The 140,042-nt window shown below is 39.9% G+C and overlaps 6 protein-coding genes and 5 pseudogenes across 7 annotated transcripts; 7 read left to right on the top strand and 4 right to left on the bottom strand.

Moving 5' to 3' along the window:
• The first annotated feature begins 65 nt into the window (after positions 1–65).
• On the top strand, positions 66–1,242 carry LOC146481206 (uncharacterized; annotated as a pseudogene).
• A 17,463-nt stretch (positions 1,243–18,705) lies between these two features.
• On the top strand, positions 18,706–30,289 carry LOC146481205 (uncharacterized; annotated as a pseudogene).
• LOC146481204 (uncharacterized) lies at positions 30,217–33,242 on the bottom strand (annotated as a pseudogene). Its single transcript, XR_014864576.1, has 4 exons — positions 33,143–33,242; positions 31,852–31,954; positions 31,492–31,752; positions 30,217–30,709 (listed from the first exon to the last, which is right to left on the bottom strand). The product of XR_014864576.1 is annotated as an uncharacterized LOC146481204 (transcript).
• A 2,893-nt stretch (positions 33,243–36,135) lies between these two features.
• On the bottom strand, positions 36,136–37,591 carry LOC146481203 (uncharacterized; annotated as a pseudogene).
• A 2,607-nt stretch (positions 37,592–40,198) lies between these two features.
• LOC146481202 (uncharacterized) lies at positions 40,199–45,085 on the bottom strand. Its single transcript, XM_085108864.1, has one exon. The coding sequence runs from the start codon at positions 44,134–44,136 to the stop codon at positions 43,144–43,146; it is 993 nt and encodes a 330-aa protein (XP_084964990.1). The 5' UTR covers positions 44,137–45,085; the 3' UTR covers positions 40,199–43,143.
• Positions 45,086–51,988: 6,903 nt separating this feature from the next.
• LOC146481201 (uncharacterized) lies at positions 51,989–55,759 on the top strand. The gene is made up of 3 exons (XM_085108872.1): positions 51,989–53,075; positions 54,073–54,141; positions 54,389–55,759. The coding sequence occupies exons 1-3, from the start codon at positions 53,038–53,040 to the stop codon at positions 54,813–54,815; spliced, it is 534 nt and encodes a 177-aa protein (XP_084964998.1). The 5' UTR covers positions 51,989–53,037; the 3' UTR covers positions 54,816–55,759.
• Positions 55,760–60,153: 4,394 nt separating this feature from the next.
• LOC146481200 (uncharacterized) lies at positions 60,154–70,139 on the top strand. Its single transcript, XM_085108868.1, has 13 exons — positions 60,154–60,328; positions 60,644–60,781; positions 61,551–61,618; positions 61,813–61,881; positions 62,040–62,076; positions 62,217–62,309; positions 62,828–62,917; positions 63,863–63,943; positions 65,343–65,395; positions 65,951–66,010; positions 66,982–67,047; positions 67,218–67,255; positions 70,005–70,139. Exons 2-12 carry the CDS (start codon positions 60,709–60,711, stop codon positions 67,227–67,229), a joined length of 702 nt encoding a protein of 233 aa, XP_084964994.1. The 5' UTR covers positions 60,154–60,328; positions 60,644–60,708; the 3' UTR covers positions 67,230–67,255; positions 70,005–70,139.
• On the top strand, positions 70,034–84,400 carry LOC146481199 (uncharacterized). The gene is made up of 7 exons (XM_085108867.1): positions 70,034–70,139; positions 79,448–79,784; positions 79,936–80,208; positions 80,590–80,791; positions 81,088–81,313; positions 83,483–83,605; positions 84,086–84,400. Exons 2-5 carry the CDS (start codon positions 79,545–79,547, stop codon positions 81,117–81,119), a joined length of 747 nt encoding a protein of 248 aa, XP_084964993.1. The 5' UTR covers positions 70,034–70,139; positions 79,448–79,544; the 3' UTR covers positions 81,120–81,313; positions 83,483–83,605; positions 84,086–84,400.
• A 19,041-nt stretch (positions 84,401–103,441) lies between these two features.
• LOC146481198 (uncharacterized) lies at positions 103,442–104,360 on the top strand. Its single transcript, XM_085108869.1, has 2 exons — positions 103,442–103,552; positions 103,769–104,360. Exons 1-2 carry the CDS (start codon positions 103,450–103,452, stop codon positions 104,341–104,343), a joined length of 678 nt encoding a protein of 225 aa, XP_084964995.1. The 5' UTR covers positions 103,442–103,449; the 3' UTR covers positions 104,344–104,360.
• Positions 104,361–112,200: 7,840 nt separating this feature from the next.
• On the bottom strand, positions 112,201–114,310 carry LOC146481197 (zinc finger protein 862-like). The gene has a single exon (XM_085108861.1). It carries the CDS (start codon positions 114,303–114,305, stop codon positions 112,920–112,922), a length of 1,386 nt encoding a protein of 461 aa, XP_084964987.1. The 5' UTR covers positions 114,306–114,310; the 3' UTR covers positions 112,201–112,919.
• Positions 114,311–127,658: 13,348 nt separating this feature from the next.
• On the top strand, positions 127,659–132,353 carry LOC146481196 (uncharacterized; annotated as a pseudogene).
• The last annotated feature ends 7,689 nt before the right edge of the window (positions 132,354–140,042 follow it).

Here is a 140,042-nt window from a genome sequence, read left to right as displayed (position 1 = left end):
GGACGCGGCCTAGGAGGACGGCAACCGGAAGTAAATTCGCAAGGTCTTGAATTTAATTTGAATAAATGTCACGCCACTTGACGGCCTCCACCTCAGTTACGGCAGCAACAAAGTTCATTTTGGCGGCCTCTCAGATAGGTGAGCTAGTTTTGCGACTTTTTCCCATAAAAGAACATGATTTGCACAACATTTGTAAACCTTTTTATAAGAAAATAGATTCCTAAATTGTTTGATTAAAATTGATTTTAAATTTTTTTCATAATTCAGATTTTAGCGTGTTTATTGAGGGAAAGTTGAGCATCGAGTCTTCAGAAAGGAATCCGAAAAGCAGGTAAATTTCCTAGCACCAGAGTGTTGCTTTATTTCTTATTTTCAACTTCATTTTTATCTTTTGAAACTAATCAGCAGCAGGTTAGGACCGTTCTAGAAAATGATTTTGCATTATTTGTAAAAAAAAAAACACACACTGTGTCGATTTTATACTCATCTTCTTTTTCAACTAATTTTTTTATTTACCATCTAAAAATGGCGCCAAATGCTTGATTGAAATTCTCTTTTTCTTCCTTTAGTGTGGTAATGGAATGAACAAACAACCACGACCTTGCTCTTGCTTGGGAGATTTTGTTATTGGAACCTTTTCATCTAAAGGCGAGGACAGTTGAAAGAGGAAAAGTGTGGCAAACAATAGTGGACAACCTCAATTCGCATGCTACATTGAGGTTTCTTGTCACAAAGAAATTGGTGAGGGAGCATCGTAACCTTTTACTGGACAAGTATCGTGCAAGAATGCAGAAGGAACAGAGAGATAGTGGAGTGGAAGTAGAGCAAACAGAGCTGGACCAAGCCCTCGAGGAGATCAACAAGAAGTGGGAAGCAGCGGAAGAACAAGATATATTGTTGCTGAATAACAGGAAAAAGACAGAGGAAGACAGAGCGATGGGAGAGGAGGTCTGAAAGAAGGTGTGCGAAAAGCTGGGCGAAACGATGAAACGGAAAGGAGAAGGTGAGTGTTTGTCAGAGCCGAAGAAGAAAAGGATAAGAAAGGGTGGAAATGATACAATAGAGTTTCTGAGGGAAAAGGCAAACATTGATACGGCAATGAAACAAGAAGAACAGAATGCGAGAAGGGAGGAGCACGAGTGGCAAACAAGGCTTTATGAGCTAGCACTTGCTAATCAACAACAGAGCAATCAACTCATGAGTCTGATGATTGGCCTCATGCAAAAAATTGCAGAAAAATAAGACGGTTAATTTTGTTTGAGATGAAAGCATTCAAGAAACACAGTTTATTGTTTACTTCAGATTGCTTGTTTCTACTGTTCTACACTTGCTTACATATATGATCCACGTCATGTTTTGAAGTTACAACAACTTGTTAAATTTGATAGTATTTTGGGACGGAAATCCCTTTGTGTTCTTTGTTTTTGCATGTATGGTAATTGCAACAAAAACCATTGGTTGTTTTTTCATTGAGGTGGTTTTTATATAATTAGCCCAAAAAACTACTTTTCGAACATTGCCATGAGTGCTTTTAATATAGAATGAAATACACCAAATACATGATAAAGGTAAACTTATAAGCCAAGAAATAATAAACTGTTTGATTACTTTCCTTCAATTTCTTTGAATATTTCATGGCCAAAGAGACAAAAACACAGGAAATAAACAGTAAACCAAGTACAAAATTAAATCATTACGTGCACATGCTCCTCAAACCTTATGTTTGGGCAATTACAAGTTACAAACTGCCTTACACATTACCTAGTAAATTCTTATGCAAAATACTCCTGTAGTGAAGGTGGAGGACGATAAAAAAACTCTGAGGTAAGATTGCCATATAAACAGATGAGATTAGGTATTAGTTAAAATTGCTTAAAAAAGTACCCACCTACATTCATATTTGCTATGATACCATTAGGTAGTGCCAGACTGAAATTTCAGGGCATGTACCCTTTTGTTCCCATTGTACACAACTCTTTGATTTTCATCTGGACGTGCAATTGGCCTAACAGTACCATCCACAAATCCAAAACAATTTTCAAGGGCTGCACCCTTTGCATACACAGCATCTGCATACGTTTGTAGACGTATAGGACTCAGAAGGTCATGATTCTATTCCTTGATTCTCCGTCCATGGATGTCATAGATAAAATCGAGTACCTTGTTGGTCACCATACTCAACACAGGGGCTGGTCTGCCAAATCGCGGTATCGTATCTGAGTACCTGCAAGGGTATGAAAGCCTTTGAAGTAGAATACAGAGAGCTTCCATACCCTCACAAAAAGAGCCCTGGTTACATACAAAAGCATCAGGTATTTGTAAACACTCTGCTAAAAGCGTTGTGTTTATTCACGCGGAATTCTGCTCTGCACTCTGAATCTGCCATTTCTTCGAGGGTAAATCTTCCATACTTTTCTTACGGTATTTCTAAGTTCTTTGAAAAGCTGCAGTCATAGAGGAGCACAATTCTTTGTTACAAATGATGTCAGCCAAATAGCATCCTGCTAAAAGCTCTCGGGTCTTCTTAAACGAAGTCATAACAGTGAAAACTCCTGGAACTCTGACTGAATCTGTTTGTTGTTTCTCGTTTTGGGCAGCGCTTGCACAACGCAAATCTTAAGGTTTGTTTTTCCCGCATAAAGGTGCCGGTCACAACCCATGCCCTCTCAGACGTGACCGCATTCTTCAAGGATGCTGCATCCAGTATCTTAAGGTCCCTATTAAGCATTGAGGAGACTAGCAGTCAGATGTTAAGGGTATTACATTCACATCCCAGTTTAAGACATAATGAATGCAAGCAGTTAATCGTCTGGCTTTTCTTGTTTAGATTTCCTCTAGTACTGTTTTTCGTCTGGAGTTAGGTCGTGCCTCCCTTGGGCAAATTTTATTAAATGGAAGGGGTCATCTCGGACCCCCTCTCTGTTTACCTCAGACTTGCCTGTTGTAGTTTTTGTCTTCACTGTTCGTAAGAGAGTTAAGTCTAAAATAATAACATTTATTTGTATTTAACTCTTCTAGAAGGGAGAGAGGACTGGTACTAGCTTTTCCCTCTGACATGTGCTTTACGTTGTTCATTCACCAATGACCCTAAGTCTGAGATATTTGTCAGGGACAAAACACGAGCTGGGGTAGCCCACCCCTAGGAGTGCCCCACAAATATTCTCAGTCTTCAGGATAATGCTTTTGTCATTTTACATGACAAGGGGGGACCAGGAAACCAGTTAAGCGAATCTTTCAATCTCCGTATACGATTGAAGATGGTTCTGTGACTTGCTCCTTTGTTTCCCCCTTGATTTAAAGGAAACAGACACATAACTAGACCCGTCAAATCTCTTCATGTTTAAAACCAAATGGTACACTCTATATTAGGTTGGGCATCTAATACCTTAAAAGACACGTTGGTGTCATCAGTTAGCTACTCAGTGTATGAGAAACAGTCTCAGAGTTTCACAATATGTAAGTTGGCCGCAAAATAAAAAAATTGTAAGAAATCAAGACTTTGCCTAACTCTAACTAAACTAGATCAAACAGATGGCCTTGAAGTAGACTTTAATTCTATACAGTTTTGAAACCGGTTCCCCTCAATACGTAAGGTAAGCATATTGTAAGGATAGTGCAGTAAGGTGACTGCATATGTAAGGGAGCTCAGTGTAAGAAGAGCGCACTAACAGTAAGGAGAGCGGAAACAATGCAAGGAAAGCGCAGAAAAAAGGTAGGGAAGGCGCCAATGAACTTGGCCCATGTCCAAGCGATAAGGAAGATCAGCCTAGAAACTTGGGAAGGCAGATTAGACTGGAGCTTGATGAACAGCCTTGTGTACTTACAACATTTGTCACAGACATTCTATACAGAAACCAGACAAAGGCCTCTATATGACAACTCGGTGATAATGGTGGAGAATTGCGTTTGCTTGCAGACCCTGACGAAAAAGACGGAATTAATTATGGCTCCGTAAAAGAAAGTCAATTTGAGCGGCCAGCAGGCATCCATGCAAAGTTCGAAAGTGTTGTGTATGTTGGTGAACCTCAGACAAACTCAATCAAGATCTGCAGCGAGTTAAACGAATGTGTAAACTTTCTCAAAGCAATTGGTTGCCTGTATGATGCGTTTTCTGTACATAACAAAGGGCACATTATACTGAAAACTCAACAGAAGAAGCTATGGCCCTTGTTGCGGAATGAAGAGAGATACTTGACGAGAATACATGCGTATAAAAGACTAAATGGACTGCAACGGCATGTGTCGGCCAGGATAGTGGCATCAGATCCCATGATAGACACAGGTCTACAGAGATTGTATGCTAACCTGAGAAAATTTGAAAATCTGTTGAGCTGTATGACACTTGATTTGGAAATTTGTCACTCCACCATACATGTAAAGCAGTCAAACATTTCAATGGCAGAGTACTGCAGATTATTTGGCTTGGAAATAAAAGAGGTGGTGACACGTATGACCACTTGGGCAGCATACTGTCATATCAACAGACAATTTTGGTATCCCAAGCCAGAGGGAGCTTTGTGGTTGTCTTAGGTTCCCCTCATGAAACCTCTACTCATCGTCAATATGCATCCAGCAAACTGCGATGCGGTCATGAGCTGGGCATCCTCCTATGGAGCTGCTTTAAGCCAATGAACAGTATATCAAGAAATAAGTGCACTGTCTCAAATAAGCGTTTCCCCTTTGAGGTACCCATTACATGAATCTGAAGGGCATGACCAATTAAACATATAAGAAATCCAAATCGGAACAGAAAATAACCGTGCCTCATTAAACCACACCTCTCGTGATTTATGAAAGTAGTAACCATTTTGGCAGTGAAAAGTGTTTGGAAAAATACATTGCGCGTTAAGTGTGATGGGAGTTTCAGTAATCAGGAAATGGACTTTGGGTCATAATAATACCAAGGGGAAATTACTTTAGTCAACGCCCCTGACCGCTAACTTCTAAGAACTATGGACGATGAGCTGATTCTACATCAGAAAGAGTGGTTTGCAACCAGTTTTGGCCCATAATCTGCAGTGAATTGCTTGCATTGATGCAATTCTTCGAAAAAAACAAATCATTTCATTCTAAAGCAAGCAATGGCCGACGACGGTGAATTCCAGTGTAAATTTCAAAAGAAAATCACCTCAAATGGAAGTCGATGTTGTCTTTCTTTGGGACCCCAAAAGCAGTTCACTTATGGTATGAAATGAGAGCACTGAATACCTCTGGTGATGGATAGCCTTGCAAGTTCCAAGAAAAGGTTCAGAAGTCTGGAACTTTGTGTGGTTGAAATGATTTGCAGTAAGCAACGCTTTTTTCAACTTACATCAAAAGGTGGAGAATTGGACAAAACTGTAAAGAAAGTCTTAGGTTGTAGTGTATTAACAGACGTAAGATATGGTGTCTTACATTTGGTACTTTTCACAGCAGCTTCTGAGTTCAAAATTGGAGTTTGTGGTGCCAACAAACAGCTGAAGTTACCATGGCAACAATGAAGTGAGGACGTTAATACCGGGAGTTTCAGAACATCCCCCCTGAAGACCTCCTTGTATGCCAAATTTAAGTGGGGTTAAAAATTTTCATTTCCCACTTTGTTTGATTTTTTACAGAGAAGTGTTCTTAAAAAGGGAAGCCACAGTTTCCTGGAATGTTCCTTTTTTCAGAGGAACTTGTAATATTATACATTCCGAAGAGTGCAGACTTCTACATACAGAGACTCTCTGCAAGTTTAAATAGCGTGAAGTGTTTTAAAAGTCAACTTAAGAAAATTAAAATCCCTTCTCTCTTTTACTGGGATAACTGGTTCAGCTTTGAAACTGTCTCATATATCATTTACATATCTGCCATAAAAAAAAAAACTTGGGGTGGTAAACTCAATTTTCTGAAGACGTTTTAAAAAATATCCTGGTAAAGGTGAATAGACCGAGTAAGAATAGTCGAGCCTTGATAACACAAGCGACCTTGCAAGTCTCTTAGAGGCCCTGCCAGGGTAGATTCCGACAAGCAACATGGCCCAAAAAGTAGCGACAGGGACAAGACAACTTTTCTCGAGAAAACTGCGACAGTGACAATAAGGCCGAGAATTAACGAGAAAGAACGGTGATTTCATGTTTTTACACTAATTTTAGTGTGATGTAAAGGCCAACAGGGGGAAAGTTTGACCAATAAAAATAGACAATAAATTTTGTCTAACTTCTGGTGTGAGAGCGGGCTCATCCAGCAGTGCACACAGAGCCGAAGTCACACGCGCAAATAACTATGTCACATCATGATTTTACGCTCTATTGCACAATTGCGCAACCCTTGCTTTGTCTGTTTGACACGTTTGACACGTTTTTCAAATATTTCGTAAAAAACTGTTCAGAGTACAAAGAATCAGTCAATTAGAGTAGTATTTCAGTATAAATTCACAATCAAACCTGTAATTTTTGGCCTGTTGAATTCCCAGAAGTACTCTAAAATTTCGCAGAAAGTCCGTGGCCATAATAATGCTTTGAGCTGTCCGCTCGATCATCGCCTGGATAAAACAACAATTCGTACTTGAAGCGCAATGTCTTCGCCGTTATTTCTCGGATCTCCGCTGTCTCAACTGTTGAGTATTCCTTAACACTTCTTCTTTCGATTTACCATTTCGAAAAGGCGTGTTTTCCTTCGGAAAACGCGAAAATCGGCGCCTAAAAATTTAGCCACACGGCCCACGAGGCAACACAAATTGAAATATGACACGGCTTTCTATAGACAAAAAGCTCTTTTTGTCTTGGCCCCCCTAAGACCTAAAAATATATGTGGAGTAAGTGGATTCTGATTGGTCAGTCCTTTCTGAAGACAATGAGAACAATAGAGGACAAAAAATTCCTTTCTAGGGGAGGTAGGCTCCAAACGCGTAGTGCACGCGGATGTGCCTGAAATCATGGCCGGTTTTGGCCGGCACGGTGCGTAATGGGTTAAGAACATAAATTACAACTTTTAGCTGCTCTAAATAGAACAGCTACAACCTTTTCTTTCAGTCTTAGTCACGGCTATTTTGTTTTTTGAACTGGATAAAGTAGTCTGAGTCTCTGAATAAAGCAAAATGCATTGCCGTGTCAAATAGGTGTTCAAACACGTGGAAATGACAAGGTCATTGCAATATTTCCGTGGTTAACAGACTCTTAACACTCATCGGAACGGCTAAAAGGTGGCCACCTAATAGAGTATGGTCAGTATGTGCGCTACTTATTGTTTTTTGTCTTAATTCTGATTTTACAGTTGCAGTTTGAGAAGTTGTTCTTCATCTTCTGGTACTGAGTCGGATAGTTCCGAAACTGGTCTGAAACGCAGGGGAGACACAGACACAGAACTCCAGTCTGAGCCAAAAGGAGGAACCACCTAGAAAAAAACTAAAACAAACCGCGGACGACAAGAGTGGTGCTTGGCCATTAGAACCAAAAACTTCCGCTGATTGCTCAGTTGAAGTCTACCCCATTGGACACCCCAAAAGAAGTCACTGTCGCCATACTGTGTTATCACTGTTGGACATGAATGCTGAACTCACAAAGGCTCAAAAGGAGATTAAAGCGAAATATGGCATTTGGGAGGATGCGTCCAGATGTGGCATTGGAGACTTTAAACTCGACCTTGGAATTAAATCTCACAACGGCTCCAAGGTGTTCACCGCCCAGAGTCAAACCGAATGGAGTAACCTCATTGGGAAGGTCAAATATGGTTTAAACAACTATTCAGTTGTAGGTAATTGCATCTGAGAGTTGATCTCCCATAATTTGATTTGCCTAGAGAACATTCCGATCATTAAGGTTAATTTTCCTCTCCATCTGTCTTGTAGTGCGATTAATGGAGGTGAAACATCGCCATATTCCAGGAAAGGCTGCCTTGGCACGCTCTACAAAAATAAAGGGGTCGTATAAAAGACAAGAGAGGATGGTCAAGGATGACATCCTTTTAAAAGAATTACCCATTCACACACAGAGTGGAGGAGAAGGAAGCTTTCAGTTTGAGAGAAATCTTGAACAGGAAAGTCTGTTGAAGACTTTTCAAGAAGGTATTTTCTCTCTGTTTGCCGAATAGTTAGATTGTCGTAAACTCCCCAGTTTGCGTTACGCGTCAGATTTTATTACCATTAAGGAAATGGAGAGCTTACACAGTATTACGGACATTCGTCGACTCGACCGCGTTCACGAATTCTACAACAAGCTTTCGAGAGTTGTACGAACTTTGTCAACAATGGACAAGCTGTTGTCAGCTCAGAGCGCCGTGTACACACTGATGGACAAGCTTGGACCGGTACGGGAAGTTATCACTCAGACAGATGATAAGTGGGAGGAGTGGACACTTGAACAGTTAGTGGAAGCTCTGCGTAAGTTTGTTGACCGGAACACTCTTCGAACGGAAGAGAAGAGCAAACAGCAAAGCGGACCTGGAGATGGCAGGCGAAATACGGAAAAATTGATGATGCAGGGCTCACAAAGATATACCAATGCAAATAGATGTGTTTACTGCGGTTCTACAAACCATTCATCTGTGAACTGTACAAAGGTGTTGACTGTCACTGCCCGAAGAGACCTCATACGAAGGAAGAATTTGTGCTTCAACTGTACTGGTGATAACCATCCTGTTTCTGCATGCCGTTCAAGACCCTCCAAATGCTGTGGACAGCAGCATCATACATCACTTTGTGAAAGAAGAATTTCAACTGTCCCCGAGCAAGGTAGTGTTCCTGCATCAACAGAAAAGAACGTGAGCGCTTCAACTCGGTCTACTTCAACCTTACATGCCACAGTGCGAGCAATTGTCAATGGACAGGAAGCAAGGATCATGATTGACACAGGAGCGGGAAGTTCTTATGTCTGCTCAGACCTGATTACAAGGCTGGAAATCTCACCGATCCGTCAGGAGACAAGATGCATTGAGCAGATGTATGGAACAGTTACAAGAAGAGTGGATATTTACTCCTTAAACATTGGGTCTGCTTTTGTGGATGGTTTTACCTTTGTTGTTAATTGTATCAATGCAGAGAAGGACGTGTTGACATCTCTACCTAATCCAAGAATTAAGGACTTGAAACGGGAGTACCCTCGACTTAGGAAGCTACAACTGAGTGATGAAGAAGAATCGGCAGATCAGCTTCCTGTACATATCATCCTAGGAGCAGCTGATTACCAGCGCATCCGTTCAACAGAACCCCCAATTCTTGGAAACAATTCTGACACTGACCCTGGAGCGGAATTCACTATGCTGGGATTGATCTTATATGGGAGGCTTATTTCAGATGGAGGTGGTGTAGAGAAGGAATTCCTTTTAACCTCGAGCCGAAGTGAGTTTGAACGCTTGTGCTCCATGGATGTGCTTGGCCTGGATGATACCGATACTCTCAACCCCTCATTCCACCAACACTTTAAGGACCAAATCGAGTTCAAGGGTGAAGGGTTTTATGAGACACGACTGCCTTGGAAGCTTCCCCATGGACCACTCCCAACCAACAAGGGGCTAGCAATGGCACGACTCTGGGGAACAACAAGGCGCTTGGAGAAACAAAACAAACTGGTGGAGTACAACACCATTATGCGAGAACAAATTGAGAGAGGAATACTTGAGCCTGCTCCAACTCAGCCCACTGGAGAAAGCGTGCACAATGTTCCACATCATCCTGTCATTCGCGAGGGGGCTGAGTCGACAAAAATGCGCGTAGTCGACTGCTCCTCCAAGACCAGCCAGCAATTGCCTTCGTTGAATGATTGCCTAGAGACCGGCCAAGCTCTTCAACCCCGGCTCTTTGACATTCTCCTTCGTAATCGGTTGAAGAAATTATGCGTCACTGGAGACATAGAGAAAGCATTTCACCAGATTCGTGTTCATGAGGATGATCGTGATGCCCAAAGAGTCCTTTGGTTTGACAATTTGGACGAGCGAAAGGTGGTTGAGTATCGCTTTACACGAGTGATCTTCGGTGCAGCACCTAGCCCTTACATTTTGGGTGCGACTCTCCAGAAACACTTGTTGGCACATCAGGAAGAATTTCCAGACGTAGCTAAAGCGCTGCTGAATGACACTTATGTTGATGACATACGATATGGGAGCGACAAGGTGGAAGCCCTCACATGGTTTAAGGAGGAAGCGACACAGATTATGCACAAACGAGGGTTCACACTACACAAGTGGCATAGCAATGTACCCACCCTTGAAAGTACACCTGAGAACAAGGGATCACAGAGAGAGGATCAAAGGGCCAGAATACTAGGCACCCAGTGGGACAAGTCGACAGACACAATCTTTGTTGATTTTAAACCATGCTGCGCTGCAACAGAGCCAGTAACAAAGCGGAAGATGCTAGCGGCATTTAACAGTGTTTATGACATTCTCGGTTTGGCTTCATCAGTTATGATTACTGGAAAGATCATCTTTAGCGAAGTTTGTTTACAGAAGATCTCATGGGAGGCACCCCTCCCTAATGAAATTGTACAGAAGTGGAACAAGTGGATCAGCAGTTTAAAGAAACGGCCAACCCTTGCAATTCCAAGAAGTGTTGTTGACTACAACGAAAGGGAACTGTCGTTACACGGATTTTCGGATGCCAGCAAATCAGCTGTGTGTGCGGCTGTTTACGTTGTTGCTAAGTACTTGGATGGGTCTGTCAATCAAAACCTTCTTGTTTCCAAGTCAAGAATTGCTCCTAAGAACACGTCGATTCCACGCCTAGAACTCACTGCTGCCCTCACTCTTGCCAAGTTGCTGAATCATACTACTAAGGCACTTGACTCCAACATGTTTGCTGAGACCCACGCATGGGTGGATAGCACTACTGTACTTTACTGGTTGGAACTCAAGGTCAAATGGTCACAGTACGTCGGGAACAGAGTCGCAAAGATACAAGATCTTGGAACCTTTGTGTGGTATTACGTCCCAACAACAGAGAATCCTAGTGACTTAGGAACCAGGGGAGTTGCTCCCGCGAGAATTGATCAGTTTTGGCTGAAGGGTCCTAAATGGCTGACCAGCGTTGAAGAATGGCCGGAGAAGGTAGAAGTCAGGGAGACAGCAGAAGCTCAAACTGAAGCATTACCGAGAAAGGATGCTGCACTTCTCCAAAAACAGGGAAATCAGAACTCACAAGAAACTTGGGCCGAGGAACTTATCCAGAAGCACAAGTACTGGAAGCTTCTAAGGATCACAGCATCCATTAGAAGATTTATTGGCAACTGCCGGAGAGTGGCTCAAACACGTGGCCCCCTTACCACTTTTGAGATTGAACAAGCTGAGCAGTGGTGGATCAAGTTAGCACAGGCAGGATGTGAGCAAAGAACCGATGTTCCCATCAAGAAGGACTCAGTGGGGATCTGGCGTTGGTATGGGCGAGTCCCGGACTACCACCCGATGTTTCTACCAAGAAAGCACAGATTGGCGGAGTTGGTCGTGGAACATTGCCACCAGATGAATCTGCATGGGGGAGTTCAGTCCACAATGAACAAGGTGCGAGAGAGGTTTTGGATCCCACAACCGCGACGTATTACCAGAAGGCTAAGGTTGAGCTGCAATCACTGCAAGAAGTTCAGAGCAAGGGCATTGCCTGCACCACTGATGGCTGCTCTACCGTCATTTCGAGCAGAGTTTACTGATCCATTTTCCTCAACTGGAGTGGATTTCATTGGTCCATTGTACCACAAGACACAAGGGATTAACCCTGGGAAGGCATATGTAGTCTTATTCACTTGTGCTTGCACTCGTGCCATTCACCCAAGATTGTGCACGGACATGACTGTTGAGCAATTTAAACGAGCATTGAAGGAATTTGTGGGGAGACGAGGTGCCCCGCAACTGATAGTGAGCGATAATGCGAAGACGTTCATAGCGACTAAAGGATGGCTCAAGACTCTGCAAGAAGATGAAGATCTGAACAACTACCTCACATCACAGCAGATTCAGTGGAAGTTTAACCTCTCCAGAGCCCCCTGGTGGGGAGGATTTTTTGAACATATGGTTGGCATCGTGAAGTCTTGTCTTTCAAAGGTTATTGGTACAGCATTGCTCTCTTATGCAGAACTAGAGGAAACACTTCTCGATGTAGCATGCTTTGTGAACAACAGACCGTTGTGTTACGTAGGTGAAGAGTTTGAGCAGCAGACAGTTACGCCTAGCATCCTTATCAGAGGAAAACCTGCAACTTTTCTTGAGGAGGATTTTGGCACTTCAGATGACACTAGCGACGTCACAAGAAGATTGCGTTACTTGAGGAGTTGCCGACTGCAGCTGCGCAAACGATGGGTTAAAGAGTATCTTCATGCATTGGAGGAGAGATCTAAGACTCCAGTAGCTGAAAACATGACGGTTCCCTCACAAGGGTCCATGGTCCTAATTAAAGACTCCATTAAGAACACTGGAAAGTGGAAACTTGGAAGAGTTGAAAGCCACATCAAGGGTAGGGATGGCATTCTGCGAGGATTCAAGATATTGACAGGAAACGGGTACACTGTAGAACGCCCTGTTCAACTGGTTGTGGATTTGGAGATAGGCGCACCACCCCAGCTACACTGCACAGTTTTGAATCCAGATGCGCCAGAGTTTCAACCGCGGCAGCAACCTACACGAACAGCAAAGAGTGCGGCAGGGAACTGGATGATCGGAATTGCAATGAACGAGTTTGAAGACGATTAGAACCGTATTAAAGCTGCTTATCAGCCCTTTAATAGAGGGAGGGTGTCGTAAACTCCCCAGTTTGCGTTACGCGTCAGATTTTATAACCATATTTGGAAATAGGGTTTTCGGGTTTTTATAACACATGTGCTCGCAAAAAGGGCACTTGGCCTTGCACTGTAACACTGCGTTTTTCTCGCGTTGATTGTTAAACGGTAAACTGGAAAACGGTGAATAAACAGTAAACTGGAAAACGGTGGATTCTTCAGTGTGTCAGGGAATTTCTGTTTTATTCTAATACATTCCCCACAGATTTCATATTAATAAATATTTCTCAAAGTCAACAGTCGCGAGTTTCTAAGGTCTTATAACATTTGTTGTTTTTGTCCTCACTGTAAAGATCCCTATAAAGAATGTAAACTATGTAGTAATTCCTACAATCTTAGATTTGGCTTTGTTTCTTCATTTGAACTTTTAAGGTAAAACTCTACTAAATAATTTCGTGGAAAGTACCTGTACCTGGGCTCTTTCCTGAGTAAATTAAGTCGCATAGCAAGTCTGACAACCGTAGAACGTGAATGTTACCATAATTTTGTAAAGAATTGAGTAATCACAATCACTGGCCTATATACCATTTGTCTGCAGGCATAAAGCTGAACTACCCAAACTCTATTCCCACCAACGAACTCCAAGTAAAATGTAATGAAATGAGAATGCTCAATAAACTGCGCTACCACAAAAATTTTGGGGAAAGTGAGTTTGCTTTGTTTTTTCGCAGAATAATCAATCACTAGAGATCGTTAGACATTGTTTTCTTAACGACTGTGAAACCGTGTCTTACGAGATTGAAGGCGGCTCGCGTCAAACGTCAGGCTACTGTCTATTAGTTGTTCTGCAATGGAGTAATGTTTGGAGAGCAGATTAACTTCTTTTGTTTTGTAGGGAATTAATAACAAATCCATTCTCACAAACGCCTCTTGGCTGGATTGAAGACCTGATAGACAAGCGTCTCGACTGAATTTAGCTCGACAGAAATTAACCCAGTGAGGACACTCAAACCATGAACACCGCATCTTTTTTCATGGTTTTTTTTGCTTCATCCAATCAAAGACCTGCCTCATAACGCGACTCTTGCATTTATTTACGATACGATTGAGTCAGGACATTGTGAGTGTGGTGGTGGTACAATCGCTTGCAATGGCGGAGAAATCGGAAGTTTATTTGTGGTTAAAATCGCTTTCCCCAAGCTTGAAATGGAGGGACTTTTGCCTCAGTTTGAAAACCAGGGTTTCTGCTCAAGAAGATCACTAGCGTACATGAAACCAGATAATTTAGACACATTCTTCCCATCACCTTCAAAGCTATTACTGGCTGAAAGACGCATATTGGATGCCGAGCTAAATAACATCAAAGCAGAAAATCATCGACAGCCCACACAACTTGAGCTAAAACGACTGAATGTTATACCAAGTGCAAGCACTGCTTCCACTGTAAAAGAAACTTCTTAGCTGTATTTTCCTGAAGCCGCCGCAGACAACATTGGTTTAGCAATCGCTCCAAATCAAACACTTCAGAGTCTATTGGACCGAAGAGCTATAGAACTGTCAGAAAATCTTAAACTACTAGAGGTGCAAGTTGAGTGCCAAAAGTCATTTGCAAGGGAAGCAAATGAAAACCAAGGGATGATTTTCCAAATGTACATGATAGGCACGGGAAGGTATGTGCCATATGTCATACGTCTGGCCACAACAGAGCAAAGTGCAACAAAACCGCTTACCACGATGTTAATCTTTGTAAGCTAAAGGATAAGCACCCAGAATTGCTGAATGATATTCGCACCTTACAGCCTGACTTAAAGGAACTTGAACAGAAATATGCGAAAGCTAAAAGCGAGTGCGATGTGTTTAATGCTTCCTGTCAACGAGCAAAGTCCAGTTTCTTCGCAATAATGTGCCCACGCTTGAGAAAGCCAAACCCGGCAAAATACTTGGAACGTGCTGCCTTGGATAGAGACTTAATGATTCTCCAACAAGCGCTGAAAAATAAAGTTCCATTGGATGAATGTGATGACTGGAGATTGCCAAATGTAATTGCAGATTATAAACATGGAATTGTTGAGCCTCTCCGAGTGCAGTGAACAAAAAGTAAAGAAAACTGTTTTAAGAACGAAGCTGAAACATCAAACATTGCAAAGTCATTCGTTTGAGACGTTTTGTTGTGTTTTATTTTATGTTTTATAAACTTGCTAAATAAGCAAGTGTCGGTCAATGCAATGTATTCTCTCAGACCATCGAATTACCTTTTCGTTGTTGTTACAAATATATTTAATATAATGATATTATTCAACTTAGTATAATGTAAACGATTACATATACTTTGAAACAGAACATGTTTTGTCATACATTGAAGTTTATATTTATCAGACTTCTGTGTGCCTTTTACTAAATTATATACTGCTTTATAATCTTGCAAGCTCAAGGAATTTACAATGTTTAAGCTTCAACTTGTTCCCACGGGTGAGCTAAAAATGCTAAAACACTGCTGTCAATCAGATGTAGCCAAACTTTCGAAAGTATCCAATTGAATTTGCTGCACTTACTTTTGATACAACTTCGCCAATAGCTATATCAGTTTCACTGGCGGTCAAGGATGAATTCTGTTTTAGGTAACACTTAATTTGGTGAAAACAAAGCTCGCAAATATTTAGGTGACGCGCGTAAGCAGGCTGGAAAAGCAAATAAACACCATGTTCTTGAAGAATGTCTCGTAACAAGGGCTCTAGAAAATGTCCGTGGTGGAACCCACAGTTGTCCATAATAACTACATCGCTGTTCTCAAGAATTGTTGATCCGTCTACTCTGTCCACTGAAAGAGCTTCATTGAAAAAATTCAACAGCTCCATACCATTTGAAGGGCCTCTTAAAACATCTAAGTAATCTACTCCATGTACAGAATGAAGCAAATTGAGTGTATAATTCGCGTTGGAGGCATAGCGTTGGAATTCAATGGCAGGTTCACCGATATAGGAATTGCCATAATCCCGGTTTCCTGTGGTTACAATAACACTGCTCTCGTAAAAAAAGTGAAGTTGTTTATAGTTACGTTGTCCAATTTGATCAAGAAAATAATCAGTGTATTCTGTATTTGCTTGTGACAATGAATCTGTGGGTACTTGACAAATTGTTTTCTTTGTCATTTTACAGTCTTCTCGAATGCACTTTTTTATTCCAGACTGTGATGGTATGTGACCCGCGCGAAAAATACTGTCTAACAGCAAATGCTGTTGAATTTCACTTGCGTATACCCTTGGTTTACATCATTTCTCGGACTCCACATATTCAACATCTCCTGTTAATTTATTGCGAGCCGATGGTTTTCGTGGCGCAGCTAGCGACGAGTTGCTGTGTTTGTAGAATCGAACAACTTTATTTACATAGCCAACGCTAACTGCATATCCTGCGAAATTTGTCTTTGCGAAAAGCCGTGATGATGCAGGTCAAGCACTCTTTCCCCATAAATTTGCGTGAGAGCTTTCCCATTGTCGTAAACCCCTTGTTGTTGGTTGAGACTAAGTTTGCATTCACCTTTGGTCAAGAAGAATGTATAAAAGCAATAAATAAAACATTCACTGAAGTACTTTTCGATCAAAAAAATCGGGAACTCACCCGCATGATACACAGGCACGTAAGCCATTGACGAAGCCAGAAATTTTTGGTAAAAAAGATTAGATTCCCACCAGCCCCTAAATCGGTGATTGGATGGCGCCCAAAAAATGTCTGTGTCTTTGTTTCACCGACGAACGCTGATTGGATACTAATTGAAAAATGCAGAAAAAACTGTCTACTGTTCATGGTTCAAGTGTCCGCACTGTAAATTAGATACGACCTTTGCTATGATTTGGTTCTACTCTTGAAAAGTTCGAAGTATGGCCTGAGCCTAGTTCAAGTTACTAACTGCAACCCTGTTGTTTTACTTTTGTTTGTTCAGATAAATGGAAAAGGTGCAAGAATCCTGTTAAAAGTCGAGACATTCGTGACCTTTTTGCTGCGTCCAAAAAGAAGTAATTATAAGTGAATTCGTAAATGTCACTACCGTGACCTATTAGTGGCCTTGTCTTTTGTGGTGAAACTCGAATAAAGGAGACATACTTACCAATGTTGTAATATTTCTTTGTTGATCCCAGAACGTTGTCAACTGTAAACAATACAAGTGACGCTAGTGACACCCAATACAGTGAGATTTTAGATAACACCCCAAGTGATTCAGAGCAGTCAAAGGAAAATTCGTTTTTGTAAGTGAAAATTATTTTCCCCTTAAAAGTCTTTAAAAGATTTGCTACCAAGTTAGTGTGAGTGAGCAAAAGTGGGCGGTTGGTGTCTTGGTCTTGGTCTTCAATTTATTTTACTTACAAGAAATGCTATAGCTTTTTCATCTCACGATGCCAAACTAAGTAATTAGATTTTAAGAGAAACGTTTATTAGGCACGTTGATATGTGAAAATCTTACATCATTTGGGTAGTTTTTGCTCTGGTCTTTTACAACAGTAACAGAAAGTAAGTTTGAAATGATTACTTGGGATGTTTTTTATTATTATTATTTGACGAAGGTGTCTTGAAGACCTGGATCCTGTTGCTGCAGCACTTCAAGGAGAGGTTGAAACTGGAAAGTTACAACGTGATCACATATCTTATAAGGCCGCCCAAAATGCTCTAGAATTTGCCACCAAAATCGACAAACCAGCAGAGCAGTTTCAACATGACAGCACTATCCAACTGTTCATCAAAAGCCTTGAATTTAGTGAAAAGGCGAAAACAATGAACTTGTTGCAGGGTCCAGGTTTAACTAGACAGAAAAGTGGGGGGGGGGGGGGGGATTTGCTTTTGATTGGAAAGACTGAAACTTTCCTTTCATTCCGGGGAGAACAACAAGAGTGAAATATAAAGGTGGATATACAGCACGAAATGGAATCCAAAAGAGTTTATTGGAAGCCTTTCTGCTTATTGCCACTTCCGAGGAAACTCCTGTCTGTCCCATCATCTGTCAGCCTTCGCTGAAAGTGATTCCTGTTTCTTTTGCATCTGATGGTATGAGCCTGGTCTTCAATTTGATCCCCGCTTGAAGGAGTTGGTAGGACTTCTCTTCCCAGTGGACTTGGCATATGCACAAGCTCACCCCAATCCCGACCCTCAAATGCTGAAGGCATCCTTTCTCACGGAAGCAGATGCTGAAAATCTTAGCCCTCTTGATGGAAATCTTTCTCTGCCAGTTGGTACCAGTTACAAAGGAAAGAGCTTGACTGGCTAGGCCGTCTTCGACAAGATAACAAAAGAAGTGAAGCTAATACAAATATGTCTATGCCGCCTTCAACTATACGCTCGCCAAACACAAAAAGTCATTTCATTTACTGAGGAGATATGTTCCAGTAACTGTCACGGTCAGTCATCCTTAAGGTAATATTTTAATATTTCATTGTGTTTCCAAACAGGAGAAAAGCGATAAAGGGGTAAATAAAAGCATGCTGTCAAAGGCAGAGTACTTTAATTGTTTTCGAGTGTTTGGAAACGCTATGAAACACAAAGTACGCAATTCATTATGTCCAGATCTTAACATCTTTACCACAGTTCAGCACAGGGATACTAATTGAGGACACTGTAAACGAAATAAAGCCTAACATTACAGGGACAACTTGAAATGGAACATAAACATTCTTAAAAAAGGTGGAGGCAACTATTCAACCCCGCATTTACATAGTCTACACAGTGTGATCTGACCTGGTCTAGGATTTGAACACCCCACTGGTCGTAAAACAAATCCAAATGAGCAGTCAAAGGCCAGGACAGGACATCTGGATTTCAAGCAACATCGGAAACTGATGAATGGTCATCAATATCATGTAAAGTATGTAAAGTTTTGTTTCAGTCTCAGCGTATTTGTATTTACCAGTTGTCTTTCTTTTGACAGATTGTAATGAAATGAAAGGTGTCTGTGACCGCTGTGCCTCAGAGCCCGGACACTTGTATAGCGGCTGGGACCCAGTGTAAGAAACTACTTGTCCTTACTTGGGTTGCTGATTGCGAGGAGAACAACAAAAAGAGAATGACGAAAGAAAAGGATTTGGCAGATGACTCTGACATCGAAGACAGTCAAGAGGATGACTTTGTTCTTGTAGACTCCAGAGTAATGCTCACATTGTCAGGCAGAACCGTAAGAAGACCAATGCGCCTGGATTTATAAGGTCATGTGGTCAAGAATCTTAGCTTGAGGAAACCCATACACGGCCGGAGAAGCCGCCAGTGGAGGACAGTCTCTCACCTGACTAACCCACATCGATCAAATCCGGTGGGACACTAGTTTCGAGACTACAGCAGAAGTAAAAATTGCATAGAGGATCGCATTGTGTGGCAATCAATTGTTTGTAGTAAGCGACTGGCACGCGAAACAAAAAACTTAACTGTCCTGAACTGCGCAATCGTACAACTGTAGGCATTTCTGCTTTCTGTAAGGGTTGTGAGAAATTGAGCAAGGGCGATCCAGAGGATGGCGTGACTCGCAAGTGGTGAAGCCCTCGTCCATATACTTTTTTACCGTTCATTTGCATTATTAGCAGACCTTTTCACAAGGTAAGCATGTGTGGGTCTCAAGTGATAAAGAACCTCGACTTGCGATCTATTTTCTGCATCACGCACCGTTTTTCCTAACCTTAAATTCCGACAAGGACACACTATTTTCATTAAATTTCCGACAGCGACATGAAGCACTGACAAAACACCGACACGGGACATTTTAAAATTCAGACAAGCGACACAGGACCCCCCCCCCCTCCCTTGGCAGGGTCTCCTCTTAGGTAGGTGGAAGTCTGTAAAGTGTTTTAATTTTCGTAATGTGCGTAAGAACAAAATAAATAAAAAAATGGCCAAGAGATTGGTAATTTCCTAATATCAAATTGACAGTGAAGAAGTCTTTGTTTTCAACCACGTGTCAAAATTTCTTTACGTCATTCTCGTCCGCCATGCTGGTGGACAACCAAACTCTCAAATGGCGTCCGGGGAGTCGAATATTACAAGCTGCTTTGACTGATTCAGCGACAAGTCAGCCAATTTCGGTCCCACTAAACTGCATGGTGGGTAGAAAATTAGATAAATTATTTTACGACATCTTGAACGAAAATATCCCTAAATGTCTATAGTTTATTTTACCTCTTAGACTTGCAGCTGTTCAACAACGCGTTCAAAGAAATCTGGGAAATACCACGGCTGTCCATGTCAAGATGAAGGTTTGCAATGCCACTTTATTTATAAGTGTGAAGACAAGAAACCTTGTAAAAACAACAAAGAGAGCAATATTGTGCGAGGAAACCTACCTGCAAGTGCATTTGATCGGCATCGAAACAAAGAATGTGATTCGAATGAGGAAATCAAGGTGAGCATCCCAAACAGTTATAATATTCTTACTTCTTATGTCATTTTGGTGCATTTGAATCAAGAATTATAGTTTCTGAGTTTTCTTGTTTTGCTAGGCTTTTCACCTCCTGTTAGTAACTGTGAAACTACATTTTCCTTGTTGTATTTTGTTTTTTTCTGGGCAGTTAGGCTACAGAACTGCGAAAATTCGTTGTTTCTCCCTTAAAAATTCTTTTGAAGTATTTCTGAGGCTCAGAAGAACACCTTTCGTATGGAGCTTCTGAGTAATGGACGAGGTTGTTTGGAATTTGCCATGCAGCTTACAGCAGCACAAAACAATGGAGAGCCACAATCCGAAGAAGAAGGTCGACCAGACTTATGAAAATGTTCGGTTTGTAGAGACATGGGGAACGATGTTGAGAACAAGTGCTGTCGAAAAGCAAGGTGCGTGACTTCCTACGAGCCATTTAGAAACATTTGTCTTGACAGAGAAGTTTTACGTTTGGCTGTACGTGCACAATGTGAAATACATGCTGAAGATCCAGACTACAGCATGAGCAGTTTCCGGAAGGCAGCTTACAGACAGTACATCCTATGGTGATATGGCAAATTAGGAAAAGGTAATTGTTGTGAAATACTAGTTACCAGTCTTTATAAGGACATGTGCTAGTGCTGTTATGTATTCCCTCACTTTAGTGAATAAACTAGAGTTGTAGATTGTACAGCAATCTTGAATGTGTTTTTTTGTATTCTGGAAAACAAAAGCATAACATGGTGTCAGACACCTGAAAATAGTGAATCAACTGCCACCACCGAAGCCACTATCATTTGTAGGAAACATTGCAGAGAATTGGAGACGTTGGATCCAGCAATTTAGGATTCATCTCAACGCGACAGGCTTCAACAAGAAACCAGCGCAAGTGAAATGTTCGACTTTGCTAACAGTTGCAGGAGAGAAGGCGTTGGAAATCTTTAATACATTTGGTCTCAGCGAGGAAGACAAGGTGAAGATAGATGTCATGATCAAGAAGTTTGAGGAATATTGTACGCCGAAGAATGTAACTTACGAGCGGCATGTGTTCAAGACAAGGGCACAAGGAGTGACCAAGGAATCGATGCTTACGTAGCGGAATTGCGCAGAGAAGAGAAGTTTCGCGTAGAGAAGTCTCACGTAAGCGCTGACAAAAAGATTGTACTGGGCAGCGATTATAATGGGGTTCTAGATCTGGAATGGGATGGTTCAGGTAGCAACCTTACAAAGGAAGATTCTGTAAAGTATATTCAAGATATATGTTTAAACGTTGATTAAGTAGATATTTGGTGCGTTGAAACCCAGAATGCAAACGTTTTACCTGGAGGCAAAAAGTCCTATTATTCAACAGAGAGTGGATTACTGGCTGTTGAGTGATTTGTAACAGGAAGAAATAGAAAATGTTGACATAATTCCCTCCATAAATTCAGACCACTTGCCTATAGTGCTTCATTTTAATAGCATAGAAGAACAGAGGCATAGTCTATCTTATTGGAATTTATTGAGGTTAACGATAAGAGAGTGCTTTGGGACTTAATTAAATACCGAATAAGGCAAGTGACAATAAAGTATAGTAAAGAAAAAGCTAATGCAAGAAGGCAGAAATTGGTACATAAATTTTACCCAAATAGTTCAAGCTGTGCTCTCAACAACGGTTTCTCTACTGGAACTTTTGAGATACAAGGAGGTGTGAGACAAGGAGATCCACTTTCTCCGTACCTGTTCATTATTGTCCTTGAAATTTTAGGTATTAGTTTACGTAAAAATGACAATATTCAAGGAATTATTGTGGATGGGACTGAAATTAAACTTGAGCTCTTTGCAGATACCTTAACTGCGTTCTTAAGACAAGACGAATCCCTAAGCATATTCCTTGAAGCTGTTAAGAAGTTTGGGAACGTCTCGGGCCTTATCATAAATTTTGATAAAACAGAAATTTTGGTTCTGGGGAACTCTATTATCGCCCCCATTAAAGATCGAAGTACAGTGAACACTGAGATTAAGGAAACAGTGAAAATTCTAGGAGTGTACTTCATGTATAACCCGTCCTCTGAAACAGAAGCTTAACTTCATAGAAATAATAGGTGCCATCAAAACAAAACTCTAATTATGGAAATGGAGGAATCTGACAATCATCGGGCGAATTTAGATTATAAAAACCTTTGTGATTCCGATGTTAATGTATCGAGCTGGTTCAATTTACATTGATAAAGAAGTTATAACTGAGGTCAATAAGATCATCTTTGATTTTATATTGAAAGGCAAAGACAATGTAAAACGATCGTCCCTAATTGGTGACACTAAAGATGGTGGAATGAAAGCCCCGCATTTAGAATCTATTATTAACACCCAAAGAATAATGCTTTGCAAGAGATTTGCAGATGAAGAACCTTGTGCTTGGAAAACAATTTTGTCACACTACCTGAAACCAGTTGTGGATGAAATTATTCTCTGTTGTGATTTTGATGTTAAAAGACTCCCTATAAATCTTCCAAACTTTTACCAGAAATGTTTAAAGTGTTTCACACAATGTTCCACAGCTGCATGAGGGTGAAATTGAAATGTAAAATCAAGAAATATCCAACACTGTCATATGGAACAATAAATTCATTTGTATTGTATAAGGGTCTTCTTCTCTCGAGGCAATGTAAATGTAATATTTCGCAATTATTAAACTGAGGTTCAGGCCAAGTTGCAGCGCGATACTGTTAGTGAAGCCATAGATAATATTTTCTTCGTTGAGCTCTATAGAATCGTCATTTCTTGTAATCCACCAATTTGTAAATTCTGTCCAAAAGTTTTTGACAAATGAACAAGATATAAATAAGTGGGTTAGTGTTTGTTTTTGTTCGCAAAGATGGCATTTATCCTTCTCTTTAATTTTATCTCTAAATAAAGTTGCGTTAGTTGGCAGAATATGGTGCACGACTTTGTATTGAAAAATGGCGAGTTTAATATCTTTAGTGACATTAAATGGAATATTGTCATCTACGTTTGCTTGCCTCATTCTCCTTTCAGCAGTTGGAGGTTGAAAGTTTTGGCAATTAAACTCTGGGTCGCTATTTTGCAAGAAATCTTATTTATGGATATCGTGTTGAGAGTGTCTGGGACCGGAACAGAAGTTTTGTGGGTGTCTTTCAATATTCGAATCCAATCTCGGGGGATCGTGCTACACAATGCGAGATAATTCAGAAAGTTGGAAGATTTCAAAGAAAACTTGTTACTAAACACGTCAGGGGCAAGGAATTTGTTTTAGTTGAAGACATCTTTAACTCTAGTGTTTCCAGCATTGCGCCATTCTCTGTAATATACGGACAGGCCTTCTATTTTAATAAACATGTTATTCCAGATGATTTTCTCTAGTATTTTTTCTTTGGTTTGAGGGGAATGTTGATTCAATGTTTGCCAGATTAAAAGTGTATCCTTATAGAAATCAATTGGTATATTTAAATTAAGATACTTAAGATCCAAAAAATAAAATACCATTTATTCTTCATGATCAAATTCAAGTTCTTTAGATACTCTGTATTTAATTATATATAATTATATTTAACCATTGTAGATAGAAGTCATGTAATGCGCGCTTGATCATTTCATGGAAAGTGCACAATATAAGAATTAAATTATTATTATTATTACTATCATTGTTTTAAATAATCAAGATCTTTTCATCGACAAAGCGTTGTCTAAAAGCATCTATAGGGAATTAAAGTGCCTATAACCCTTAAAAATGTTCTTCACTAGATGAAATCGCCTCTATTTTTGAAGAAAAATGTCGAAAAAATTGGGGTTTTTTTGCATAAATTCTCTATTTTTTATTGACCATCAAAGTCATGAAAAATTCAAATGGTTTTTTCCCGCCACCTAGCCAGTGGGACCTGGGACCGAGTTCAGGCCGTGACTTCAAACTAGGCCTTCGATTACCCTCATTCTGTAGGAATTTCACTGAGTAGCTTGCTTGTCACGCTACTCAGAATTCAAAATGTCAAATACTTGTGTTGCTGCTGGCTGCAGAAACGAGTCCAATCCCAAAAAAGGTCTTTACATACACCAGATCCCGAAGCTCAGAAGTAATCAAAGAAATGGGTCAATTTTGTAAAATTGAACAAGCAAGGTGGGAACCCACCTAACACTCGCATCTGTGCTCAGCCCATTTTAAGCCAGAAGATTACACAAAAATGTTCGCAGGTGCAGACCTGCAAAAAAGATTGATAAAGGACGACTTTGGAATGGTACCTTTTCCAACAATCCATTCAACAAGATTGTGGAGAGAGTGATTGGAGCAGACGGAAGGTGAGATAATCGATCTTTAATGTTTATGCTGTTGTGTTATCATGTCTTCTTACGACCACTTGTGTGATCGTAACTTTGTGCCATTAAGATAATTTGTTTCCAGCTTTCCAGATATTTCCACCGAATCCATTGCTTTACTTTTTATAATTTCAGACTATAAAAAAAGCGCTGGAAAGCTTCAAGGCTGTCGCTGGACTGAGTGATGTTGCTGTTGTTCAAAGGCCCTCGAGGTAAAGGCGAAAGCGTCCCAACAGCGAACTGAGTGAACACATTGTTACAGAAAAGGGGATGAAAGATGCTGGCGTTCAGGAGACAGCAATGAAACTATCAAGAGAGTCAAGAAACGCACCAGAACCTATGATAAAGTAATTAGCATATAATTATTGATGAAGTCCTTCTCCAAAGTTACACATTTCCAATTCTAATCTATGAGGTATAATGTAACCATGTGATGTACGTCGCTTCGTGCTACAGCAACTGATGAACTTATCTATATGCATCTAATAATAAACACATTAAAACCTCACTTTTGTTTGTTTACATATACACCCAGAATTGCAGACTCAAGTTGTTGCACAGGATTAGAACACCACTGCAGCTGTGTTACCTAGTGAGGAGCAGGAAGAACTGGAGGGTGGAGATCCCAGTGACGAGGAACCCAATGAGGTGGACGACAACCCATATGAGACAGAGGAGGAGCATACCACAACAGAGGCAGAGGCTGAGTCAGAAGATGGGGATGATGGTAGTGCCACTAAAACTCAAAGGTATTTGCCAATAAGTTGATGTTGGGTTTATATTTACAATTTATTTCTAGACTTTTGCAGCAGGCCCCTATTGAATTATTTTTTATATCGAGTTTTCTTAAAAGTGAGGACATGTACAATTTGGCAGGGAGCTTTTCCACTGGTCTCATTGATAGATTTTAGTCCCCATAAGGTTTCTCTTTCATAAAAGGTGGTAGATTGTGCAAGATATTTGTTCATGATGCTTGTTGTAATGAAAAACCCCAAGAAAATGTCTGCAGTCAGTGATATATAGCATTCTTTATTCCAAAAGGTTGTACTATTATGAATTATTCCACTCCTGATACTTACATTTTTGTTACAGAATCTCAATGACATCACAAGGGGCAAACCTATGGACAGAGCCCAAACATATTGTGTTCCTGTCACAGTTGCTGTTGTTGTTTGGGTTTTGTCATAGCTGTAAAGCTGACAACCCAATAGTGGATGTCCAACAGGTTGGCACCGAGGCAGTGATAACAAGTACTTGTACAAATCCAAAGTGCTCCAAACCGCAACGTACTTGGCATAGTCAGCCAGCCATTCCAGAAACCAAGTTACCTGCTGGGAACTTCCTTCTTTGCATGTCGATTTTGCTTGCTGGAGGTTCCCCATCTAAAGTGTTTTCTCAATTGGATGCATCTCACTGAATACATTCTTCAAATGTCAGAGGGTGAGTAATGGGGGGGGGGGGGGGGGGCATTTTGGTCTGAAAATGGGTACAGATTAACTAGGACCCACAGCTTTGTGATGTCTATCTCTAAAAATGTTATTCTAATATTTGATAAATTACTATGTAGCAAATCTGCGTCTTCTCAAACGTTCATTTCAGGTAGGATCATGTATCCTATATAAGTATCCCATAGAACTTACTGCGGGCCTGTGTTATTTTCCCCACAGAGAAAGCTGTTTCCAACAATTCAGTTATATTAGGAGAGGTACCAGAAGATGCTTGACAAAGTGAAAGCTCTGCAAGATGGCATCATCATTGCAGGGGATGGGAGGCCTGATAGTATGGGCCACTCTGCAAAGTATGGTGCTTACACCATATTTTGCTGCACTCTACCTATGATTTTGCACTTTTGTCTTGTTCAGTTAAGGGAGTCGCTTATTCCTTAAATTCAGGCTTGACATGGGATTTAAACCCCGGCCTATACTGAGGTACGACTGCAGTGCACTAGTATCTCAGTCTAGGCCATCGGTTTGAGTCCCGTGTCAAGTGAACTTTTTCAGGCTTCTTTTCAACTGCTTACATTGATAATGACACTGCACGAATTACATCTTTCACACTGAGTCTGAAAGCTGCATTGTTCCATCGTAAGTGTTTTTAGTTGCATTCACTTCAGTATTCATGCACATCATTGCACTTATTTTATTTGAACATTAATCAACAGAGAAATCAAGCTGGGAGCAACCCTGCCATGGAGTATATGGGGTTCCAATTCTGCATGGAGTACTTTCCTGGATATGGTCTTCTCTTGACAGCATTCGTCTCGGACAGACATATCTCCATAGCTGCTCACATGAAGAAGTTGCCAAACATCACGCACTACTTTGACATAATTGTGGCATCTTAAAAAGAGTAAGGTTTTTGTTCGCTAATAACAAGACAAAATTATTATATGCTAGTAATACCTGGCTCACAAAACCTTGCAAAATCAGGAGGGCATGCAGTTTAACCAGTCTTCATCAAAATATCATAATTATTTTTTGAATCTCACATTCCCTCATTTTGAGTTATGTCAGTTTCAGTTGGATACTGATTGCACATTTGACTGTGATCGGTTTGTTAGAAATAGATCAGGTGCCAGCATCTGCCATACTTTCTTGTGTTATTTTCTTCCTAGAAATTCGGAGGTTCTTTTAAAGTTGTCTAAAGAGTAGGGCCTTGAAGCATTGGCTGAGTGGATCAGGCCATGTGAAAACCACTTGTATTGGAGTGCGACGACGACATTTAGTGGAAATGGAGAAGTGATTTGGGCCAAGTTCAAGTCTTTTCTGAGTCACATTGTGGACAAGCACTCTGGTCTCTCTGATGCATTATTCAACAAGTGCTTCCATGGTGTGATTCAACCAAGGAAATAGCTAAATGTTGGTATTTATCTCAGAATTCAGGCATAGCCTCTAAAATCCATACCCATTGTCAGACCTGACTAAAGTCAACAGAAGTGAAAGCCAACGAAGGAATGTTTATACCCTCTTGGAGTCCCCTGGAAACCATACCCATTTTCAGACCATAATGATCAAAATCTATACCCTCCAACCAGGAAACCAGTCTAATAAGTTGGTATTGTTCAAACTAGAAGGTCTTCTAGAGGCAACATTGCCATCACAGAAATACTGTAGTAAGATCATTACAACTGTACAAAAGCTATTTTCTGACTCATGCTTGAATTTGTTGTTAATTCCTGTTAGGGTCTGATGCATATGAGAAACTATCTGCTGCATTGACGAACAACAGCCTGGTAAAGGGAATCAAGCAGGCATCACCCTTTGCACAAACAAGTTGTTTGGAAGGGTTCCATTGAGTCTTAAATCATTTTGCTCCCAAAATGGTTTATATTCCAGAGGAATAACTTAATAACCCTTAGAACCCCACGCCATTTCCGCCTGGCGTTGACTGATTGAACTGAGTAATTCGATCACCTTTAGTTTCATTTGCTCGGTCATAGAGCTGTTTGATTTAGCTGTTTTCCGTTTCGCTGAATTTTCTTCGCTTGTTATGTCCCGAGCTACTGGGAAGCCTCAAATTAAGGCTCCGCATCTGCCCACTGGTTTCATATACGATTTGCCTTCTCTATTGCCGCCACCAAACAGCATGCCGACCATAAATCCCGCGCCAATCGTCTATGCCATCACACCACGAGGTTCACAATCGCCGATTCAATCGCCTGACTCTTCCGCAGAGTTACAGGTCCTCAATCTTCAAATCGAGAAGCAACAACTCGAGATCCGTTTGCTGGAGTTAGAGGCCCAGTCAAAGGTGCGCTCTTTGTCAAAGGTGCAACACTTACATGAAGTTTTGTCACTTTTACTCCCTTGCACCATTTCCTGCGTCTCCATCTGCCATTGCCGTCTTCATCGTCTTGGTCAGTTGTTCAGTCGAATCCCATCATACCATCAATAATTACCTCAACGCTCTCCAGCGTTTACAAATCCTTGGCAATTTCGACGTCACTGCCTTTGATGATATCCAGGACAAATTAACTCAGAAAGGTTTGGAGAACTCGATGGTTCATGTTCCTCATCGCAAGGCTCCTCTCACTCTTCTGATCTTGTTGCAGTTTCACGCCCATCTTAACATCCGTGACTTGTCCAATCTTGCCTTGTGGTCTGCCTTTGTCGTCGGTTTCTTCACATTCTTCAGGACAGCCAACCTGGTCCCTTCTTCTCTTGGCAAGTTTTCTCCACACAATGCATTATTGAGAGGCAGCGTTACGTTTACCGGTTCTGGCACTCTTCTAACAGTTACACGGACCAAGACCCGTCAGTCTGGCAATACTGCACTCGTTGTTCCGATTCCACGCATTCCAGGCTCTCCTCTACGTTAGCGCTTAGCTCCTTACTGCGGGCAGTTCCAGCATCTGACACGCATCCCCTTTTCACATTCACAACTTCCTCAAACCACTTTAATTGCATTACGGGCAAGTCTTTGAACAATGGCATAAAGCATTTAGCATCCCTATTTCTTTGGATCCTAGTGATTTTTCTGGTCACAGTCTCAGTTGCGGAGGAGCTACTGTCGCCTTTCAGTGCAATATTCCGTCTGAACTTATCAAACCTCAAGGAGACTGGAGATCTGACACTTACATGCTGCACTTATCCTTGCCTTTGGCAGACAGACTCGTGCTTTGTAATATCGTTTCACAGCACGTTCGCGATTGTAATCTGTTCATAGTTTTCTTCCTTTCTTTGTCCTGTTCATTTCCCTCTTTGCGGCTTCCTTGACTGATCTACCCCTCGTGAATCTGTTTGGGCCTCGTCTCTTGCTTGGGGGCTGCTCTCGAGTCCTCAGGCCCTCTTGGTTCCTGCAATAAAAAGATGACCAAACAGATTCACTGGCTCTTGATCTTGTCGGCTGAGGCGCGGGAGGGGGAGGGCGTTCAGGATAATTATTGCCTTCTCTTACGTTGGGAAGTACTGCAGGTACTGTTTACATAATATCTGATACAACTGTGACCTACATACGGCTAAATGGCTTTATTTTTAGTTTTGTTTTAGCGTGAATGTTTTGTATCCCAGTATCATGCCCACGAAATATAGAATAACATAGACATATGTATAGGTACATGGTACTAAATTAAAAATTGCATTGCACACATTTTCAGACATATTCTTGCTCCTGTTCACTTCAACTTTAATCTGCCAAGAGAGACGAGGCGCGAGAATGCAGACGGTGTTGAACAAGTCAAAGTGACATATCCTAAATTAAAGAAAATCTATTTTCTGGGTTTAATAGGACTCCTTTAGTTAGATGTGTGTGTAATCTGTCCTAACCCTCAGCCTGATATGCTAACCACTAGGCCACCATGCTCCCATGACTATGTAGAGAGACAAAATTACATGACCTTTGCAGATATATTTTTAGATTATGTTGAAGAAATGTTTTAAACGTTCTTAACGGCCACTAAAGAGCAATTGACAAGTGCTGCAGAGAAGGTGAAGGAGATGACTCCTGCTCCGATGAATACAATGCTGGAAAAGGAATCCAGAGCAGATGCAGTGCAGATAAGGGACTAGAGGAACAAGAAGACTGCAGAAGAAGTTCCCCCCAACCACTCCAGGTATGATAAATTATATCTAAAATGTGGCTGCGAGTGAATATACACTAAATTCCCAATAATTTCTTTAAAACCTATCAACCTTGAATTTTACTCATGTAAAGTGGGAAACCCTACATGAAATACAGGCCACCAGTCAAACTCATTATTTGAGCTCCACGAAGCCCCAAAAATTTGATGCACCATTGCCGTGTTCATTAATTTATGTTTCTTTTTTTTTAGGTTAGAAGGGGTAATATATATGTTTGTTGCTTTACACTGTAATTTTCCTCTTGTTACATATGTTTGGGATGTTTTTGGTTTTATTTTATAGTGTCTCAAGTTAAAGAACAAGAATTAATTGATAGACAAAGGCGTGGAACGAAGGGTGCCCCCAAGTGTTCAGCCTAGCCCCAGCCCATGAAAGGACACAAAAATGTTTTGAATTGTCCCAAGAATCAACCAAAAGAAACTTAAATTTCAAACGTTTTCTATTCTTCTATTTTTTAGGCTTGTACTTTCACTAATTTATGCACTGTTCTCAGACTGGAACCGATTATATCAACTAGCTGTGATTCACTGTGTGACAAAAGCATGAGCATTTTCAAAGCTTTATTCTGTTATGCAAGTATATTTCCATCAGTGAAATAGTTTTAGTACAGTCACGATTCCTCTTCATCCAGATCAAATCCAGTGTAATCTCCATCCTTGCCACCCAAAAATGTTTCCCTGATAGCTGTATTCGCGCATACTGGCATTGGAATTCTCTCGTTTTTTAAGTACCCATACAACAGACGAGAAAATTCTCGATAGGAAACACTCCTCAGAAAGCTGTGAATAAATGTGGAAAATAAAAGGATCAGTCAATATTTTAGTGTTGTGCTCGCGTTTCGATAACATTAGTTCTTGGGCATAATGAAACTAGTATGAGGAGTTGTGAAACATTAGAATTTATATCCTCCAAAACAATAGCAGGTGTGTTTTCCAAGGCTTATGGTACAGTGGTCTTAGCCACCTGCGATAAGTGGACGCATCTCCAAAGTGGTCACTCGGTCGTGGCCGCAGTGACATACAAACACTACATTTTTACCCTCTCACATTAAGAGGACACTAACTTTAACCGCCCATAAGTGGACATTCGTGCTGGTTCTGGCCTTGTACAAGCATCCCATAAACAGGCACCCTTCCTATGGACAAGGGCTTTTCTCAGAATTTTATATTCAATGATCTGGACAGTGGGATGACAAATATTCCTTGTTCAGAGTCATCTGAGATTGATAGTAAATGACCACTTTATCTGGCATGGCATTTTTATTGGATGGCTTAATTTGACTGGAGTGTTTGCAGTGCACAGGAATGTAGGGCATTATGTCCTCAATTATTTTTCCAGTGTGAAAATCCAACATCTCCTAGTGGTTGGGTTTGACAAATTGAATATTTTGTGCTTAACTTGCCATGTGTACCTAACACAATGATCCTTAGCAAGACAATTCTTCATACAAACGCAGGTAATGATAAACATTTTATGACTGCCACACCTCGTGTATTGATCAGGTGCAACAGCTAACTGTGCATGTGCTTACTGAGATGATTATATAATCATTATACTTTACCTGTTCTCCGATCCTGTTTGCCCGTATTTCCTGTTCTGTTTTGTCTTGTATTTGTCGCCTGCCAATCTCAGGCTCCATTTTTGAAGGGAAACAGGGTTGAATCCTGGATGGCCCGTGATGCATGTTATTTCCTTGCCTCTAGAAAGCTCCTGGACAACTAACTCGCTCGTGAATGTTTCCACGCATCCATCCAGCTCATGGCAGCAGTAGCATTTGCTTATATTTTGCAACAGTTCGCGTTAACAATTTCCACAGCTGCACCTAGAAAGTAGAGTATAATGAATCTTTGTGAACATTAACCTCCTCAGTTTGTTTATAGCAACAGGCTCAGTGATTATGCGGTATCCCACGTAAACTTACCATTCACTGATTTGCTTTGTTCCACTTAGTCTTTCCTCCAGCGTTTTCTTCAGTTCTTCTTCTACTCTTTTATCAGCTTCGTAGGGTTCCAGCCATTTCTTTACTTATTAGAATGCCAGATTTCTACATGGAAGAACAAAAGGCAAGCAATCTCTTTGAATTGGGCAAGTGTCGCTTTTGAAGGTAAATAGGTGTTTCGAAACATGCATCCACAATTTATATCATTATATTACAATATCTTAATTCCTGTCTAAGTGCTTGTTGTTAGCTGTGTGATTGTGTGTCGTGTTAAGTGTATGTGTGTGATTATTTGAGGGGGAAGAGGGGGGTCAGTAAATCAGTCATTTGACGTTGAAAGTTTATTTACCCACATACCCTTGGGTGAGTGTATTGATCTAGCAGTTCCCTACATAAGGAGGATAAAACTGACATTAAGTTAAGTGCCCCGAGCTTAAAACGTTTTTATGTTTTGCCACAGCCCAAACTCATTTTTTGTTCAAAGGTTCTTTTTATGATCAGATAGATGGTGTGCCTATGGGCTCGCCCCTTCCCCCCATCTTAGCCAACATTTTTACGGGGCATAATGAGAACGCTTGGATAGAAAACTACGTGGGCTCTAAGATTTTGTTCTATCGACGATATGTCGATGACACTTTTTGCGTATTCGAGAGGGAGCAAGATGCTGTTTCCTTTCACAATTACATCAATTCCCAACACCCTAACATACGGTTTACTATGGAGAGGGAAGTAGGTAACAAGTTAGCTTTCTTGGATGTCTTGGTCAACAACAACCCTCTTAATCTCCAGACATCTATTTTCCGTAAGAAAACTTTCACGGGGCTCCTAACCAACTATTTTAGTTTCACTTCAATTTCCTACAAAATGGGTCTTGTTAGAACACTGGTGGACAGGGTTTACAAAATCAACAATTCTTGGATAGGCTTTCATAAGGATATCAAAGATCTTACCCTTATTCTACGTAAGAACCTTTTTCCTGTTCGCATGGTAGAAATGGTTATCAATAGATACGTCAGTAGAACTACCATCTGCCCACCAGCTAGTTCTAAGGTGAACTTACTATTTTAAGTTACCCTATGTAGGCTCCTTCACTAAAGAAGCACAGAAAAGGCTACGCAACCTCGTTGAGCGTTATCATAGTAACATCGAAATTAAGTTAGCTTTTTCTTCTTTTAAGGTTGGCAGTATGTTTAGTGTGAAGGATCCTGTTCCTCTCGATCTCCGTTTGCGTGTTGTCTACAAGTTTTTGTTTGCAGGATGTAATGCCTGTTACATCGGCGAGACCAGCAGACATCTGTCAACATGCATTCGTAAGCATCTGAGCAGGGATAGGAATTCACACGTTTATCAGCATTTGCAGCAATCCCAGGCATGTCGTTGTCTAGCTAACAAGACTTGCATTTCCATCGTGGACTGTGCACCCAAAAAACTACAACTTATGTTGAAGGAGGCAATGCACATCAAATGGGAGAATCCCACTTTAAATAAGCACTTGAAACATGCTGACTTAACTCTCGCTCTGATATTAATCTTTAAGTTTATTTTATCTATATATATACCTGAATTTTTGAAAAGATGGCTCCAGAAATATTGCCTTATGTTAGTTTCTCTTGTGAGATTTTGCTTTTTTTATTTATTTATTTATTTTTTTTTTGCATTTTTTTTATTCTAAGTCAATAAGAAAAAAATATAAAGGGTCATTAGCAGATATTTATAAAATCAAAATATTTCCCCCCCCCCCTCCCTCCCTGTTTTGCTAACCTAGCCCCACTCTCTCTCAAACGTCTTTTAACCACGCAACGATTTGGCTTTGAATTCGGCGCGCGCTCTGAGATCAGAACTAAGTCATTAGACCTAGCGTTTCGTTTGGCTTCCTGAAGCAAAGTTTTCCTGAGGACATCATTAAGTCTAATGAAGGAAAAAGTCTTACGAGTGCAGCGTCCTGCCTCGTCTAACATGCTGCCTATTTAGTTCTTTTTTAAGCTAAACGGGCAACTTTCAGTTACTCGGGCGTGAACTGTAAAGGGTAGTATGTTGTGTGCTTTGCTTGAGGAGGTGACAGTCTTTGGCTTTAAAAAGTAGGTCTTAGGGATGATTTCTTTTCGGCCAACGTGAAATTTCTGCGAATTTGTTACCCAGCCAAAGGCTTAGTATATTTTTGTGGTAGAAAAGGGCGCTAACCCTTCCCTTTTCAAATGTTGATTTCAACATCCGGGAACTTCAGTTAGTATGGAAAACACTAACAAGGATGGGCAAGGATTTTGTCTTCAAAAAGCGTGAGTTTGAAAAGCTATTCGATTATTTTTCACCCTTATAACTGTAGCGTCGTTAGGCTAGTGATCGATTAGTCGAGAAGTGCGATTGTGGGTGGTATTTCCGCTCTCGAGTTTCATAAATAGTTTCCTGCAGATGTTCGGTCGCCGTGGTTCTAGTTGGCGTGCAGCATGAATCTAGTATGAACATAAAAAATCAATTTGAAACGCTGTCTTTCTCTCAAGAAGCCGATCCTGTTGAAGAAAGCTAGACTTGAGCGCTAAAAGAGCGGGTTTTGGGCGAGATTTTAGATGCGTTGGCGCGGTTAATCATTGCTAAATTCTGACACATTTTGTAGGAAGTTCACAGGTCATGTTTCATTTCATGCAAATGTTTTTAGTTAGTGTCATGTCTAATTCCAAAGAAAAGCCTCTTTCGTTTTTCTCTCCCATACTATTCTTTGACCTTGCTTAAAATCTTGTGATAAACCCTAATTGTAGTCTTGTTAATGACTAGCATATTCCTTCAGCCTAGAAGGTCTCAAAATGTGCCCAATTTCTGGGGGCCACGTTTTCAAAAATCCAGCTATATATATATTTTTGTTTTCATAACATTTTGTGTTATAAACTTTGTAATTATTTCAATTTTTACAATTTTATTCCTTGTATTTAGTGTAGTGCTTGCGCAAGTGTTATTCCATGTCTTGCGCATCTTAAATTTGTACGTTACTTTTTTCGAAATTTTGAATTGTATCACGTTTTACCTTATGTCATTGCTTGTATTAATGATGGAGAAATCGAACGCGTGGTCAAGAGTTGTTCAGTGTGTCAGAATGTGAGGAGTTTACAAGCAAAGATGCCCTTGCATCCGTGGAGGTGGCCAACAAGACCCTTTCAGAGGGTTCATGTTGATTTCTGCCAGAAAGGAAAGGATTATTTCCTTGTGCTAATTGACAGTCATTCAAAATGGATAGATGTGAAGCATATGACCTCCACAACTACCGAGCGCACCATTGATGAATTGAGGCTTATACTTGCTGAACATGGTCTTCCAGAACAATTGGTCTCTGATAATCACCCGCAATTTACTTCTGCTGAGTTTGCCCTATTTATAACACAGAATGGTATCAAGCACACGTTAGTTCCTCCTTACCACCCTGCTTCAAATGGTGCTGCTGAGAGGTCAGTTCGACTGGTGAAGGAAGAGTTAGTGAAACAGGTGCCACAAAGAAACGAACACATGTCAATGAAGCACAAAGTTGCCAACTTCTTATATCAGGTACCGTTCCACACCCCATAGTGTTACCGGGCAGACCCCAGCTGAGCTCATGGTTAAGAGGCAACTGCGAACCAGGCAGACATTGTTGAAACCAAATCTGGCAAAAGTTGTTGAGAGTAAGCAGATGAGGCAGAGGTTTCACCATGACAGATCGCAAGTTGAGAGGACACTTTTAAGGTGAATGAGCCTGTCTGAGTCCGTAATCCTGTCTGCAGATTGAAGTAATCAATGCACGTTACCAAGACGACACACGAGTTTGGGCAAAAATAAGTTTATTGAGCCAAGCGGAAACTGCTGATCGATAGCTTGACAATAAACCTAAACACAACTAAATGGAAAAACGCTAAGACTACAATATGATTATTAACTTCACAAAGATCATAAGAGATTAGGGAGGTAGAGGTGAGTAAGAGCTTACGCCTCGTCTCCAGATCTTACAAAAGATGTCCTTGCGGTCTGCACAGTCGATTATAAGAGACATTCGATACCTCTATAACCGGTTAATTAACCATCATTAATAAATGACTTCTCAATCAACCCACGTTACCAAAACGACACACGAGTTTGGGCAAAAATAAGTTTATTGAGCCAAGCGGAAACTGCTGATTGATAGCTTGACAATAAACCTAAACGCCAAAGTGCCCAAACTGGGGTGATAAAAGTGGTAGTGGGTTGAAAGAAAGAAATAAACGACTAATACATGATAGAAAACTAATGTGATGTAGATGATACAACTTATGCAGAAAACATAGACTGAAGTTTATTTGCCATAGCATGAACTGCGCGTTGTTTTTGTTGCTGTGACAATTCTAAATAAATGAGATAAGCGTCGCTTTTCCAATCTCCCTGCAATTTGATGATCTCGGAAGGTACACGACAATCAAATGCGAAGGTCGCCCCGCCCTGGCGGAAACTATGTGGGGAATAAAGCGCCGGATCTAAATGGTGCTTAGGCAAGACCCTAGAAAGAAAAACGCATAATTGCTTGTAAGTGATGGGTGCTAGAGAAAACTGAAAAAAGAAGAGCAGACACAGGGCCCGGGTTGATAGCTAAATGGCCACGTAGAGCTAAAATTGGACAAAGACGAGACCCAGGGATGGTGGGAATAGGCAGAATAAGAAATCGTTGCTGACACTGGATAGGCTTCGTGACGGAAACATGAATATTAGCGCCCGCAGACGTAAAAACCAAGTTTGCCCGTGTAATAACCTTGGAGGAAATTTGCCGCGTGTTGTCGGGTACGAGATTAGATTTATGCAAAAAAGGAAAAAATGCGACTAAAAACAAAGCCCCTTAGCCGCATGTAAGGGGATACGAAAATTAAAAAGATCAAATGCAGCATGCAAGATTGAAGGGGTCATAGGAGATTTGCGAGAAACAGCGTGTCCTAAAAAACGCTTAACACCCCGCAGCAAAAGCTGAAAGTGATAATCGGAACTCCAAGTCAGTTCATAGCCCGCAAGGTGATGAGCATGTTTAAGGCTACTAATATGATTAAGTACGGTACCGTACGCTCGTTTCTGAGCAACTAAATATGCGATATATAAGCTGATGGATTCAACACCGATAGGAAAAGGCCGAATAGCCCTCAGTTCACAAAAAGTCTGGTAACTACGAATATGAGCTGCTATGTTCTTCTGTGTAGGTGTTGCGTGAGCCAAGTTGATGAGACGTGCGACTAAGGACTGCAAATTGACGAGAGAAACATCTGTAGAAAGATGTTGGCCTGATCCCGTTGTCACGCAACGTCGAAAGAAAAACAAGCAGAGTCAACATCTTGAAACTGGAAAACCTGACCAGAGTCATTACAAAGACAGTAGAAACTATCATGAGCTAAAGGATTGGAATGCCAACGACTGAGATAGTCCGCAAATTGGTTGTGTCTCCCTGGAACATGTAGCGCGCGCATAAAAGGATCTTTCAACGCATTGGACGTAATGACCGCGACTGCAGCAGAGTTATCCCATGCTACGATGAATTTGCGACCTTGTAACTGAGGGGCCTAGTGTTTAAGAGCAACAACTATCGTGAAAAGTTCTAGTGCATTTATATTGTCTATTATGCAATATGGCCGCCGGTCACGGCGCCTTGACCTGCGTTATCTATTACCTTTCTTCGTTTACTCATGACTTGTTGTAGGTTTTTGTCTTTACTATATATTGCCTTACTGTCAAGTGATCCATTTAACATGCTGACGCGGAATGCTAAAACCTCTATGAATTCTACTGGAAAAGATGCTAACACTGGAAAAGACACAAACGCTTCGAGCACCGAGTTCGTTTCTCTGGCGACTCTGAGAGAGATGCTCCAGATGCAGGAACGGATGTTTAAGAACATGTTTGAGTCGGTTCTGTCTTCTGTAAATACAAGAATCGACAAGGTTGTCAAATCTGTCGCGGAACTAAAAGCGAGCCTAGAATATTCACAACAAGATATTGACGACTTGAAGGAAGCTGCAGACGCCATAGACGACATGGAAGAAGAACTTGATGACATCCAAACAGGGTTACATAAACAAGAGGAAAAATTGGTATACCTTGAGAACCAAAACCGTAGAAACAATGTCTGCATCGATGGAATCCCCGAACAACACAACGAAACCTGGCTGAATACTGAAACAAAGGCGAAGGAAGTACTACAGGAGAAACTAAACCTGAGCTTTGAGCCGATGATCGAGCGAGCGCATCGCACCGGGCCAAGAACAAGATCGGGTGCTGCTGATGGTAGCCGCAACACACGCCCAAGAACCACTGTGTGTCGTCTGCGCGACTGGAGGCAGAAGGATGATATTCTGGTATATTTGTGAATGAAGATCTCGCAAATGAGACCATCGAAAAGCGGAAAGGGCAACTTGATGAGCTGAATGCGGCAAAGAGAGCCGGGAAGACGGCATACTTCGTGTTGGACAGACTTGTTATAAAGGAAAGACGTAATGCAGAGCCCAGCTAAGTTTATTTACTAAATAACGATAATGTCGCTTACTACTTTACCGTTTAGTCACTTAGATGACAGTGACTTTGCTTCGGTGATTTATGAATTTAGAAATGGACCCGTTCATTTCGATCCCGAGAGACTATCTAACTTGTTTATCAATCCTTTGAGTTCTGATTTTGAGCGGTTCTTAATTCGGTCGGATGATCTAGACCCTGACATACATTTCAATATTGACGGCGGGTGTTCTTATTATGTAGAAGATAAATTTAACGATACTCTTCAGAAAGAAATCATGATTAGTTGTGAACAATCGAACCATCTTTCATTGTTCCATTTAAATATTCGAAGCCTTCAAAATAAGGTTGATGAACTATCGACCCTTCTAACCTCTCTAGATATAAAATTCTCCGTTGTTGGGATAACTGAAACCTGGTTAATGGATTCACCAGTTGGAGTCGAAATTGATGGTTATAACTTTGTTTACAAAAATCGCCCTGTTAGATCGGGTGGAGGTGTCGGCTTGTATGTATCAGACAATCTTGATTTTAGAATTCGCACCGATATTTATGCTGATGAAGCTGAGGTGATGGAAGCATTGTTCATTGAGATCATTCGACCCCACGAGAAAAATGTCATTGTTGGTATAATTTATCGCCCTCCAAATCAAAATGTTAATAATTTTGTGACCAGAATGAACGAAATATTAGGGAAAATATCTCGGGACAACAAGATATGCTATATAATGGGAGATTTTAATTTGAATCTGCTAAAAAATCAAAACCACAACGCCACCGGGGAATTCCTAGATGGCCTGTATTCTCACCTGTTTTTTCCGCTAATCACGTTACCTTCCCGAATCACTTCTCACACTGCAACTCTGATTGACAACATTTTTTCTAACCATGTCGAGCACAGTTATTTGAAGTCTGGACTATTAATAACGGATATTTCGGACCATCTGCCTATCTTTTCCATTTCCTTCGATCATAAGTTTACCCGCGGACACCAAGAGAACATATTTGTCCGTAAAAAAAGCGAGCTAAATATTTCCAACTTTCTAGAGGAATTAGATTGTATTGATTGGCTCAACATAGACGGGTATAATGATCCTAAAATCTGCTACAGCAAATTTCTTGAGCGATACACTAAAGCTTACGAAACACATTTTCCTTTGAAGAAACTGAAGCATCGCCTTCACTTTAGGAAACCGTGGATATCCCAGAGCTTACTTAAATCTGTCAAGCAGAAAAACAAACTATACAAGCAGTATATTTCAAACCCCTCTCCCTGGAACGAAGCGAAATTTAAAACATATAAGAACAAACTGAATCACTCCCTACGAATCGCGAAACGTTTATATTATGATAAGAAGCTAGGCGAGTCAAAATCCAATATAAGAGCCACCTGGCGTCTGCTTAATGAGGTCCTAAACAGCAAGAAATTGAGACCTAAACCCAACTCTGTGTTTAAGGTCGATGACCAAGATATTTCTGACCCAATGGAGATTGCTAATCGATTTTGTCATTACTTCAGCAATATTGGACCAAACCTCGCTAAACGAATTCAATCTACGACCTCGTATAAGAACTTTCTTCCTGGTCATTTCCCTCAGTCAATGTTCCTAAATTTAGCAACCCAGGAGGAGATTATAGATGTCGCATCTACGTTTCCGGCGGGAAAATGGGCTGGGTATGACAATATCCCTATGTCTATCATAAAGCGATCTATATGTAGCATTTCTTCTCCATTAACACACATTGTAAATCTCTCCATTACTCATGGTATCGTCCCGGATGAATTGAAAATTGCTCGTGTCGTACCTATTTTTAATTCAGGTGACAAAGCTCTCTTCAGCAACTACAGACCTATTTCTGTTCTTCCGTGCTTTTCAAAGTTTTTGGAACGAATAATTTACAACCGTATTATAAATTATCTCAATAACTCCGATATCTTACGTGATAATCAATATGGCTTTAGAAAAAATCGCTCTCCTAGCCTTGCGCTTATTGATTTGTGTGACAAAATTTCTTCTGCATTTGATAGAAAAGAACATGCCATTGGAGTATTCCTAGATCTTTCGAAAGCGTTCGATACGGTAAATCACGACATTCTTTTTGACAGACTCAATCATTATGGGATCCGTGGTCTGGCACTAGAATGGGTCAAAAGTTATTTTTCTGAAAGGACACAATTTGTCGAATTTAATAACGTTAGATCTGCCCCACAGGGGATTTCCTGTGGGGTGCCTCAAGGTTCCATTCTTGGTCCCTTATTTTTTATCCTGTATGTTAATGATTTGAACAATGCTTCCCTGCTTGATGCAATCTTGTTTGCTGATGATACAAACCTATTTATCTCCCATAATGATCCTGTTTACCTAATTAACACATTAAATAGAGAATTAAACAAATTGTCAACCTGGTTTGCAGCAAACCGGCTCTCCTTGAATTTAGCCAAGACTAATTTCATGGTATTCAAGCTTTGGCAAAAGAAGCAATCCTTTGAATTTCAAGTTTTCATAAATGAGCAGCCTATCCTTCGTGTTTCTGAGACCATGTTTTTGGGTGTTTTATTAGATGACAATTTGACCTGGAAATCGCATATATCCTTAACAGCAAATAAATTATCCAAATCTATAGGTATTATTCATAAATCTAGATTCTTTCACTCTACTCACTCCCTTCGTACTTTATACAATTCTATGATCCTTCCATATTTATATTATTGCAATTTAGCTTGGGCTGGTACCTATAAGTGAAACCTTCAGAGAATTGTAACCTTACAGAAACGTGCGTTAAGAATAGTAAGCAATTCTACATACATTGCCCATACTGGCCCTATTTTTAAGGAACTTAAACTCTTAAAATTTCACGATATCCATTCGTTTCAATTAGGTACTTTTATGTTTTCATTCAAGAACTCTACACTCCCTTCCAAATTCAATAACTTTTTTTTACTGAATAGTCAAATCCATAATTATAATACTAGGAATGCTCAGTCCTTCCGCTTGCCACTGTGCAGAACGAACACGAGGAAGTTTTCAATTTACTTTCAAGGTCCAAACTTTTATAATTCGCTAAATTCTGACATAACTAGTTCTCCCTCCACCGCTTCTTTTAAAAGAAAGCTTAAAGATTTTTTTCTCTCTAGGTATTAACTTCTGTAAGGCTGTATTTCTCAACTAACTTACTTAATATGTGTGTGCGTGTGTGTGTGTGTGTACGTGTGCGCGGTCAAAGTTAATTATCATAAGTCCATATTGTAATTCTAATATAAGATAGCTATTTTTTAAAAGTGAGGAAGCCTGACTTTATAAGCCTCGTGGTTTCTTTCAGGTTTTCTCGCCATTTATTTTCTTTCTTCAATTTTCATCATTTTTTTTTTCCATCTGTAATTGTTGTATGTGGCAAAATAAATATTGTATTGTATTATGAAGAGCAAACATAGAAATGCAGTCGGGGAAGACAAAACTGACGCACTCCGTTTGACAAGTGGCACCACCTCCTTTAAGGCAAGCGTCGCTGGAAAAATTGAGACTCTCAAAATCCCAGAGAAAAGGCTTGATAAGCGAAATGCGGTGATAGCATGGAAGAAACTCAAGCCACCATTGAATGTCCAAAAGCATAGTAGCGGTGATGGGATACCGGTAACACGCTGCATGCTTGCACTTGCGAAGACTGTTAAGGAGTCTGGCCATAAAGAATCTACCGGGCTTGACACACGCCGTGACAAACGAGAGCTTCCCAAGAAGGGATTGAAGCTGCTTCTTGGTAAAATTGAAGAATTTTGACAGATTGTAAGTTCGGTTCATAACTCCTCAAGACGTGAAGCGGGACCTCGAGAGTAAAGGCTTCCGTATCAACTAATATCCCGAGACAGATCATGGATGTCGAAGGGGGTGTGTCTTTCTCGGGAGAAGAATCTAAACCAAGTTGTTGAAATAATTGACCGAGTTGCGAAAACGCCTGACTAGCAAGAGACGGATATTCGGCTCTGTAAAAGTCATCCAGGTAAACATCCGCTGAAAATCCGTGTTCGTTGAAGATATGTACGACCGCTTGAGTTGTGCGCTGACAAATCAGGGCCGATGAGTGTAAGCCAAAAGGACAACATGTATCAAAGTAAAATTTTCCTTGATAACAAAAACCGAGTAAACTATAGTCCTTGTGATCAACAGGAAACTGTCTATAGGCACGGCGTAAGTCTTTCTTAAAAAGGAGACAGTTACGGCTTTTAGCGAGAATAAATTCAACGAGCCGATCTATTCCGGGCAAATGTAACTTAAACTGATCGCCCAGGTAAGTGTCAGAGGGGATGCCATCATTTACGGAAGATTCATGAGGAAAACTAAGATCCATAACAACCCTTTGGGTCTCAGAGCTTCGTTTAGGGACAGTTTGAAGCGGAGAGCAAACAAAATCATCTGCAAAAGGTGGAGAGTTGAAAGGACCCGTGATGGCATTGTAGGATAACTCGGTGTCGATATACGCTTGCACATAAGAGTCAAAGTTTAAAGCTGAAGGATGATTACGTGGAGATGAGACGGGACGTGTACAGGCAGTGTAGTTTATCGGCCAGCCGTAGGTGAGGAAATCGACCACAATGTTATCATAATGATTAGAGAGGAATGTTTTCCAGTTCCCGAGTAAAAGCGATGTGGGAACTAAAACCTTAGCGCCAAAGGCATTTGGTTGACGATAACGTGAAGCAAGGAAATATCGTACAACAGCTGCATTGTTGACAGATTCATGTTGGTGTCCGTTCCGGGTCAAAGAGGTCAATGGATTGCGGTCTGGTGAAGCTAATAGTCACTGTGCCGGAATTGGAGTGCGGCGCTTCGGACAATGCAACATGGGATGATCAGCCTTACAAACACGACAACGATGATGTTCGCTATAAGCCGCGCTCTCCTGTTTGTCACAGTCGCAAGTGGCGGTATAATTCCAAGACTTACACGCCTTGACATTGGAACCCGTGCCAGGCTTAACCGCCTGCTGGTTGTTTGGTGCAGTAATACTGCTGGAAGGCCAAGAGTTATTGTGCGAATTCTCGTAAGGTGAGGATGATCGAAGGTCAGAATGGCAAAAAAAGGTCGATGCCTGATTATTAATTGCCTTAGTATCGTGCCATTCTAAACGTTGTTGCTCTACTTGCTTCGAAACAAACTTATGAAAGGCGTGCACGCTGGACCATGAATAACTAATAGCTTTAATCATTAAAAGCTCAAGGTGCGCCAAGAAAGCCTCTTTCAGCTTCGCATCATAGGTCTTCATCATGATTAAAAAGCCTGAAACAAACTCGGGGAGATTAAGTTTATCATACTCGCCTTGAATGCTTGGGACGAAATCATGAGGCCAGTCGATTGATCTCTTGACCCGTCGTTGCGCGGCTGGCTCGTTGACTTCCTCGGTGAAACCTTCAAGCGTGAGGTCTTGGGGGCGTTCCCGGTGACTCAAACTGAGAACTTTCAGTTCCAACTCAAGCTTTTCTTTCTGAAGCTGGATCAGCTGAAGCTGTTGATCGTAAGTGAGAGAGGATGCTGAATCCTCTGGAGAGATTGGCGGCGGAGAGGCGGCAGGAACCGTAGCTCGTTTGGTTTTTGTGGTTTTGGACTGCTTTGCTGACTGAACAGGCTGAAGCATATCGCCTTTTTCCTCTAGATCAAAATCCTCGTGAAACAATGAGCTTGGAGGAAAATCATAGAGAAACTCAGGATCATATGCTTTCTTGGATTGACATTTTGGACGGGCACCTGAGGAGCGTGCCATTCTAAGAAAAGAGCTTGGAGAACAAATCAACATGGAAAATAAGAGCTCACACCTCGTCTCCAGATCTTACAAAAGATGTCCTTGCAGTCTGCACAGTCGATTATAAGAGACATTCGATACCTCTATAACCGGTTAATTAACCATCATTAATAAATGATTTCTCCAGGGTCTGTGAAGTGGAGTCCAGGCATCGTTTTGGAGGTGTGTGGAAGTCGTTGGTGTCTCGTTCAAGTGGGCAATTTGACAAGACATGTTCACGCAGATCACCTCATTACAGCATCTGGTGATGAGACGCTAACTGATCCAGGTGATTCCTTAGAACTAGAAAATCATTTGCGAGGTTCACAAAACGTGTTTCAACCTGAACTTTGCACACACGATGTACAAGACGACAGACCAGAGCCACAAACGGAGAACACGGAAGTAACAGGCAGTTCACCCATTCCTACAGAAGGACTCACTCTAAGACGCTCGACTAGAATAAGGAAACCAGTTGAAAAGTTGAACTTCTGATAAAAGCTGAGTTTCAGAAGAAAACTTTAGTGACGAATTGGAACAAACTTTTTTTTCGGTGTACTTTCTTTTTTTGGCGGGAAAGTAGTGTTATATATTACCTTTGTTGTCATTTCTTTTTTTTTGGCGGGAAAGCAGTGTTATGTATTAGCATATTCAGTACCATATACACGTGTATGTGCATATTGTTATGTATTGGCATATTCAGTATTGCATTAATAAACTATTCAGATTTGCACTGGCTGCAGGCAGCCACAAATGGCGTAGTGCTGTTCCTTATTACAGATAAAGATAGAGATATTACAGAGTCTTAAGATGATTTGTCCGAAGATGATTCTAGGTAAAGAGCTAGTGCAGCATTTATAAACACTGTTATCAATTGACAATGATAATCTCTAGGTAACATCAATGTTGTTCCTCTAGACTAGTTCTTCCTCCTCTTATTGTTGTTATTATTATTATTCAACAATACCTCGAATATGAATATACAAAATGAGAGGTGCAATCGAAATGTAACATTTCACAGATGTGCAAATAATCACCGACAACAAAGACAACACCAATCTTTGTTGTACCTTCTTTAAGAAAAAAAAAAGATTACATTCAAAGTGAAAGATCAGAAAAATTTGATAGTAATGACTCCCTGGAATAGCCTTCTGGACTTGCAGAGCCAGGATGTGAACATTAATTGCAACCATTGCCAAATTTTAGCCCTTGGTTGCTGTTTTAGTCTATCAGACTACAGGTACCTGTAGACGTGTTTATAACAGTGGTGTTTCCTGATATTATATTTTAGTTTCAAAGAGTTGTGTTATTCTGTAATTAGAGAGCTGAACAGAGGACAGAACAATCTTAGATACAAGTGACAGTGACTCTGATGACATAATGTTAGTACTTCTCTATTTACGATTTAATTATGAGTTCAACTTTATAAATCTACTGCCAGATTCAAATGTCCTTACAAGTTTTAGTGTATTGAGTATGTGTCCAACAAATTTGTCAACCCTATCAGTTTATTACTATTACGCTATTACGACAAAACATTTATAACACAACATTAAATTTTATTTTATAAATTAATGTAATATTTATTTGCGTTTCTTTCCTTTTTTTTAGTGTTCATTACAATGACAATTGCTCTGATGGTGGTAATAATGAAGGGGTGGTTCCTGATATGGAAGTCCAGGAAATAGAGGCCGAGTTTGAGGTCCTACTGGAAGAACCTACCACTTGTGTAGAGATTGAGGAAGGCCCTGAATTTGGCCCTCATAAAATTTAGCAGAGGAGAAGAGCTCTACCATTTGAGAAAAGAGTTGGCAAAGGTCACAGAAAATTTTTTTTTTGATGTTCGTTGGACCTTTTCCTTGACTTGTTTGTTGGCTGTCGTAGAACTTGGGAATGTAGTAATGTACCAAATGTAAAGCACCACTTTGTGGGTACTACTCCTGTTGTTACCACCAGGTGCAAAGCTGGGCACATTTTCAAGTTTGCCTCCTCGAGGGAGGTTAATGGCCTGTAAGCCGATAACCTTCAATTTGCTACTGCAATTCTTCTTTCCGGAAATAACTTCTGTAAAGTTGACAGGATGGCTTGGCCTGTATTCCTTGTCAGAGGGGACCTTTTATCGATTCCAACGGCTGTACTTGTTTCCTGTGGTTAAGGATTGGTGGGGATGGTTGCGTGATGAGTTGATAAAGGAGTTTGCGGGTGCGGGTGCGCTGCGTCAGATTTCACCGGAAACCACGAACGCTCAATGGGTTATTTGAAACCCCTGCAAAAAGCTGCAAACGCATTCGGAGGATATGTGACATCTAGAAAAGTCAGATGCCGCTCCCCGTTTTCCATGGTATAGTAGTGCCAATAGAAGGACATGTGACGCATTGGCCATTTCTTCACTCCTGCTTCTGTTGAATTTCGTATCGATTACTACTTGTGTCATGGAACCGATGGTTGAAAGGTGAAATTAATTCTTTGATGGTGCGTGTAGGTGAAAACCTTACTCCCGAACAAGCAGAAATTTTTCAGTTTGCCAGGAATGGCCATAACATCTTGGTCACCGGTCAAGCTGGAACAGGAAAATCCCGAGTTGTAAATACCATCCGTGATGACAGCAGGCAGCATGGACTAAAAGTAGCTGTAATATGTTCCAGTGGAATCGCTTGCCAAGTTTATGATCGAGGTGTTGCATCTACTGTCCACTTATACTATGGACTTGGTGCCACAGATATGCCTTCCAGTCAACTTGTCGATCGTGGAACAAGTAATGTGGGAGTTTCAGAGAAAATTAAAACGGTTGATGTAGTAATCTGGGATGAGGCGAGTATGTCGAGTGCACGTATGTTAGACGCTGTGAAGATGAATCCGAGGAAGAGAGTTTGCTATTTGCGGGAAAGCAAATTATCATCATTGGTGAGTTTTTACAGCTATGCCCAGTACCGAGCTTGTTTGAATCTGGTTCTTTTATGTTCATTTCTCAAGGATTTGGATACGCCATAACTCACAGATTCCAACTCACAAAGGTGTTACGTCAATCGGATACCAACACAATGTTCATGAATTGTTTGTCGGATGTCAGGCTTGGAACTTGCAGCAAGGAAAGTGCCTCATTTATTGAGAAATTATCTAGAAGCCTGGAACCTTAATTGAAACGCATGGCAACATATTTTTTTCAAGGAAAACTCTGTCTTTCTTTTCAATCGTTCTGCCCTTGAAAAGCACGACTGCAAGCTACTCCGCTTCGATGCCACCTTTGACGGGAAAGGCGAGAAGATGAAATTTCGGGGGGGGAAAAACATTGTTCTTAAAGCGTGATTGTAAAGTCATGCTAGTGCGGAACAGATCAGATGCCCTAAAAAATGGAAGGATGGCAACTTTTAAGAGTGTAGACGGAAATTAACTCCTGGTTTACTTCGAAAAGGTTGGCACAGTTGCCATTGAAAGAGTCACATGGGTTCAAAGAAATCGCCAGGGTGAGAAAATTGGAAGTGTAAGCCAATTTCCTATCATCCTGGGCTATGCTGTAACGTGTCATAAATTGCAGGGGTTCGTGCTCCCTGCGGTAGTTTTACACTTGTCTGAATAATTTGTCCCCGTTTTAGTCTATGTTGCAATGTCCCGTGTGACATCTGCAGATACACTGCAAGTTTTAGCATTTAACAATAACCAGATTTTACCAGCAGATCCTGAAGTAATTCTTTAGTGTAGCCGAGATGTTGAAGAATGCGATGCCTCTCTTCGTTGCGGCAGAAAGAGGGTGGTTGCCGATGAAACCGTTTTTGACGTCCGTGACAGATTTCAACCGGAAGATTTAGACGACATTAGCGAGGACAGTTATCAGTTTCCAATTGAAGTTTCAGACGGCAGGGTGCATGCTTATTACTTTGAGCGAGAAGACAGTACTGATACGGGTGTTAGCCTCGTTCAGATATATCAGCAAATGAAAGTCACGGGTCAGAACTGTCCCACCCACCTCCAGGTTTAGACACGAGAGAGCTTCTGATTAAATTGAGTGGAAACGCCTTATTCCAATTTTAGCCGAGATGTGAACAAAGGAGTAGATGTCCTGTTAGATGCCAGGTTTTCGCACAACGTGAAAGTGTTCATTGACATCATGTGGTTTCATTCATTCTGGGCCTTGGAGACTCATATATTTGATAACGCCGACGATCTGGATGTCAAGGCGAAGAGATGCGATTTTACGACGGCCACTGCTAAGTTGCAGAAATTGTTAGTTTCCCCCGAGTTTGCCCAGCACATTCTGTGCCTCTTCAATGCCTCCACCTTTACACCAGCCCAGTGGTCAGTTGCTTGTGATCTTGGAAATGCTCTGTACATGAGATTTCTTGGAAACCTTTTGGCTCTAACGGCAAAAGAATCAAACAAAGAAGCAATCGCATTTGATGTGGAAGATATGCCAGCTGCAGGCAAAGCAAAAGTTCATCATGTTGGGGGTTGGGCTATCAGGAAAGTGATTGAGAAATCTAGAAGATACGTAAAAGCAAACATGTACAGCAAGAACGTGCAAACCATGGCATCAGTGAGGCAGCATCACAGCATTAGCGAACTTATTGAAGAATCGCTTGTTGGATCGGTGTCAGTGTTAGAAAATGATAGTCAGTATAAGGACACCCTCCAGGTGACTGAGTCACGCCAATACAGAGAATTGGGCCTTATACACATTGAGGATGCCGTTTCCAATTTTTTTTATGGTCCTTGAGAACGAAAGAGTAAAGTTATTAAACGACCAGACAATGCACAGAGAAGGTGCCAATATGGTGGAAGTGGCGTTACAAAATATCACAAGCAACTGTGAGCTTAAAGTAAAGTGGACGGAGTGTTTCAATGTCGAGGACCAAGAAGAAAAGAAGGCAAGTGTCTTTTAAACCCGCTTCTATTTTGTTGTATATTTTTAATAAGTTAATTTCACAATTTCAATATTGCTTCCCTTATACAACTGACATTTAAAAAGATCTTTTAATTTTCGTAGGAGTTGTTGACTCGATTTGGGTGTCTGTTGTTGAATGTTATATCCACATGGGCACAGCTCAGTACCTAAGAGACTTCCGACAAAGCTATGAACTGAAGAAGAGCGCTGAACTAAGGAAGATAGTTTTGCAACGCCAGAAGATGAGTCAAGAGAGGACGGACAGCGTTTCCTTCAAGGTGGGTATAAATACATGAGGACACGTGGAAAACAGGCTGAAGTAGTCAAGAAAAAGACACATTTTCGTAGTAAACACCAGGCTCTGAATAAATATCAGCATCCATTTATAAATACGTGGCCACAGTAATGTCAAAGTAGTTTTGTTTATTAACATGTAAAAAATTCTTCTAGTAGTTGCCTAAGCATTCATGATCGTTATCAAATTTGCCTCCATCCACCCACAATTCAAAAGAAACATCATTAAAGTAACCATTGTTTGTATGTAACTCTTATACACAGTAAATTCTTACAGACAGATCAGAAGGTAAAACAACATCTCACGAACGGCTTTTGCATTTCATCCAAAAGTTCAGTGATCCGAGTGTCCTTGCCAGTGTCTATTTAAAAGGAGAACTGGCATCATAATGTGAAGCATACAAAGTCCGTTTAAGACAAAGTGAAACCAAAAAAAGTATTGGCTACAAAACTCATTGAAGTCATACAAAGCAAGAGGACAATGCCATATTGTGCCTGTAGATGACCGACAGTTTCAGGTAGTAGAAACTAGCAGATGAGTCCCTTGGCAGAGTGAGGATCAGCTTCAGACTTTCAGGTAAATATTTACTGACCGTGCCATTGTCTAAAAAATGTCCCAGGATCCAGAATAGCCACATTAAATGTTTGAAATTAGAATTCCTGGATACTGATTATTTTACAGATGCTCCTCTTGTGAGTGTTAGCACACTCTAACTTGTAATATCTATTACTTTGCAAGATGAAAAAGTGCTATCACTTGGTTTTCCAACGTTACTTTTGCGGCTTATTGTTGTTTGACCAAATCTTATTGAGTTTTGTGCAGATTCTTGTTCAACATAAGTGGGGTTGTTGTTTTACGTCAAATCTGCGGAAAGAATACAATTCGCTCCTGAAAACTTCGGGAAGGGCAAACCAATTGCAAAAAGACCATTTTTGGATGTACTCCAAGACCAGACTAACTGGACTTTGAACGGACAACGAGGAAAGACCGGGGACATCACTTAAGGTGGCCAAACACAGTTTTCCAGTATACTGGTGTTAGTAAACATTATTTGAAAACTACGTTCTTCTGAGAACCCGAAATGAGCATGGTGCAAGATTAACCAAGAAGGAATAAATTTTGATACTTCTTGTTGAGAAAGGTGCCGTTGCCATGGCAACGCAACAAGCTATTTACCATCCAAAAATAATGGTTTTCCTTAATTTTTAGAAAATGCACTCGTTAGATTTTTTCCATTTTTTGTACCCAGAACTCACAAAATACTGACATACTGACGCTGATTTCATGTAATTTTAAGAGAGAGATCTCCTGTAAATGTTGGTTTTGCACTCTAATGTTTTTTGAAGATACCCCCTGTCAGATTTTGTTTTTGGTTTGTACGCAAGTTACGCTTTTAGAAAACTACTGTTTTGTCAAATGTCACGAAATTCTAACGAGCGGTTCCTTAGTAAGCAGTTCATTTCTATTAAAACAACCAGTCACAATTATTTCCTCAAATGCGCATGCGTGGCTTTTAATTAGGTTTTCTCAGCAAAGATGAAAAGCGTACAAAAAGGCTTAGCTCATTGTGAACTCACTTTCTTTGATCGGCGATAAATGACGAAGGATTCACAAACAACAAACTGAGTTATTTTCAGAGCAAAACTTACCTTTGTGATTTTCATTTGGTATAAAATCGAGGGATTGATAGTATTTGCTTGCCACAACCCTAGCGCGCGCTTAATAGCATCACTAACAGAATCTGTAAATCGCGCGCAAACTGTGTTAGGCCACCTTAAATCCTTTTGGCATCCATGAGCCTTGATGGTGATAAAAGCGTTGGCTGAATTGGCAGTTTTTGACACGTCCACTTCAGTTACCACTCTAACGTTATTGAACTCCCATTTCTCTGTTTGAACGAAGGATACAAAGTTAGTTTTGTCCATTATCATTTTCCAGTCACTTGAAATGCTTATACCAGCCAGTTCATCTGACAGCGGAATGGAATCTTGATGTTGTTTTGGTGCTGGGTCATTTCTACTCAGATTTAAATCAACATGCTGTCGTTGTTTACGTGGACCTCTCTTTACTTTTTGAATTGAACCAGGCCAAACATGGTGTACAAGAAGACCCAAAAACGACTAACTCAAGTATGATTCGCTATTGTTCTCCTTGCTTTACTCTGCACCGTCAATGATATCCTGTATAGGCGTCACAGCACCCTCTTGGTATGCATAATTAGCCATTAATGAATGACGAAGGATTCACAAACAACAAACTGAGTTATTTTCAGAGCAAAACTTACCTTTGTGATTTTCATTTGGTATAAAATCGAGGGATTGATAGTATTTGCTTGCCACAACCCTAGCGCGCGCTTAATAGCATCACTAACAGAATCTGTAAATCGCGCGCAAACTGTGTTAGGCCACCTTAAATCCTTTTGGCATCCATGAGCCTTGATGGTGATAAAAGCGTTGGCTGAATTGGCAGTTTTTGACACGTCCACTTCAGTTACCACTCTAACGTTATTGAACTCCCATTTCTCTGTTTGAACGAAGGATACAAAGTTAGTTTTGTCCATTATCATTTTCCAGTCACTTGAAATGCTTATACCAGCCAGTTCATCTGACAGCGGAATGGAATCTTGATGTTGTTTTGGTGCTGGGTCATTTCTACTCAGATTTAAATCAACATGCTGTCGTTGTTTACGTGGACCTCTCTTTACTTTTTGAATTGAACCAGGCCAAACATGGTGTACAAGAAGACCCAAAAACGACTAACTCAAGTATGATTCGCTATTGTTCTCCTTGCTTTACTCTGCACCGTCAATGATATCCTGTATAGGCGTCACAGCACCCTCTTGGTATGCATAATTAGCCATTAACCTTCGAATGAGGTGAACGACTTTATTTAGAGGGTTAAATATAATAATAAGCGGTTTTGTTTGTTTTTCTGTATCGCAAAAAAATGATAACTGAAAGAAGCTTACCATAATTTCCACTTTGCTCATTAACCAAACGATTTGGCTTTTTTCTTAGGAGGAATATACTCTGTCTCGTCTCTCGCCACTTTCGACAGCATTCTGCTTGTGAAATTTAGCTCTGAGAAGAACTGTTGGCTGTTCTAAATCTAAATAGAACCACTGAAGGATAGCTTTGAAAAGAACTTTTGAATTTTAGCTCTGAAAAGAACTGTTGAACTGTTTGAGCGACGAATTTCACCAAGGAACTGCTTATCAGACTGGCACCCAGGACAAAATGAACGTCGAAAGTTCAAAACTGAATTTGATTTTGCATTACCAGCTTTTCAAATACCCATTGAGCGTTCGCGGTTTCCAGTGAAATCTGACGCAGCGTAGCCTAGCAGGGTGTTGATTTGCATGTAGGCAATAGTGCCGTCCCACCCCGACCGAGTGCTGTTTTTGTCAAACGGACACGGTCGCTAAGCTTTGATTTTCAAATCCGGTATCTTCACCATTGGCTATACGCATCCTGCAGCAGCGAGAGAGGCAGATTTCAGCTGGTAAACGAAAGATTTTCAGGCGGTTGCGATGGGATTTGTGAACCAGTGACCGATGGACAGTAAAGCAAGTTATTCATGCTTCGGCTGATCGGGATTTGAATAGGCTACATCTATTCCTCGGGAATATTTTGGCCTTTGCAGTACGATGGTTCGATTCTGAGCCAGCCAGCCTTGTGTTTTTTTTATAGTAGATCACCACCACCAGCGCTAACTCGCTGAAAACGCTTCAAAACGGCCTCAAATGCCGGGAAACAACAAAGAGTACATCACGGATACAAGGTAAGGCAGTTTATTCAGAGAACATTCAATTTTCAGCATTTAAGAACGGTTTGCTGTAAGGACCGACTATACGTATACAAAATAGAAAAAACGATTTGCTGAAATTAAATTGCTCAATTATTCATTCCATCATTTTTATTGGTTCTTTCTTTATGCGGTCTTTCTTTCATTTCATCAAGGAAATTTCTTATTTTTGGGACTCTGTGAGGCAGTGAGACTGTAATTCATTTTCAAACAAATTGAAAGGTTTTTGCTTACAGTATACCATTGTTTATACCTTGTGTAAGAACTTCAACCCATTATTGGTACGTAATGCAGTAAATCTTGTTTCTAATTATTCTTAAGAGCAAGTGGCTTGGCCTGCTTGACCATGTTTGCAATACACATGAATGGCTGGGGGGCAAGTGCGATCATGAAGACCAAATCCACGATCCCAACTTGCCATGGTTTGACAGAAGCGATGCTGACTTTCCTTCTTCACCTATCCACTTCGTGCCATGTGGCACATAAGGCCTCAACACAGCTCCGCCAACCAGCTCTGTCAGCTGCTGCGATTTGTACCTCACTCTGATTCTTCCATCCAGGCCTTTTCCCTTTCCCTCTCTGTCGTCCTCCTCCATGTTGTCCTTGGTCTGCCCCGTTTTCTTCCCCCTTCCCCTCGGCTTTGGCTCAAGGGCATCATGCTTTGCTTACTTACATTGGCCCCAAGAGAAGATTGACTTCGAGTGTTTAAGGCTTCTGTAATCTGCTTTGTTTTACGGGGGTGGGTGATTGGCCCACAAACCCCCAAAATTATATTTTTTCCCTTTAAGAAATCTTTACACTAGTTCGTAATGTATTGCGCCTTTGTAAAACTAATCTTAACTGTTATGGGCTGTAAAAGTGAAGATTTGGTTTAAAAGGCATAATGCGTTTCGAACAGGAGCAAAGATTTGTTTAATCAAAAAAAAGTATTCTGGGGTTAGAGGCACTTTAAACCATTATTTTGTTCCTTCAGGCACACAAGCAGAATTGAATGCGCAAACAGCCTAACTCTTGTATACACCTCGAAGAGAACATCATTAAGGTATTTTATTTTCCTGTTCTTCGGGTTGCCATTATTTTGAATTCTTATTACCTGAATAATGACGTCTAGCTGCTCCCTTGAGTAGTAATCAGCCTATAACAGGTGGGGCAGTAGCAAGGATATTTTTCATTCTTTGATTGATTCTTTTTTTGGGGTAGGGGCTTTTTCTTACTGAGAATGACACAGTTAGCTGCATGGGGGGATGATGACCTTCACATGTCAACTACATGTAAATTTTGTTTTCCAGCTATAGGGCTTTCAAGACAAGAAAATATCTTGCCGCCATAGACTGGAACTTCCACTTGGGTCTTTCGACAGCTACAAACAAGAAAGGGCACGAGATCATCTCGCGGAAGTATAACCAACGAACAAAACAGTGGGATGTGAGAACAGTCAAACAAGACAAAAGCTTTGCATACATTCCACTTCTCATAGCCAGAATTTTTCATGCTAGGATGGAGGATAGACAGCTTGTCACACAAAACGTGTCACTCAATGCAAGCGACCCACATCTCTTGGCACCCATAATTGCTGCAAAGTCTCCTCCTCCTTCAAAGGACCTCTTGCCAAGGCAAAGTAGGTTTAATCTGCATTTCAAGCCTGCAACAAGTGCCACCAAGGAAAGAAGTGAGAACCCTCCATCCAAAGAACAGCAAAATAGTACAGCACCATGACATTGAAAAACTCTGCTTGAATGTGCAGTTGTGCAGATATCATACTGTGTAGTTGCAGTGTATAGACCCCTTTAAGTAATTCCAAATCTGGAGGAAAAAACAATGGATTATGGTTGTTCTCTCTCCTGAGAGAAACAAACTTTTCAAATGCAAAAGAATCTTTTTTTTTTTGCCCTCCACAATGGGAGTCAACTGAAAGGGGTCTATATTAATCATTTGAGGGTTCTTAAAATTCATGATACATTTGGAATTTTAATATTTTTTCCCAAACATTCATGTGTCATGAAGGTTATGTTATATTTTACAGTCTTTACTATGCAATAATTACTATTTCTGAAAGGGACTGTGGTTTGATATTCACTATTGTTATGACAATTTGAGCAAAAGTTAATATCAGAGTTCCATGTTTTCACATTTTTAAATATAAGATTTTCTAAATTACTGAGGAATACATAGCTATCCTTATTATTGTTCCATTTATTCAAATAAATCAATACATAAGAGATTGCTCAAATCTGCCTTGGGGACAGCAAGTTATGTGATAATAAATCAATAATAAATATAAATATCTAGAATGCACTCATTTACATGTGATATGACCAAGTGAACAATAGATCAAATTTGGTAAGAGAAATAAATGAAAGCGCGTTCAAATGTCATTCACCGTAAGAAACACGTTTTGGAAGACTTTGTAACAAGCAGGTAGTGCTCTCTCAACTGTTAAAGTTCCCGATACCCCATATAAATTCAGTGACTGATGGGTACCAAGCTGTAATTTTTAAAACAACACATGAAGGACACACATGCCCATATTTTCTGTGCCAAAATGTCCATGTCTGGCCGATGTAAATTGATGATAGGCAGCTTTCTTGAATGCACGAGTACTATTGTCTTGTCTATTGTTCCTTATGTCGCCCGCGTTTCGAATAGCAAGTTCAAGGACATCAATATCAAGGCATAACTTTGCAAAGCAGGATGTTGTAGTTATGCACTTGCTCTGCTAACAGCATTTGTTTTCTATGGCCTGTGACATGGTTCTGCACATACCACAGACACACCAATCTATTACCACTGTGCTCGGTGGTGGGGCAGGGTTGGCTGTGAGTGTAGCTGTCTGGGTTACCTCAGCTGTGAGGGAAGACGCAACTGTGGATGTTGTTGAGGTGTTGGGCTCCAGATTATTGTCATCAAGATCATCCTCCACGATGAGCAGAAGACGGATATAATCAGCAGTCCACAAAATCACATGACATGAAATATTCACATGAGGAGTAATGTTTAGCTGTACAGCTGGTAACTCAAATACATGGCAACGCAGCAATCGGAAAGAAAATAAACTTACTATTCCATTGAACTGTCGTAAAGTTGACAGGAAAAATACTGTCATAATTTATACCATAAATATTTACTTGCAAATGTACTGCCCACAACATGCAGATGTGCCACTGTCCTTTTAGGGTTTATAAAGTGGTTTTCATGCCCATGGCAAATGTAAAAACAATGGACATATCTCGCTTACTGTCAGACTGATAAAACAGAATAAACTGCATGACATCAGTGCAAAACAACAAACTAATAAATGGAGTTATAGAAATTATGAACCTATTTATACTGAAATAAGTATTCAGATGAAAACTATAAAAATCAGTGCATCAACAAAGGCCAAGCAAGAGGAAAGTACCTTCACATTGTTATAGTCTTCGTGTTGTTCCTCTGTATCAGCATCCAAAGAACCTGACGGGGACGAAATCCTTCGATTCTTGGTCTCACTCTTCGTGCACGTGTCTCGGTTGCAGATGAATCTTGCGAGTCCTAAAAAAGTAGTACAATTATAAATCAATTCTCTTTTTTCCAGCTTTAAAAATAGACAAGCAATTTTTTGAACTGTATACCCTGTTTCTGCAAGGTTTATTTGTAGTTCCACATTTGCAATCGCTGCCGCAAAGCACATTTCTTCCTTTGCAAGGTGTTGGAGTCAAACAGTACCTCGCTGAAGTGGCTCTATGATTGGCTGATTGAAAATCTCGGTTTTTCTTAATTTTGGGCATGTAGGAGCACCAAAAAACCAGTCACTTCAACTGTTATTTCAACCATTTCTGTGGTATGACAAGTGCAATTTGTAAGAGATCAATAGTTTTATATTAGGAATTTCAAACTTTTGAAATATCAAGCCAAGTGACACGACATGTAATTATAATACATATTACTAACTGTTGTATACTGGTCTACTGGTCTGCAACAGGTGTAAAAAAGGTTATGAGTAGACAACTAAGTGTAGCAAATGTGGCAAGCGTGCTTAGTGTAACAAGTCAACTAACCGTGGCGAGTGTAGCAAGCGTAGCATGCGTAGCAAGGGTAGCAAGCGTAGCAAGCGTAGCAAGTGTAGCAAGTGTAGCAAGCGTAGCAAGTGTAGCAAGCGTAGCAAGTGTAGCAAGCGTAGCATGCGTAGCAAGAGTAGCAAGCATAGCATGCGTAGCAAGTGTAGCAACCATAGCGAGCCTAGCAAGCGTAGCAAGCATAGCGAGCCTAGCAAGTGTAGCAAGCATAGCGAGCCTAGCAAGCGTACCAAGCCTAGCAAGTGTAGCAAGTTTATCAAATATAGCAAGGGAGTTTTCTTGCAACGCTAATATGGCTCACAGCGAACAGCGTTTTGTCTTGGAACAGTCGAAGTGCTGTCCACACCCTATCTGTAGAGGAGATGAAGAAGTGGAAGAAAGCATAACTAAAAAAGGAGGTGGCGTAGAAAACCTTTTGGCTGCTACTGACACTGACACTTACGCTTTAGGCTTTATTCTTTCAAACACTTTGTAACTCACTGTAATCAGTTGTTGTCACTGAATCATAATTAATTATGTATGTTTCGCCTAGTTGTTATATAGTCCTAACGGTTTTCCAAATAGTCTGGGACTTACGATGATGTTCGTAACATTGAAACATGTCTTTTAAATTAAAGAATGTCGTAATCTTCTTAAAAATCGCGATTTTCTTTCTGCTGTCTCGTCCTTTTGGTTCTATTTTTATTCAGTTATTTCGAATTCTTTTAAGCCTGGTTTTCACTAGCGACGCAAGCATAACGCAAGCATAAGTGCAAGCACAAGGATCAAAATTTTTCCTTTTCCTTGTGCTTGCGCTTATGCTTGAGTTCACTTGCGTTGTGTGAAAACGGGCGTTGTGTGAAAACGAAGCAATATGCTTGCGCTTGTGCTTGCGTTTATGCTTGCGTTGCTAGTGAAAACCAGGCTTTAAGAGGCACTACTAGAGTTCCGGCATTTTACATATCTATCCAATCACACTGGTAATCAAAAAAGTTAAGCCGATCAAATGAGCCTGTTTTCGACAATTGCGCCAATTACTGAATAAACACCCAAAGGCACTTCTTTAAATTTCCCCCTGATTCAATATCGTGCAGCACAAAATTTCTGAGGAAGTTTTATTCGACAGGGGTTCTGTTTATAATAATAATAACGTTAGTTACATGTAGTTTAAGACTCTACTGTAATAATTCAAATCTAATAGCAACACTATCGAAAATAATTCTGTAGAACAGTTAAAGCAAGCCTATATATGTTCATTTAAACCATTTACAATGGCGCCAACTTTAATACTGATTAATTTATCTCTGTATAGTGGGCAGTGGTTCCCGGGCAACCGTCTACTAGCCGATCTCGGATTTTTTAGTTTTCTTGTTTTTGCGGGCATGGATTATGGAGCAATGGTTCGCTTTCTTCAAGAGGGTGTTTGTATTTTTTAACCTGAATGGGTCAATATGCAAATTTTGACACTCCGGTTCACATTATCTCATACACTTCTTCGATAGGTTTTTCTCTACGGGAAAGTTTTTTGGGGGGATCCGATGGTAATTCACCACTACCTCTAACTCCCTCCTTTTAGGATTGGAACGTACGGGCTTTAGTACATACATACATACATACATACATCACATCCTTCATTTAATAAAGCAGGGTGAATAAATGGCTGCTAATGCTGATGTGGACCTGCCATCTACTTAACACTAAATGAATAAATATCGATAAATCTATCCTACTGTAACTATTTATAAATACAAATAATACATTAGTAAATAGATAAGTAAAAATAAATATATTGATAACAATTAAGATTACTTAGACAATGCATTAGCAGATAAGAGGATGACCAATCAAAGTACAGTAACTAGTAAAAAACTACAAATCAATAATACATAAATTCGTCACTGCTATTACTGGTTGCAGTAGAGTTTGTGGCAAAATTAATATGGTCAATGCATTTAGAGAATTTCTTAATGCTAGCCTGGACGTTGAAGTTGAACTCAAGAAGCTAGAGTTGCTCTCGGCTACGCCTCGAGCAACTCTTACGCTTCTCTCGTGCTCTCCAAACTTCCCGCGTGCATCCATAACTCGATATACGCGCGCTAAGCATGAATCAATTCTTAAATAAACATTCCATTTAAAATATGACAATCATGTATCAGATAGTGGCATATTGTTTGAGAATTTTGTTATTATTACTTTGATTAATTGGATAAGTGTGTTCCTTAAATCAGTTGTGTTAGATCAGTTTCAAATAATAAGCCAATTGATTTTTTTTTATTTGTCAGTACCTTTGGGTGTCTCATGATCAGCTGATATCCTATTGCCAATAGCACTTCTTGCTGAACATATTTTATTTTCCATCTAACTTAAGGTTCCATACTTTGTCCCAATGCTTTGGACAGAATACTCCGGCATTTCAACTGGCAGCAGCATTTGTCCTTTCAAGGATTTTGAGAAATGCTATGTCGCCGGGTGATGTGTGGAGTAAGTGTTAAGTGTGAAGTGTTACAGTTCAAAGAAATTCTTACTGTCTGGTTGGACATTCAACTTGTCAAAACGTTTGTTGGGTAATTGCTGCACCAAGGCACCTTGCCCTGTAATATTTGGTGTACACTGTTTGAGACCAGGGAATGGAATGTTTTACTCCTTATGTTAATAAATTAATACTTCAGATCATATTGTTGAGAAAAAATGTGTTTCTTACATTTAAAATCTGACTCCTTTGGCACTCTAAAAGCACACCTAAACCTTAAGTTAAAATTACAATGTATTGTTCATGAAAATGCCATACCCACCCTATGAAGATCATGGGAAATTCCGATGGGGATGGGGGTCTCAGCCGCCAAAATGGAATAAAATGAAGCACAACAAAAACTCAAAGGTGGGTGGGAGAGTCTGAGTTCTCGGGACAGGTATGTACCGGTACATTTCCAGGAGCCACTGCTTCATCGAATTTAAAATTTTTAAAATATGATTTCTTTAACACAGAAAAAATGATTATGATTGATGTCATTTTATAGGAAATAAGACGATTGTATGAGGACATGGAGGAAAACCCTGCAACAATAGGGTGTTATTTCTGTAGACACTCAGATGGTACCCTGAGTAATTAGTCAAAGCGCGAGAACACCGTTCAACATAGGGCATATCGCATACCCTTTTTGTTCCTAAGGCCATATACTACAAATTACATCAAATATGGTGAGTATTAACTTAGGTATATATTTTAATGCAACATTATGCCTTGACTGCTACCAAAGCTTAATTTAAGCATCTGCGAAAATATATATTAATACATAGCACTTAATTTTGTGATGCCTAATCTCTAGTCCTGCATTTAAAAGATATGTTTGCAAAAAAAAGAGCAGAAATCAGCTGCTCTGAGATCATTAAAAATTGGTTACACATTGACTGCCAATCAGACTTATTAAAGTTTGCTTTTCGAGAGTAAAACTAAACAATGCTACGTTGATACTGTTAATTCTCTTGCATGTTTCTGGCATTTGATCAAAAAAGTATCAGGAGTGATTAAGGAAAAACCTAATGAAGAAGAAGAGGCCCCAAGTGAGGATGACCTCAGTATGCCTGAACTGACTCCAGAGGAGGAAAAGACGCTGAAGGCCATGGAACAAAACCTCAAGCAAGCCATAGATGGTATGTTGGTTTTCAGTTGTAAACCTCATCTTTCTCTACATTAAAAACCTGAGAGTAAGAACCTGCATTTTCCCAGGGTAGCCTATATAAGTATTAAAAGGTTTTAATACATAAACGACAATTTTTTTTAGGCAATTCAGGTTGATGACAGAGTTGCTAAAAGAGTTTTTAGTTGTAATCAGCCTTTATTTTCTTATACTAGTAATCAATATTTAAATGTGATTGTGACTCACAATAAATATTTGATGATTGTCAACATCTGGAAGTTATATACACTGCAACTAGAGTGAAAAGGCTCCTAGGTGCCCAGATGAGGATCAACAATGCCAACATATCTCATATCCCTAAAAGTGAACATTTTGAAGTGATTTCCAAGAAAAAGAGCAAGTAGTTTCCAAATTTTAGGCAAGTGTGGTTCTTATAAAAATGGGTTAAAACTGAATTTAGCCTGGGTTTTTAAATTTGTTATTTGGACTCCTTATTGTTATTTATAGGGTTACGTTTGCTTTTAGCTTTCAGTTTCATGCTTGTCTAAATTGTGATGTTACATTGTACCTGCTATAAAATTTATTATGTTGGCAATTTTGAAATTAAGGAAGTTGGTGTAAATTATCATTCCTGAGCCTGACTCTTTACATCACACTCTGACAGGTGCTGCACCAAACTAGAGCAAGAAACTAATCACCATACATGAAATCAGTAAATGAAATCACTGTTATTGTTGAAATCAACTGTATTGATCTATTAAATATTAGAGTTTTTATAACAGAATGTGAGAGGCAATCTGGCACAAGACCATCAGAAAGGTCACCTGTTGACAACATTGGGGTGTCACAGGCAAGTCTAAGGGATATACGTAGAAAGCATAAATTTATTATATACTTAGTAAAAGACAGACCCCCAAATGAAGACTGCATTCATATCATTTATGTGTTCCCTTGAGAGTAATCCTTTAAATGTTTTTTTTTTCCAGGCAAGTAGATTTAAAAATAAAGTTGACAAATACTATAAATGATTCTTTTTTTCTTCAGGACCTAACACCTAAAACAAGACAAAGATACATAACTTTGACACCAAGGAAGAGGAAAGCCTTTGACATGGTACGATCTTACTCTTTCAGAATTAAACTGGTCTGTCAAACCTCCAGCTCGTGGTTGATTATGGGAGCTTGTCTGGCACACATGGGTTGGCTGTATATCGTAACATTGTTTCCTAATAACTTTAAATTTCATTCAAACAAATACCTTTTTACCACCAGGGTCTTGAAGCTGGCAAACGGATGCAGGCCGCAAAAGGTAAACGTAGAGAAAAACATGGTTTAATTTTATTACCAAAAGAATTGATGTTATTGGTTTATAATAAGTAATACATGTTTATAATCACCATAATATTGATTCCAAGAATACCATCAATCCATATCATTAATCTACTTCAGACTGTGTTGACAATCCATGCACAGATCCAGGTGATTACAGCAGTGAAGACCCAACTGCTGTAATTGACAATCCAGGAAGCAGCAATAGTAAAGGTACAGAATTTTTGTGATCAGTAATTTATAATCATCATAATCATTTTGTTTTAGAAGTTCTCACCCTGTTGGTAGTAAAAGGTTAATAAGGTACAGCCTTAAATAAGCGCCAACCCAGGCCTCCAAAAAAACTGAAATGCACAAGAGGAATAACCAAGAGTGTGCTAATTGACCTAAATGACATATTAGAGACTTCACTGAAGGACAAGTTTTCTTAGTATTTTGAAAAAATTTTCAGTGAACATAATGCTTAGAATGATGCATCTTTTAAGATGCAAAATTTTGTTGATATTTATTGCTTTATGGCATATTATTACTACTTGATGAAAACAGCGAAAATTCAATAAGCACCACTCTAAGGTATCAAATAAATACTGTTTAGGTAAACAAGGTTTCACACCAAAGACAAGCACACAAACTTATGGATGAAATCAAATGAAACGATAGCATGTAATGACTGTCATTAAAGAATACCTATAGATTAGCTTAATTGTTTAATATTCACTCAATTTATGCAGATTGTGACAACACTAACACCGGGGGCCCAAGCAGTAGCAGTGAAAGATCAGCTGCTGCAAGTGCTACTCCTTATAGCAGTGACAGTTCAGGTTTTATTAATTAATGTAATTGAGGGGCGAGGACAATTAAACCTGGACTGCTGGTCCATGAATTCCTTTGATGGAATCATGGCCCCCCCTGTCCAGGTTTTGTCGTCTCCAATGAAGTAGATAACTTAAGCGTCTCTTTCAACCACATTCCTTTGCACCAGTCAGCCTTTGTTCGCCGCCATTTTTGTCTTCGTTTGTGGTAAAAGTTCTTTTACTTAATATCCTCTCCATCTAAGCCCAACCAAGGCTCTATTTAGTTTTTACATAGATTAGAGGCGAAGGCCAGCTACGTGTGTGACTGAAGACCACTGAAAGGCAGGAAAACAATAACAGAAGCACACAAAGGACAGGACTTTGGTTGAAAGAACCTCTTTTACAACCCATAATCTGACTGAATATCCTTGAAAACCACCCTTAATTGATATCCTTGAATTGCAAATTTTGCAATTTATGCTCACATTTTAAGCTTTAATCCCAGGTTCAGTTGTGCAAGTGTTTAGTTATAACAGAATGGCAATATTTTAAATGCCTAGAGATTTGCTAAAATGGTTAATAGTTGTCTGTTTTCAAAGCTCGCAATTCCCTTCGAGCTAGAAGATTTGGGAAAAAAATAACTTTAAGTATAAATCTACTAGCATTCTATCACGAATGCTGTTCTCTGATTGGCTACACTACTCACTATCTATTCGGTGGTAGATAGTGAGTAGTGTAGTCGTCTGCACTTTATAGCAAAATTACGGCCAATTATTAGCATTTTCGAACTGTCTTTGAAGAGGATTTCGATTAAGTTTTGAACGACTAGTAGATTCATACTAAAACAATTAGATTGTTCGCTCTCGATTCCTATGGCTGGATAGTTGACTCAGGCTATGCCCTCATCAACTATCACGAGATAGAAATCTTGAGCTCATAATCTAATTGTTAATTGATCATTTTGCCTTGAAGAGAGCAGAGAGCCTCCTACTGTTGTAAGGCAGTTGTTTGCTGATGGACCTTTTGGTGTCATGACCCGCCAAGGTACTTCTGGTATGTGGTGCCAAAAAAATTAAAATATAAGGTTCGAAACCATTCATTCACAAATAACTATCAGTACGCACACGTAACATGAAGTTACTTATCTCCCAGTAATATCACTGTCTGTATTGCACCCAGTTAGTACAGTTTTATATTTTAAAAATTTATATTCAATGTCAATGTTATGTAGCTCTCCAACTTTCAAATCATGATAACTAGCTGATTGACACCAATACTCGCTTCTGAGGAAAGACACAATTTGTCTTTCTCACAAGCCAGGCCTCATAAAAACCTGGTTTTTTCTTTAATATGTACACATGCTAATAATGCATGAAATTCTGCACACAACTGATGCATAATGTAGTTCGGATACCCTGCATTAGGGACCGTTCTTTTTTTAATGGGGTGGGGGGGGGGGGGGGGCTGGTGGGATTTGGAGGAGTGTAATTTGAAAATTGTTTGACCCCCCAACCAATTTCCGATTTTGTTCGCATGCCCCCCCCCCCCTCTTCATCAGAGTAATTTTTTGGAAGGCCCCCCCCCCATGAATCATCATCAGTTTCTTCTCCCTCACTGCTTTCACCACTGCTGTCTAGTTGACCTGATTCATTGCTGCCTCTCACTTCGGCTTGACCTGTTCTGACAGTATTCATCTGCAGGAAGTGTCCCATAATTGTCTTCACTTTGTCATTCTTGCTGCTCTTCTGATGCGGACTAAAGAAAATCGCCTAGTTATTCAGATTCAGAAGGCACTTTGGAGAAAATTGGAAACCTTATTCAGCCGTAATAAAAAAGCTTTACGCTTCAAAAGAGGTCAACGAAAATGCGCTTGCATCAGAGGGCAAATCCTGCCGACCAGAAAAAATAACTACAGTCAATCGATATGTATGTCATGACCTCTCAGTGTGAAACATGCGGCTAAAATCACATTTGCTCAGTATTAATGCAGAACCTTCCAGAGCATAATCTACCTAGCAGATAAAAACAACTTAATTGGAATAAGCAGCATTTTGGCATGAGGTTAAAGCCGTGAAGGCCTACCACCCCCTTTTGTTGCTATTCAAGACTGTTATTATGGTATGTTCACTGTCCTTATAAAATATAAAAGCTCTTGTTACCCTGGAACTGTTTTAGCATATTTGTTATAAATAAAAGAGTACAATTTTTCTTCAAATTGGTAAACATCTCTTATCCTATTTTTAATCTAATTTTTTCGTCCGACCCCCCCCCCCCCCTTTCCTTCATTTTTTTCGGCTGGCCTCTCAAGCCAGTTTTTTCCGAGTGGCCCCCCCAAATCCCACCAGCCCCCCCTCTCTCATAAAAAATGAACGGTCCCTTAGTTCTCATTACAACCAATCGATTTTGTTACCTTCATAATTTCAATTGATTTGATCTTCTCATGGCCTTTCAGGCCAAACAACAAGAATGAGAACCAATGGGTCTAAATACTGCACTTGTAAAAAGGTAAGAAATCCCTTTGAATATATACATGTATCTACCAGAATATATATGCAGCGTAGCCTAAAACAGAAGCTACAAATTTTTGGCTTGTTTTCTTGTTCTAATAATTTGTCAATAACCCAACCTGGTTGGCTGTAAACTGTAACAAAATAATGCAACCTTGATGGGACCTACACTTGATATCGTCAGATGTTACTGGTCTGCGGATGCCTGGTTGGGACAGCTGACAATAGACTGTGCGATGGATGTGCGATATAAAAGTTAACCAAGGCAATTAAGGCAAACATGCAACCTAGATTAATCATTTGGTTAATTGGGAGAGCAACAGGCACCATGTCGTGCAATGTTGGAGTTATGTACATTCATGGGCCCATGCACCAGCAAGTAATTGCCACTAAACATTTTGACCTTACAAATGAAATGCATGAGAGAAATCTAATAGTTTCCATCATAAATACTCCACACCGCAGACCTTCGGGCTGCCATAGCTATTATTCAAATAGCATGGGATTTGTAGAAATTTTTGGAAGGTAATTAAAAGACAGCAATTTTTTACAGCAAAGATCACAAGAAGAAGAAAACGAAATGCTAGTATGTGAAACAAAGAAAAAAGCTCAGGTATTGAGAGTTAATTAGCACCTAACATGTTAGTAATGACAACCAACAAAGTTGGCTTTCAAAGCCCTAGAGGATAGCTGAAAACATTAATTTCATTTGGAAATGTTTTCAAAAATGTCTCTTGGTAGATCCGATTTCAGCAAGTAAACAAATTGTAACATTCAAGGTCCACATTTATTTGCCAACATATTTTAGTTACATATTTTTCATACACATAGAGAATACCTGAATTTAGTATATACTAAAACAGTGGATAGCGTCGAAGGCGCGCGCTGATTGGTGCGTCAAACTCCAAATATCCTGTGCTATTTACCTCCGGGCAATTCAAGAGAAAATGGCGTCCCGGTTTGCATCCGTGAAAAGTGAAGAAATGATCCAAATTAATTTTTTGTGGTGTATATTATCTCACTGTTTTAGTATATACTAAAACAACTATTCACCTCAGTGTTGGTGGTTAGCGGTGGCTATTTACCTAGCCGGCTCAGTTAATATCCAACACTAACCACCTCCACTTGGGTGAATAGTTGTTAAATAATAGTGACGAGGGAGCCCACGAGAAGTCAGAAGGCTATTAAATGATGGTCTCCCTTGGACCAGCAATAAAACTTGTGAATTTTTTCTGTCAAATTGTTAAACAGAATTCAATTTCACACTGTAACATTTCCCTAATAATCTGCTTTCCTATTGGCAAAGTTTCGAAAAAATCATTGTTTAGACTGTACCCCAGATGAGGATGACTGTGTACTGTTTTTGTTGCTCTTTTGATGATTAGGTAGTCAGCAAATGACATTTCTCGTATAAAAGTCACGTTCTCCACATGAAAAGTAAACTCTTGTTAGATGATTATGAGTGGTGACACAAAGGAAAAAATATGAATCAAAGATAAATTAAAACCATAACAAATAAATACATATTGTATGGTTGTCAGTACATTTTCTTCTTAAGAAGAGATGAGCATACTTTCATTGTAGTGCCCAGGGAAAGGTTACTATCAAGTCATGCTTGGCATTGACAGAACTTCCCAGAGAGAAAAAGTGGTTAAGTAAAAGGCACGTTCACTGTCATGTTACTGAGATGTTTATCAGTTTCTACACCATCAAGGTTTATTTTTTCACCAGCATGCAACCTGCATGTCAATTAAACAGCTTTATACTTAAAAAGATTGATTTTGAAAATTATCCTAATAACATATCCTTTTTTCCTCAAGGTACTGCAGTGAATCCTGCAAGAAGGCAAAGTAGGAAGGTAATATGCTTATTCCCAGCATGTTGAAAGCTTGTAGTATGACTATCTGTGATGTCTGACTTGTACCCGGCCTTTCCTAAAAGAGATTTTGTTCACTATAACACATTGCATCATGCCCCGCAATGACATCTGTGATCACCTAATTTCTCCCAAGAATTGTTCAACATGATATAAAGTGTTCACCTCCTATATGGATCAACGTTCTACCAGTGCCCGACACTAACACAAGTCCACTAGCCCAGGACTAGTAAAACCATGGTGGGCTAGTGATAACAACCTCCTACTCTACTAACCCCTAAAATAATTAGTTTCATGGAAAAGAAATTTACTACAACTTGATAAATTGGGATTTTTTTGTAGCTAGTTTCTAGTACATGTAGCTTGAGTAATATCAGAGGACTATAGGGGTCTATTATGATCCCCTCACAGAATACACCCCACCTTGAAAAAGGCCTTATGTCCTCACCTCCATATTACTAAAAAGCGAACTGGGTTCACATGAACCGCCATAAATGTGCCATCTAACTCGAGGAAACACCATTCTACAGTGTATGCCCGGCAATCCTAATTAAATGAATAATGTCATGGCAATATAGCAGTGCTTAACACTAACGTTTTTTACTGCTAGGCAGAGGGCTAGTAAGTACAGTGAATCACTACTCCACATGGACAAACCACTAGCCCAGTGGTGATCACCTGGTTGGGTCCCAACATAGATTTAATATCATTAATCTGCTTTTGAACAGATAGATGAGATAGATGGATACTTTATTATAAAACACCATTGCAGCCATAAGCTGAATTACGGGATATTTACAAGTTCTAAAAATAAAAAAGAGAAAATAAGAAAATTATCTACATCTTAAAAAACATGGCTAAAAATATAATAACAAAGAGGAAAAGAGAAAATATCTACATCTTATAGACATGGCTAAAAATAAAACTGTTCTTCAAACGCTCGGTCTTACATAGGGGGAGAGTGAAATCACTTTTGCGTCTCAGTGCATATTTACAACTCTTCCTTTGAGGGAGGAGGCTATGGAGACTGTGGGTGGGGTTACAGACGATCTCGTCAAACAGATTGATTGAAATCTTTTCTCTCCTCTCATGAAGTTTCGGTAGGCCAACTGTTTCTAGTGCTACACTATATGACAGGTCAGGATAGATGATTCTGAATGCCCTTCTTTGGATCCGTTCCAAATCTACACTAATGTAGTTTGGTAGAGAACGATGGAATACAGGACTTACGTACTCCAGGACGGGCCTAATACATGTCACATAGAATTGCACCAGTTCACTTGGTGCCACTCCGGATCTCTTGAGTTGACGTAAAAAGTAGAGACGAGAGGAACATTTTCTAATTAGTTCAGAGCTGTGCATGTTCCACTTTAGGTCGTGGCTAATGGTCACGCCTAGCAATTTGGCACTGGTGACTAATTCAAGGGGTTTGCCATTTAGGACTAGGGGTTCAAAATCGTGGTTGCTATTGGAGAAACCAATTCGAAGTTCTTTGCACTTGGCCTCATTCAATTGGAACCCATCGAGACTCGCTTGTCTCGAAAGGTCATCCACAGCTTCTTGGAGTTTGCTCTCACAACCCTTTGTAACTATTTCGGAACAAGATGTATCATCCACGTATTTCCACATGTCAACTGGTGTGTCCAATTCATTAATCATGACAAGAAATAACCAGGGGCCTAATTTTGTTCCCTGGGGGACACCGGATGGCACAGAGCGCCATTCAGAGTGACAATCCTGAGCAAGTTTAACTCTTTGTTTCCGGTCCATCAAGAAGTCAACGATCCAACCTTTGACTTGATTCAGAATATCATATGTTGTTAGTTTTTGAACAAGAACACTGTGATCGATAAGGTCAAAAGCCTTACGGAAATCAAGAAGGACTACTCTTGCCGTGGCACCATTTCCGTCGGTGTTAACAAGCCAATTATGCATCATACTGACCAAGGCATGTGTAGTAGACGATTTGGGAATAGTTCCAAATTGTCGAGGGTCAATTCTTTGTAACACAGCAGGTTTAACGTATTTCTCAACAATGTGATCTTCAGCGAGTTTAGACAGGATGGACGTAAGGGAAATCGGATGGAGGTGCTTGTTAATGTCATTAATAGGTCTTTGTTTTGGGACCGGGACTACGTCAGCCTCTTTCCAAGAAGGCGGAAGGCGGGATTCGTGGGACGAGGAGTTGAGGATCGCAGAGACTGGACCCGCCAGGAGATCAGCGTTTTCTTTTAATAACCATGCCGGGATACCGTCTGGCCCATGTGCCTTGGAGGGGTTGAGTGCAGATAGTTTCATAAAAGTTGAAAACTCCAATATCATATTTACCGCATGACTTTCGTTGTTGGCTTGTGGTGGGTCGAAAGGATTGTGGGTAAGAGGCTCAAAATCCTGCATTGGAGTCAGGAACGCTGAATTGATGTAATTTGCCAGGACACCAGGTGAAAAACCTAGGTGTCGCAGTATTTGCTGGTGTTGTCCTGCGTTTCTGAGGCAGGTGACATGCCGCTGAGCTTTTTCACCTTTTTCCACCACACAGATGGCTTACACTCCCTCAAATGGTTAACCTTTGCTTCGTAATACTTTGTTCATTTCCATAATAGTCCATCAGGTAATTATGCAGGAAATGTACAAAAGAGCTTTGAACAGTTGAGCTCTGGAGGCGTCTGTTCTTGATATGATTGGAACTCTCTTGGTAGCTGGTTCTGATGCCATTACTTTGTTCCAACAGGCTGATGTCATGATACGCACACAAGTCGGACTTGTGGGGGTTTACAGCAGCATGAAATCGATCACCTGCAATAAACCTCCTCTTTTGGACAGTTGTAGGATGTTGCCATGTGGATGTTTGGTCAACCTGTGCCAGGTTAGTTTTAAAAGTTGAGCTTACTAACTCTGGAACACTGACCTGGAAGAAAAAATTAACTTGATGTTACCAGGGTTCAAAACAAAATCATAGCTTTTAGCTGGAATCTTTTGGCTTGTTTTGACTGGGTTCATTTTTTCTTGCTGTCAATAATGAATAAGCATGTACCCTCAGCAGTCAACAACAACAAATATTCCATACTTTCTGCAATTTGTTTGTAGGCCGCTTCTTGCAATCTGTTTAAGGCCTTTATATAATGAAATGTCATGTCTATTCCCCACAATATTTGTTGACAAGAGAACTCTTTTGCACCTGGAACATTGCCTTTTTTCAGTAAGACATTGTGAGAGACTCAATCCATGGTCATGCATGACATACAATCATTAAACAGATTTACACTGCATTATGGGGTGGCTAGTGTGAAATAATCATTATATTTAGTCTGGATGGGACAAAGAATCTCACCACAGACAAACTTACATTTAGCAATGTAAATACATCAGCTACAATGTACTGCTTGTTTACAAAACTTGAAGAATGGTTTGTATTTAGTCCCTGGTGTGATTTAAAAAAATGATCAGCTGCACTAAAAGGACAGAAGATGGATTATACAACTCCAGTTTTAACCCATTACCTGTAAATTTATGTAACTACATGGCTGTGCTCAATCTGTTTTGAAAAGCTCAAAATAATAATTCACTAAATGGTGGATTGAGTATACATTATCAACTAGTGCACTCACTTTAATAGGTGACTTCCCTATTACTGGCTTCTGAAAGCACCCCACATTGTCACCCCAAAGTTGTTCTGCAACATCCGGACACCTCTGATCAATGTGACCTGTCAGAGTATAAGGTGTATCACAGATTAAAAGAGGAGGGGGTATTTCAGGCTGAGGTACAAGTCAGCAGCGTCACGGACAGATTCTTGCAGAAGAAGGAATTTTGATGCAACGGCAAACAAAAATTTAAAATTAAAATCACATTGTAGGAATGAATAACTAAGTAATAGTATAAGTGACACATCTTAACATATAAGTAATAACAGGGCTAACGGATTTAACGTTAAATACTTTCCAAGTATTGCAATTACAATCACGGGCAGCATTTACAATATTAAGTGGGATATGGTATGGATACCAGCTGGCCAAATTTAACTTTACAGTAGAGGTCCTTGTGACAACAGGTTGCTGAAGTTGAGCCAGTAGAGTTACGTTCAGAGGGAGAGGAGCCTGAGTTACTGGTACTGGAGGTGGCTGCAGTAGAATAGCTTGATGAAGCAGAGTCAATTGGAATAATGTTCGAAGCACCACAGGTGGGTATAGTAGAGCTTGACACAGCAATGTTGGGTGGAGTGGAACTTGATAAGGGAGAAATAGATGCAGTTAAGTTTGAAGAGACAGGAATTGGTGGGTTGGAACTTGATGCAGCAGTAGTGGAGCTTGAAACAGGGGAGTTGACAGTAACAGTACATGTAGCAGTGGTGGGTAGTGGTGACGATTTCAAATGAGGACACAAATGAATGTGGAGACACACATAGCGGGACTTCAGTTGTTTACCACCAGTAATAGTATGGCAGTTCTTCACCACACATGAGAATGTGCCATTCACTTGCTTCAAATGGACAATGCCATTTTCAGCAAAGGTGTCCGGCATGCCACAAACAGCATAGCTGGTTTCGGATACTCTGATGACTTGAGGAACACCAAGCACCTTGGCATGATTGACTGCATCAAGCATTTCCCATGGACATCACTACCCCCTGGATATTCAGAAACTTGCTGGGGAGATAAATGGTATTCTTTGACTGCAGCTACTGCATTTTTTACTTCATCAAGATGTTTACATGAGAATTTGTTCATCTCCTCCTGACCAGATGCTGCTGTAACTGAACAAAAGCTCTTGCATGAGCTGTAATAACAGAGTCTACTGGTGTCAGAAACAAGACAAAAACAACAGTCATCCCTACTGGTGACTTTCATGGAATATAGGTTGTTTCCACCAAATGTACATACTTTCACTGCACTTGGATTGTCCAGTTTTCTCCTTTTGCAGCTGACAGTTTCAGAAACGTACCTCCCACCAAGGAAAAAGTTGCACTGGTCACAATTCGGAGGTTTGCGAAAAGTTGAGTATGTGGCACTACAACTAGGACATTTGCCAGTCCCTCTGGCAGTCCATTTCTCCTTTACAGCAGACATCACCTACAATGCAGCGAAGATATAATCCAACAAAAATTTTCACAAAAGTCGAGTTAGTACTGTTATCAGGATATTTTTCACATCCGCACAAAATTCCCACATACGAGCAATGCACATATGGCCAAAGCTCTAAAATAAACCTTTCACTTGCAACAAGAATGTTGAATGGACTCTCTTAATTACCGATTACTCCTAGTTCCTTATCAGTTAACTTCAATTTATGAAGGTCAAGTAAATAATTCAGATGTTTTCATTCACCAGTGGTCATTTCAACAGACTATGAGCAATTTTAACACGCATCTTCTAGCTGCAATGACTACTTAGTACGAGGTGGTCATTTCAACGGACTATGAGCAATTTTAATATGCATCTTAATACGCATCTTCTAGCTGCAATGATTACTTAGTATGAGATCTTCGAAGCCAAGATGACACAGAGACACAAACTCATAAGCATATTTAGAACACTTACTTTTTACACAACACAAGAGCAACCATAAATCATCCAGATTGAAGACTTACACACTTCCGCCGAGAAATGTCACGCGTGTGTGAGTGTGAGGTATCGGGGCTTGTAGTGAGCATATCCAGCGACTTACAATTGATGACGGTAATGTAATTGTATTCGAACCAATGAGAGACTACGTTCAGCGAGGTACTGTTGTGTTGCGTCCACGAGAACTATTTTTTTTTGCTTCATAGTGCAAGCACTTTTACACTTGCAGGAAGTAGATATAGCTTCCTAAAAAAAAAGACACAGACTCCTTTGTCACTGGAATTTCAAAAGAACTGGTAAAATGCAAAATAGATGCAAATTATTTCCACTTACCGACAAATCCATCATGGCGGATGAAACAAACACAGCTTCCCAGCGTGTCAACATAAGTGAGCTCTACTGCGCAAGTCAACCCGTGACAGTGTCCCTTCAAGTGAAAGACGGATTAAATGTGTTTGTCAGAAAAGGGTTATGCTCAACAAACGACAAGCAGTTAACTTCTTTAAAGCAAGTAAGATTTCACCGTAACACAACAATAAATAGGCTATACGGATAAAATGTTTGATGATACTTCTCATTTTGGCTCAAATCAGTAATATAACACTTTAATTTTCTGACATAAATTTCAATTGTCCTCAGGGCATTGGAATGATTGTTTTGAACACAGAAGCAAGCAATCAAAGAAAGATTAAGTGCAACTGTCTATTACAAACTGTTTTGAAAAGCAGAAGAAGCTTCAAGAAAAAAGAACATCACACAGAACAGTCTGAAATAGACCCTTTGGAATCTAGTGATAGCTTCGATCTGGATTCAAATACAGCTGTGGACCTTGATGAGATGTAAGACATAGAATCCTGTTTATTTCTTTCAGGCAGAATATTAAAACAAATACAGTCAAATTGTAATGGTAGGGTTTTTTTGTATTAAAATTTGAATTTTTCTCTTATTGTAGATGTTTTTCTGAGGACTTTCAATCCAACGAAGAAACAGACTTGAACCTTTAATTTGTACCAATAATGAAATGGAGCTTGATGTTAATCCGAGTCAGATTCTGATGACCGTTATTTGTCATCATTTGAACACACTGACAGTGATGGTGTTGATGAACTTGACATCAACAAACACTATCTTGCAAATAAAGTTAGGAGTGGATTTAAAAGAGTTAATGTTGGAAATGTTGACCAAGTTGCTCAAAAGTTGCAATCTTTCCTAAATTCTGGGGTTCTCCCAAAGCAAAGTATGTATTATGTGGTACTAAAAAATGTCATAAAGAATTAATTATGTCAATTGGCTCGTTGAAAGACAAGAGAACCACAGTCTATACATTTTCAGTGGGACAGTGAAATCCTGCAATTTCTTGAAAGCCTAGAATACCATGGGGGCAGAAAAGTTAATAAACTTATTGAGAGGCCCTGGTCATGACAGAGAAGGTTCTGGTGGAATTACGGGTTTTGACTGGACAAAATGGAATTGGCCCATTCCCCGCAAAACAACTGGTGATAAAATGTACGGTGGGTACTCGACAGAAAATGGAATACTTGCTTCCATTTTTTCAAAGTTTTCTGCAGTTGTCAAGTGCTGCTGATAGTGAGATAATTACCTTATACGAAGATAAAACAGTTAAGATCATTCCTGTGGTCCTTGCAAAAGATGCAATGCAGCTTAAATCTGGCTTGCTTTATGATAGCAAGCAGGGAAAGCTAATCGGAAGCACCTTTAACTTGAACTATGGTTTCGTACATAAAGGTAAACCAGACAAAGAGACTTTGAAAGCTAGCATGGTACAAGCGGCAGAGGTTATGTGCTTGGCCACCGTTGATGCAAAATTTGCCTTGCCTGTTGGGGTGAATCACTAATCGAAAGGACTTACAGCCGGAGAGACTTTAGCTATGCTGAAAAACGAAACGAGGGTAGTAAATGTGTCTCAACCATCTGAAGCACAATTAAATGTCCACAAGCAATAGGGTACCTACAAACTGTTGTAACCATTGGAGCGACTGCACTGACTTACATGCAGTTTCTAATGTGTCCAGAAAGAAAGGTCAAGTGGTGATTGAGCCAGCTTTGAGACCTTGTACAAACTGCATGGAAAAGGGGATGCAATGCATAAAAGCAGCACTTATCTGTATCTCCGAGGATCCAGAGTCGAGAAATGCTAGTGCCTAGAAGCAGTTGATGAACGAGAAAGAACAGAAATCTGACCCTTTCTTGTCAACTGTATCTCCTGTCTCTGATGCTGTGCATGTAGCAAAAAGAAAAAGGCAGAGTTTTTCTAACTGGTTTCTGTTTGTTAACAATTATCGCATAAACCTGGTCCAGCTGAGGGAGTTGAGAAATGACATCAACTTGCATTCACCCATTGTACTACTGTTGCCATTAAGTGCAGTATGCAATCGTGATCGTCAAGATATTGAATCAATCATGCAAATTTCTAATCTCACAGTTAGGAATGTTATTCAACAAAATGCCGAAACAGTGACGCATACAGTGATGCCTGAGAAGAACAGACTTAAAGATGATAACAAGAAGGAAGTTCTTAAGACACCCATTGGCTCATGGGTGGTCTCATCAGGGCATGTTTTTGTCAGCGACGTTGTGCATGGTAAAGTGTACAAAGTACGACCAAATCACTAGCCAGCGAATGTAACGATTGAAATGGATTGCTTGGAGCACCCTATTGGAATAGCGGTTTTCAAGGATGTTCTGTATTGTGCTGAGTCGAAGAAAGATGCTTAAGATGCAGTTGCATTAAAAAACCTGACAGGTGAGACTATTGTTGATGTGGTTAAATTAACAGTCAAGAAGCTCAAAGAAAAGCTGAAATTTGTTGATAAATGGAATGAACATTGGAAGAAGAAACCAAAGAAGCACCTTCAAGAAAAACTTAAAGAAGCTTTAAAAGGTATTGAAACCTTCTCCCTCCTTAAACGGATCTCCTCGCAGAGTGCCTAATGAGTCATTTACTTCACTAGTGAATGACTGCCACCTGGTTGCCACCTCCGTGACAAAAGTACCAAGAACATCAGAAGACGTACCAAGAATATCAGGCAACAGAAAAAGTGCATGCAGATGTATCTGTCACTATGGTCGTCCAAATGTTTCAATATTCACTGAGTTGTATTTGCTGTCGCTAAATTGTTGTACATTTGCTGTCGCAAAAACTCATTTGCTGTCGTCAAAACTCATTTACTATCGCTAAATTTCATTCCCTTTCACTAACTTTTCATTTACAAAACTCCGGTTTTGAACTGCAGTTTTTACAGTCGTCGAATCGTCTTCGAGCGAAAACTGAAGTAATGGAAGAAATTAGCAGTCAAAACTCAGATTTGGGGCTACAAGATTTGGACAAATTAGAAGCAAAAGGTCAGGCGGAAAATACAAAGGGAGCCACTTCTTGAGGGATCAAAAAATTCGAGAAATGGTGTGACAAACGAAAGCTGAAAGTTGACTTCAATTGTGTAACACCGGTTGAGCTAAATGAATTACTGCGGAAATGTACGCTGAAGTTAAATCGGGAAAAGGCCAACCACTAACACCAAGTACTCTAACTGGTATTCGAGCTGCGATCCACCCACAATTGACTTCAGCTGCGATAAGCAGGAGTATGAACATTACGCAAGACAGCGAATTTCTTTCAGCGAACAAAATGTTTGAAGCCAAGTGCAAGCTGCATACAAAAGAGATGAATCCTAAACCCATGCACAAATCTTCGATAGCCGCTGGAGATATGCTGAAGCTTCGTGGTTACTTGTCTGAAGGTCTTGACTCAAATAATTCTTGGGCAGATCCCGAGCGACTTCTACAGTTTGTGTGGTTTTCACTTTGTTTTCATTTTGGTCGCCGCGGAGGAAAAGGCTGGCGAGAGCTCTATAAGCAATCATTCGGAATAAAAAGAGAAGACTCTGGGGCCCGATATGTGACAGAAATACAGACAGAACAGACAAAGAACTATCAAGGAGGGTCGAAGCAAAAGGGCCAAGCTTATTCTGATGTATGTATGTACGAGAACTCGACGCCGCTTGATCCGGTGGGTTCATTCAAATTCTACATTAGTCGTCTTCATCCAAGCTGCCAGGCTCTCTTTCAGACCCCTAACCACCACTTTAAAAAAGCTGAATCAAGATTGTTTTGAAATGAACTTGAGTTGTCAGAGAGATACATGAATCACTGCATTCGGGCCTCAACAATAACAGCTTTATATCAACGTCGAGTTGATGCTACACAGATTTGTGCGATAACGAAGCACAAAGATGAGAGGAGCTTGAGTCACTATATTTCTCAAACTACTAGTGAACAAAAACGTCAATGCTCCAGGCTTTTGCAAGAAGCGTTTTATGGACATCCGCCCACACAAACCTCTCAAGACTCACATTCGTCAACACATTCCGAAGGCGAAAATACCAACAGGACTGGAGTAGTCACTTTAGTTTCGCAAAAACTGCAGAATCACTTCATCTCTTTAGCCTAGCCTGCGTGGCCGGCGTAATTGGGGAAGAAGAAGGGGAGCGAGGGAGGCGAGAAAAAATGCGGGGATTGGGGAGAGGGAGAAGGGGAACGCCTGCCACAAGAACCCCATTTGCTCCATTCCCGCCCAACGATTTTCAGTTAATGCAATTACCTTATCAGTGATAACTGTCACTTCATCCACCAATTAAAAGCAATTAAATCAGGCGCGCGTTTTTTTCTGCATGACTGATTTCACGCAGGAATGTGCCACATGCAGACTGAATTCCTTTGTGAAGCGGCCAGGAAAATAGTTAAAAACCTTTGATAAATGTCATGTCGGTGACCCCAACAAAAATTTGTAAGCGAGGGAGAAAGGCCAAGGAAGGCAAGCAAAACAAGAATTGTAGATTCTGTGGCACAAACTTTGAGGCTGCGGGAAGGAGAGTGTCATTTCAAAACTTATTTTCGCCGACATCGCGGGAAGAAAGCCCCAGTTTGATTTTAGCAGAATGTTGTGGCACAATCAGGCTGCCAGTAACTAAAAATCCAAATCTATCGGAAAGGGTCTGCATACCATGTAGCCGTAAAATAAGAAATGCGACAGAACTTTACCGGTTTGTTGAGGAAGCGATTTCTGCTACAGAAGATGTGAGTTGCAAGAATCATAACAAAAGACTCCTTCCAACCACCATTACGCCAGAGAGAATCAAGGGAAAGAAGCAAGTCATTGAAATCGGCGGCGATGAACGAGAAATTACTCCTGGAAAGGTTAATTCGAGGAAGTCCTTGTTTTCCCAAGCAAGAGAACATTCACGACTTGATTTCACGAGCACAGAAATCACCAGCGTCGGCACATTACCAGAACAAGAAGCTGACGATATTCTGACAAGTTTTTGTAATGTGGAAGACATTGCGGAAAAAGCAGAAACCCAGATAAAGGTGGTAATTTTGTATCCAAGTGGTGAGGTTGCAGTTCGGAAATTGTTTGATAAATCGACGAAATCGCTGATTACAAATTTAGCGGTGAAAAGTTGGAAGGCCGCTGCTAATCACGCATTCCAGCACGAGAAACTTAAAGACCACATAATGGAGGCGACGAGAGTAGCTATTTCTGCAGAATTTAAGGCTCTAAGTAAATCTGACACGATTCTTAAGGGTAGAAAACCAGAAGAGATGGCTGCTTTCAGCAACAGGATCTTCGTACACGAAATCAGTGTGTTTTGTCCAGTTTGGCATGCTTGTATGAAAGGTGCTTGTGGAATAACAAAAGCTAAAAGCCAGAAAGACAAACTCACGAAATCTACAAATTTAATGGCCTTAGCTACAGCTTCCTTGTGCCGCTACAGAAATGAGCAGTTGTCTGCATACGCTTATCGCCTGTCAACGATTCTGTTTCACAGCGGAGTTAAGCACAATGATATTCTTCGTCTGAATCGTTTAGGTGTGTGTATGTCACCACAGAGCGTCGTTAACTTCCAGCAGCAAATGGGCGAGAATTTCGAAGCAAAAGTTCTTCTTTGGAAAACAAACATCGAAAAAACTATTGGTGCATTGAGTTTGCTCAACAGTGTTCAGGCTGAGCAAGTTCCAGTCACTGGCGTGGGAGAGCAGGAAATGGAATTTATAGTGAACATAGACTCGACGAAACAACTTTGAGAAGCTACCCGACTTCGACCCCATTGTCTTCAAGTACTGTATCGATCTTTTGGAAGTCGTAAGGAAACGAAGGAAGGAGGATTCGTCAGACAGTGAAGTGCTGAAAGAAGCTATTGTCGAGCTTCAGAACCAGAAGTTCCCTAGTTACAAGAGAGTGCAAATAATGCGTGTCGGTTTCAATCAATATTAAAATTATTACTATCCCTCCCCCAGACACACCCCCGGGAATTGGAAATGACCTGACACACAAGGTTAAATTTATTCATCATCACCATTCATCTGGGTGAAATAAAGTAACCAAATTCTAAATACTTAATTAAATTAAATATCAAAAGTAGCCTAATTTTTCAGTCTCTCTGGAGAAGACTTGTTTCTTTATACATTGTACATCCATGAACAGTGCTTGAGGCAAATAACAAATTTCAGGAAGTACAGTGTCAGTAAGTCTCTAGTAGAAAGTATACATGTAAGATGCTAAGCAAAACTTGTTCAGCAATTTGCTTTCTTACAGAATTGTGGGTGATAATGTAGATCACATGACCTACGCAAGGATCCGGTCTAAAGAGCACACAAACAAATCAGTGCATTAGACACATCAATTTGCAGTTATGGACAGGTTACAAAGTGATCTTACAGTACCACAGACACCTCAGAAAAAGATTAAAGATATCCAACTGGTAGAACTTCTACCAGTGCAAGATGTGCAGCAGCAACTCAAGAGTCGTTGGGCAGTCCTCGTCAGTAGGGTGGTATGCAAGTTTCTTCAACCATTCAAGCATTTGGAGGATGTTGTGGTTCATCACATACCTCATCCCTACACTGCTGAAATGTCAGAGAAATCTGCATTTGTAAGTAGATATTTCACGTTTCCTCTCACATGGTTAAGATTCTTTTACCTCACTCATTCTACACTATACCCATTTCCCAGCATACTTATGGAGTTAAAGTTACACATTCAAGTAATTCAATTTTGTGCATGTTATCTTTCTTTATCTCAAGTGCTGTTTAGGGTTGCAGTTCAAAAATCCCAACATTGCTGCTGAGATGGCTCAACTAATCATCAATAACCATGAGAAGTATGTGCCATGCAAAACCACCCCCGGAGGTCAGAAGGAAGTTCTACAATCTGTTCCCCTTCATGGAAACCAGCTTTTTGAACAAAGAGCTCGCAATTCGCAGTGGACATTCCAGGATGGTCTAACCAAATTTGAGAGACTGGAAGGGATACAGCCTGAAGCAGCTGACTGGCATGCTAAAGTAAATTTATATGAGGTAGTGTTCACTTGTATGTAAAAATATGATGTAGCAATTACAATTTCTTTTAGGCCTTTCATGTCAGCCACCTGATCTTAGACCCTCGACCTACTAAAAGACAGGTCTTATGGTATTTGTTGATAGTGAAAAAGGTTTTTATATTATTTGGAATTTTGGGTAGAATAGTTGTGAGAGACACTGGGTAGTAAGTTAATTGACACGACTGAGTGGTTTTACAAGTATAGGTAGCCTGTCTGGCACGTGCACTTTTTCTTGCTCCCCGTCTCTCTCCCAGTTATGCATACCACAGAAAGTACAAAGGTAGTGAACTGCTTTTATCCAATCCTACCTGATATTTTCTAATCTAACCTTATCAAACGCTATTCTTATTTCATATAGTTGGAGAGATCCATGTTTGTCAAAGATTGTTCGTCAGCTGAAGTTGGAACTAGTCGAGCAAGCATGAACAGAACAGGCAAAAGCAATGCTTCAAAAGGGGTGCACAATCACTACAATGAGTACAAGGAGTTCCATCAACGAGAAGTGGAAGCACACATTTGTGCTTCCTTCATGCAAATGCTTGGAATGAGTAAAGTAGATGGTATGTCCTTTTTGTGTAGCTTATAGGGAGATAAATTTTGGGAAGGGTACCCTAAAAATAATTTTATAATTTTCAAAAAAAGAAGGGATCAAATTATCAAATGGACAATTTTTTTTAAACATTCTTGTTAGATCTAAATAAATTTAAGACCACACAGGTTTATATTTCACTACATGATCACTTGATATTTCCATAATATCATATGCATGACCTATGACACAAATACAAAAATTTATGTCAACACAGAAATTGGTAAACTGCAATCCAAAAAGAAATTATTGTTTTTTTCTTACCAGATTATCCCAATCGTGATGTTCCCAGTGAATAGGAGGCTAGGTCTGAGAGAAGAAGGTGGCTTACAGACCTCTAAGTGGAGTATTTGGAGAAATACATATTCAACACTGATGAAGTAACAGTGCTTGTTGAACAGACACAGGAGTTGCACAAAGCTCATCAGCAACCATTCCAATGTCGACAACCCGGTTGTGGACGCACTTATCGCCACCATAATAGCAGAGTTCAGTAAGTGGTTGCCACTCGTAGTTTAATCCTCTGTTAGTAACTTAGAGCAGTAACAATTTAAAAGATTTCTCATTATACAGTTCATTATACTAGCAAATGATGCATATGGAATCTAAGGCAGTAATTATAAGGGGTTGAGAGAGTGCTTAATTAAATTGGACAAAATACAGAGAATAAGGACATTTTTTTATCTATTTTTTTATTGTAATTATTTCATGTCTTCTCTTCCAAAAGCCTTTGCAGGGGAATGTTTAAAAGTCTGACTGTTTGTCTATATGTATGGTTAATGAATGTGTATAAATCTCATTTAAGGTGGTACTGGAGGCTAAATCGGATCTTTCGGATCATGACCTTTTTTAAACATATGGGAGATTACTTAAAATGGGACATGTACGCCAAATTTCAGAGATCAAGACTGAAGCGTTCACGAGTAATAAGCGAGAGAAGTTTGGTTTCTACGGGGTCTTTCGCGGAAAAAAACACGGACTGCCTACTGCGAAAATCCTTGTGTTGTCTTCGTGTACAATTCCCCAAAGAGTATGATGTTGAGAGATCTGTCAATAGTGCTCTCTTTTATGTGAAAGATGAGACCGTTCTGGATCTCTAGATAGATGAAATAAAATTATTGTCTTCGCTAAAGACATCATCTTTTGCGATCAACTCAGTGGTGACAATTTAGGAAATGGAAACATGGACGCTTTTGACGCCGGAAATTTCCTCAAAACCAGTAATTTGAACATCTCAGCAGTCTATTACATGATTAATATTGTTTGTAGTAATATCGCAATTCGCTTCTTGGCGCGATAATTTTACGAATAAACGCTATTTCTTATTTTCACCACCTAGCCAACTACCCAACAGCACACGCTATTCCAATATTTTTCTTTCAGGTTTGCTGGAACGCCGAACAGATACGGGTCGCCTAGCGTAATCCAACGACAGCGATCTATGACTGCATGCGAGCAACCGTACTTTTCCCCCTCATATCACGCACGAAAAGTGACGGTAAAATTATGCGGCTTTGCCGCTCGTTAGATCTATCATGCGCTAGATGCGCGCTCCAAAAATTAGGAGAAGACAGAGACTGCTCGCAGTCTAACGGCGATCTCGAAGCCAGGAGAAAACAGGAGAGAAATGCGTGATTCTCCAGCCAGCTTCCTTCAACTTATCAAAATCTAGCCCTATCCTCGACTGTGATCCTGAACCACAAGCTTTGTTAGCCTTTTCGGACTTCTCCTTCATAGTGTGTAACCACTTTCTCGGCGGCATCACTTATACTTTTCCCTTTTTTTAAACGTATATTTCCTCTCTAAACTAGCTTCTTCGATCACACGTGTTTGCCTGTTTGATTCAATGCCGTAACACTGTTGGGGTTCTGTTGCGGGTGCCGTTGCTATGCAGAGGTGTCATTGTTTATAATCGCTTCTCCTGATTGGTTTCGCGGGAAAAATAGCACCCCGTAAAAGGAAAGAGAGGGCCTAAAAAGGACCGTTTTAGATGATTTACCGCTGTAAACTGTTATTACAGGCGTAAAAAAACATGGCTGCCATTGAATCCAAGCCGACAAAAGCTTTCGAGCTGATTTTTTGACGATTCCAGCCCAATATTGAGAAAAAAATACATGTTGATAGAAAGGTGGGAGTTGGATCAGTGCAATATCTCTTCATTGATTTATAGCATGGACTAGAAACTTGGCAGACGTAAACTACATTAGTGAAAGAAAATTTTTGTGCGAGTACGTCAGATGGCTGCGAATGCGAGACTCATAGCCTCATTGCCTATTTCGTAAGGGTGCATTGATGACATTCCTAGTGGTAATTCGTTTCCATTTGACTTTTCTGTGACGTACTCCTACCAAAGTTTAGATTTTAATGATATGTGTCAGATGGCCCAAGCTTAAATAAGTGGAATGAATTCTCTTTAAGCTACATTCAAAAACACGAATTGGGAAGATATCAACCACGCCCATTGAGAGCTCAAATTTCACAAATTCCTTTCATTCTTTCATATTGAAAATGTTTTTTGCAGGAACTACATACATAAACGTTTTACATGTGAAAATATGATAAAAATTGAACAAGTATTTCAACAAATATGATTCATGTAGATATGTGACAAAAATGCGAAAATTAGCCTCCAGTACCACCTTAATTTTATACTTTGTTTCAGACATGAAGTAGATGTACACAACCTCAGGGCAGATTCTGGCCATGGAGAAAAAGATGCATTTGGTTTCTTCAAGTGCAGAGCAAATTGTGGATATGTCTTCACTACCAACGCAACAAGAAAATTGTAGGTACCTCTAAAAAATTGTCATGTTGTATCTGTAGCAAAATGTTTGCTCTTATGTACCACTCCTTTTTATAAAGGTTGTACACAATTTAATATTATCTTATGGGAATGGAAATAAAAATCATTGCCTTAATGTGTTTTTTAAAAAAATGCAATTTTCTTGTCATCAACAGGATCTCAAATTAATCATAACAAAAGCTTTCTTAGGGACTTCCTTTATTTTCTAAATTCTAAGGTATCACACGCTTTTTAATTGCTTTCCATCAAGTCTGTAATGGTGGTGAAATGGTAATCAGATCAACAGCACATTGATAAATTCTTGCATTTTCTCTCCCTGTGTGATTATCAATGTTCACTGTATGTAGCTGGGAAAAAATAGCACTTAATAGTCTTCCTTTAGCTCTACAAATGAATTATGCAAATAAATTTAAAATTAAAGCTCAATTCAAGGCTGATGGAAGCTATAACTTTTCTTTATAGGCATGAAAGAGAGGTACACGATTATTGTATTCACAATGCAGAGAAAACACAAACTGAGGCCTATCTATACAACTACCACAGAGGCAAATTGGCTTTTGGGCTTATCCTATTTGAATTCAATGATGCTGTCAAAGACGGAGATGGTAACAGAATTTTGGACATCTACAAAATGGCCCTCCTCTTCTACAAAGCAGGCGGACACTCCAAGTATGCTTATGTAGTGCTGTTGTACATCACCAAAGTTGTTCCCATCCTATCAGAGTCAGACGCCCAAAGCCTTAAGTGGAGTCGGGGTTTCAACAAGCATGGTGGGAAAGGGAAAAACATCCCTTTGGACCAAAAAATGGAACACCTAAACAAGACAGTGAAAACTGAGTGGAGAGGTCTGGGGGCAAACCTGACTGAGAGCAATGCTCAACGACTGGCTTCTGGGTTAGAACTGTTAGATATACTTTTGATGCCTATTGATGAAGATGTGAAATTATCTGTTAAAGTCAAACAAGAAACCCAGGGGAAGCCGGAGGTGGCTGTCAAGCAAATCATATCTGACTTGGTGAATAAAGAGGCATTTGCTTTTTGTGGTGGCCGTATTGGTCACCCTTTTTTTCCCAAATTTTCATCAAACCGATTACATAACCTTGATTACAGAGATCTCCACAAGTGGATTTCTGATCTCATTACAACTTCACGCCGATTTAAGTGTGTCATTCAGAAATGGGAAAAACTGCTGGATTTTGTAGCTTGAAGGCTCGTTTTTAGTCCTTTGGGCATTCACTTCGGAGCCACCGAAAACGTGTTGAATAAGTTCGGTTTCATTCGTTTGGAAAAAGGTGAGATCTCTTGGATGAGGACCTAAAGCGACTTCAAAGGAATGGAACAATAGCGCAATTATGCGACCACGAGCGGCAGAGTTTATTGTCGTATCCTTTTGTTCTTGATGTGTGAATAAACTGCATAGAATGACTTGGGACTTTACAGGCATTTAGTTTTTTCGCAAAACATTTCCAAGTTCGATATGCATTTATGAAAATAGAGCATTTTGAGAGCTTCAAAAAGAGATCTTGAACGAGGCTTTTTGGTCAATGTAGACCGAAGTTCGATGTTTGTTTGTTGATCGGCAGTTCGAACTGCAAAATTAATTTATGTGAAGTCGTCTTCGTCAGAGGCGTGTGTGAATTCCCGAAGGTACATGTATTATTGCAGAGATTCCTGAACGAAATTTCATCCCGAAAACGTTTATTTTTTATTTGTATTTTTTTTAACGAGAAGGTCGATTTGACGGCTGTAAAATGTGGCCTGAATGAGTTTCTGTGGTCGAGATTTCTCAACGACGCGCCATCTGACAGTTCCGCAGCCGACTGATCCTCCTCATTTAGATTTTGAATAATTGAAGTTATTCCCTACAAAGTAAAAAAGTTGTTTGGTGAATTTCACTTTCTTCTTTAAATAAATCAAATGAGGCCTGGATTTTTTATATTACTGCAAACGCTGAGCATCCTGAGTTCTTGATATTAACAGCCGTGTTTACGTTTGATATTCGAGATTATTCCGATAAGCGCATGCTTAATCATAAGCATAAAATAAACTTTTAAAAGTTTAGAGATTATCAAAGAAAAGTTGCAGTCCGACAGCTTTAAAAATTTTTTTTTGTGAATCGAACTGAGCTATTGTTCGTTCTCAGATGATAAACAAAAGGAAATTGTCACACATTTCCTCAAAGGGCCTTCCGATTTCTATAGTTGTCTTACATTCCCGAGTGACATCTGACGTGAACAACGATGAATCGGCAATGAGTCTAAACAATAGCATGAATGTATGAATACTTAACGACCCACAAAACGTGGGTACACACTTAAATCGACATGAAGTCAACTCAAGTACATCATGGTTTGTACATTTTCAAAAAATTTAACCTAAATTTTACTAGTTAAGAGCGGCTGCCTGAGAATATCGAGAACTCGCGGTCAAAACTGAAATTTCGGATTTCCTCATATTTTGTCAGGAGAATCCCTTTAGAGAAGTATTCACGAAAATAACAATTAAACTTTTCAAAGATTTTTCGTTTTCGAGATTTCCGGCATAATGTGAAATGCCGTGATCTCGTCGCAGCCGGCGTTAAATTTTGACGAGATTTGGTGCATTTTCAAATCGCTCGGGAAGGAAGACGGCTTAGCGTATTAAAACAATCTTTTGAAGTTAAGTTAAGCATCCATCTGAAAATACGTTCTTATGAAAATATTGCTGGAGGATTCTTATTTACATGCAGTTTTCAAAGTCCGAAGATTCCTATTTTCAGCATTTTCGTTAACACTTGAAATTGTGGAAACTTTGCAGACAAATATCGTGTCTTGGTACATCGAAATTTGTAGCAAATATTATATTATAGGAAAGCTCTATTCTTGTGCTTCAACATATAAAAAATCCAGCTTGGGTAATTTAAAATCCAAGCGTTGACGGACGTAAACACGTAGGGAATTTTAATATATGTTTTTCAAAAACCGCCGTGGTCACGCAAGTACAAGCTAACGAGTTTAAAATAAATTTATTGTTTACGTTTCATTTCTGTTGGAATAAACCTAAGTTGTTATTCGGAAACAAAATTGCATGTGTTGATGGGTTTATCCCTATAAAAATTAATTTCATTCCTAGTAGGGGATCACCGATCGCAAACGAAAAAATGAAACGGTTCAGGTGTTGTGTCACGCTTTCTTCAGTACGCCAGCGTCAACAATGCGAAGGATACGAAACAAAATCAATAAATATTTCATATCAAAATGTATCTGAAACCCCCCACAGACGATAAAGTTTTATTAAATTACTAATCGACTTGCGTGAAAAACGCCTTTGCTTCCGTAAAGCTGCGCAAAAGTTGCAGTTTTTATAAATCTTAGGTTTGTCAAAGATGCATCTCATCCTCACTGTCAATAAAATGTCGTGACAGGCACTTTATTGAACTGGACAAGCGAAGACGAGAATTCTCAAAGCTGAAGAACAAGGTATCTGTGTTTTCAATTTGCAGGTCCTAGACTATATATCATAAACAAAACTGAGATGTCAGAGCCTGTAGAGAAAATCATGCGTTCACTTTAGTGCAAGGCTGGCTATATTATTACAGTATCTTCAACAGCTACACGGCTATAATATATTTGAATGAGCACTTACCGTTCCAATGCCTGCAAAATAGGCATTTAATGAACCATTCCCATTAATGCAAGCAATAGTCCACCCTTCTCAACCCGATCCGGATAGAAGAGCACCAGAAAATAACCAAGGTTGTTTAATGCATATTATGGTCATCACTGTGTACATAGCTATTTTAAACTTGCTATTAACAATGACGCAAGTGGTTATAAATAGCAATGTGCGTAGGTAAACACCGGTTCTTGGTTTGGAGTGGTTTGCTCGATACTAGAAACTGTATCTCGTCTTCCCCAATGTCATATTATGCAGTGTCTATATATTTTCGGCTGCATTGATGGCTCCGTGCTCATTTTCGTCCTTGATAGACGACGAGTCCCTTTGCGGTCAGAGTTCGTACTATTGCAGCAACCTGCGTTTCTTTAGGTGTATGCCAAAAAGACATCTCCAGTCTGCCCGGTCCCAACGCCAGGAAGGTGTTTGCTGACGACAAAACTGACTGTGAAATGTAATTAATCCTCGCGCGCGCACTAAGTAAAGTTATTGATTATCTGATGTTTACTGAACTTATATTGATGGAAAACGAACAGCAGTGATATTTCTGATCAAGCTTATGATGGCCAAAGAACAAAGAATTTAATATTCTGTGAGGATGAGTCGAATAACAATCTGACCATCTGTTCGCACCATCGAGATGTCTACGGTCTTCGTTGGCGGAGCAACGAAAGAAACTGCACTGTTACGCAAGAAATAGCCGTCCGCAGGCTGAAGACGGCAAAAGACAACCGGGGAATCGGGGAAGTTAGTCAGTCAGCAATAATATTTGAAAGCTCTGGCGTCGTAGTGTCCTTATCGGCTCTTGTGAGTATAAAGTAATCCACATTCTGCAAGTAATAATAATAATAATAATAATAATAATAATAATCATCATCATCATCATCATCATCATCATCATCTCCATTATCATCATCATCGGGGAATCCAATAAAGGCCTTAGAGGTACGACATGTTGCTTTGCTTTTTTGTGAGCATGAGAAACCTGCAGTTACTATTAAATGACATCTGTAGTGCGGAACTACTGAGTTGGCGTCCGATACCAAGTGCCTGGGATCTAGAGATTATTTCCAGCAAACTTATGTATCTATTAACAAATTGAATGCGTTGTAACCAGCTTTAAATCAATATTATTTTCTTTACTTTGGAAGAAAATGCTCAAAAAAGACTCGGCAAATGCTGTTTAATTAGCTACGATAAAGGTCGTTTATTGACAAGCTGACAGACAGACAGACAGACTACACGCTCTAGTTGAACTCTTGCGAAAAAGATGAAAATACCGCAACGTTTGTTTGATGGACGTTTCGTCCTCAGTGAGCAAAACCACGTGTAGATGAAACCCTCTACTCAAAAATATGCCAAAGCGCCAAAGAAAATTGAATTTTATCTCATATCAGCGGTATCGAAGCGGCAGGTAAATACAACTTGGATACTACACTGTAGTTATAAAGAACGTAAACATGTCATTAACCCTACTACCCTACCTATCGACTGTGAGGTAGAAAATGTCGTTGTTTCGTACAGCTTCATATAAGAAATGAACAAATTTTTACTCTTCTGTTTAGTGAAAAAACGTACTAGTTGCGTGAAGTACAATAATGAAATATGTCGATCATTCTGACGTTGCGTTAGCGGAAAACATGCCACGGCAATTGGCCTTTACGAATTAAAAAGTTATCACACTCTAGCTGCGAATATTTTTTTTGTATAGGAATACAGAGCAATGAAAAACTGTTTAGAGTATTACATTTTGTATTCTTGCGATGACTTTGTCATTCTCTCGGGAAAATATATTATACAAATTAAATGTACTTCAAATGTGTAAACTTAGTACTTGCGTGACCACTGCAATATTACGAAGAAAATACACAAAAAATTCGCTTATGTTAAATATTCTGTTAACACTTGACTATAAATGTTATACCCGAACTAGATTTCTTGCATGTTGCCGTAAATAACAGATCTTGCCTCAAGCATTTCCTGTTATTGTAAGTTTCGATGTACCAGGACAAGATTTTGCCTCCAAATATTTCCTCATTTCCAAGTGTTTACATGCGAAGAGTTCAACAGTCGCAACGTTGTTGACAGGCTGTGATCTAGAAAACGTGCCTGCTTTGCACAGCTTCACAAACCCAAAAGGGATTTCAACGCTTGTAATTAGCTTTATTATTGAAACAAATATAATTTAATAAGATATATCATAAATACTTGGTTGTAGATGCACAATCAGAATGCGGCAATGAAAAATATTGGTTGAGATCTGGACGAGCAGAAAGGTGACATGACACTTGACCTTTTCAAATTTGGGGTTTCATCTCACTCCCTAATTGGACTTATTTTATTTAAGGTATGTAAAACAATACAAAACTTATTAGATCAATAGATTTTGCTTTGGAACGAGAATTTTACAATTATCCGGTGAAAATAACATACAGACAATAATTTATTGAAACATGTCATCTTGTCCTTGCGTGACCACTGGAATTTTTTTTAAAAAATATGTCAAAAATTCCCTACGTGTTTTATTCCGTCAAAGGCTGGCTTTTAAATTACCCAAGCTGAATCTTTTATATGTTGCAGCACAAGAATAGAGCTTCCCTTTAGAGTAACTTTCATTGTAAATTTCGATGTACCAGGAAACGAATTTTGTCCACAAAGTTTCCACAATTTCAAGTGTCAACAAAAATGCTGAAAATAGGAATCTTCGGACTTTGAAAACTGCATGTAAATTAGAATCCTCCAGCAATATTTTCATAAGACCGTATTCTCAAAATGATGTTTAACTTAACTTCAAGAGATTGTTTTAATTAGCTAAGCCGTCTTCCTTCCCGAGTGATTTGAAAATACACCAAATCTCGTCAAAATTTAACGCCGGCTGCGATGCGATAACGACATTTCACATTATGCCGGAATTCTCGAAAACGAAAAATCTTTGGAAAGTTTTATTGTTATTTTCGTAAATAGTTCTCTAAAGGGATTCTCCTGACAAAATATGAGGAAATCCGAAATTTCAGTTTTGACCGCGAGTTCTCGATATTCTCAGTCAGCCGCTCTTAAATGTTATGTGTAAAAATATGACAATGTATGCCAATATGACTAAAAATATCATGAAAACTAGGAATTATTAGCATCTTTCATGTCTTTAAGGAATTTATTGGATGAAATTTAAAAGTCAATAATTATTCACAATTGGCACATTTCCTTGTCATCAGTGTTTCTTACTTGGAATTATTCAAACAAAGTGCTCATAATCTAAAGAAACCCACCTTTTTGTGTGGGCTGCCTACTGAGCTCAGATGTTCCATCATGTCACAGATTGTAAATAACGTTATTTTAATGACAATTTCATATAAATAAGATCAATAGATTAGAGGCTAATGTACAGCGAATTTAGATGCTTCTTCTATGCACAGTTTAATAGCCACAGGATGTTGGTTATTGACGATTAAATATGGATCTTTATGAGAAACAACACGGCATGAAACAGTCTGGAATGAAAAGATCAGTCTTTGCCTGTAGCTGTCTGGTAAGGCATGATTTATTCTTTTTTGTGCAGGGGAGGGGGATATGGTCTTTTTCCATGCCATATTTTAATGAGCTGTGAATACAAGGCATGATAAGGCATTTAGATTTGCAGCCAAACAAGCACATTCTATGCAATGACAGATACATAAAGACTAAATTGCTACAGTTGTGTTTTCTCGATTAAAATTATAAGTCGACTAAACAATGTACTTACAGAGATTCTGGGAGATAAAATTTTTAAATATTATTTACAAAAAATAAAGTGTCTTGCTATGGTACCAATGGTTATAATGTAGTAATCAACTGTGTCATTCGTCAATAAAATCTAAGTCATCAGTGTCATCACCTGGTAAATCAAAGTAGTCATCGAAATACTCCATCCTCCGTTCACCACCCTCTACACCATCCAAGGGCAGAATCTCACTCGTGTCATCAAAATTTGGAATATCACCATATATTTCTTGCTTTATTTCAAGAATTTTAAGACAGTGATCCAATGAATACAGAAGTAGACATTCAAAAACATCATTGACTGTAAAAGGGCGGTGGCAATTGTTGATGATGTCCTCCACAAGTTCTCTGGTAAAAACCGTGGCACGAAACAGCTCCAAAGGCATTATTGCAACTTCCTTCGACCAACTCAGTAAGAGCTTCCTTTAGACATGACTTGTCTTCATTGGAGACTGGTCTTGTTAATGCTGGCACAGATTGACCCGTTGATTCACTTTTCTCAAACGACAGTTTCTCAGCACAACACCCTCCACAACACTCCAGAGCACAGTGAGAACAGCAGTCATGACCAGGACTCACAGGTTTGATATTTTTGTCAAATGGACTGTACATAGCCACACGATGGCACCCCTCGCTTTTCAGAAAGTCTTTAATTTCTTGTTTACACTGAGACAGTTGTTGTCCATGGTACACAATTATGACGTGAGCTCTCAACCCATCACGTCCAGCTCGTCCAGCTTCCTAAAGCTCATCCAAAAGGTTCCGTGCAGGACCCCAATTTATGACATATGGGATGTCTCCAAAATTAACCCCCATGCTGAGAGCAATTCTGGCCACAACAATTCTCTTTTTTGTTTGCAAACGAAATTTTGTCATTGGTTTTTCTTTTTTTTTTTTTTTCAGGCCAGCTGACTGAATGGAATATTCCAATAACGAGGTCTTCCACATTACGTGAGCCAACAGGAACATAAGCATGCTCTCCAAGTTTAAGCAAGAGCAAATTTACACTTGCTATATCCTTGAGAGTGCTGCAAAAAATTATCGTTTTCGGGTTTTTTTTTTTTTAATTGCTGTTTGGTCAATTCGACAAGCCAGTCCAGTTGACTTTCCATGCCTTCCTTTCTCACTTTGTTTACAGAAATACTAATATTGGGTCTGTTAGGACTAATAAACAGCTTACAAGTGTTTGCCTTGAGTGACAGTTCACTGCAAATCGTTGACTGGGTAGTATCATCAGCTGTTCCAGTTAAGGCCAATATTGGAATACCTAAATGTTTATAATAAGGTGCATGTAAATTAAGAAATAGAATAACCGTAACATTACATGCATTTTCCTTTGTGCAGTATTCATTGCCATAATCTGAGACAAAGAGAAATATAAATCGAACCGGTTTGAAAATATTTGTTTAAACCCCCCAAATTTTAATTAATTACATTTAAGCTTACTTTGAAATAACAGAACAATGTCAGAATTATACACTTGCGCAATGCTTATTTACAGAAGAGTCCAGACTATATGAAACTCATATAACCTATGATTACTGCTAATATTAAATATCCATTAAAGCGACTAACCTTCTTTACACAAAGATCTAAGGACTCCCAATTCTCCATATGCCTCTCTGAAAGCCACACCTCGTTTGGCACTCTTGGAATTCATCTTCCTGAACGAAAATATATTAAAAATTGCACTAAGCATGAAGCTATATCCATACTAAAAAAAATTAAAATTTGGTGTCTTCACCTTTTGCCTGTCCACGTTTCCACTGTATGCAATTCGTCAACAACTATTGCTGAAATCCTTTGATGTAGAGGTGAGTTGTGGTCAAGAAGGATTTCCCTGAACCCCTTCTCTTTGACTTTCTCTGCAGTTGCAAACATCACCTTGAAGTTACACTGGCGTATTTCGCTTAATGATAAGTCGGAGGCTGCCACCGCCGAATATCCAAGCGATGTCATTTCACTGATTTGATCCTTGATGATGTTTATCAGAGGAGAAATCACCAGAATTGCTGCCTGGCCATCCAGTTTAAAGTCCATTGAACAAACGAACATTTGGTAGATAAGGCTCTTGCCATAAGCGGTCGGTAAAACCGCCAACACATCCTTTCCATCTAGAAGTGCTCTTACTGCAGCTTCTTGTTCTTGTTTCAATCGAAATTCGCTGCTCGAAACCAGGTTCAAATCTGCCAAAGCTTTCGATAAAACATCCTCCTCGCCCGCCATTTTGTTTTTGTATCACGACACGCAGTAAGACATTAAATTGCTTCAATTCGCAAGAGGCTTACTGTCAAAAATTAGTCAATTATTAGCCAGAAATGAAGCGAATGGGGTTCTTGTGGCAGGCGTTCCCCTTCTCCCTCTCCCCAATCCCCCTCATTTTTCTTGCCTCCCTCGCTCCCCTTCCCCGATTACGCCGGCCACGCAGGCTATCTTTAGCCCAGCCATATCCAAACTGCACTCAGCACATTCAAATCGGAACTATGAATGTCTTTCATGGGGCAGTGGTGTCACGGGGCAGTAGTGTCATTTGTGGCCCTCGCGTGGGCGCAAATAAACAATACTCCCTCAAAAAGTCATGTTATTCCCTTATTTGCTGTCGCTAATATTCATTGGCTATCGCTAAATTTCATTTGCTGTCGCCAAAACTCATTTGCTATTGCTAAAACTTATTTGCTATCGCTAAATTCCATTCGCTGTTGCTACTTTAAGACAATTCACCAGATTTGCATACACTGAAAATTCACTTGCTATTTAACAATAATTCTCTGGCGTTTAACTGTATTCATGACTGCTACATTGACTTTGCTGTTGCAAAACTCCAACTTTGATTCGCTGTTGCTAAAATTCATTTGCTGTTGCTGAGCATTTCCATTTTATGAGTTCACCATCCTAAACTGAATTATAGGCAACTGAAGAGATCCCAAAGATAGGATCGAAACTGGTCTTGCCTGACTAAAACAAAATGTCCAAAAGCCTTCTATCAGACGCAGGCTACATCAATGACAATGATGAAATGGATGCAGAAGATGAACCGAGAAAATCTGAAGACACACTCCTAGACACAGACGACAATGGAGACACCAAACCAGGCCAAACACTGCCAGAGAAACAAGAATACGGTGAAACGAGTCCCCAGAAAGAGAAAACATCAAGAGTACCAGTCAAAGAACAATCCAGAAAACACCGCCACAGCAAAAATTCAACGTTACCCGCTGAAGAGCGGATTAAGAAAGAAGAAAAGGCAATTGAAGGCCTAAAGAGACACACCCACAAAGGAACTTGCCCAGTATCTTTCCGATACAAGGCACGGACAATTTAAGAGCGATGTAACACGGATCCGCAAACAGACAGAGCAGGCATGCTCTTACTCGTTTTCACCAAAGACAAATCAGTAGTTTCAAACGTGAACTACAACAAGGCAAAAGGCCTAGAAATCAAAATGTAACTGCATCATACAAGAAAGTCGAGCAGTCGGCATCTAGCAATACAATTGTACAAACGAGCAATGTAAACAGGATAGCAAACAACTTAATGGAGAAACTCGGCCAGTGCGATGAAATGTTTGCAAAACTGCAAGAGATCACAAATAAACAAGTTGAAAAGTACACCGGCTCACTTCCTGAGTACAGTAGTTTTAAACAAAGGGAAAAGGGTAAGCAAATGGCAAATAGAATGCGCAAACAAAGGCGTAAAAACACACGCACCAACAAAACAAAGCGCGACTAGAGGCAAACAAAAAACACATTAAAAACCTCTCAAACAAACAATTAACAGCAGGTCAGATCAATCTACTTGGAAAACGGCTCAAATTTATCCCAACGCCTGTGACAAAACATGAGCAGATTAGGCGACAACTCTTGCATGACTTTGAACAATTTGCAAGAAGAATGCACCTTCAATACATGTATCACGAAGAAGAGAACGAACCGCATCCACTCTACATGAAATCAAACTGGAACCCACCAGTACAAAAGTCTGTAGCCCTAGAGAGTTATTTAGAAGAGGTTAAATTGTCACTTGCGGAAATAAACCTCACAAAGCCAAAAAAGGAGGGGATAAATATAGTATGTACAGTATACAAAAATTTCTACAGAGACGGACCTCCCATCCCTAAGCGCTCCCTAAAGAAAGCACTCAAACTGATTTTGCAATACAACTCTTTCCAATTTAACAAACAGACCTACTTTCAAACACCCGGAACCGCCATGGGCACTAAAATGACAGTAGCCTTCGCAAATATTTTCATGGCGGAAAATGAAACACAAATCCTAGACAAAAGCGCTAACAAACTGCTCGTTTGGAAACGTTACATCCACGACATAATCTTCCTCTGGCACACAAACAGAGGTACTGTCGACCAGTTCATTGAACAAGCAAATAAACACCACCCAACTCATTTGGTACAGCTAAATTCCATTCGCTGTTGCTAGTTTAAGACAATTCCCCAAATTTGCATACGCTGAAAATCCATTTGTTAGTTAACAATAATTCTCTGGTGTTTAACTGTATTCACGACTGCTATATTGACTTTGCTGTTGCAAAATTCCAACTTCCATTCGCTGTTGCTAAAATTCATTTGCTGTTGCTGAGCATTTCCATTTCATGCGCTAAAAATTAACTCAGGGTGTCATCACACGGGAAATTAAGTGGAAGGCTGATGACCGCAATTTGCATTCAAAAGCTTGTGAGATCTCACAGTGGCCAACGAAAAGGTACAATAATTAGATTAAAATAGACTAAACTAGTATGAAGCAGCTATTATAAAATATTATACTATTTGTTTTGGATACACTCACTTCGGAGCGAAGCTAAGATCAGCGTGTAAACAACCCGCAATGATAGTGGCCAAAACGCTAGCGACGCTTGTGCATTGCTGCACATCCGCGAATTTTCAAAGTGTGTGCCTGCTGTTTTTCATGTTCTTTTTCTTCGCTTTATTTTTTAATGTACTATACGAACCAAATTATTTCTTTACCTCAAACACCTCAAATCGCAGTATAAACATTAGATCTACAATATTCATTTTAGCGACTTGCTATTTGTTGATATCCATTCCCTCTTCAGAGTATATATTTTTTATTGTATTATCCTTTTTTGCTTTTATTTGGTCAAATTATTATGGGTAAACTTATTTCACTAAACATCAGAGGCATCAGCAACTTTCGAAAACGAAAAACAATTTTCACCTGGTGCAGAAAACAAAAAGCAAATATATTTCTACAGGAAACTCATTCGACCGAGAACAATGAAGCCCTATGGAAAAGGGAATGGGGCGCCCCATTCTTCTGCTCCCACGGGGCTAACAACGTCCGTGGGGTTGCGATTTTGATTCGAAATAATTTTGATGGTATCGTTGAACAAAAGGTAGCTGACGCATATGGCAGATTTCTCATACTGAAAGTGATACTCAATGGTGAACAAACCCTTCTAGTAAACATTTATGGTCCAAACAGAGACAATGAATTAGTTGCCTTCTATCTCTCGCTATTGCAGACTATTGTGAAAAATGATTTTGATACTATTGAAAATATTATTATAGGTGGAGATTTTAATTGTCCATTAAACCCCACAGTGGACAAAAGAGGTGGTAACCTTTTCCCAAGGCAATCTGTAATTAACACAATAGAAGAGCTACAATCAGAGCTGGATTTACATGACATTTGGCGCATTAAAAACCCTACGACACGTAGTTATACATGGAGTCAATCGGAACCCCCAATTTTTTCTAGATTAGATTACTGGCTAATTTCAAACTCTCTAGCGGATAATGTTTGTTCGGTCGATATAATACCCTCTATCAAAACAGAGCATTCCGCAATCCCAATAGAATTTCAAGGTGTTGATGCAAAAGCTAAGGGTCCTGGGATTTGGAAACTTAATTGTTCCTTGCTGAGTGACGAGACTTACGTTGAAAAAATAAATTCTCTAATACCTAAATGGGTACAGGAAGGTGAGATCGATCTTGAAGACCCACGATCAGTGTGGGACTGGGTGAAATATAACATTAAAAAATATTCCAGACAATATTCAATGAATAAATGTAAGGAAAAGAAATTGGAAGAGCAGAAGTTAAACAAGGAATTTAAGGAAGCTTCTTTAATTTTTGAAAATAATCCTTCTCAGGAAAATCAAACGATTTTAAATGTGCTTCGAGAGCGGATTGAAAAATTGTATGAAGGAAAGGTTGAAGGTATAATCGTAAGATCACGGGCACGCTGGCATGAGCACGGTGAAAAGAACTCCAATCTTTCAATCTTTCAAATTTGAAGACTTGCCAATGCCAACTCTGTCGAATGAGCTCAGACAAAGTGGCCAGGGAGCGATTAGTTTGGAGGAATGTACTGAAGTTTTAAACTCCTTCCCTCCAAATAAGGTTCCAGGTAACGATGGATTACCGGTAGAATTTTACAAAATATTCTGGGCTTCTATTGGAAACCGTCTAGTAGATGTTTTAATGTATCATTTACAAAAGGAGAATTGAGCTCATCACAAAAGCAGGCTGTAATTACTCTCATTGAAAAAAAGGACCTAGATCGCTGCGACCTCAAAAAACTGGAGGCCGATTTCTCTTTTAAATGTTGATGCAAAGATTGTTTCGAAAGTCATTGCCGAAAGGATGAAACGGTTGCTAACGGGAATAATACATCATAATCAAACTGGATACATCCCAGGAAGAAACATCGGAGAGAATATACGTTCAATTCTTGACATAATGAGTTTCACGCAAGCTAAAAATTTGCCAGGCCTTTTGTTATTTATTGATTTTGAAAAAGCGTTTGATAGCTTAGAATGGCATTTTCTTAAAAAAGTGTTTGGAGCTATTTAATTTTGGACCTGATCTTATAAGGTGGGTTAATACTTTTTACAAAAATGTAAAAAGCTGCATAATAAATAATGGACTATGCTCCCACTATTTTAATGTTGAGCGTGGGGTTAGACAGGGAGATCCCCTCTCTCCGTATCTCTTTGTCATTTGTGTTGAAATATTGGTTTTTGCAGTACGAAACGATGAAAATATTAAAGGGATTAAAATAAGTGATTCGGAAACTAAATTACTTCAGTTTGCTGATGATACAACTGCCATTTTAGCGGATTTGAACTCTGCTCAAGCTTTGCTTAAACTACTTAACGATTTTGAGAAAGTCTCGGGCTTAAAACTGAATGTTATGAAAACAGAAGCCATGTGGATTGGATCTCTTCAAAATTGTGAAGATGAACCTCTGGGATTCAAGTGGAAAACATGTGTCAAATTTTTGGGCATTTTCATTACATACGATGTAATACTTGTTGAGAAGAACTTCAAACAAAGATTGAAGAAAATCACAAATTTAATAACTCTTTGGAAGTCAAGAGATCTATCAATTCATGGCAAAGTGAGCATTATCAAAGCAATACTTCTTCCCAAAATGATTTATCCTAGCTCTTTTTTAAGTACACCAGCCACGGTAATAAAAGAATTCAACGCTTTGGTGTTTAATTTTTTGTGGAATGGGAAAGATAAAGTCATTCGACGCTCAACATACGCGCCTTATGATTCTGGTGGTCTTAAAATGATTGACTATGAAACTATTGTAAAGGCATCAAGATTAAGTTGGTTAAAAAGAATAGTAGATGTTGAGTGTTGTGGCTTTTGGAAGCATTATCTCAATTATCTTCTGAGCAACAAGGGAGGTTTATTTTTCCTTGAATGTAATTATGACGTAAAGCAAATCTATGACGTAATGCCAATGTTTACTATGAACTTCTATCTTGGTGGGCTGAATTAAGAGAAACTGTTGACCCTGATAGGGGTCACAAACACATCTTATGGAATAATAAAAAAATTTTGATAGAGGGCAAAACTGTTTTCTACAGACACTACTTTGATAACGGTGTAATTTTCACAAAGGACCTACTTTTTGACATGACAAATGCAGATTCATTTAGAGCAATGAAAGAGCAGGGCTTAACAAATTCTAATTTTTTGGTTTGGACAGGTCTGAGACAATCCGTTCCATCAAAATTACGTACTAACATACAAAATTTCATGACCGTCATTGATTTGGAAAATTATAAATGTAAAAACTACTATAAACATTTGACAAAATTTATATACGAAAAACCTAGGAAATGGGATAAGCTCAGTCAGGAATTTTATTTAAGAGAAGACCAAATTTCAGAAGTATATCTTTTACCTTTGAGGGTTGCTAGAAAACCGTATGTACGCTCTTTTCAATACAAGGTGTTAAATTACATCCTCTACACAAATGATCGTCTTTTTAAAATAGGGTATGTATCAAATCCAAACTGCACCTTTTGTAAAGCGCATCGAGAAACTATTCATCATATCCTATTTGAATGCTCTTTTTCCAAGCATTTTTGGAATTTGGTATCCTCTTGTATATTAAATAGGCTTGGAAGTTGCGAGTGCCTCTCGATACGTGACATTATGATAGGCATTCTGAAGGAGGGAATGGATCTGCTTAACTATATAGTAATTTTAGGAAAAACATATCTGTGGACCTGTAGGTGTAAAGGAATTAACCCCATCTTTAATCATTTCAAGAAAATTTTGGAAATCAAATATGAAACAGAAAAATACATAGCCTTTAAGACAAATAAAATCCGCCAATTTAAAAAGAAACGGGAGATGTTTGAGGTATTTAATTTAATTTAGTTTAATTCTAATTTCAATTGTAATCTTAATTAAAATATGTTATTGTCAGTTAATTTAGTAGCAGTAATTTTAGATGTTTGAGGTATTTAATTTAATTTAATTTAGTTTAATTCTAATTTCAATTGTAATCTTAATTAAAAGTATGTAATTGTCAGTTAAAAAAAAAAAAAAAAAAAAAAAAAAAAGAGAGCCTGTGGAATAGTCCTTCGGGTAATCCCGGACCTACCATGTTCTTAAGCCCACTTCAAGATGGCTGGTACTAAATTCACACTTAGCTACTTCCTTCTACCTTTTTTTAACTTAGAAAAAGAAATGAACCCAAGAAGGGTTGAACTACGGTTGTCGGATTCCTGAGAGAGAGCCTTAACACTAGACTACTAGCGACTGGCTGCCAGCTTTGCAATGTTTTTTTTTGCAAGATATCCTAACCTCTAATTTAGAGGTTAACCGCAAGCTGCCTGAGCCAAATTCAGCTAAACGAAGAGCTATTTAAGCTAACCCGAAATTTATTTACGCTAACCGCAGTGCTATGTCACTAACCGGAATGCCAGTTAAAGTGCTATTTTGTTAGTTGCAAGTCTGTCACAGTAAGTATCCGCCATCTTGAAGTAAGTGTCAAAAAACATTGACCAGGTCGTGGATCAGCCTTTTCCTTTTGTCCGATGAATATTACGCTCATGTGAAATACAGTCAAACCTGTATATAACGGCCCTGTATATAGCGGTCACCCTGTGTATAACGGTCACTGAACAACTTCCCAATAATCGTCCCTTATATTTACTGTTAAGTTGACCTGCATATAGCGGTCACCTGTATATAACGGATGCGGTCACCCTTTAGACTTCCTGAACGCACAATTTCATTATCTTCTACCTGTATATAATGGTCACGAAATTGGGTTACGATTAACGAATAATGACAAAGTTTATTCATCAGCTCGTAAATAGTAGCCACCAAGGCAAGGGTCTCACAAAAATACAAATATTAGTACTAAACACAAATACCAATACATATCATCGCCTACGTTCGACACATGCTTGCGGCAGATAACATTAAAGAGCTGTAACAATAATTACTGTAACTGTAACAACACAATCGTACCACACTGTTTTCACTTTTGTCATAGTTCCCTGATTGTAACAGTGTACTGTACTTATCAAGTTGACAGCCGCGGTTTTTCACTGAAAGTATACTGCACCTTCCTTAAAGTACACCACGGACATTTTTTGTCGTATTTATTGCGTTTCTGTTTAAAATTGTTGTCAATAAATGTAAATTGAGTGATCCACTTAAAAACGTTGTTCATTAGCTTCCAGTAGACTTTTACTGCACCTCCTTAAAAGTACACCACGGACATTTTCTGGGCCTTTTTTATCGTGATTATTGCGTTGCTGTTACTTGTTATTGTCAATTAAACGTAAATTGAGTGATTATTTGCGCATAAAAATGCTATTTATTGACTTCTGGGGGAGTTTAAAGGAAACCTGTGTACAGCGGTCACCCTGTATATAACGGTCACCTGGCCATTTCCCAAGGGTGACCGTTATATACAGGTTTGACTGTATTCATCTTGTCTTAACGTGTTCTTTATGAACCAGCTAGGGATCAAAGGGATGAAACATAAATGTGACTATTTATCTATAACAACTGAATGTTCGTGAGTTATATTTCCTAGTACACGGTACTGTTTGTATTTTTAAAAAAGGTTTTTTTTTGTTTTCTTTTTAGTAAATCTGGGTCACAGAAGGGAGGAAAGCAACAAGTAACGACCAACCTTTGAAACAATTAACGTATTGCTTACACTGCCACCTCTATTTTATGACAAAGCACATGCTTTTCTTAAGATCCAGCTCCAAATTTATTTTTTTTACCCAATTTTTCTCCCTTTGTCTCGACAAATTAGGGAACTTAAGCAACGACGTTTGGCAACGGCAACGAAAACTTCACTTGAAAATATAACTTCGCGTTGCCTCTACTACTTTGCGATTATTCTAATTCGTTCAACTTGTACAGTGTGGGCAAAGTATCCAGGAACTAAATTAACAGGAACGGAGTTTAAGTAAGGAAGTAAGATGAAAACTTCACTGTCGTGTGCTTACGTTCTCCACAAAGCCTTGAATTTCGTCTTTTCACGTTGTTGTTTTAGAGATGACGGTAAAGATCTCACGTGTCGAGCGATTGTTTTTCGTCATTAAACCTATTACTTTGCGGTGTTGTCGTTACCTCGCTGTCGTGTTTTCGTGAGGTCTTTCTTATTACAAATAGACAAGAAATTAAAAGATACTTTTTCAAAAAAAAAAAAAAAAAAGGTATGTAAATGCTCTTCTTCATTCCACAGTAAGAAGCTGGAGCTACTATACGAAAAGGCTTTCTGCAGGGCTTTAATTTCAACCATGCACATGAACTTAAATTTTGGTTCATGGCACCATCGTGCTTTGTCAAGGCAGGAAAATACATTCAGGCCAATGCAGCGAGGTTTTATTGCAGGAAACTATGAGGTCACGTTATGGTGGAGTTTTTTTTTAAACCACGTTACTTTATTGTATTTTTATGGTTAAAATAACGTCTGTTGGGGGAGTTATAAGCTGAACAATAAATTGAAGTTGCAACATGTGAAGTGGCCCCAAGCCAGGGAGGGGTGTGGGAAGGGGGTTCTTCCCAGGGTCGCATTTTCATTACTGGATAATATAATGAATAATAATAATAATGGATAATATAATGGACATATAATTATAATGGGGTTGCATTTTCAAAACCTAACAGTTACTAGAATAGGGTTGCATATTTTCTGGATTTTGGGGATAAGAAAATTCTGGCAGGCAAATACAGGGATTTGGGGTATTAAAAAGTGTCTAAGAAGGGATCACACAATTAACATTTGTACTAAAGTGACTAAGATATGGTGTATAATTGGCCACAGAATTGGTTATATTACTTAGAAAATATTTTAATTATAGCTCTATTACTGCCAAACTGCAAAGTGATGAACACTTAAAATTGTTTTATACTGTAGAATTTTAAGCGTTGTAATGCATGACCAATTAGATTTCTGATATATCACCCTAGGTCTTCCTGTGATCATCTCCTCTTGCATTTAGTACTAAATATATAATTTTTTTAGGAAATTGAATTTTTGAGGAGACATAACATTAGAGAAAATGTTTTTTTCTGTAATGCATGCTGAAAAGGTGAGCTTACACCTGTACTGTATAATGAAAGTATTACATTATGTGTAAAGTGGTGGCATAGAAAGTGGAAGTTCTGTTGTATTTCTTGAGTGAAAAGTATATTTCTTGCCTTAGAAAATGCCTCAAAGACAATTGAAAAGGCTTACCACGCTATATCCATTTTTACCCTTAATTTAAAAGAACAACTTCACTGATCAATACCCTTTCTTTCCAGAAATATTTAGATAATTGGCTGCTAAAACTGGATGTCTAGAAATACAGCTGTAGGGGCTGGTAGAGGCAGGCAGCCAGTTGACAGTGGAACCAATTAACATTGAAACATAAACAGGAAATTATATATTTAGTACCGACGACTTCAATTGAAGTTGTCAATGTGTGTGTTTTGTTTGAATATGGCTTTAACAAAATCCTTTATTTATGCTGAGTGCGTGTTGTGGTGGAAATTACATGTATGTAGGTTTTCGTTATTTTGTGTGGGCATTTGCTAATCTTCATCAATCATCAATTCTCTGCGCACCAGTAGGAGCATAATCTTACCATATTATTTATTGTTTTAGGTTTCTATTTCCATGATAAGAAATGGAGAAATAAGTGATGAAGGTTTAGCTCGATTGGATCTTCAAACAATGGGGGAAAGGGCAAACTTGAAAAGGCTTTCTCGGGAAAAAACCCGTAAGTTGGGAGTTTCTCAATCATAACATTTGAAACAATTTTTCTGTTATTGGTTGACTGATTAATTGATTGATTGATTGATTGATTGATTTAAAAACCCTTTTTCTTATGAACCATTTATCTGGTAATTAGTGTTCAAGCTTTTGTCTCCCTGTAACTTTTACAAATGAGACTATCTCATTCTTATTGCTGGTATGTTTCCTATTTTGTTTCTAGAGGACCACGTTCAGGCTGAAGTGGGGCGTATATTCTTCAGTCCTTCCTCAGCTCATTTGCAGCCAAGTACTTCATATTCAACTGAAGGTCATACTACATGTAATTCAGCGAGGAATGCTGTTACGTCACTGAGACAACATGGTCCGAGGGAAGCAAGTGTTTCAGATGATGTCCAGTTCAACCCAAAAAGCAACCTTCTTAAGCGCAAGCGTGTAGGTGCTCCCTCTTCCTCTTACAAAGGCAAGAGCACAGTATGTAAATCCAGCAAAGTTGTTGTGAAGGAGGGACAAAGAAAACTTGTGGCCCTAGACTACCCTGGTCCTGAGGTTCCTGATGTCTGTCAGTACAGAGATAAACTAGTGGTCATTGATGGACTCAAACGCTTCCTTGGCAATGACCCAGGGCAGGCTGTTCGTGACAAAATTGCTGCCAAGTTGCAACAGAAAAAGCCATCCTTTGTGGATTTGAAAACACGTGGTCTAGACAACTTTTATTTCGTAAAAGTTGCCAATAAGCGCGTTCGTCTTCCAGATGGAAATGAAGAATTTGACTCCAATACGTCTCCCACTGCGTAAGATTTGCAGTGATAACGCTGATTTTGACATCAAGGCAGCAAGAATGGAGACATTTTTTGCATCACGCGGGTATCCAGATGACGTCATTAGAAGGGGAAGAGATCAAGCATTGACTAAATCAAGGGTTCAAATTTTGAAGTGTCATTGCAAACAACACCGCTATTTTTTGTCACCACTTTCCATTCAAGAAACCTGGTTGCCGTAAAAATCATTTCAAGGAACTTCCGTATCCTTCATGAAGACAGCACGACCATCATTGTGCTTTCTACAGGATTTTAAAGGTAGATCAAAGGCTCTCTATCTCCCCTCTGAAACTCACACATGCCTGAACACCAGCAGCAGCAGCAGCCAGGAACCTGCCCTTGTCAAAGGACCGTTTGCCGTACATGTCCCAACGTCAATCTGTCTTCCTCATAACAACACCTAAAGGGCAGGTTAATGTCACAGGACATCATTCCTCCACCACGGACAATGTGGTTTACTGTTTGACATGCACAAAATGTCCATCGACAGTTTATATCGGGGAGACTGGTCGTAGGTTGGTGGACAGGTTCAGGGAGCACTGTAGAGATGTCATCAACTGGAGAAATGACCTTCCTGTGCCCGCCCATTTCAACCACACACTCAAAAATCTGAAGGTTGCGGTTTTGAGGGAGGCCTAGACAACCAAGAATACCGAAAAAAGCAAAAGATGCGGTTCATTTTCAAATATGGAACTGTTAGTTCTAGTGGACTTAATCAGGACTTTAGTTTTGCGTGAATTGTTCGTTTTTTACCTGTCGCGTGCTGGCATGTGCTGTCACGTATGTTGCGCGTCCGCGCGCTTTTATGAATTTGGGCATGCGAGCAAATTTAACGAACTTTATAACAGTATAGTTTTGTACCCTGAAGAAGGCAGCATTACCGAAATGTCGGTTTAAAATATCTTACAGCATCAATTCTACCTTTATGTTGCCTCAAAGTTTACTTAGGATTTTTTAATAAAGATAAGGGAAGTATGATTTAAAAAATTATTCATGAACCGTGATTGTGCTTTCTACAGGATTTTAAAGGTAGATCAAAGGCTCTCTATCTCCCCTCTGAAACTCACACCTGGCTGAACACCAGCAACAGCGGATTCATTCGCAGAAAGCTTCATTAAAGTGCCCATATCGGAATTTTTTATTTTCTTATCTGAATCTAAACATCACCCTAAGAACTTCAGTGAAAAATTTTTCGATTTGCATAAAACGCGAATTTTTTATGAATTTTAAAGATCTTCAAATTTGCCGCCATTTTGGCCCACCATTCGCATTAGTCTCCTCGCAGTTTAGCAAGAGCTGTGACGTAGATTCAGGAAAACGTGACTTCAGCCTTTCTCTGGATCTCACTGAAAACAAGTCGCGGCATTTCTGCACGTTTCTCGAAAATGCCGGAAAGATGTGTTGCAGCGAGATGTGGAAACATCAAAGACGAAGCGAATGGGATAAGCATGCACAGGATTCCTTTCTTTGGCACCTCATGCCCGCAAAGATTGAGGAGGCGAAAGAAATGGATTGATTTTATCCTGGAGCGGAGGAAGATGTGGACACGCGGCTGGAAAGACCTCGTCCTTGTGCTCGATGCACTTCAATGACGAGGATTTCACAAGGCTGATGAATTCAGGTTTAAACTTGAAACGTGAACTGAAGTAGGATGACATCGCATTTGTGTTTATCCTTTAAAACAGTTAAGCGAAAGGAAGACAAAGACCAAGAGCTACCTTTGAAGAGGAGCAGGGAAAAGTGAATGGTAAGCTTTCGATACTGAATATTCACACCCGCTTGTGACATTCTAAGCGTTGTAACCTTCTGAGGTTTATAGTTTGACCTCACTGTTAACTCAGTCGCAAGTTTTATAAAATATGGCGTAATTGTTTTGGTATATATTCTCATAGATCATGAGATCCGCGAGGTTTCATTGAGACCAAGCTCTCAAAAAATACCAGCACAAATGCTACCACTGATGTAAATAGATCGATGCGAGAACAGTCGCACTCGCCGAACACAGAAAACATTGTAAACCACGATGTAGATAAGGTAGATAAACTGCAGCAAGAATTCAACGAGCTCAAACAAATATTGTACACACACATGTTGCAGAATTCTGCAAACAATAAAAATGTTAAAAAGTATAACAGCATTATCTCTGAAAACCTAACGACCACAACGGGGGTTCAAAATAAAAGAGGGCAGAAAACAAATAACAAGCGCAAAGAGCGCAGAAAAAAATTGGCTAAAAAACGGATTGAAACACAAAGAGAAAAACACAAGAAATTCATGAAGAATTTTTCAAACCATCAACTTAGCGACAGCCTGTTAGCATTATTTCTATAGGGCTCAAATTTGTCCCGACACCGGTGACAGACACGAATTACATTAGACGCCAACTCTTGTTAGACTTTGAACATTTCACAAGACGTGTGCGCCTAAAAGATACAATGGATTTCGTAAACTGTGGGACAGTGACAAAAAGGAAATTAACCTGTTCATTGGACAAGCTAACAACTTCCATCCTACAATTAAATTTACGGCCGAAATTTCAGAGAATGAGACAAGCTATTATTGTCACAGTTCAACACGTGTCCTTCCTGTATTTCCGCGAGAACAATGTCGCTAGTCAGCGCTTCCCAATTGCCTTCGAGTTCCTTGCAGCAGTAGCACTTGATGATATTTGCTAGCAGATCACGGCTACAGTTACCACAAGTACATCTACATGGAAAATAATTCGTTCGAATGTATGTGAGTACTTGGCCATAGTTTTGAAAGATAATAATGAATAGGGTGTATGCAAAATGCAAGGTGAGAACTTTACCATCCACTAACACGCACTCTATTCTCCAAGTGTTTCGTTAAATCTTCCTCGAGTCGTCACTTCTCCTCTTGTTCCTTGCGATATCTTTTTAGCCATTCTTCGTCTGCTATCGGCTCGTCCGCGTACGGTTCGAGTGTATCATCATCTTCACACATATTACTTGTTTCGTGGACGCCATCTATCGCCTCAACTTCGACACTTTCAAATTCGTCCTAGCTGCTTTCTTCAGCGGTTTACTGACTTTCCGTGTCAGATAAGTTTTCTGCCATGGAATATACTTATTTGGAGCTAAGTTTTTCCTTCCTGCCGGTGAATCTGACGATCTTCTTTCTGCCGCGAATGTACTTTACTGAAGGTCAAGTGAGTGCATAGACTCGAGAGTACGTCACAGACCATGTCAGACCATGTCACGTCGGCATTCTCATCAGCGGGGCGGGTGGACCGCAATAAAATAGGATCTTAAAGATTTGTAAAATTCATAAAAAATTCGCGTTTCATGCAAATCGAAAAATTTTTTCGTGGACGTTCTTCGCATAATGTAAAGAATAGAGAGAAAATAAAAAAAATTCCGTTAAGGGCACTTTAAGAAATCTTCACTTCAAAAGAATCAGAATAATTATTATGATCTCCTTCTTTGCCCTTTACCTATGAACCAGTCACATTGGGGCACCATTGTCATAGACCTCCTTCGCAGGAAGCTAATGTTTGATGATGGTTACCAGTGTCAGCCAGATTCCAGTGTTTTGCCAACAATGAAACGCATGCTTAATGTGCTCTGTCAGCTGAGTCCTGATGCTCATCGTTTAAGAAATTTCTTTTGGGCCTCTGTAGATGGTTTTGAGTGATTTGGAATGCCATCACAAAGGGATTGTCATTAAACCAGTCAAGGGACTGGAAGCTCCGAGGTTGGGGTTATATTGGTAGGAAGAGACTTCCTTAATGCGGAAGCGTCAGTGGCCATGCCTCAGTTTTAATGGCAATATCCACAAATGAAATCTCTGAGAAAACAACTAATGATTCAAATTATTACATGGTCTTCAACGTAATTTCTTGATATTTGCACATTGAAATAAGATATATTGTTTGCAGTATAATAATGGCTAGTTGACCTGTTTTTATTTATTTTACTTTCAGTCAGTGGCTGTTTGGTCTTCCTGATGCAGCAGAGGAGATTGGTCTATTTAAGCTGCAACTCTGAGAGAAACTGTTTTCTCCTGGTGCATATTGGGAACAAGTCTGACACAGTAACTGTAAGTCCACATCATGAAAACACTAAAACCACTGTGTAGTTTAATGTTACCAGTTTAGTATTGTGCCCATAAAGTACAATAACTGTAAAAAAAATAATTGTTTTACACTGGTTGGAATAATGATTATTATTACAATTACCTTTTCTTAATTAACAAGTTGCAAGCTGGAAAATCAAGTGTACATGCATATATAGGCTAAAACAAAAATGTACAATATCATGAAAACTATACGTAACTTAATTCCAATCTTGCTTGTCTGAAACAGCAGAGTAGCATGGTCTTCTAAGGCTGCAGCTCTGTGAGAGCTCCTCTCTCCAGGGTGTTTCAGTGGGAAAAAATGAAAACTATTGAAATTGAGTTCTAATTTTCCTTCTGTGAAACGATAGAGTCACATAATCTTTTGAGGCTGTAGCTGTTTAAGAGTTGCTCCCTCCAGGTGTTTCAGAATAAAAAAACGAAAGGAAATTAATGTAATCTACATGTAATTGAATTATAATTTAATTTGTTTCCCTGAAACAGCAGAGTAGCATGGTCTTTCGAGGTCGCAGCTCTGCGAGACTTCCTCTCTCCAGGGTGTTTCAATGGGAAAAAAATGAAAACTATTGAAATTGAGTTCTAATTTTGCTTATGTGAAACGATAGAGTAGCATAGTCTTTTGAGGCTGTAGTTCTTTAAGAGTTGCTCTCTCCAGGTGTTTCAGAAAAAAAAATAATGTAATCTATATGTAATTGAATTCTAATGTCGCTTGCGTAAAACAGCAGAGTAGCATGGTCTTTTGAGGCTGCAGCTCAGTGAGAGTTCTGCCATCCAGGGTGGTTCAGTGGAAAAAAATTGTTGAAAGTGTGTTTAATGAAAAATCAATGAAAATTGTTGAAATTTAGTTTCACTTTTGCTCCACTGAAGCAACAGAGAACCCATGGTCTTTTGAGGATACATCTCTGTCAGAGTTTTTCTCCTGGTGTTTCAGTGAAAAAAAAAATAGTAATAATGATAGTAAAATAAAAACAACAACAACAAGAACAAACAAACGGACAAAGCAACAATGAAAATGATTGTATTGAAATAAAGCTCGGTTTGTTCCCTCTGAAACATTTGAGTAACATGGTCTCTTGAGGGTGCAGCTCTGTGATAATCTCTCTCCAGGTGTTTCAGTTGAAAGCATGATACTTAATTAGCTATAGAAAGATTGAAAAATTTACAAACTAGTAACAATAATAATACGATATTTCTAAACCCGTTTGTAACTGACATTGAACTTCCTTTTTTTAAATTCTTTTGCCAAGAAAAACTATTAATGGACATTGTGAGTGGGGAAACTACATGTACACTGATTTAATCCTTTGATTTTATCTAATCCTTTGTGGATTATTACTATTATTATTTTACGTTTTCTGAAGAGATTGCATGGAATGTAATAAAGCGAAAGCAACATTTTTCTTAGTTTAAATGTATGTAGAAGTTAATGGTGGGGGGCTGGTACATGTATTTCACAGTTGGACTTTTCCTACAAAATTCTTAAAGTTAACATACCAATAGTGGAACTGTCAAATAGTGGACACCAAATAAGTTCGCATTCCCTAGTTGCTCTTCCCTGTCCATTGCTAATGTCAATTTGCGATCGAAGACTGGGCTGTTTTGCTGGTGTCTTGTTCTTTGCAGCCTCCAGAGCAGCACGGCCTGACAGCTTATGTTCATCAGTGTTTACTTCTGTAGTACCATTGAAGGATTTGGATAGGCAAAGGCCTACAGCCGATTGTTCGGACAGTGCAAGCTGAACATCTCCTAAGCTGTAGGTCTTGAATAATAGGCGAAGTGCTTTCTGTTTCCACATGGGAGGTTTTAAGTGCTTACACTTTTTCACTGCATTGCGGTTGGCAACTCCTGTCTTCTTCAGTAAGTGACTCACGAAATCCAGTCTGACATTGGTAAATGTAAAGTGGCACCATTTTGCTGCAGGAAAATAAAATTCACATATTCATCTTATCATTTTATAAAATAACTGTTTTCTTGCGTGTTGTGAAGACTTCAGTACTAGCATGTTCACAGATGCTCTACTTTCTGAAAACATCGTCGGACACACAGACAAAAAGATAAGCCATGGGACATGTCTACGAATGCAAGGGATAGGGATGGGTAACATAATAGGAACGCAAGGGTACGTCTGTGGACAGGCTACTTCAGTACATACAGTTTAATTTTTTCCTCTGCTGTTTTCATCCCAAACGAGGAGGGGGCGGAGAGGTACAACAGCGTTGCACTGACTTTACCATACCCTGCTGCTGTTAGGTTAGCATTTGGAGTGGCTTTGTATTACAACTTGTTCCACTGAACCATCAACAAAAATCGAGTTCTCAGACAAAGAGAATTTAAAATTAGTTTAATCGAAAATTTTCAGTTCCCTCACCATTTCAAGCGCTCTTTCAAAATGCACCATGTTGTCGGATAAAGTGTGCTGGATAGAGATCATCAAGGAAAAAAGTCGTATCACATCCATGAAGCAGGCTTCTTGCACAATGACGTCAAATCCAACAACATTGTCCAAGACGAGGATGGCGGCGCTTACAACCCAGTTTTGATTGACTTTGGAAAGAGCCTACCATTGACTGGTTTGAAAGGGCCACAAATTATGTCCAAGGAACGCCAAGAGGCCTATGCTAAAAAATATCCCGACATTGCTCCCAAGATCGTCAGTGGCAGAAAGGGACAAAGCATTCAAAATGAAATTTTTAGCTTTGCGAAAATGACACGGAATATTTGATATGGGAAAGTTAAGAACCCTTCCAGAAGTGCTGAATCGGGGATTGAACATCCATCCAGATAGCAGACCTCAATTGCAACAAATCTTAGAGGCTCTTGCTTAATTCTTGTCCCAGGTTGTTCTTTGTTTTAAATTTAAAAGACCATGAACATTGCAAGTCAGCAATAGTTTGGATTTTTGATTTATGATAATTTAGCCATATTTATATTTTGAAATGTACCAGAAATGTACTGCATTGACCAAATTGAAAATGATTTTTTTGTATAGAATATGTGAATAGTTACAAGTTTTAAGATTACGCTTTTGGGTTGCAGTATTACTATGAGCATTTGAATATTGCCGGGGGGCTAATGGCCTTTCAAAAGGTATGCGTATCGCAAATATTTAAGCCAAATTTTACGACTCTCGCAGTCTCGTTTTTGCACCTTTTATGTGCATCTTGCAGTGTCGAATTTTTGCAAGGTATTTAAAACACTTAAGAGCCAATGTCAGTAAAAACCAGACAACATCAAATACTTGTGGAAACGGTGAAAAAATCGATTTCGCTCATACTTTCAAGTTTGATACCCTATCATGTTAGAAGAACCCCTGTGCAGTTTGTTTTGAAAAATATTTTTTCGTTGGGGAGAAATTGACATTTTTGCAAGAGAGGGTAAATATGCTAATTTGATAGCTTAAAATTATGCAAGTTTGTCGATCTCTACAAAATTGAATAAGCTGTATTTAATCTTTGTGATTTTATTATCTTCAAGTATGATATCTCTTTGTATCTCAGGGAGATGTTCACGCTTTTACAATAAACTCTATTTTTCAAAAAGACGTGGTTTTCATGAGTCAAAAAGTACCGTATAAACTCTCTCCATCTTTAGTGTTACAATAAACTCTAAATTTCTGGTAGATTTTTCAAAAAGACGTGGTTTTCATGAGTCAAAAAGTACCGTATAAACTCTCTCCATCTTTAGTGTTCAATCCAATACAACTCAAAATTATAGTTTTGGTGAAATTAAACAATTTCTAGCTTCAAGAAAGGATACAACAAACTTGGAATATCTCCAATAAATGTCTGTGACCGTTGCGAAGTTGATCATCCTTTAATTAGTTTTCCCTACGCCGTGACATTTTATTTTAGTTTATACTACCGTACGGACCGAGATAACATTTTTAAAATCACTTTGGTTTACCTTTGCAGGTGTTCCACTTTTGCGTGAAAGAGGGTTTTTTATAGGTTTTCACTCAGTTAAACGGTTTGAAAATCCTTGTAATTTACCTTGTAACATCTTGAATCGCTGGCGAACACTCGACCCGCCATGTTTGTTTCCAAGATCTGATGACGTTGGGGCCTGGGCCGAGATTAATTAATCATGCTCAAATGGCGAGAATAAAATATTAAAAAAAGTAATTCCCCCATGAACAAAAAGAAAAAAAACTGGGAGTGTGTACTTGGATTTCACTCGGTAACTAACTCAATTGAGTCTATACTCTTACTGTCAATGTCCGTTTCTCATGGCTTTACGGAAATAATATAGACTTCGAGATGGAGAGAACCGCGCAAAACTAAGAGTCCCATGAAAGTCAACACTGCACACTTTAACAATAACTAGCTAAATTGTACACAACAGTTATGCACTGTTATTTAAGAAGTGAGGTCGTCTTGGTCGTTCTCCCTTTGACCTGTCTCGTTCAAACCATTGGTTGATTGCTGGAGTTGGATCGAATTCAGAAACTGTCGGGCCCTCTCAAGACAGGCGAATCAAATCCTCCAATACTGACACATTCAGTGTGGCTCTGGTACTACTTTTGATTCGGTTCTGGGCCGAAACAGCACGCTCACACTGCACTGCAGAAATTGGGAGGACAAGAACTAACTCCACAATATGTAAGACATATGCGAAGTCACTCTTGTAGGGGACTTTGGTAAGTAAGGCCTCCCAAAGGCTGCCATAATCAAGCTTCCGTAACTGCCCGTTTACTTGGACTTTTACAGAGATCCACTGGTCTTGAATAGCGGAGTTCTTACATCCTGCTCTCTCCAAAATGGGTCGAAACCACTGCATCAGGCGTCCAATCTCCTCTCTGCCGAAATCCAGCAGGTCACTGGGATGGGTTGGCCAGCTGTCAACATTGAAAACCAGCATGTCGCTGACCACTTGTTGAGGGCCATAATCCGCAGCTGTGACCTTACTTCCCTTATTATCGCCGGTGCCGAGCAGTATGCCAAACCTCTCGCGAAGGCCTTTCGTTGTGAGGTTTACGGCAGTCACCATTTCTGCCTCGAGCCTCCCTCCTCCTCCTCCTCCAAGTTTATCTTTACCGCGGGCCCTGGACTCGATGGAACCTGTCAAATCCACCCCCTGAAACGTGTACGTGCCTTCCACCGTCTTCCAGAATCTAGCAAGGTGACCATCTGCCACAGGACGATTTGCGAGGCTCTCCACTCTCAGCACAGTTTCCTTGAGGTGTGACACTACTGTGGGGAGGATAATACCATTTCGCTGCATTTGGAGACTTAGCCGACTTAAAATCGAGAATAAGTCGGCCAAAAAATGGCAAAATGCAGCGAAATGGATATCCTTCATCTTAGTGGACACGTGCCGCGCTCTTCCCTGGATGTCTGCATTTTTGGAGTTGACACTCAAATCCTCCATGTACATCAAAACGGCCGCGTATTGACCTGATTCAGAGGCAGAGGTGTTGCCAACAAACACTTTTAGCACCCGGCTGACGTGGGGAAGCCAGCGGGTCCCTCTAACTTGCGTTGGCTTCAGGATGTTTGTTTCAAGCTCGTCTGCTATAGACTTCAGTGCCCTCACACTCTTTGGACTGTAATGGTAAGTTTTCCAAATTAAGTGGAGGACACTGTACACATCTTCTACAGACTTACAGCTCTTCTGAAGTTCCAGCAGGGCGAGCTCAAGTCTGTGAGGCAGACAGTGGAAGTCAACAAGATACGGAACATCTCTCCTCAGTAATGCTGCAAGGCCCGCCTTCTTGCCAAGGTTGACCGAAGCACCGTCGGCACCAAAAGCAACCAGTTTTGCTTTCCAGTTTTCCACTTCTGCATTTTCGAAGGTGGCACTGATTGCCTCCTTAAGCCCTAAAACAGATTTATTGAAACAGAACATTAGCCCCTCCGGCCTCCAGCTAATAGAATACAGTGGAACCCTGATATAACAAACCCCTATTTAACAAAGTTCCCGGTATAACGAACGATATATTTGGGGCCGGCAAAAGTACAGTAAAATGTATGGAGCATAGCCCTGTTGCAACGAACACAATCTAGATACCCAAAGTGAAAATTTGCCGGCGGATATAACGAATAAGAACCTGCAAAACAGATCTACAACAGATCAACAGAGATGAAAATCCTTTAATAATTCTGCTGGATTGTAAGATTGTAATTGCAGATCAAAGTGAATTCTGAGTGCTGTAACGTAACACGGATTAAAAGGAAAAATAATTATTGACCTCGATATAACGAATATTTTAGTCATTTTGCCATAAATTCGTTTTGTCAGGGTTTTGTTTATAACGAACGCTCATTAAAACAAACACATTTTTTGGTCCCTTGGCACTTCGTTATAAGTTGTGTTTGCAATCGTTGGTTTTGGGGGAAGTAGGCTAGTTACTTCCAGAGGGTCACTGCTATAGTCTCACCAGAGAGAACTGTACGCCATTATACTAAGAAGCAATTTCTGATTAACTAACCAAAGTATGGACGCATATTTTCCCCTTACCTTCTGCGTGCGCATGCTCCACAGCTTTATGGCCGATCAGCCTGTTGATTGGGCGACCGTTGCGAACGAATCGACAGAATACTGTCTCGTTCTCCATCCCTCCTGCATCCGTTGCTCCATCAGCCATTACACTTATGTAGTGTTTGTTGTTTAGTTCCGCAGCGAGCCCTTCCTTTGAGAGTTTCCTGAGAACAGAGACCATTTGAGCGCAACTCTTGTCATTCGCATATGTTGATGTTAACTCGAGGCCATTCTTTTTCTGGAGGGCAATGAGAGGGCTGAACTTGCTGAAGGGAAGTTCTTCTTTGGCGATGAAGTACGCAGTAGTCATTTTTATGGCTACTTCCCTCTGATCCCTTTCTTGCATGTCCTTAGTCCCTTTGGAGAAACTTTGGGCAAGGACGGTTTCACGAACAGCCTTTTGTTGTGCTAGCACTGCTTTCTGGGCCTTTAGATGACCATTGCTTTCTCCATGAATTCTCATCGTCTCTTTCTTTTCTGACTTGCAGCCCGTTATAAACTGCGTCTTGCCGGCCTCTCTTGTAGCTTGACAACAGATGCTGCAAAGTATCGCATCATCTTCCTCGTGAATACTCAGCCAAGGAAACTCGTCCTTCCACTTGAACATGATTTTCCGTTTCAAGGCGGCTGAATTTGCGGATTTTTTAACTTTGGGTTCCTCTTTTTCGATGCGGTGGCCAGCAGACGATGCCGATCGTTTTGAAACCTTTGGCTTCTCAGGAGGGGCATTCGGAGAAATAGCCGACAGACCAGATGAGGCCTTTGGTTTAAAAAACGAAAAGAGTGTTCCGAATCCCTGTTTTGGTTGTTGTGTACTGGTAGATGGGGAATCCTGCTTTTCGCTAGCTGGTGGCTCTGCTGTGATTACACAAAGTGGCACAAAGTGGTTTGGGGTGTACCAGCTCTTAGTTCGATTGTCCAGATTCCCATCCCTTGACCAGAGGATATGTATAGCTTCCTCCTTAGGCGGCTTAGAGATTGTTGATGGTCTTGGGTTGATCACTCTGTTAACCAGGCAGCAGTATTGAAATTCAACAGACGGATACACAGAGATTATCGGCCTAGACAGCACAGAGGCCATACCCATGACATGGACAAAGGAGGACCATTTTCCCACCTCACACGCCAAGAGAGCTTCTTCTTTCACAGCCTCGTCCCTGTCGCCTGTTTCCGTAAATTTGCGGTCGCCTCTCTTTGTTAGAGCGACAGTAAAAAGAACATCTGGATATAGTTCTGGATTGGATGTTGACATTTCCGTAAATGCCTCGTGGGCAGCATAAAACGAACCCAGCGATAAAGGTACTGAATTCTGCGTCATACAACAGGACACATACACACGGGCCGCCCTTGACCATCTTAATGACGCCAACACCTACCAAAAAGTGTCCCGCATGTCAGCCAAGACAGTCGAAAATAAAGTAAACACAGCCTGGAAGAAGATCTGCCGACAAAATGAATTCCCTCCCTTTGTCCAAAGGAGCTTCCTTGCGTCAAACACAGACCTGCCCAAATTCTACCATCTCATCAAGACCCACAAAGCAGGTCCCGACATCAAAATACGACCTATCGTATCCAATGTCAACGGACCCAACCAACGGATTTCATGGCTTCTCGCCAACGCCCTCAAACCTATGCTAAAAAATGTCCCAGCCCATTTAGAAAACAGTCTCGAACTTATTAGATGCATCCAAGCTGGCGATCTCACCACAAACAAAGCGCTACCTTATCCATGTAGCCTCGATGTGGTGTCCTTATACACCACAATACCTATACAAGAAGCCATCACCAACGCTACAGACAGAATCCAAAACCCAGTACTCCACCTCTCCAAACAAGACGTTTCAGACCTCCTCCAAGTCACGCTAAACAACATGTACTTCTCCTTCAGAGATCAAGTCTTTCGCCAAAGAGAAGGCCTACCTATGGGTTCCAGCATTTCAGGCATATTGGCCATCCTATTTATGGATAAACTTGAATCCATCGCCCTCTCCTCGCACCTAATGATAAACCCCTACAAGAGATATGTAGACGACATCTATCTCCAAACGACTAATGAAGAAACAGCTGACCACTTCCACAAGATAATAAACAATGTGCACCCTAACTTGAAATTTGAAATCGAAAAACCACAAGCAACACCGAATGGCCTGTCGCTGTCGTTGCTGGACTTCAATGTCACCATATCACAGGATGGCAACAGCTCTTTTGAATTCTACAAAAAGCCAGCCAAAAAACCACTATTTGTCCACTATCAGTCAGCCATGCCAACCAAATCCAAACTCAACTTCATTCGCAACGAGAGAAAACGCATTGAAGACAGATGCTCCTCAAACACATCCACAAAGCAACACCTGGGCGCATTCGATGACATCCTTCGCCTTAACGGCTACCCAGAGAATAGTATCGAGCAAGCTAAATGCCCACAAAATCTTCAACGCAACTCTCAGCCTACCGGCACGGAGTGGTCGTACCTTAAGATCCCTTACATTTCTGAGCGACTCAATCACAAGATCACTAACATTTTTAGAAAGGAAAACATCCCAGTACGCGTTGCCCACAAGTCCTACACGCTCAGATAAGCCCTATCCCACACCTCCACGGAGCGCAAATGCACCAGAGACAAATGCCCCATCGCTAACACCGGATTGTGTTTACGAAGAAATGCAGTGTACCAGCTCACGTGCAACAGCTGTGACCAACATTACATTGGTAGCACAACACGCTTCATCCATGACCGCGTAAGAGAACACATCCGTAACGATAGCTCCTCCGTCAAAAAACACATCTCTTCCTGCCAGAACAACGACCATAAAGGCATCAACATCAAAATTATTATGAGCGAAAACGATCCCGCTAATCTACGCCTCTACGAAGCATTTTATATCAGAAAATACAAACCGTCACTCAATTCCCGAGAGGAATGCACTGAATTTGCGGACCTGCTATTTTAATATTTTGCTATTTTAATATTTAATTTTATACACTACAATCCATCATTAGAACCTTGTATACGCTCGCAGTTTATTTCTATTTTTATTTCTATAGCTTTCACACATACGTCACATTTTTTACACATTTCACCCTTCACCCTACACTCTCTTTGTATATATATATATAGCGCGCGCGGAATGTTTTCTCATCCCTGATGATGCCGTTGATCGGCGAAAGCTTGGATTTCAGTTTTTAGTTTTTAGTTTTTAAACAGCAGTGTTAGGCCTCAATTGAACAGTTTTTATATATTTTTAACCATGCTGCTGAAGGACAACATGAACAGATTGTTAAAATAGAGTTCTCCTGCCACCAATAATCGTAAAAGGGTTGAAACAGATTCATCGCCAAATAACATGATCGATGAGGCATTAAAAAGACAATCTCCATTACCTGTGGTGCTCAGTCCGACAAGCCGATTGTTATCCACGTCTGCTGTGACATCGTCCGGGATAAGAGCTGTTGCCAAATCATCACATGGAAGATTTTTGTAATCGGGGATAGCTGGCCGTCCTCTGATTAAATTTGTCAGTTCTTCCCCTTTAGTGTTGAGTAAACGTTTCACGTGGTCAATTTCACCATTTAAAAGATAATCCTGGAAAGCAGTTAAATCCTTATACTCCTTTTGTTCAGACATTGTTTAAAAGTTTTGAAATCACTGATCGAGAACGCAATCACGTGCATGGAATTTACGCAACCTCCCATACCAGACGGACCGCTGTGGCAGTTCTTATCCAGCGGTTTAACAAAGCAAAATATGAGCCTGCAATACATATGTATAAGAAACCGCTGCAATGGCGACGATTGAGGGAATGGCAAACGTAGCGGGCAAATAAGGTACAATCTAACCCAAATCTTCAAATGTTTACGATAAGCAAGACACACAACAATATATGTTTTTCATTTTGTATTTATTTCGGCAAAAAAGTGGCAAAGTAGCGATAGCTAGACTTTTAATCATTAATAGTCTACGGGTCTACGCGAAAGAAACTCGCAAATTTGCCACTCCTTCGGAAATTTTAGTCGCAAACGCAAAAATTAAGTCGCAAATGCGACTGTATTGGTCGCAATTTCGAGCCCTGGTCATCTGGGAGCAGAGAGAGTACTACAGTTAGCTTGCGAGAGATTTTATTGGCCTTACATCCAACATGACATTACTCATTTTGTGACGCGGGTGTGCAGCTGCCTCAAACAAAGGCATCCAAATATCTCAACTCTTGCCCCTCTTCAGCCTGTCATCACGAATGCACCGTTTGAGTTAATATCCATCGACCTTCTTCATCTGGAAAGAAGCTCTGGTGGACATGAGTACATTTTGGTCATTGTTGACCACTTCACACGGTTCGCGCAAGCGTACCCCACCAGAAATAAGTCAACCAGGATGGCAGCGGACAAGCTCTACAGCGATTTCATGCTTCGTTTTGGATTTCACGTGGGCATTCTACATGACCAGGGGAGAGAGTTTGAGAACAAACTGTTTCACCAGTTACAGCAGCTGTGTGGGAGGATTCGCTCAAGGACTACACCTTACCACCCACAATGCAATGGTAAAGCGGAGAGGTTTAACCAGACATAGCTGTCAACGTTAAGAACTCTACCAGAAGAAAAGAAAAGCAGGTGGCACGAGTTTGTTTCCAAAGTTGTACATGCATACAATTGTACCAAGAGCGAATCAACTGGGTATTCACCGTTTTTTCTCCTGTTTGGGCGCTCGCCTTGTTTGCCGATCGATATCATCCTTGGGACATCACCCGATTAAACGTCAGGAACTCACAGTGCTTATGTCAACAGGTGGAAGTCTGCTATGACAGGCGTACTCCCTAGCCGCTGAAAAGTCGCGCATGTCAGCCTCTAAGGGGAAGAATTTTCAAGATCGCAAAGCCCACTATTCATACCTGGAACCTGGGGTCAGAGTTCTCGTCCGTAACCTTTCAGAGCGTGGAGGACCAGGTAAACTTCGAGCATACTGGGAAGATCAAGTTCATGTGGTGGTCTATGAGGTGGAACCTGAAGGAGGAGGCCGAAAACATAGAGTTCTGCACAGGAATCTGCTTCTACCATGTGACTTTCTGCCACTAACACAAGAGCAGAAACATCAAACGAGTAATAAAGCTCAGTGTGGAAGTAGGATCTCAAATCAAACTCGTAGTGCATCCAGGACTGCCACCGATTGTGACAGTGATGACGATAAACTCTTAACTTATTCATCAATGCAATTTGGTGAACGGTCTACTCATGGAGACAGTACTAACTCCGAACCAGTTGCTGCTCCTCATCACCCTGTGTTGCTAGACAGTGACGTCCAAACTAAGTCTGATGGAAGGTAAGCAGATCATCATGAACCAACAGATGTCGAACAACCTTGTCCACCGGAGAACAATTAAGATACCCCACCTGTGTCAGTTCCAGAGGAGCTGGAATCAGAAGAGCAAGAGTCAGAAATGGAAGAAGAAGCAGCACTAGAACAGGACCCGGGACCAAGTCCCCCCCAACGTGCTCATCGTCCACCACGAATGTTTACCTACAACACATTGGGACAGCCGACCATCTGTGGTGTCCAGCCAGCTCCATACCCTGTACCTAGGTGGCCCTATCCTCCTTTGCAATCACCTTGGATAACACCTATGTACCAGTAGCCGGCACTTCCTTGTTATGGTCCTTTGGCATACCCGTATACGGTGTATGTGTAGTGCATCCTAATCCAGATTTATTGACTGTCCATTGACTTCGTTGATGTTTTGTTGACAATATATTAATTACAAACATTTTTCCATTGTGCCTTTGGGATAGGCGAAACAAGTGCTTTGGTCACGGAACAAAGACTCTGCTATAAATGTTTCCTTAGTTTTGTTGATAAAATTGTTGACTTGGGCCTGATCAACCCAAAAATGCAAGAGACATACAGGAGCAATAAGTGAGAATACAATAGCAAGTCTTAGGAGAGAGGCGAGTACTCCACTGAACATTGTAACAAATGTCTCGGATGACAATTCTTTGAGTGTGTGAAGGATGACAATTGCGTGGCGTGCTGATCATGTGACCGATCATGTGTTTTAGCAACCGCATGCGGTTATCTATTGTCCATGTTGTTATTATAAAAGAGATGTAAGCACATTTTGCAGCCCGGTACAATTAACCGAAGAGAATTATTAAAACAATCAAGTCGTAGAAAACTGTGGTTCATCCCAGGTAACACCAACTAAAGCTGACAATTCTGTCCTTGCGAAAAACAGTGAAAACCCTGTTTGAACACCGATACAAACTTTGTAGTTACACATTCTCATAAGCAGACATTCCCGTAAGCATCTGCAGACACTTTCAGGGGTTACAATTTAGACTTTTCCTTTGTTTTTAAGCTCTTATTAGTGGGCACCCTAATTAAAGGAAATCCAATTAGCTGCTAATCACAATGATTTTACAGTACATTAATGAAAGTCATCACCATTACTGCGGCATTGTGTAAGGCAATAAAACAGAAAAATCCTTTAAGGACAGCACCTACTTTTGTTACTGCGCATACGTTCTGCGCTTTCAAGATACTCGGGTTTCCTATGGGTGGTGCCTACTAATACAGGGATATCTTTGAGCGGTTTAAAACTATACGGAGAAAGAACTTAATAAGTGCCAATGGAATTTAGAAAGAAAATTGGAGGTAACCATGCATTTTTCAGAGGTAATAAAGCTTTAATTTTATGAAAAATGCCATACATTGCTTTGCTTCTCAGCACTTTTTAGAATTGTTGTTTCCAATTATCTCTAAAAATGCATGCTTACCCCCAATTTTCTTTTTGGAATCCAATAGCCCTTACTAAGATCTGCTTTCCCCGCATAGTAGTAAACTGACAAAAATACCTGTGTATAGGTAGGCACCATCCTTAATACAGTGGAATTTTTTTTGCATTCCCAATATTTATTGTTAGCTGGGCAAAGCTCGTAAGCGGGCATCTAGTTCTTACACCTCTTGTGGCCGCTTACGAGAAACATTCTTGTAAGAGGCCAGCTCCAGTTATTGACACTTTTTTTACGTCCTGAGGGTGTCTGCTTTTGAGTGCTTCCACTATAACTGCCTTTTTTTTCAATTGAAGTCATTTTTTAAGTACTTTCATAATTACAAGAAGCCCTCAACACTGTGTTAACATTACAAAAAATTGCTGAGTATCAGGAACTTGGCGGAGCAGATTGAGAGTGACTCATCCGGGACTCTTGTATCAATTTCTGCTATTTGTGTCCACAAAGAAGATAAACTGTGGAAAAAGGCCACCAAGATTAACATGTTGCTTAGAAGGTTATGTTCCAATTGAAGATGGTGCTTCCTTCCTCATAACAATATTGACTCCTCCTACTGAGTTGACTTCATCTAACTAGAAAAGAGGAATACATTTTGACTAATATTGATGATATTTGAATTTCTAGCGCTTGTGTTGAGCACAGAATGCAATATACGTTACTGTAAGTGAGGGGTGTGTGAAGTGTTAGACGATAAAGGCGTCGTTTTAAGCGATACAACTCGAAGGGAATTTGACCAATTGTCTGGCACAAATCAATCTAATTTTGAGAGGTGATAGGTCAACAAAAAGTTGTCTTTGAATTGGATAATTTTGGAAACGTTCTAGTTACAGTTATTACGTGCGATTACTTTGGTTCCGTTTTTTCCTTCTGTTAATTTACAATATGCTTTATAACTTTTGATTACCAAACCGAAAAATCGCTAAAATGGTATATTCGTGTTGCCAGTTTTACTGCCTTTTATTTTGAAATGGGTTTAATGTATCTACGATTTAATAAGGACGCAGTAAACATTTTAAGACTGAAGAAAGCTCTGAAGGTGCTCCATCTCTAAAATGAATCATAATAGAAATAAGACCAACAAATAGCCCTTCTTTTGCACTTGGAGGAAGATTTACAGATCCTTAATTCTCCGCCTGTTTACAGTCAGCCAGGGCGAGGCAAAATGCCTGATGAGGTCAGTAAAGGAACAAATTTAATAACATCATGAATTAAATTTTCTATCAAATACTTGCCCAACTCCACCTATCAAATGCTACACGACTACAGCACCAAAGCGAAAATTATTAATTCAACCTGCATGTGCTGAATTGTTTAACAGTCATCTCAGCCTACAATGATTTGCAAAATTATTGATACACTTATACAATAGGCTATATTAAAGTTAATCCACCTTATTCAAGAATAATTTCAGAGATTTTTCTTTGTTATCCGTGAAAGTTCAACGTCGTATGGGAGACAGGGGGAAGAGCCAAAATAAATACCCTGCAAATTCGAACGTCATGCACATAGATCTAAATGTCCAATCCTTTTTTTAAAAAAAAATGGTAGGTGCATGTAAACTTGCATTGATAAATTTATAAGACGTGGCATTAAAACTAATGAGGAAAACGATAAAAAATCTTATGAGTAAGTCTATCTATATTCATTCTAAACGTCGCGCAATTTGACTGTTCCCAATTAAATGAAGAACACAATGAGAGTTTTAGGGAACTTTGAGGCAACTGTCTGATAACAGTCTGTTGTATCACGCATTGCGAGTTATTTCCATATTACAAGAGCGTGAAATTTATAAATTAAATTGACAACTTGATTACGTACAGAAGTAAGGGTAACAAAGAATAGTTGTGGGATAAATTTAGTGCTCGTATTACGATAGGGTTTGGAGAGATAAGAACTAGCCACAGTATGATTGTATTTCAATACAGAGAAGCTATAAGCCATTGATGAAATAATGGTTATTAGAACGGAATAGACTTTAAGACATGGCTCGTACAATCTTGAAAAGGTCTTGAATTTTAGTAATCGTCTTGAAAAGTCCTTGAATTCGGGTAAGGTCCTGGAAAAGTACTTGATTTCTTTATTAGGTCTTGAAAAGTCCTTGAAATTTCGTAATTTCTTTATTCCATATCACTTTTCTGAAAAATTAAATGATTTTGCCGCGTAAATTTGTCCATTGACGTCTAATAACTGGCGATAACAATGGGACAAATGGTCAGTATAACACATGTAAGTATACATCAGTATACATAAGTATACATCAAGCGAACTTTGATCTTTGCCTCAATTTCATGTACGTCTCACCAGGTCATGTGCGTTTGTCCACCACATGCGTTTGTTTTCAGGGGCTATGTGATCGGTTGTGTGTAGCGTTTTTTTAAGCGAGGTATTTTTGATTTTCCCTTTGTTTGCAATTTAAAAGAGCGATAGGCAAATGTGTATTTAATCGTAAATGGTTAAATGGTGCAAAGTTAAGCTAAGTGAAAGGATTCAAAGGCGACAAACACGAGACCATGTGTTGTGTTTGTAATGAAGAGATCAACACAGAAAGCATGGGAGAAAGCGCCTTGAAGTCTTACATGAAAGGGGAGAAACACAAAGAGAAACGCTGGAACTGAATACAGACTCAATTGTGAAATCAACAGATGATTTGAGTGTCAAAGCTGAAGAAACTGGGCAGCTGACTCTTGCTCTTTAATAGAAAAGCAGCCCAAGATAACAATCTTCAACTGCAAGAAGTTGAGGACAAACTAAATGGAAAGTTGGAAGCTCCAAAAGGCGGCTGAAACATAAACATTTTATATTTTTTGTTGAACAAGAAGAAGCCAGATCAGTACCACCACGTCAAAGAAATTTGGAGCCTAGGCAAGCGACACATGGTGAAAAACTTACCGAGTGAATAAGTCTTTGCACTTGGAGTTTGTTATGAAGAGGACTACAATCATCCCATTTGCCAAAGAGGAAGACCCACAGATGAGTAAGTGTGGTACACTGGTGGACCCAGTGTTCAGTTCCTGCCTTTACCAGGTTGAAAGCTACCTTGGGGATCTAAGGAATGTAAGAATTGCAATAGGTTTTGCACAGGGCACTTTGTGTGTCTGGAAAATTTTTTAGCCACAGACAGCAGCGATCTACCCACAGTTCATACTTACCTTCCTAGTACTTTAACTTTCCTATGAATCCGATGTTGGATAAACAAGGCGGGATAATAATGACCAGAAAGAAAATTGTTGAACGAATTGAAGAAATTCTAATGACATTCAATTTGCATGATATATGTGACCCTACACGGGAAAACAGTCACAAAGGTGAACGTACGCACACGGCACGGTAGCAACACGCTCGCACGATTCTGACACGACACGCTTATCGTGTACATATGCAAACAAGAACAATAAATTTATAATACCCTGCTTGTGACGATTGTTTACATGTGGTTAACACGGTAGAGCTTTGTTTATTTAGCACGGTGGATAAACACGGATATGTCTTTGTTTGTTGACATGCTAGACTTTCGGTTTCTATCCTTTGAAAGACCCCTTTACATTGCATGGACAATTGTTGTTTTGCTCTTACCATTCAAGGCAGTACCTGCGGTACTGCAGTACCGTTTGGAGCACAAATAAAATGCCTCTAATTTGTAACTATAAAAATGCTCACCATACTTCAGGTTCCTCAGGAGTTTTCTGTTGCGTAATGTTTATTTCGATCGAACAGTTGGCGCTTCTCGCCTTTTAAAACTTTTCGAAAATTGACAAGTTTCCATTAAAATTACGACGCAGTTTTCAACCCCGCGGTAAGCCTCCTTCTCTCTTTTTATGTGTTTCCATCGTTTTAATTAACACAAACTACCACAAACCGGCGCAAAGGAAAAAATCTTCTTAGGGCGCCATTTTCTCTTATTACCTGATCCAGGCTTTCTCGGCCAAATTGTCACGCACACATGTTTCGATAGCGACGCGTTACTGTTCTACCTTGAAATGAACTACGAGATTTAGATTTCAAAATACGACAAGCATGGAGTGCGAGGAAGACTATTCGATCTTTTCAGAAGATGTCACAAGAGAACTCAGAACAGTTTTGATGGAATATCACGTTAGAAGATAATATGAAGATGGGAATGATGTGACGGATAGTGAGTCATCGGAAGATGAAAGCGACGGAGAAACAGACGAGGACAAAGACAACGTTGCATTTGAGTACTCGGAGGTTGAGATTTTGGAAGGGTCCAAAGTGGAGGCGTTTATCCAAGAAACCTGTGGATGCCAGTTGGGAGAGCAAGAAAAGCCGTGCAGCTCCACCATACCGAAAGAGGAGTTTCTCGACTGCCGAAACAACTGCTTGGAACTGACATCCATCGAGCTTGACATGACGTTACTGGGCATTATCCACAGTTCCATAAACTGCAGTGAGGTGAGCACATCTGGAAGGACTGAAACGGAACGTAAAAGAACGAGGATTCCGTTTTTCTACCACGGAAGAAGAATATGTCGCAAAACATTCTTGTTTTTGCACCGTATCCATCAGCGAAGATTTCACAGTCCTCTGAAACATTACAAGAAGAACGGTCTCTCTGTGCGTGTGCATGGAAACAACAAACGGTTACCGACCTCCACTTTCTTGCCGGAGACAATAGAGAATGTTGTCAAATTTATAAGAAATGTTGCGGAAGAGCAAGCACTTCTCCTGCCAGGACGTGTGCCTGGTTTTAAGCGAACTGACATGAAATTGTTGCCATCTACCCTCACAAAACACAACCTCTGGAAAACCTACCAAGATCTCTGCAACAATGACTGTCGAATTTCTGTGGGTTACTCTAGATTCTGCGATCTCTGGAATCAACTTTGCCCCTTTGTTATTATTACGCGACCAGCAACAGATCTCTGCTGGACTTGTCAGAGGAATAATAGCCGCATCCACAAGTCAGCAAATCTTCCGGAAGCACCAAAAGCTGAAGTGGTTAGAGCACAGGAAGAACATTTGAGTCTGGCTACTGGAAAACGAGACTTCTACAAAACTTGCTGTAAAGAAAGCAAGGACAGTCTTGCAACACATCTTGGCAACATCGACTTCAGCACTGAGCCAGAACCGTGGAGCTATGCTGGGACAGTGCATTACTCCTCAGCTATGCTCAGCAGCTGCATTACCCAGCAAACCCTAACCAGCCCGGGCCAATTTGTTTTAAAACTCCACGAAAGTGTGCTCTCTTCAGAGTCTGCTGTGAAGGTATCCCCAGACAAGTAAATTACTTGATAGACGAGAACGTTTGTATGGGAAAACGAGCTAACGCCACAATCTCCTATGTTCACCATTTCTTTACTCAACATGGAGTGGGTGAAACTGAAGCTCAGATGCATGCAGATAACTGCGGAGCACAAAACAAGAACAATCCTTTTATTTGTTACTATCTTTGGCGCGTCATGACAGGACTCCATCACGTCATTGGATATAATTTCCTTGTAGCTGGGCACAACAAATTTTCTCCTGATTGGTGCTTTGGATTGGTTAAGAAGAAAACACGGCGAACGTATATTTCGTCATTGTTTGACATCGCCAGAGCTGTGGAGGAGTCGGGATCAGTCAATACTGTGGAGTTAGTTGGACTGCACAGTGGCGCTGTACGCGTAACAGCCTATGACTGGATGACTTATCTTGGACAATATTTTAAGGAGTTGCCAAATCTGAGAAGCTATCATCACTTTCGATTTCACAGAGACCACCCAGGGACTGTTTTCTGCAAGGAATATTGGAATTCAGAGGAAAGAGCCATTAATCTTCTGCGAAATGCATCTAATCTAACAGAGCCAGGAGATTTGCCTCAGATCGTTACCCCCAAAGGCATGAGCCGTGAACGCCCTGAATACCTTTTCAAGGAAATTAGGGAATTTTGTCGTACGGGAACTGAGGACCTTGTAGCGCCACAACTTTATTAAAGACATTGTGCAAAAATTATTATGAGTTTTCAGATTTGGTTTTTCAGATTTTTTTCTCTGGTTCTGTAGGCTTGCGCTTCCCAAAGCCCGTTGCGCGTTACATTTTAGACTCCATGAGGAAAAAAAATCCTTATCTCAACTTGTTGGCAAGTCGAATTTGTAAACGTTTCCCGCATTAAATATTGCTCAGTTTTCTTGTGCTCGCGCAGCTATGAATGTATCAATTGTTTGTTTTTGTTCAAACTGGCGCGCGACGCAAGTCCTGTTTTCTTTCCGGCGAGATGAAAATCGTCCTTCGAAAATCAATGCTACCTCCCATGCATAAAATCTATTATTTTTTTCAAATCCAGCACGCGTCTGGAATATTACTATTTTCATTTCGTCAAAACATTGAATGAAATTCTTTGTTCTCCGAAATTCAATGCGCTTGGGTAGGTGTAAAATACACTGCTCATATTTTGTTTTGTTTGTTTTTTTCAACTTGGCAACCCTCTGAAACAGTTAGTTTTCTTTCCGGGATGTTTTTTGAAAATCTTTGAGAATCAACAAGCTCGCCTAGGCTTTAAATATATCGTTTGTTTTTATTTTTTTTTCTACGCTTAAGTAGTGAATTAAGGGCGGCCTTTGTTTGGTGTTCTTTTCGTCCAAAACAATAGCCGAAGTGCTTTGTTCTTCAAAAGTCAATGCGCCTGCCCACGCTTAAAACTTTTTTCCCCAAAATTATAATGCCAGCGAATTCTTGTTATCTTCTCGCCAGTTGTATACTTTTTTTGCTAAGAAATCATTGCGTGAGCAAAGTGCAGAGATACAACATAATTTTTCTACGTTAATGAAAGCATGTTCCACTCAATTACCGATGCCAGGATAAGTGACAAAAGTTTTGCTCTTTTTTCAAGCCCTATTCAATTAGGAGTGTTAATCAAGAACGTGAGAAAACGTTTTTGCCCGCCCACAAACAAATCGATTGTCCTAAACTCCTTTTCTTATTGGCCAGCTGCAAGATCTTGGGCTATTTAAAGGCCTCTAAAATGCTATGATTTAATTATCCCTTGGCGTGATAACTGAAGGAAGTGAAATGGCGCTCCGTACTCTTCTGAAAGTTCCAAAGTTATGCCTCGTTTATTTTAGCTTGGATAAAACCACTTGTATTGTAGAAACAAAAAAGTTGAGAGACGAGGAAACTCAAAACGGTTTAGTGATTGTGAGCCGGTAAAGTTGTCTTCTGTCACCCTCAGGCACAATGGAAAAGTTTTGGAGGCAATGGTAATTGCATCATCTGGTAAGTTTCATTGAGACTATGTTAAGAAGTGAATACTCTGGATACCCTTTGTCATTAGTAGAGTGGACGAACATTAACATACTCTTTGTCTCTGTTCCAGATAACGAAAAAAAATCTTAACTCAGAAGAAAAGCGTTTTGTAGAAGACCCAGCAAATGGTCACTTATTTCATGATGTCCCTTCTCCCCTGGAGGCCACACAGAATGGAACCAAATGGACGGCAGAAGAAGCTTTGCCACGCTCCTCGAAAAAGAAAAACCCTCAAGTATGCGAAACAGACGAGGTGAGTAAAAACTCCTGCCCTTAGAAACATTGGAGCTCAATTAATTCTTTGAAACATAACACATGAAAGCACTTGTGTAGCTAAAAGAAACGATTTTTGTTTGATGTAGTGTTACAGTAATTTCCATATTGCGATAGTTACGAAAAAAGGACTTAAACAAAAAAACTCTCTAGCATTACGCAGTCGGATCTTTTTGTTAACAGTTACTTGAAATGCACGGGTCGAACTCAACGCGGGGCGAAACTTCTATAATTTGATTCAGTGATCACTGCTTTGTGAACCAGCATAGTTTTTTATAAGTCACTTCCGTTCGTTAAACTTATCGGCTATGGTAGGAATAATTATATGAAGTTTAGGTTAAACAAGTTAGTTTGCAAGTGGTTTGCTTTACACACGCCGCGGTTTCTGTTGTATCCTTAATTAACTCGGACAATATTTACTTCCTGACGAAACTACTCGAACTGTTTGGTAATCAAACTTAATCAAACTCAATAGAACCTAATAGAACGATTGGGTTCGATTGAGGTCGGCAATCAAACTATTCAAAGTTGTATGAGAGTTCGATTGCATAAACCATCACTCGAAATAGACAAAAATTTTGAAACGTCTTTTGTAGTATGCAAGAACATTAAAGAATTAAGTGAAAGGAACAATGATGTTAACTTAAAACATCATTTTATGATCCACTACTGTTATCATTGAATCATTGAATCAAATGTATGGCAACTTTGACCATTGAACCTAATCGAACTCAATCAAAGTTTTTGATTTAAGATGCAGACATGCGGACATGACCTGAAAACCTATCAAAGTGCATTGCCTGCTGAGATATGGTATCAAGAACTCAGTGCTGATTCTGACAAACCGAGATGTGTGTCACCATTGTTAATGTTATACAAAACATGCCGTAAGTATTTTGGTCAATTTACATTTGTTACCTTGATTCAAATTAGCAAAATAAAAACGTTATCAATCAACTCTCGGACTGAGAAATGTTCTCTATATGTTCTTAGAATTTTGGTTAATCTCAGCCTCGACGTTCTCATAGAAAAGGTTCTTATGAAAAAAAACTGTATTAATTATGTTACAGTCGGTTAGTTCGGATTGTTCGAAGTTCTTCTGCGCGCTCTATGTTATACATCGACAGCCAGTTTTCTCTTGTTTTCTTTCTACAATTTCATTGAAATCAATCCAAAGTGTAATATTGAAGAACAAAACTGTGTCCTCGAGCTCTCTCTGGTAAAAAAAGCTCTTATCAATAGTGGGCGAGCACACACATCACCAACAACACGCAACCTATCGTTTTCAAAAGACTCCGATAAAGATGTCTTTTGGTGGACGTCAAACAAAAAAAAGCTGTTGAAATTGTTTTGAATTCTGAGAACATTTCAAGGTAACACAACAAAGAAGTTGACAGTTTTATCCGCTGACGGATGGTAAACTTTATGAAAGTTTATTTCCAAGACAAGTTATCCAAAAAATGCACTTTGTTTAGACAGATCCGGCTGTATTCTTTATGAAACTTTTGAAATCACTGCACCTCACGATGTGTGCAAGTGAGCAAATTATCACATGCAGTGAAAATCGAAATTTTTAATTCAAAAATACCTTTTATTTGCGCTTGATCTGGCTGGAGAATCAATTTAAGTAAGGTTTACCTTCTCTTAGCAAGGTAAAATTCTTAGTTTCTTGCAGGGTAACCTTGGAATCTTGTCAGAATTCAAAATAATTTCAACGGCTTTTGTTTGATTGACGTCCACCAAAACGCAACTTTATCTGACTCTTTTGAATGCTGTAGGTTGCGTGTTATTGGTAACCGCTATAAAGTACCATCACTATTGTATTGATCCGTCAAAGTCTATATTCATTAGTCGTACACTAGACCTGCCTTTCTGTTCTGAATGCGGCTAACAATGGTGCGATTTGTTACAGGTTCAGTTGTTGGCGGAGTTCCTCAAAGAACAGAACCAAAAACAAGCGTGCTTAAAGAAAAAGAGAAGATCTAAAAGTTCAGACTGTGGAGGCGAGTGTCCAGTGCGAAAGCGGCGTGGTGTTAAAGCAGACAGCCGATGCATCTGTACAAACAGATCACTATGATGTCGTGAACGAGTTAAAAGAGCAGATTCAGAACCTAACAGACATAGTAAGGCAGTTAACCGCAGTAAAAAGCATCAATCAGCAACAGCCTAAGACTCCTAGCTCACCTTTGTTTGAAGATGGTCTTGACACTGCCAGGGATGTCATAACAAGTTTCTGCCGCGACCCCACTCCCAGGCCTCCCCAGGAATCAGCCATCACAGTCCTGGAGTCTTGTCCAATTGAAACCCAGGTTCGTTCAAATACTGTCACCTATTTACCTTCCTCCTGTGACTCAACTAAGATTGCCCCTTGCGTCCGTGGATCAGAACATCCCCCAGTTGTTAAGTCATGGACCCACAGATGAACAGAGACGCAAGGTTGGAGCGATGGTTGACCTTGGCGAAGACTTATCAACAACTGCACTTGCCTGTGTTGACGTCCTCTTCACTGATAACGAGATGGCGAAAGGGAATATGTCCGGTTCAAAGGGCTATCAGCAGTTAGACAGTACTAAGATGCGCTTCTTGATTTCTCTCTTGCGAAGAAAGTTCGTCTCATGGTCTTTTAATGAACAGTGGTCTGAAATTGCTGCCCGAATCAATACCAAGTGCAGGGGAAAGAGGAGAACACTGATTCAACGACTTAAGAAACAGACTTTTTCTTGAAACTAAATGAATTACAGACTGTTTTAACTAAATTTCAGTCATAGTTGTCGTTGTCGTACCTTATTAGCTTGGTCACGTTTCCTGTAACTTAAAGCAAAACTTAATTTGTACATTGATTGGCGCTTTCAGTTTAGACTGATGTAACTTCGTTTCGTAGCCCATTGCTGTAGATTAATTTTAGCTCCACTGAATTAGTTCCTCGATCACAACAGAATTATTTCCTGTAATGTAAACAATATAAGTTTTTACTTAAATGTTTTTACAGATATTATGTAGCCCAAGTTTAATACAGTAGAGAATTAATAATGAAAGCGAACGTTGTTTTTGTAGTCTGTTTGAGGAACGCAGAGATCCTGAGCATTTCAAGCAGTGCCTAATTGCAGGGCTTGGGGCATAAGCGACCTATGGTGCATTTTAGTTCAGTTATTTTCATTGCTCAATGGCTCTGATTTTCCGTGGTTTTTTTGCAATGTTTCCTTAAATTCTTCCCAGAAACGTTGTCTTGACCCTAAATCCGCTGTTTTGCATTTCATGTTAGGAAAAGATTAGCAAAATTACCTGTACAAATCAACTTGAGAACGAATAATGTTCTCACCGTTCGCAATGAAGCGCAGAATGGCAATGCTCGCTGAAATCAGTGTGAAATATTAAATAGAGGCAAAATGCAAAAATTCCGGCAAATCTGAGCCAACAAAAGGAAAAGCTTTTGTTTTCTAAAGAATCTGTGTTGTCATGTTATGCGCTTCGTGGAAATGAGAGCAATTTGTTTCCCAAAACTTAATCGAGGCTGGAAGATACTGATCATCTGTACAGGCCTTGTCACATGCGCGACTCGCGTGTCAATTTGTTACATAAGATCATTCTCATCCGATCCTCGTATTTTCGCAAACCGATTGTAGTCTTCCAAAGATTTCCAGGCATGCTTCTTAATCTTTGAATTTTTCTAATGAAAAGAATCTGTTTCAAAATTATATTTTTAACTTTCACGGTTTTGTCTGTTTTGTACTGCATTACTCTGTTTTAACAAAAATTTGCATAGTTTGAAATTTGATCTTGCAAGATTACGAGATGTCGGGGTGAAATAACGCAACATTATGCGCCGAAACGTTGAAGATTTGAGAAATAAATCTCCTCAGGTAAACCATAATAGGGATTTATGTCTCACTTTCCTTTAAGTTGAATTACTTTTGAATGAAGTTTGGTTCCATTAATTCTTTCAAAATTCCTTTGTGTAGAAAAGCCCGAATTTTCGGGCAACCTGTACAAAATTGACGACTGTGATCTGCGCCTCCGCTGCTGTCGGTGACCATTTCCAGTGACTTTCCCTTTCAAACTCGTCTGAGCTTCTTAGGAAAGTAAAAGCTGACGCGACGAAATAAGTTATAATAATAACATTAATTTCACTTATGCTGACACGGTCACCGTGTTAGTACGTGCGATATCGCACGCAGGAATCTCAACACGCTGCATTGTCTTCAGCGTGCGAAGGAAAACAATAACTTGGACAGTAATGAGGAAACTGACTTGAACGCAGCTACCGTGTTGACACACGGTTCTTTTGTTTTAACATGCGACTGTGCCATGTGCGTGCGTTCACCTCAGTGACTGTTTTCCCGTGGAGGGTCACATATGGAGGGTAAAAAACACAAAGAAAAAAAGTTTTACAGGGGCCAAAAATCTCCATTTGTCTTTTGCACATTAGATTATTAGCTCACTTCAGATAGACTCTAGGACTTAATAAAAAATGTAGATATTATTGCAGTCATTAAAGTGGACCATTCAGCAATTGTACTTCATTTGTAAGGGTTTGAGGAGACTAAAAAAGTGCCGGGTTTCCAGAAAATTTTATTCAGCTTATGAAAACGAATCTGAAGATATGGAAAGAACAAGGGAAAGATTTCTCAGATAAAAGAGTTCCTTGGGATTGGATAGATATAAGGTTCGTCTTTCTTCGATGCAATATTCAAAAGAGCTAGCAAGGACTAAGAGAGAGAGAGAGAGAGAGAGAGAGAGAGAGAGAGAGAGAGAGAGAGAGAGAGGAAAGCTTGCAAAAGAAATTCCAAGCTACACAAATACATTTTCAACAAAATCCTTGTGAAGAATTTGAAAAAATTATGGATAAGTGTAAAACTGAGTTAGAAAAATTTTATGACAAGAAAGCCAGTGGCTTCAATGTGCTTTCAAGGGCAAGATGGCATGAACATGGGGAGAAAAGTACAAACTATTCTTTAAGTCCGGAGAAGAGAAACCATACAAGGAAACGCATTACACAACTTTGTCTAAGTGGAGTTATCATTACCAACTATGAAAAAAATAATAGACTTGCCTTTGAATTATTTTAAAAATCTGTACAGTAGGAAAATTAATACTGTGCAGCACGAGAAATTGTAACACTTCCTTGGTCAAGCTAGCATTCCAAAATTGTCTGAGGAAGAGAGACTAAGCTGTGAAGGTTGAGTAACCGAGCTGGCCCAGTTCGCAACACTGCAGACACTGCCATCGCCATATCTACAAATCTAAGCAGAAACACGTTTCCCACACCCTCCATCCATCAGCCTCGCCTCCAGATCAGTCACAACCCACAGACTCGGCTTCTTCATTGCTAGCACGTGAAGGCTTCGCTGCGGCACAGCAACAAGATCAGGAATTGCAGCGACTTTAACTCGCAAAGGAAACCCGGGAGCTTGAGGTACAAAAGCTCAAACTTCAGGTGGAGCTCGCCAAGCCTCATCAGCCGCCACGGCCCCTGATGGATTTCTCAATTCGCCAGCAGCAAGATGTCACGACCAGCAGGCGAAATCTCTAGGCAATCTTTGTTCTCCTCCACGAACACTTTTTCCGCAACAGTGCCCACACATTCTAGCCCCAGGTGAGCCAAAGCTTTACAATGAATTATCAGTAGCAGAGTTCACCTCCGGCTACCTGGCTATCTTCAAAAATTGTTCTGACGCAATGCAGATATCTATTTTTCTTAAGCATTTGGTGGACCTCATGTACATTTCGTGCACTTTTCAGTAGTCAGCAGTACGCCCTATCATTATAAGGTCCTTCGCACTCTGGTGATTGGCCTGGTGAAATGGGGCGATTCTTTCGACGGTTTCAAGCAACCGTTTTTCATCCCACCAAATTTGGCTCCTGTCAGCCAGTTTTGATTTTGAGCTCTGTGCCGAGCACATTCCGGGCCGCAACAGCAGCATCGCCGACCACGTCAGCTATTGGCACAAGGTCCAGTTTCATGCCTTAACCGCTGATTTTGTCACTACTCCTGTCCAGCGCCCCCTACAGCTTTTCACTTTTGACATTCAGATGTGAACGTTCTACTCTCTTTCCCAGTTCCTTGTCGTCTTTCTACAGATACTCCGCCTCGTCGGCTCCATCCCAGCACAATTCTAGCTTTGTTTCCAGCCTTATCAGACCTGACCGCTTCGGTCCAAGGCCAGGCCTATAAAAAACCTCAAGTCTCAGTGGAGGTCTTACCTCTCCTTCTGCTTACGATTTGGACTTACTCCTCTGCCTGCCTCTCCTCAGAGAATTTCATCTTATGCTGTATTTCTGGCTTGTTTTACCTCCCCGTACCAAACTATCCGGAACAAATTAAACGGTGCACGGCTGTTACATCTGTTTCATGGGATCGCTTGCACTGCCTTGGATTCATTCAAGGTCACCTTAACCAAAAAGAGACTTAAGCGTCTTCTCTGCTTGGCAACACACCAGAAGGCCTCCATCACTCCTTTGCTTCTTCTTCTCTACATGTCGTGGCTCGAACTCACTACTGCAGCGGATGCTGCCATCTGGTGCCTCTTTACCATCGGTTTCTTCTCGTTTCTCTGCAAATCAAACCTTACTCTGTCCTCACCCGCCACATTTGACCCCGCCTGCCATCTCAGTCGCGATGACATTAAGTTCACCTCTCAGGGGGCAGTTCTCCGCATCAAGTGGTGAAAGACCCTTCAGCACAAAGATGGTCTTCTCTTCGTTCCACTGCCGAGTATTCCCTGTTCGGATATCTGCCCCATCCCTGCAATTTTGCAGTACTTTGCTCTAGTTCCATCTGCTCCTTTCTTCTCCATTCTGTACCATGGTGCCCTGTGTCCTCTGACTCACACCGCTTTTACCAACTCGCTCAAGTCCCTTTTCTTTCAGATCGGATTCCGCCCCTCTGACTACTTGCCCCACAGTTTCCGACGTGGTGGCACTACCTTCGCATTTCGGGCTTGAGTTCCAGAGTGCCTCAATCAATGACACCGCGATTGACGATCAGACGCATACCAATGTTACTTAGCACTTCCCCTCAGTCAATGAACTGTGGTCGCTGACCTCATGGTCGCTGGCCTTACGGATTCTTGACTTTCGCATTACACTTAGGACTGTATTTTCCACTAGGCCCGCACTAGGCTCGCCACAGACAATTAAACTTCGTTTTTCTTTTCAAATTATCGGAATTCACATATATTTTTTCCATTATCGTTATATTTTTCTTATATAATTATAATTTTTTTCTCCAAATTCAACAAATTCTCTTAACTAATATACAAAGAACTTTATAGCAACTAGAAAGGAGAGTTAATAACTACTAACCAGTATACAATAAACTCATCTTCTATTTATTTCATTTAATTCACATCCTCAGGATAAAGCATATCTAGAAGGAATGTGAAAAACGTTGGTCAGGGAATAACAAGAAATATTTCAGAGGCAATAATTCCAACAGTCTATTAATATCATAACTGTGTTCATCCTAATTGCCTGCTTGCGAAATCACCTCAATAAGATTTGGTCAAAGCAAGGACAAATAAATATTACGACAATTATTGGGTTTCTAAAATGCTACCATGTCCCCAAATTCCACAGCTTATTTCATGCATAACGTTTTAACTGTCCATGGGCACTGCATAGCAGGAAATGTGTTGACAGGGGAATAAAAGGAAAGTTTTATATTTTTACAAATTAAAGGTGCATGCAATGTCTTTTTAACCTATTTTGATTGAAAAAAGCTCAAAGGAACCTGTTTTTATCTTACAATGTAGAATATGCCAACCTCAGAAAGGTAATACACTGGTCAAACTTTTTTAGCATAGTTGTTTTTTTCAACCTTGGTTCTTTTATGGTCTGATTTATTATTTTACCCTTAACATCCACTTGTAAATGATAATAATATTTACAATTTAACACAATCAGCAGATACACGGCACAGGACCACAGGATAATGTTATATTAATCCTATGGAAGTCTCACTACATCATGAAACCTTTTTGTCATTTAATGTTTATTTCAGATGCCATAAGACACCACATCCTTCAATGGGGTTCTAAGAAAAACAGAAGGATCAGTGATGGATATGATTTTTAGGTATTTTATTTACATACACTACAGTTGTATACACCTACAGTGTAGTTTAAGGCCACACAGTAGTTGTATACTTTTGCTAGAGACTGCTGTGAGAGGTTACATTTCTACAGTGGAAACACTGCTTGCCAGGAAAATTTTACTCGCCATGATCATGGGTTTGTTGGTAGGTTTTTGTGACATGTATGTATGCAACTACACCAGTTTCCTGTTTTCGTGATTGTTATAGAAAACTAGAGCCCCTCCAGCCAAGAGATCAAAAGCATCTGCATGTTCTGATTTTGAAGACGCAAGTCAAACTAATATTGGTAAGTGTCCACTAAAGGGGTTGCTTTGTATCAACTGTTTCAATGACCTGCACATTATTAAATATACCAGTTTAAAATCAGTGAAATCCAGTGAAAGACTGACATTTTTAAGCAAGTATGCACCCTGAAATGGGAGAAATATTTTATCGAGACCTATTAAATTAACCAGCATTAAAAAAGTCAAGTTACTTCCTTCTTCAGAGCTGTCAACACTAGCTGATTGTTTTGCTGTTTGGAGTGTCATATCCTGGTTTCACCTTTGTAATGCTATGCATTATTTCCTTGTGAATTGCCATGGGTGCATATTACATTGCTGCATTAGAACAACAGAATACACCTTTACTTTTACCCATAAATGAATCTGAGTTGCTGGAGGAACTTAACAAAATGCTAAGAGGAGGAGTGGGGTATTTCCCTTCCTTGTGGATAAATTTTGCAACAGCCAGTCACTGAGTCAGAAACAGGGGCTTCCTATCTTCCTATTGTGTTCTAATAAAGTTGGTCCCCCATTGATAACCAATTCAGATATTAATGTTTACATAACATTTTAAGGCATAGTAAACTACTTAATTACTTTAATCGCTATTAATATTTTATTGCAGCTGTAACGGTTCAAGTAAGCCAGAACAAGGTGACACAGCTGAGTCCATTCACGACATATCTGATTACAGTGCTCAATTAGCGTGCACTGTTGTTTTTGGTGTTGCAGCATTCAGAAATTTAAGTGTAAAGAAGCACTTAGCCCCTGCAGCCAAAATTCTGCAGGTTAAGTCCAGAGGTTGTGGAAAGTATGAGCTAGCAAATAAAGTTGCTATTGCAGTAGTGGAAAAGGGCTATGTTGAAATTCAACCTCCTGACATTTCCAAAGATTTAGGAGGGGAAAAAAATTTAATTGTGAAAGATCTTTGGAAACAGTTGACTGCTGAGAAAATTAAGAAACAGGAGGTTCTCAGTGTAACAAGAGATCACATTCGGTGATCACGCGTACCACATAACACATCAATATAATGTAGCTTTTAGTAAAAACACAGGGACTTGTCAGTTGTCACTAGAACTAGAAGCTTAGACAGAGCTCAATAAAAGCAGTTCTACATTAAAATCTCGTCTTGATAGCCATAAGCAAAACATGGTGTCAGAAATCTAGTCTGGCAAACGATGTCTGCTACTGAGGCGACGGCGCACAGTGCAGATGAAAATGTTGAGGCAAACGTCGAAGTGCCCATTCCAGCGCCGCCACAAAGTGTCAACAGGAGAACAAGTACCATGTGGCAACGTTCATTGCTTGCATTGTTTCAGAGGCTCTAGAGGTTTACAACGGCTTGCCGTTCGAAGGCGAAGAAGATAAAGAAGTTATGAGCAAGGTACTTGATTTGATGGAAAGGCACTGCATTGGTCAAACAAATGTTATCTACGAACTGTACTGTTTTAACAACAGGAACCAAGAAAGTGGAGAATCATTTGACGCCTATCTTACTGCGCTGAGAACTCTCGCTAAAACCTGCAATTTCGGCCTGCTAACAGATGAGCTAATTCGGGATAGGATTGTGTGTGGAATTCGTGACACGGGAACAAGAAACAAATTACCTCAAGAAGCCAAATTAACCCTTCAAAGTCGCATCAACACGTGTCGATCTGCAGAAACAACCGCGGCGCAAATGAAAGCTATGAGTGGAAAAGAAGATGCCTATGCCCTAAATCAAAAAGGCAAAAAAGTGTGGAAAAGTAAGAGCGATACAAGCATGGTTGATTGCAAATTCTGTGGCCGGAAACATGAAAGATCTCGAGATAAATGCCCCGTGTTTGGAAAGGAATGTACGAAATGTGGCAAAGCAAACCACTTCTCCAGCTTATGGAAACAAAGATCTGTTCGTCCAAAACGAAAGAAAGAGCAAGTTCACCACATCCAGATCCCCAAAAGCTTCGATGACGACGATAACAATGATTACTGCTTCACGATTTCGCTCGAAAATCAAGAAGAAGAAATTGTTAAGAAGGTTGACAACCAGCCCATCAAATCAAAAATCTTCGCCACGATGAAAGTCGAAGGTCACCCTGTTCGTTTTCAAGTTGGCAGCGGTGCAACATGTAACGTTATCAGCGCAAATGACTTGCCTAAAAGATGTCAAATTGAGCACTTCAAGCAAGTTTTGAGGATGTTTAATGGCTCGCAAAGGGAAGCTATCGGAAAATGTTGCATAAATCTCCTTAATCCCAAAGTTAAATAAAGAGCACAAAGCAGAGTTTGTTGTTGTAAACAAACATTGCACTCCACTGTTATGCAGGTCTTTGCAGTTGATTGGAAATTGCCTTGCCTTTGTGATGAGAGCTGCTCCAGAAGACGGCAGGAAAGCATTAAAGATCCTGCAAGCACACTATGCTGGTACAGGCAAGCCGAGAGAGATTTCATTGTATACGGAACTGACTTCGCTTGTGAAGT

This window comes from Pavona decussata, unplaced genomic scaffold, assembly GCF_977016875.1.
Source record: "Pavona decussata unplaced genomic scaffold, jaPavDecu1.1 SCAFFOLD_51, whole genome shotgun sequence".
NCBI lineage: Eukaryota > Metazoa > Cnidaria > Anthozoa > Scleractinia > Agariciidae > Pavona > Pavona decussata.
This window is presented reverse-complemented; position numbering and strand designations above follow the sequence as displayed.

Bases quoted from the DNA above. Each gene is read 5' to 3' on its own strand.
- LOC146481199 (XM_085108867.1), top strand. From the start codon at position 79,545: ATGGACAGGTTACAAAGTGATCTTACAGTACCACAGACACCTCAGAAA. The intron at 79,785-79,935 runs GTAAGTAGATAT...CTTTATCTCAAG, and splicing joins TGTCAGAGAAATCTGCATTT to TGCTGTTTAGGGTTGCAGTT. The intron at 80,792-81,087 runs GTATGTCCTTTT...TTTTCTTACCAG, and splicing joins TGGAATGAGTAAAGTAGATG to ATTATCCCAATCGTGATGTT.
- LOC146481200 (XM_085108868.1), top strand. From the start codon at position 60,709: ATGCCTGAACTGACTCCAGAGGAGGAAAAGACGCTGAAGGCCATGGAA. The intron at 61,619-61,812 runs GCAAGTCTAAGG...TTTTTTCTTCAG, and splicing joins ACAACATTGGGGTGTCACAG to GACCTAACACCTAAAACAAG. The intron at 63,944-65,342 runs GTATGTGGTGCC...ATGGCCTTTCAG, and splicing joins GACCCGCCAAGGTACTTCTG to GCCAAACAACAAGAATGAGA.
- LOC146481202 (XM_085108864.1), bottom strand. From the start codon at position 44,136: ATGTTGATTTGTTCTCCAAGCTCTTTTCTTAGAATGGCACGCTCCTCA.
- LOC146481201 (XM_085108872.1), top strand. From the start codon at position 53,038: ATGCCGGGAAACAACAAAGAGTACATCACGGATACAAG. The intron at 53,076-54,072 runs GTAAGGCAGTTT...TTGTTCCTTCAG, and splicing joins GAGTACATCACGGATACAAG to GCACACAAGCAGAATTGAAT. The intron at 54,142-54,388 runs GTATTTTATTTT...TTTGTTTTCCAG, and splicing joins TCGAAGAGAACATCATTAAG to CTATAGGGCTTTCAAGACAA.
- LOC146481198 (XM_085108869.1), top strand. From the start codon at position 103,450: ATGATAAGAAATGGAGAAATAAGTGATGAAGGTTTAGCTCGATTGGAT. The intron at 103,553-103,768 runs GTAAGTTGGGAG...TTTTGTTTCTAG, and splicing joins GCTTTCTCGGGAAAAAACCC to AGGACCACGTTCAGGCTGAA.
- LOC146481197 (XM_085108861.1), bottom strand. From the start codon at position 114,305: ATGTTCTGTTTCAATAAATCTGTTTTAGGGCTTAAGGAGGCAATCAGT.